This window comes from Daktulosphaira vitifoliae, unplaced genomic scaffold (assembly GCF_025091365.1).
Source record: "Daktulosphaira vitifoliae isolate Bord-2020 unplaced genomic scaffold, ASM2509136v1 Scaffold_3, whole genome shotgun sequence".
Lineage (NCBI taxonomy): Eukaryota > Metazoa > Arthropoda > Insecta > Hemiptera > Phylloxeridae > Daktulosphaira > Daktulosphaira vitifoliae.
In genome coordinates, this window is record NW_026099574.1 from 23,791,127 (window position 1) to 23,935,305 (window position 144,179).

A 144,179-nucleotide genomic window follows, 5' to 3' on the forward strand; every position below is an offset into this window, starting at 1 on the left:
ACCGATAATCTTACTTAATATTTCTTGTTGTTTTTTTTTGTCATCAATTTTTATCTTGAGACTTTTCCTTATATAAGTATTTTGAAATTGATAAATTTAATAATAGTTTTATCGTTTTACTATTTCGTTCAATAGCCAAGTCTGACGCCATATTTTTATAAAATATGAATTTTAGAGAAAAATACAATTTTCTCTTACTCACTACAGTATACATTACTCAAGGCAACAAAACTTTTCTACTGAAAAAATACATTCGATATGGAAAATTTATACTTTACAAAATCGTTTGTATTTTATACCCTCTCTATATATATGACTCCGTTTTCAATAATTAATACAATGGCATACAAAAAATGAATAAAAACAGTGCCCAACGGTTATTTTTTATAGAATTTTGATGACGTTTCTTTACATTATAATATCTGCTAATGTCTATCTGCATTATTACGAGTTGCTGCTATTCTTTAAAGTTAGTTTCTGTAGTCGATTTTTACGGGTTAAATGTAATTAAGCAAACAAAATAAAAGCTTGTCTATGAAAAACGTGTGGTTAATTGACTAATTAAACGTACAGACTGCCTAGTGTGGCAACAATAACCCCAACGTGACTGCTGTAGACCGAATAAGGTGAATTCTATAGGCCAATTATGGCCTACTTTATGCTCGTTAATCGCTGTACCGAATGGTCGTCGTATAAAGAGATAAGCCTATGCTTTAGATTTTATATTAAAAATATAACTAAAAACGATTATGAAAATAGCTTTTCAATAAAAAATGGTTTTTCTTTGATTATTACAAAGATATTTAAGCCCTAAAAGTTGCCTGTTAAACAAAATTTCAATGTGGTTTCAGTAAATAAACAATAAAATTAAAACTGGCCAAAAAAAAAGTAATGTGTTTTTAGTAATATAAAACTGAAGGATTTAAATATATGTTGTGGTTTAATATATTCTCGTTCTGCGACCCTATGACCTAAACTGTACTTAATAGCATTAACCTATTACATATAGTATTACACACATTAAATTTGAATAACGAGAAAAAAATATGTTCAAAAAATATTTTTCTATACTCTTCACCTTAACCATTTTAAAAAACTATTTCCCCAACATTTATTTTTCGATATGTTTTCTATTTTCCTTTAATTTTTATTTTATCATATATATATACAGATTATCTCGATTCTAAATGAAAATACTTATTAACCTTTGATTCTATTATCATTTTGTTAAAATTAAAAAAAAATTATTAATGACTTCTTAGACTATGTTATTGCATATTTTTAATATATATATATATATATTATAGGGAGAGGGCATAGCTTTCCTAATTATATCAGTAGCCCCCATATATTTCAAACATCAATTGTATTTTTGCTATCCAGAAATATTTTGTAAATCCCCTACTAGATATCTAACAGATTTAACTACGATTGACATACTTTAAACAATACATAGTAGAATGTTTTTATTAACGAAAAAATTGAAAAGTAGTTATTTTTTTTAAATCCATTAATGTAATTGATTTAGAAAATTGTAAAAAAATATTTAAAACTTTTCGTTATTTTATTATAAATTTAATAAGTATGAATATAAAAACAAAGTACCATTTTTCTATAAACACTAAAATAAAATAACTAATTCGCAGATCACAGATTGTATGTGTGACATAAGAATTCAAATTAACAAAGAACACGCAAATCGTCCTATGTAATTTACATTACAGTTTACAGTTGTAATGCAATCACTGTTTTTGTCGATAAGTTGACATGACTATTTTTATCGTTATGACGTGTTGGTTTGGACAAACACAATAAGTGCGTATTTTAACTTTCTGGAAATATCTAATAAGACACAATATTGTCGATATTATAACAATAATTCATATTAATACACAATATACCTAAAATCGATCTCATTTATGGATTCCGACATCTCAGAATGAAGTTCTATTTGAAATTAAAAAATTATCATTAAAACTATTAAAATGTGTTTTCAATCAATAACCTGCAAAAATCTTAAAAACTTTTTTTTTCATCTATTTTATTAGGTTCCAATTACGGTCTTGTTTTTTAAAAATTTAAAGTTTCGGCCAAGGTTGGATACAGACATATGTAAAAAGTTTTCAATCGGTCCTTTTCGATTAGGACTTAGACCCTGATTACGAGCGTTGTCAGTTAGGCCTGAAAAAGCTGTGTGTATATATAAGTGTGTGTGTTTAAAAAATATTATCATTGTGTTTTATATTGAGGTTATGACTGAATAGAAAACACGACTGTATATTTTATAATAAATACTTAAAATATCAAAAAAAAATGTTCAGTCAAATCACGCGTTGTTAAAAAATAAATAAAATACATTATTTAAAGAAATTTAAAATTGATGAAATCACAAATAATTATTTCTACCAGCTAACTATGATTAAATACAATTAAAATTCTACAAAAAAATTTTATTCTCTGTTGAGTACTCTTATCTTGAAATTTAGCTATTAGTGGTTTTTTATCTGAAAGTTATCAGCTTTAATAGCGAAACCAAACAACAGCAGTCTTGTCTCCCAATCATTTATTAAACATGATGTTGCAATTATTTATTGTTAAAGGAGTTTGTACGCGACAGGAAAATCATCAACAGCTGCAGCTTTTCCAAGAAAATTAATTTCAAGTCTAAAAGTATTGAACTAATATTTTTCCTACTGATCTGAATGTTTATCTGAGAAACTACTTTTTAATATGACTACAATATTACTATTTTAAGATAAAAACACTTAGTAAAAGCATATTATAATTACATATTTCTATACATTATTATGAGATCTTACAATAATTTCTTATTGCCATAATTATGTAACTCGATTACCGCAAAAGCCCAATCTTCAGAATAACACGAAATCGTGTTGCCCAAGAGTGTTCCATAGTTTCTTAAAAATTAGTAGCTCTACACTAACAGTGCGAATGAACAAAGGTGATTTTTATTGATAAATTAATGACGTGAATGTTTTTGCACTTGCAAACGTTCTATGATATTAGGACCGAGATGAATTCAGCGATTGTAGATTTGTAATTTAAAAGTAAAAGACTTATTTTAATCGTCGGTTCAAATTCTCTAATCCTAAACGTGTACCTTTATTAAATTTTATACGCCAACCGTTTTTATTCCGTCGACGACGGTTTAAAGCTCAGTATAATAGGGATAACGACTAGATAGTATATACGCCCGTTCATTGTGTTTGGCCTAAGACTGCAAGTTATTGTTATTATAGAAAATGATCCCATATCGTACAGCGGTTTTACTTATACGATGAAACTTTTACAACAAAATCGCGTTAATATATTGTTACAAAAACATATAAGGTCGTCGCAACATTGAGAAACAATGTATCACAGCCGAAATGGCGTAGCGTATTAGACTGAGATATACTAATTATAATTATTATGAAGCCATTACCCAGACTTTAAAAATAATAATGTTTTCAAATGTATAATTATTCAAAACGGGTTAACGGCTGGTCATTTATTTTTTGGGACCTTATCCATTTTATAATACCAATTACGGAGGATGCCGTTTGCCACTAATAGTTACTCCTAAAAATACTTTTAATTAAAAAACACACTTTAATTAATGCAACCAATTCGTTTCATTATGATAAATATTCATTAGTTTCCAAGTCGTAAATATTGTTCGACAAATAACAAATATTAATTAATGACTTAATAGATATCAACTTGATGATTCGTTAATTATGAGTACTCATTATGATATAGTTACACATTGACGCTGTATATAGAGTAATTGGTTTATCGCTGACAAAGTTTCTTCTTAAAAAATAATTTATTAAAATAATTATTTTTCGATTTTTGAGTGCTAAAACATATTTTAGATGTATCTCTTATCTCTTATAAGGATACAAACTTAATTTTTTTTAATAGTACATAATTTTACATACATATTTTATTAGTTAATATAATATAAAACGATCCAACTAAAAATATGACTGGTCGACAAGAACTTTTGGACCAGTATTTCGGAATTCAATAACATGTTTTAGTGTAGACTGGAGGCGAGGTGCGAGTTATCACTTTGCGTCACTATACCGTTATTTTATCCTTAATATATGATTTTCAGTACAATTTAAAAACTAAATTCGTAAAAATATTAATTTATCTATTTGTTACTTCAAGCCTTCACTTATCGTTGTTCTTTTTTTTTTTTTGCAATATACGATGATACATAAAATAATTGCCAATTTAAGGATAATCAATGTTTCAGACTTCAAACATAGAGAACACATAGTCACACAACTTAAAAAGTTCTGTAATCGTCATTTAAAACAACAATGTAGTTCGTGAAAACTAATAAATGTATATGTTTACTTTGAAAACACGTTTTGTTAACACACAGCAAAATATTTTATTTCCGAAATAGACAACTCATAACTGAAGTGATTAAAATAGACAAAATAGTAAAATAGAATATAATTTTTCAAAAAAAAAAAAAAATGATACTGATGGCCATAGCCCCGGAATTTATATGCAAGATCAATAAAACAAAAGACGTTAAATAAATAACAGCTAACTTTTGGATGAAAAAATAAACTGAATTAAATGCATTTGCTTCTGGTGGCAGATTACATTGAAGAAATAATAACTATTGCGAACGGATGTCAGTTAGAAAGTCAGTAAAATATCAAATGAATAAAAAATGTTTTGTTTTGTTTTCTGTTACGCACAGTAACTCTAATAAAAAACTGTCAAATGAGAAGAATAGAGATCGGTTGGGCTTGAGTTGAGGGGTTAGCAAAAGTTTTTCAACACATGCAACCGTATCCCCAGCTTGGTCATTATCAAATGTTCAGAGCAATTCTGTTATTTCAGCAACTTTTTTTTTTTTGCTCAATTGACCGACAATTCTACATTTATACTACATATATAATATAAACATTCGTTATTTTTAACATTTCTTCCTTACGTTTCCGGCTACTCGCTGACCGGTTGTCAGTATAACAGTAAAGACTATAATAGATATAATATAAAATATATGTGTAGTGTGTTGAGAGTTTAGACGTTAAAGACAATCTAGTTCTATGTACGGTATCGTTGTTATTTTAATAACACCCAATAATTTATAATGGTTAATGTTTTGTGCCCGGATTTTTTTCCCAAAAAAGTTAATGCTATTTATGCTCGAGCACAGAGATGTACACAGTATGATTGCATGTTTACCAAAGCTTAAAATTAACGGCACAATACTTTGGATGGTTTTATATTTAAGCTTTTACTAGGGCGAGAATAATTTCGTTATTACTTTTTCTTTTGGGGAACACTAGTTTATTGAACGGTACAAAAAACCAACTAAACAGTTATTTGTAACATTGGAACTCAACGATTTTTTTAATGCTCTTTGTCGTAAAATACTATAATATATACTGTACATGAAAAATACGGGTCGTAGGATATAATATCGTAAAATATAAATTGGTGTTGGAGGAACACTAAAGGAAATTGACAGTCTGTACAATATATATTAGATTTTCGTCTAAGTACCTACATTGGATGGACTCTTGTTTATTATTTATTACTATTACTTTGTTAAAATTCTTCCAGCAGCCGATATTAAATATAATTATTGATTAGTTTTTTTTTTTGTTCATTCAACGTAATCAGAGTAAGAAAAAATATAGTTAACAAAACAATACATTTGTTAAATTAACAATATTTAATATAATTTAATTTAATTTAATATAATTAATATTTTATAATTGTTAAACAATACATTTGGCAATATTTTCACATCGTAAAATAAAACATAATTGTATCTCGATCATTAAAACATAATAACTTACTTGTCGTGATCTCACATAGAACAATCTTACAAAGTGTGTTTTTAAAAACAAACTTTGTATATAATTTTACAAATAAACATGTTGTATAAGATAAGCTCAAATTAAAACAGCCGGAATATTTGAATGCAGTATATATTGCCCCTAAGCTAAAAAATCATATTTTTATATAAAACACTTTTAATCTTTAAAAATTATCTATTTTATTTAACTTATAAAAATGTTATTTTTTCTGTTACAGGTGTGGTTATTTGGTGATTTATTATGTTCTGTATGGTTGGCTGTAGATGTATGGATGTGCACGGCTAGCATTCTTAACTTGTGCGCCATCTCTTTGGACCGATACTTGGCCGTCACCCGTCCAGTTCAATATCCTAGCCTGATGACTAAATTTCGGGCCAAAGTTCTAGTCGTGATAGTTTGGGTGTTAAGTTTTGTTATATGTTTACCACCACTCGTTGGATGGAGGGATACCCAAATCCAGACGGAAGCTTCCACCGTTCTTATCCGAAACCATTTATACCAAAATGACACTCACCGTCCACAGTATGATACATTATTACCTCCATGTCCTTGGATATGCGAGCTACCCAATAACAAAGGTTATGTGGTATACTCGGCTCTCGGTTCTTTTTACATACCCATGTTCGTCATGTTGTTTTTTTACTGGCGTATTTACAAAGCGGCTGTGCATACTACTCGAGCCATCAACCAAGGCTTTCGAACAATGCGTAGCCGACGGACTTTTGGCAACCGTTTTGATGATGAACGACTTACATTACGAATACATAGGGGTAGGGGTTCTTCGTTGAAACAACAACCTATGATAACTCCTACAGCTATGGTGGCCGCTGTGTCATCGCCTATTAACGGAGGATCACCTTCTTCGGAGATTGTGAGGAGTCGGAGATCGTCGGCAAGGCGTAATAACCACGAGCAAATTCAAATTAGTGTCAGTTACCCTAGTTCAGATTGTATAAGTGCCGCAGCAGCTGCAGCAGTTATCACCAGTACTTCTGTAGATGCAAACGGAAACTCACCTCCCGAAACGCTAAGCCAGAAATCTCGAAGTTCGTTATCATCCACCACATCACCAACTAGTTCCAGTCCACTATATGCCGTTCATTACTCAGCAATAGACGATAGTTACCATCACAAAAGGGCCAATACGACAGTGGCCACTGGCAATACCAGGGAAACGTCAAGCTGTCAACTTAGAGTAACGAGTGGTAGTCGGAAAGAACACCGTCGTTGCAGTACTGGCGATACTGTATCTCCACACTCCCGACTGTTACTAGGCACTACACATCAAAATATGCACAGAACATCTATAGCCAAGGAACAATTATCGCCTTCTCCGTCGTATGATGACTCTACGGGCGGCGGAGATAGAACTTCAAACCAAGGCGGTAGCAAGTCCAAGTTAACGTCCAAGGTGATGGGCGGCGGTAAAAGAAACATAAAGGCGCAAGTAAAACGATTTCGAATGGAGACAAAGGCTGCCAAAACACTAGGTATTATCGTCGGTGGTTTTATCGTTTGCTGGTTACCATTTTTCACTTTGTACCTGATTCGCGCATTCTGGCCTACTTTCATACAGCCCACGCTATTTTCAGTCATGTTCTGGCTAGGCTACTGCAATAGTGCCATCAATCCAATGATATACGCGCTATTTAGCAAGGACTTCCGATTCGCGTTTAAGAGGATCATTTGTCGTTACTGCTGCTGGACCAACGCCAACGAATCCGGGACTCTCATTGCAGGTGGCCTGGCCGTAACCGATTACGGACGACGTAAAGGGTCTGATGGTTCACAGCTGGGAAGCAATGCGTCTCCTCGGGCCAGGTACCATGGCAGTACCGATGCTTGTAGCACCAGAAGCCTTCGAATAACACAATACTCAGACTGCGAACCCCTAAACGAACCCTATTCAGACGACAGATGACCAAAGTGATAATCGGTCCGCCGCATACTGTCTCTCCTCACACATGTTAATGATGCTAATAATATTATGATAATAATGATTATACGTTATAATAGAGTATGTTCTATATAAAATATACACGAATATATATATATATATATATTCACTCTTAAACACACACAAATCACGACATTTACATATAAATACACTGAAAATAATAATCGTGTAACTATAAATTGATTTTCACACCAACATGGTATTATTATTATTATTTTATTATTAAATATTGTCATAAAAATGTGTACGTTAAAATATTATTTATTAATATTATGATATTGTATATTGTTTAATAAAATGTTTGCTGATATAAATATTTTACCATTAACACGCCATGTAAAAATATAATAATAAAGAAACATTATCATAGCCGTTGGGAATATTTATTTTTATAGCATAATATTACTATAAGTAAAATAATATACAGGCACTAGAATTTTTTCTTCGAAGAAACATATTACACACATCTTTAATATTTTCTAAATCAAGACATTCGTATTTTAGTATAAAACAGCCCCTGGTTATGTAATTCGAATATAATGAAAATACATATCAAATAAAAATCACGTTTACCACAATATAATAAAGTAAGTGATTTTTGACGAACAAAAAAATTTTTTTTAGAGTACAAGATGGATTGTTTTTTAAATAAGATATATTTTTTGTAAAGTTTCTACGTAAAAGTTGTACTCGTCTAATGCTATTTAAAATCTACGAGATAACTTCTATATTAAAATGTATATCGTTGGATGATTTTTAGATAAAAATGTCATAAACATATATTAAATAAATAGATAAAGAGAAATGTAAAAACTTTCTTTTACTGACTGAAAAATTTTCTGTGCGTGAAAGTCGTACGTGAAATGTGTATTTCACTGAGTAGCAAATAAATGTGTTTTAAGTTTAATAAAAATAAGAAAATTCTAATAAAAATGATTAAGTTTGAGTACCATCCTGCTTAATTGATACCAGAAGTAAAAAACTTTAATATGATAAAATCATAAGTTATACATTAACGTGATATTTAAACAAAATAATCCAATAAATTTTTATTTCAGTTATTAACGTAATTATATTGAACGAAATATTTTATTTGAAAATAATGTACAACTTTCACCTTATTTGATTAAAATAACATTTTCTGCTTAAAATAAATAGCGAGGTTAATTTTAAGTAATAATATTATAAAACATATAAACATTTTTAACTAAAAAATATTTGTACAGCTTTTTAATTGACGTCAGTGATGGTAAGTATTGCAAACCATATTAGTTATTTCATTTAAGTTGTTAGAGATTTAATCTGTTGTGCAATAAAACTTGACAGAATAACAACTATATTTATTTATATTAGTTGAATAACTGTGTTGAATATAATTTGATTGTTTAAACTGAAAAATGATTGAAGATTTCATTACATTGCCCAGATATTTTCATATACTACTAGTCATTTTAATGTTTTTTTTATAAATATATACTTGGTAAAATTGTATTTCATTTATCTTGAAAAATCGAAACTCAAATTACTTTTCACAGTAGGAGATATTTATTATATTATTATACACACAGAAAAACTCATTCTAGGCGCCACTCTCGTTTTTTGGCAATTTTCCCTTTGAACAATTATATGGCATTGCTATTTGTTCTGTCTGTTAAACGCCAAATCACCAATAGTCCGGCGCCATTATAAAGTATGAACTTTTAAGTTTGCCAAAACTGATAACTTCGGGGCTCGCGTTCATTCCGGAGCTCCAAAATCGTTTGATTCTTTTCTATACCCAATATCCGAATTCTTAAGACTATGTTACAAGTATACTTGCGTCCGTTTTCTTTACTGTTAATGATTCACACCTTAATAGCACCTGAAACCACATAAAATCCTCTTTTAGGAACCATTGCACGAGGAGACATTTATATCGCACATTACCTTTTACGGCGCTTTTAAGAGTTTATAAAACAGCACTTTTCACAATAAAAAAGATAAAACACATAAGTAAATTTATTATACGTACTACTTAAGGTACTTTTAGAATCTCGACCAATTGGTGTTACATTTGTCATAAGTAATACAAAATAGGTCACCACTATTTAGAAACATATTTCAAGAAAGACAAAAAAATTACAAAACCGTTAGCTCTGGTGAAAATATTAGCCTAAAAATCAAAATTCAGTTATAGTTTTGGAGAAGATTTGAGGGGGTTTATTCCCATAAAAACGAAAAATATTTCTACGCTACTATATTATGCTACGACTAGTTGAAATCCTCTAAAATGGGTCAAATAAAAATTATAAATGCATAGAATTCCGGACCCTGATCATGATGATAGATGCGAATTGAGGGTTTGAAGAGGTTTAGCCCTCTAAACTTAAAAAAATAATATGAATATAATCATTGATTAAGTACAAATAGATAGACCACGTTAGAACATTTTCCAGAAACGCCTTTTTTGGATAGCGAACGTAAATATCTGTTAGATAGCAATCATGTTTTTCTATTGATCGAAAAAATTATAAACTAATTAAAATTGACGACATAAACACTATCTATCAGTTAGCTTTTTTTGAGGTCCAGAATGCATTGCAGAAAATTCCTATTATGTGTCCCATATATTTGTATTTAATCAATAGTTCAAATGTATAAAAATAAATTTTAGAGAAGAAAAAGTTAGGTGTAATAATTCCTTCCCTAAATTTTGTTGAAATTGAGTGTATACCATGACTAATATATTGACACAACATGAAAAAAAAAGCATAAGATTTAGGTTTTACTCAAAAAATGTTTTTGACCGAAGTTGTACAATACGGTCTGAAATATTCTATTATTATTCGATTTAATAAAGTGTCCTGTTCAAGATTAAGAAAAACGTTATAATGCGAAAAAACGTTTCATCTGTACAGTTGGTTTTAATGACTGTGACTGTCTTGTTAGATAGCTAAATCGTTATATTTTAGAGTTTACACTGGGGAACGATAAAACGACGATTAAACCTTATCGGAGTTATTTTCTGATAAGTGGAGGTAAAAAGCGATTATCGGACTATTTTATCTTATTCTAGTAGCTTTATGTCAGTGTTCATATACTGTGCTGTTTTTGCGGTTGAAACAAAACGCTAAACACAACTCCTTGCCAACCTTGCGATTGATCAATAAACTTGTAAAAACAAATAAAAACCCGAGTAAATTGATATAACTTAATACTTATAAAGAATTTTTTATCGACGACGAAAGACTTTTTTATCAGAGAAAACAACTGAATTATTTCTGATAATGCATTAACGATTGCAACTGGTCGTGAACACTAATCCTATTACAAAACATTAAAAAATGTTACCCAGAGAAATATATAATGTGAAAATAAAACTTTATTGATTTAATATCGTTTGTGCAACGAATAAGTTATGGCGTGAAATATAAACTAAAGAAACTTTTATAATACAACGTACTACCAGAAAATTTTTCTTGTATGTCTGTTGTTTTTTTTATGATAGCTTAGTCATTGTAAACGACAACTTTTTATTACGATTTTATTAGCTAAACGATTTTTACAACAACTAATGTCAATTCATTAAAAAAATGTGACAAAGTGCAATTAATTAAATATTTTAAGTTTTTAATAGCCTGAAAAATTTAAGGTTGAATTTAAATTAGACTTATACAATAAAATAAATAAAATATACTTGCTACTAGTATATACTAGTCAAAAATACATTAATTTGGACTTAAAGATCTTAAATATAAATCATTAAGAAAATTTTATTTAACCTTTTTTATTTCTTTAAGTATTGTATAATTTCATTAAATAAATAAATGCCATATTATTAAGAATAAATTTTAATAGTGAATCTAAAATTTAATAATTGACATTAACGTGATGTGGCTGTACTCAAATTGTTCTATTTAAAATATTTACATCTTCTGTTCATCTAAAAAAGTAACTTTGTACTGCGCTGGATTCATTTGATAAATAAACAGTTGATAAATTAAGGATAAAACACTGATTTTTCTAAGAAACTATAAAATATTTAAATTTTTTATGAAGGAAAATAGTTAATGAATTTAAAAATATGTGCAATAACATACAGCTAAATAGTTGTTTACATTCCTTTAAGATTAAAATTCTTAATTTTTTTTAAATATAAACCCCTATTTTTAGTTTAATGATATGTTAGAATAAACTAATTGAAACAATTTTGTAATCATTATTCTTTTTATTCAATTAACCGTTTGCGTTTTACAATAATTTAAACATTTGGATTTAAAATAAAAATTCATTAACTTGGTTTTATGAAAACCAAATTAGAAATTGTTCTAGCTGTCGTAAGTGACAGATATAATAACAAGAATTGTCAATAAAAACTTGTTTATGTAACATCAGTAATGCAACTGAGGTTAAATAAGGTAGTCTCCGGGTCTCCATGGACATAAAACTATAGTAGTGGTGAGTATGGGTAGTGTAATGTCGCCACTACTCTACATTTTAAAAGCTATCTGGACTCTGCCTTAAAAAATATTTCTCATTGCGCTACTATGTGGCATCATAAAATTATTACTACTTCTGTATGCTAAGAAAAAAATTATCAATAGAAAATTGGTCAAAAATCGCTAAAGTTAAACAAAAGAATAATTCATCGAATAAAAAATACTTCTATTTTCTATAGAAGTAAAATATCTATTAAAAAAATATCAATTAACTAAAAATAGGAGTTTTCACTAAAGAAAATTAAAATCTATTTCAATTAATAAGACTGATTTCTTCTAAAAATATGATATACCAAAATAAAATAAAATAAATAAATACTTTTAGTGTACAAATACCTGAAATAATAATATTACTTTTTTAAATAAGCACAATATTATTGCGTTCTGTCGTGATAGTAATATTGTTAATCTAACGATGCGAATAAAGTCATTCTTCTAAACAGGACGAGAAAAAAGTTGTCTTTGAGCCATCGTGGATGAAAACTAATAAGTGAAATTGAAGTATTTCATAATCTCAAATGTAAAATTGAATATTATGTTAAAGTATCGTAAAAAAGTTTTGTACATAAAAAATTAAAGGTGGGGGTAGTAGCTACACTGTTGTCTTCTGATGTAATATTTTTCAGGAAACAGTCACATAAAAATACGTAGCCGATTTAAAGTTTAAAATGTTTTTTTTTTCTTACAAATTTTGAAAATCAATAAAATTATTATTATAATATTTTTGAAAAGTGATCGAGTCATTACTTAGGACGTCTTATATAAGGTGAATTTTATAATTACATGCTTCGATGTTGAGAAATTATAACAATTCAATAACATTAGTGTAGATAAAACTTAAAAAAAAAATCCTCTGAATTATAGTGTTCAATTTTTTAAAATAAGCAAACACTATGTAGTATGCTGAAATTTTGTATTTTGTTAGGTGAGTAATTATTATGGATAGTTCTTTCACCGACAGTACTTCTATGTCAAATAAAAAAAAATTCACAAAGATTTTATTTAAATAATACTTTGATATAATTACCAATATAGGCATAAATAGAGCTGCTAAGAAGAACTTAGCCCCTCCAAAAATAAAAAAAAAATTGTTTAGAGAGTAGGAAGTTAAATATAATTGGTCTCTAATGATGTTGAAATCGCGACAATGAATTTAATTAAAAATATTATTTCAAGTGGATCATTTATAAATATGTCATGTTTCTCAACTACCAAGCTTTAAAGGTACCAAAAAAATTATGTTAATTATCATTTCAAAAAGCTTCAAAATATTAAAAGACTAAAAATGTTTTTTTTAATCTTTATTAAAAATGTTATCAACATTATTAAACCATTTAAATAAAAATTTGTTTTATGAGTCGCAATAGTAAAACACCTAGTTTTAATTAAAGTTGAAATAATTAAAGAAGAAATGAAAAATGTGTAAATCGATATTATAAAACACTATTGTTAAATTATTTAAACCAAGTTTTAAGATAAATAGTAAGAACAAGACTGAACTAAAGGAATAAGGAAAATTAATATGGTCTTTTCAGTTAAATTTAAAAACATAAAATCTATTATGACCGTATGTTGGAAGGCTTCATTGGCTTATGGTGTATGGTTTATTCATGATACTTATTTTGTACTATAAAAAACTTAATTTAATAGCCAAGTTTTACCTTTTTTGTTGAGTTTTAGTTAAAAAAGTTTTCTAGTCATTAAATTATTTTAATTACCGATCCATTACACAGTTTTAGACAAACAAAAGAATTATAGATTGTTTTATATAAAACACATGTCCGAGTATTGATTATTGATTATTAAATTATTTATTTCCATTGAACATTTTAATTGAATAAAAAAATAATAATCAAAAGGGAATTACATTTCGTCATCGCTTATTTGTGTTTATGAATATTTTCTAGGAAGAAATTGTTCTGAAAATGTTTACTAACGAACATTATTTGAAGAAAGGTTAATTAAATATATAGTAATTCTTATATTATTACCACTTTATAAATCGAAAAATTGTTTTCTTTATTTATATACACATAATCTGTTCCAAATAGGTACAATAAGAGTATTAGCTAAAATAATAATATGTCATAATTACTTAACTTAAAGAAGCCATTGATAATACTTTTAAGTGATTATTATTATTTTTCCTTAAGTTAAGTTAATAGATTTCTACACCATTTGCACTTTAAACATCTCGGAGAGTTACCAGGAATAAAATTTGTTGAAAAACCTTTTATTAGAGGATTGAAGTAGCCTCTCACTTCAATCCTCTCGAGTCGAGTGTAAAATCTTTTATAATATAATATTGCTTCTTCTTTCACAGTTTTAATTTAAAAATTAAATCGAAAAATAAAAATAATAATTGAGAACTCTTTGAATTCCTTTAGTTACATGTTTACTCTATATAACAATCATAAAGTATGTTCATCATAAGGAGAGAAATCGCTCAAAAAATTACAATTTTTAAAATCAGCAAATTTTAATATTAGCTTTGATGAAAAACAGTAAAGATATTAATTTTACTAAGGTTTGTTTTTTTTCTTATCTGTCGCCACATTTTCTTAACTCTCACCGGACCAATTTTTTTCAATGATACGTCAAAAGATCATAAGTCGTAACTAATTGAAGCCATTGCCCTTAAAAATTGATAAAGTTTCCCTTGTTTCCTGTAAATGGGGTAAATTCTCAAAAAATTTACAATTTTTTTACAATCGGTAAAGTTTGACATTTTTACATTTTTTTTTTCTTAAAATTGTCCTAACCTTATGAAAAATGAACGATTTAAAAGAAATATTTCTTTTTTATAAATACCTTACGTACTTTTTTATTGAATATAATTTTTTTGAAAATCTGTCCCTCTACCTACCCACAGGAGGATACAAAATAGCAGTTTTTACACAAAATGTTAACTTTTAAAAATGTTCCGAAAGTACTTTAAAGTTTAAACTTCAAACATATGTTAAATAAAAGCTTATGTCACTTACTATAAATTAAAGTTTTTTTTATAATTAAAAAAAAAGTTTCCCCCGGACAACTTCTTTAACTAAACAGATCTTCTATCTGCAAATAGCTGTCGCAATTAAATAACATGCTATTTCAATGTTCAAATTTTATATTTTATATTTTAAATTGCTACAAATTTTTGAAAAATGTATGGATCATTACAATTTATTTTAGAAATACTTCATACATATTCTTTTGCCCTTATATAGAAAGGATTCAAAACTTGAAACATTTGCATAAAAAGTAGACATTTTTCAACTTAAATTTTGGAAAACTCCAAAATTAAATCATACAATAAATTAAAGCTTGTGCTATTTATTATAAATTAAAAAATATATATTTGTATCAACACCTTCTTATATATGTAAACTTCAACGAAAAAGTGTTATTTTGGTGTAAAAATTCGCCATTTTTCATGCTGTTATATTTTCTATTTCAATTTTTTTTCAATTAATTTGTCTCTAATTTTTAGGTTAAAGGTATAGTTGTATAAGAGGGAGTTAATTACCCCCATTAACTTTACAAAAGTAAATAATAATTTATTTATTTATTTGTGAACTAAAAATATTAAAAAACTGTGAGGTCATATTGTATTTGGCATAATTCGAAAATTCCTTTGAAAAATAAAATATAGTTTACAGTCTGCATCGAAGCGTTTTTTATGATTATGATTTTAATCGTTGTCAGATTTAAATACTTTACTAGCATCCATTTTGCACCGTCCGACTATATTGGTTCTATTTTCAAATGGCATCATACATATTTAATTCGCATAATTATTAGATAATGATCTAATTTAAAAAATGAATATTCGATAATGACAATTTTTAGATTTATTAATGGTTACCGATAGAATTATGAACTTGTAGAAAATATTCTACAGAGTCGAATGAAGCTATTTTAGACTCTGGGCACTAGTTACAAAAAATTAATTTTGTAGGCATAAAAAGGCACTGTAATGCAGATGTTGATAAATATATTTTTTTTTAATTTTAAAATAAGTTCTACAGTATTTCTTGTTGGTAATGAGTACAGTGCCTATAGTATCTAATGAATAACGCGGCACTGACTTTCTCGCTTAGAGTAAATTTTGCGATTATAATTCTTATATATATATAGTATCAGTAAGAATAGTTTACTTAAGTTGAAACATCAAAATTGTAAAATTTAAATGAGAAACTTAAAATCAATTTGGAATCAGAAATGCATACACGAGCTGTACAATGTTGATTTCATTTGATCCTTACTTGGATAGAACGTCGATTTTTCACCTTGTTTTTTTGCATAAATAAATAAGTTCCTGAATGGATTTATAATAAACTATACTAGCAACAATGCTCCGAGTATTTTATCCAATGAAGCATCTCTCGTCTTCTTCCAGATGGCCACGTCTTTGCTTAATGCTAATGTCAACAATAAGGTTTATACCTTATTTTGCAATTGATTAATGTACAAATAAAAATTTGTCTTAATGTAACCCACGCAAAACAAAGTTCTCGAGTATACATATTTTGCTATTTTAAGGCGTTACGTGTGATCTAATTGGCACAAAAAAATAACAGCGTTTCCTGAAAAACTCAATACATCCGCTCATATAAGAATGAATTGGAAGAATATTTCCATCAATTATTTCCAGCATGAATAAATCGATATTGCATAATTATTGTTACTCATAAGTCAAACGTGATTTGCGTATAGCGTGTTACATAATCATTAAGCACAATGCTCACACAAATAATTCACAGCTAATCTAAATTTCGCTGCAATGTCTAGATTTGTATAACTACTATTAACTCAATTCTACAAGAATAATTATTTTGAAATAAGAGAAAATTTGTTTATAAAAAAATTAAATATGTAAAACAAACAAATTGTTTTCATTAATAAGTGACTTAATTAATCATTGTCATTTAAAATTGTTAAACGCGAAATTACAATTTCAAACATGTTTTTACTGGCGTTACATGATAATTTTTCAATTTGTATTAATATTTCATTATAATCTCATATAATTTTTTACAAATCGTATTAAATGAATAAAATTGCAACTAATTTTTGTAAAAAAAAATATTTAAAATTCATGTGTGAACGATATCAAAGCAATATTTTATCATTTTTAATGAATTCTGTCTATTTAAAATAATGAAAAGTGCACTATATCATCGCTATTGCTTATTATTGTCTAAACGTACGTTTAAAAATGTTGTAAATACATATTTTTTATTTGAGAAATAATCTAATTAAAATATTATATATGATAACTATTAAAATCAATGAACAAAATGGCGTTATTCAAAACGTTTTGAAAAATAAGATAACCTAAAACGTTAAGAGTAAATAGGCTTTTTTTTACTATAATAACATTAAAAAAACTCAAGATTATGCGTTATCTCGAATTCGTAACGACTACATCATGTCTTTAGATGTTGTATTAAACATATTACTTAAGAAGTGAATACTTTCGGCCATATTTTATTAAAATACCGTATATTTACTGCTTTTATTTTTTATTATTAGGAAAAACCTAATAACCATATTTGCTCTTTTCCTTCGCTTCATCCACCACGAAACGACGACGTTTATCCCTCAAAACCCTTTAAAAATGCATAAGTTACATTAAATATATACACATATTGTACACTCAATGACTGTGATTTGAATCGATTTCCGTAAAGTTTAAACACCGAAGTTTAGATAAAGTTGATGTTGGATGCTCTAGGGACATTTTGATCGGACCGGAAACGTCAGTACATTATTATTATGTGTGTGCGCGTGCGGAGCATTGAAACACACATAGCGTAAACTGTAGAATTCACAACACCGTAAACGGCCCTGTGCCGGCGGTTGTGTTAAGCTTTATATAAAATATACCGTGTACTTGGCAATCGAGAAGATTCGATTATTGTTTTAAAAATACATAATTTATCACGAGCTACTTTTGAAGAAAATCCAGTGTACGGTCTTTGGAAAATTACATCAGTCATTATTAATATATACACCTGCACAGTGCGCAAAACTTATAAATACATAACGATATTAGTTGTTTATCGTTCCATAAAATATATTGTTTTATTCACAAAGAGTGTTTTTCTGTTCCAGGTTTGAAAGAAATTCAATTTGCTAATATACCATCACGTAGACTGTATCCTTTTTCTTGCGTATTCCTCCACAACAATAGATCTGAAATATTCAATTTGAATATATTACAATCACAGTACTCGCGATAGAATACGTTTCTCGACTTATATGAATTTATGCACAAATCTTGTCAATTATTGTGTTATCAAAAAACATTTAAGTTTTTGGAATTCGCCTAATGTTTAAAATATAGTACCGGTTAAATTGATTGAACGTCACGCTAAAAATTATAGGACATATATTTGTCATCTCGCCTTATGCTTAAAAAGCATCTGGACGATAAGAGAACATTTTTTAAGGCACTTCTTGCCACAATTTATCGTGTAGGAATCGCAATAATATGTCAATGTCACGAGTGACTAGTGATAATGCGCGATGTTACCATAATTCATCCAATCAAAAATAACGTGGTACAATATATGTAACTGATATTATACACGGAATACTGAGTAGAATTATTTTTAAAAAATGCTTACCAAATCCATATCAGTATGTTGACTTTCTTTATTTTTAAAAAAGTGAATAATTAAACATTATTAGTATAATTTAATACATCTATTTAATTAACAAATTTTTTAAGATTAAAATCATTATATTTTTTAGGAATGATATTTATTATGTCAAATCAATATCTCATACTAAAATCAATTTAATCATAACTAACAAGTTGAATTTTATCTTTTGTTAATTTACAATGAATGTTTGAAATCAAGAAAAATTTGGCTTTTTCATTTCCACTACCATAAAAAACATTTATTTCCGATTATTATAAACAAAAATTATATAAATAAGTTGTTATGAAATACTAAGATAAAATTCAATGTATATTAATATAATGTAAATAATGTTATGTTTGAGTATTTGAATGTTATTTAGACTAAATTCTATAATCTATACATGTAATTCATATAGTAAATAAATTAGTTACTAAAGTTATATTAACCACTGGTAATTAATTTGTACTATTTTTTTCTAAACTGTAAACAAATAGTCAAAATTATACCTACACACTAAGAATGGGTATGGAATTATTTTAATAATTATGTTTAATGGCAGTTAAACATAATTATGTTTTGAAGGGAATTATAACTTTGTTACTGTGTCCCTTCTTAATCATTTTTCATACAAAACCTACCGTAAATTCATGATATTATTTTATTTTAACTAAAACATATGACAGTTATTTAACATAAAAAGGTGTAAATGGAACCCAGAATCTTTAGCAAAAAGGGGATTCATATTCATACTCTATCCCATGAGAACGCTCTTGCTTAATGTTAAATTGAATAATTAAACAAAAAATAACTTGCCTACTTTTTATACGTCGCAGAGTATATAAATACTATTAAACTGTGCATTGTATATAATTTATCATGTGTATACTTACGTTTACTGAGAAAAATAATTTAACAAAAATAAATAAATAATAGTATATGATAATAAATGAATATAAAAAATTATTTTTAAAGAAAAAATAAAGTTTTTCATTCAATCGATTGATTTATAAAATATTTTAAGAATGCGTATGGATTGTTTTAAATGATTTGTAAAATAACATAATAGTTAATCTAAATTTCTTTATTTGTGGACGATAACCAATAAACATAACTCTACATAAAACAGGTTATGATTCACAATTTTTCAAAACATCAGAAAGATTTTAATAATCAAATACTGGTTTAAACATCGAATGTTAACATGCACAATTATTACTAATTTTTATTTTTTAGAGTACTATTTAAATAACTACACAATTTTTATTGAATTGAATTTAAAATTGAAAATATTTTGTAGAGGTTGACGTAAACAAATATTGAAATGATTGTTCATGGAATAATTTTATTGGATGAAAACAAATGTTGCATTTCGCAGTAAAAAATGATGCGATGTGGATTTTATTAATATAATCTACAATATCATGTTATCAAAACCTACAGACATCTCTGTCTATTATATATTGCAACGATACTACTTCTGTTATAGAATGAAATTTACGATCATTAAATTATAGATGAAAAAGAAGATCTTAACGTTGTATACCATTGCATGCCATACTTGCAAATATTGCAAGTATGGGTTGTGGATAGGAACAAGAGATTTATTCAGTTTAGCAACAAATTATTAACTAACCACTACAGATATTAGGTGTTATATTATTAAAACGTTACACAGACCTAATAAGCTTTTTAGAGAACTCTACCTAAGGTAATTCCATTTTGAAAAGCTTTTTCAGAAATACGTTTGCAACACACGCTACAGTAGGTAATAGAAGCCGTTCTGATGCGCGGCAAATTATACAACCGCTATCGGGTCATAATTTTCGGACACGGCGTCTTAAACACAACAGAATTATTTATGTTACCGCATGATTCCCCATCTCGCCTATTCAGATAACCATATTATACAGTGTACACATTGTAGTTTAACCCTTTTTATCCGAGATCCCTTAGACAACAATATTATTATTTGACGCACAAAAACTCCAGTTCCGTCTTACCATTAATTGTTTGTTGCATTTTGTAAACCTATGACAAGCAAATAAAAAATCTCAATGCTGAATTCACATTAAACACAACGTATAAAAAAATCACTAGCTCTAATTGAAAGCTTACCAATATATTAGGTTTTTATGTGTTGTATCTGAGAGGCTATAATATTTTACATTAAATCCGGATAATATAAAAAATATTTACACAAGTTTCACGTCTAATAAATAGAATTTCTACTAAATCTAAGAATGGGTTTTATTTCTAGAATTTATTCACACTATTCGAATTATTGGTTGTTTTTGCGTCTAGTTCAATTACTCGGTAACTCAAAAACAAAATCCATATCATATTTTTTTGAATGTAATACAATATCATATTTTAAATCATCTGCAAAAAGCATTAACTAAAAATCAAGTGAAGTCATAATTAATTGCATATAAATATTTACATTTTTTTTTTTTTTATTAATAAACAAATTATAATTAAAACAACTCTAATATTATTTCGTGTATTGATTTAGTTTTATATCAGTCATAATAATATTGTTGTATTTAATAAACATGTAATGTATATCGTGTTAATGTAAATAACAATGACTTTATTAATTTTATTTTAATTTATATATAGTGTGATGGTATAAAGAATTAGTTTGATACATTTTTGACAAAACATACAAAGAAAGCTCCCGTTAAAATTATAATTAAATATTATTAAATATTTAACGGTTCAAAGAAACTTTCCCTATTTTACTAATCTTTGACACCTAACTAACCTCAAAAGTTTTAACAATTAAAAAGGTATTTACAGCAATAATTCGACAAATTATAAAATCTTTTGTAATTTAAAAAAAAAAACACATGGTAACACATACCTTCTCAGCTTCGTATCGAAGCTAAAATGTTCGACAACCTACATTAATTATCTGTATAACAAACTGAAGACTACAGAACAAAGCTATATGAGAGGAATTTGTATCATAATAGTTCTATAATAATCAATTGTTGGATGTCTGTAAAATAATTTAATCCTATTTTAATTAGAGACTTATTGTATAAAAATTATAACCATGGAAATTAATAGTTCTACTTCTAAGTAAATCATATAAACTGGTTAAATATAAAATAAAATTTGTCAAATAATGTATTACTTGTTAATAATATGTAATAACTGTACTATATTAAAAATATAATTTTTAATATACATAAACTACTTGTATACACTTAATTGAGATTTTTTGAAAGAATACAAAAAAGATAGAATACAAAATGTTATATTGACAAACACTATTGAAAAGTGATGTATTATATTAAAAATTAAATTGTATTTAAACTGCAAAATAGTCTAATTTTTTTAAATATATAGTTGGTAAAGTAATGTAAAGTATTTTTGAAATAACTAAAATGGTAGAAATTAATAATTTCAATCTCACTTGTATTAATATTTTTATTTTGTATATAATAATTCAAATTTTTTTGAATTCTATCAATTTTTTATTTAAACAATTCAAGTTGAGCTGAATCTAATAATTATAGTCTAGTAGTTTGCTATTTAGTTTGACTAACCGATATATAGACTAGAACTTCAAATTGTTAAACTTATACAGAATTCAGACTGGATTTGTCTTTAGTATTCAGCTCAACTAAAAAATTACTTATTATTACAAAAATATTTCAATACTATAGTAAGTATAATTTGTATTTCAAAAATACAAAAAAATAAACTACCGTTATTTAACTACATTTACAACGAACCATTAAATTTGTATAAAATAATTTTTTACTAAAAAGTATTTGGAGGCGCCGGGTATCGATCCCGGTACCTCTCGCATGCTAAGCGAGCGCTCTACCATCTGAGCTACGCCCCCAGATGAGCGGAAGATGATAAATGTAAGGTATTAGAGCTAATTAAAATGTCAAATTAACATCTCGGGTTATTTGAATTTAAGATTGAATATAATATACCTTGAAGCTGTTTACCTATTTCATTTAAATAGTGAATGGAGGAATTCCCTTAAACTTTATATATTACTTTTCAAAATATAATTAAAAACTAACGGATTTATTAAAATATTTGTTATTTAAAATAATTTTTACACGCGATTAATTAGCATATGAGTGTTATTTTCTGTTAGAATAGAAACTTTTCACTGAACCATCATTACACAAAGCAAAACGTTCCGCTTGCGTTTTATCTCAAATAATTTAATTACCTAACTTATAACCAAAAATAATATCTTGATGAATAGAAACGCTTTAAATTTTTCTTTTCTTTTTTTTTTTTCAAATTTTAAATCACATAAAATGTATTTTTTCAGCGTTTTTATTTGTTTATTAGCCTCTAACATATTATTTTATACATTAAAAAAACACTTCACAGTCAAGTTATTGCTCACATAAAATCTTAAAAACGTATTATTTAAATTCATAACTGTTAACAAAAAATAGAACCATAGAGTAATGCTCTATGGATTGAACTATCTATAACTACTGTTAATAGAATGATTTCAAAATTATATAATTTATGAAATTAAAATATTTTTCTTATCAAATAACATTTTATTTTCATGATATAATTTTGAAATTTTATTATGTTTTATAGATTACATTTAAATAACCTGGTATGGTTTGGACTTGTATGAGTATGGCTGGACCTAATTTTAAGTGAACATTTATATTGAGACAAATTCTCAAGTTGACCACCTCCTACATATAATGCTACTGACTGGCTCAATGTATTTTCTCCTTAAACTACTTCCTCTGTATTTATTTATTTTTATAGCAGGAAAAAATAAGAACAATTCCCTAATATTTGGATATGTATTTAAAAATTGTTGTTTTATTTATAATTCTCAATTTCTTCTTAAGAAATATAGGGATAAATAGGGACAAGCAAAAAGAGAAGACCCTACGAGAAAATTTTTTTTTTAAATCATATGTATGCATACACAACCATAACCATATGTATATTCAGTAAGGAGAAAATTACATTTAGCTCAGCCAAAAAGTTAAACTATCCTACGCTTAAACATTAATCGCTGCATTGAAAAAAACTAACAATTTTATTGTTGATACAGTCAACAACTTTTTTTTGTTGATTAAACAAAAATATTTGTAAGAAGTATAAACAATTTACTAAACAAATAAATATTTTGCTTGAGTAACGAAAATTTAATGGGTTGAAAAAATAAATAAATTGTCAACCGTATTTTTATTTAGTATGGTGTTTCGAGGGATATGCTGTGTATAGTAAGTCCTAGTTGTATACCTATTCTCGTACATAAATTGTAGCAATTTCTTCGCTCCTGAAAAAAAAAATATTCTATGTTCGCCCAGTAGCACACTCAAGATTTGTTTTTAAACTATTTTGTTTATTATTTAATTAAATTCTAGATAATATTAAAAAATGCAATTCTTTACTAAAAAAACTGAAATATGGAGGCGCCTGGTATCGATCCCGGTACCTCTCGCATGCTAAGCGAGCGCTCTATCATCTGAGCTACGCCCCCTATTATTTATTTATAGTTAAAGGGTAACTAGATTACCTTTAACTAGATTACCCCAGTATTAGAAAGTATGATCTAAAAAAGTAATAAAATCTAACATTTCGATATAAAAATTGTCATGTTTTAACATTATTAAATAATTCAATTAAAATAAATACTTGTTTGTTTTTTAGTTAAAATGAAGCCAATATAAATGACACTCAGTTGTAAACCATTCCCCAAATATTGTAAACAATCGTTTTGACTTTATGAAGTAGCTTTTGAAATAGTAGATGTAAGCAATAGTAGTAAAAACACAATGTAAAAAACTGTACTTAAATTTTAATTAAGTGAAAATATAAATTTTACTTAATATTGAAACAATGCAGTTTTCATAATTTATAAATTGTTATCTTCGTGGTAGAACTACGTATTACAAATTTCTTTTTTTTTTCAGAAAATATTTATTGAATTTGAACATATATTTTTTAACATAAACTACTTTATAAAATATTTAAATATATAAAGAAGGAAAGAAGAAAAAATAATCTTACGAGTTCTTACAAGCAATTTATTTAAAATGGCATTATAATTTGTGTTATAAGTTACGAGTATATTATTTTATTAAGTCGCACATGAATCATACTTTTTTCATTTGTAATATTTCAAATGTTTGAAACGTAATTTATTTTAAACCTGTATGCAGTGTAACATAAAATTTAGCCTTAAATTCATAGTTATTTACTAACAGCAGCGGACTGGGTGGCCAACGTCCTAGAGGGCAAAATAATTAAATATTAAGTCTCTGTATTTATTTTTTTCTCAACTCTTCACAAACTAATAATGTTGAAATTTTTACCAGGAACATGAGAATTTTGTACTGAAATTTCCCAAACAATTTTTTAAGTATCATTTGGTAAACAATTTGCATTTGATTCGAAAATTAAATTAGAAAATTTATCTTTTCATTTATTATTAATCTTATAATAGTTATCATAATCGAAACAATATGTTGACCTGGGCAAAAAAATTTTAAAATCCATAACCTTTTTTTAAATTGTCTACTCCCTATATAAACCCTCTATAAAAATGTAAACAATGTTGAAAGTATACTTAAATATCAAATCAATATTAACACAAAATGGTCCAAATAATTGGACAGCACATCCAGTTTGGCTAGTAATTTCTCCCATCATTATAATAAAATTTGGCTTGATCTGGCAAAATGTTACACTATGGAGGCGCCGGGTATCGATCCCGGTACCTCTCGCATGCTAAGCGAGCGCTCTACCATCTGAGCTACGCCCCCAGTTGAGAGTCTTAATAAGCTTTTTAGTATTTTATATTAAGAAGTAGACTATTTTAAAATCTTTAACGGTACTGCATGAAAAACTAGTTGCGCCTGAGGCTTACGTGTTTCGAACATTGGTTAAAATATATCGAACAAGACATTCACTATTGCGTTAGAATTCACTTATGTAGTGAATATTACGGCATTGCCAAACACTATCAATGATAATTACCCTTCATATAATCTTTTTAAAAACTAATATTTTTTTTAAGAATTGACATCATTGAATCGACTACTCAACAATTCAAATGTCATTGACATATGAAGTGCGAGAAGTTTGCTGTGTTGTGTTTAAGACCGCCAAAAACTTCACATGAATTACTGTAATGTGGTAATGGTTATATTTTATTGATTGTTGTAATAATACATTCATATTAAAATCATGAAATTGTAATTATGACTTTTTCCATGCAAGGAATACGGAGGTTTACGTAGAAAAATGTTTTTACCCCTCAAAATATTGAGGAGTAATAATTTAATGATTTGGTACAATACATTGCACTAATATATATTTTTTTAAATAGATATTTGAAAATTGAAAGGGTCGGGAGTCTCATTGTAAATATTAGAATAATAAAAAATTCACTATTATCTGATTAATAAAATAACAATTTATTATGAATACAATTAAGCAGACACAAAATTCTATTTCCTACTGCATCATAATAAAAATTAATGTTGATTAAAAATAAATGATAAATAATATGATTAAACTTTATGAAATAAATGGAATTTTATATAGGAAACTGTACAAAATGATAATCAGGCTTTTGATAATGTATAATGAAGTCATTTTTTATGGACTAGGTAAATGGAAGTAATCAAGTTGTCATATTAACAGATTTATATATTTATTTTAATAGAGAAAGATTCACTATCTTCTTTCATCAAAATAAATAATATAAAGATAAACCTTATACTTGAGTTTATCTAATGACCTATTATGTTATGAATTCATTACAAAAATTGATCAGTTTTAAAATAGAATCAATGGCATTTAAAATTTTTAAAATTAATATTTTATAGCTAATTATTTACACTTTAATTATACTTATTTCTTCGACATATGAATACGGCGAAAAATTCATTTTATCAAATTAATTTTGTTATTCATTTTTATGGTATTAATTTTACCTTTAAGTACATTGGAGTAAAGTAGTAAAACTTTTTAAAGAGGCTAAAAATAATTTTATTTTTTATAAATCGTTTCATAAAATATATAGATTCACTAGATTTTTGATGGGCTAAATACTTAAATAGACACCTAACTGGCAAGACAAAATAATTTATTTATAACGATCAAATTTTTAATATGTTAAAAAATTAATAATGTAATAAGATACAGAAAATTATAAACATATATTAAAAAAAATATGTAAAAATTAACGGATGGAGGCGCCGGGTATCGATCCCGGTACCTCTCGCATGCTAAGCGAGCGCTCTACCATCTGAGCTACGCCCCCCGTACGTCCTTCCTTGGTAAAATAATTACATATAACACAGTTTGTCCTTTCAATAACATAAGAGCTATAAGTGAACTTAACGATTTAAAAACGAATTACTTATATTTTTTGATTAACAAACTATTAATTACTTTTTAGTATTATACATTATAAATTATAAGTATGTCAACTTAATTTCTTAAATAGACACATACACATTTAACTAGCTTATAAAATAGGAAATTATTATATAATTAAGAAAATTACTGGATGATAATAACTTTTGAACCAGTTATTAACAAGTTAAAATTATTATCGGAAATTATTAACATTTTTATACTTAATCAAGTGGAGGAAGGCGACCGAGAAAATGATTAAAATAGTCATACTGTGCCTCTCCGTCAATCTACATTTTTAAATCGTTATAACTTCTGAATTATTGGATTAAAAGTTGTTATCGCTCTGTAATTTCCGTAAATAGATAATCGCCTATATTAAGCTATATTTATGCATGTTGCTATTTAAAAAACCTCAATAAATTTTAAGGGAATGATGCTAAAAAGTAATTAACAGTTAATAAATTAAGAACTAAAGTATCTAACCAAAAATTTTTTTTTTGAAATCATATTTATTTTAATAGTAATTGAGTGGATTATGGTAAACGGATCACCTTGTACAGATAATTATTTTAATTATTGACTATTTTAAACTAAAAAATGTATAATAAGAGTATACGTCTTCTTTTGAAATAAAAAATATATCGGTAACGTACTGAAATTTTTTCAATTAAACATACATTTATTAATCGAACATCCTATGATTATTTAAAAATAAAAAAAAAATTAATTATATGAAAATCTTACTTCATATTAATATTATTTTTCTTTAAAACTATTAAATTTTAATAATAAAAAAATTATATTTAATACTTTGAAATAATATCTGTATCTTCAACAAGGGCATCATTTCAGATTATTTTTTTGGTGTGCGAAATTTCAGGTAGGTCATTTTGAAATTTCATCAGGCTATACTAAAATAGATATGCCTTCTTAAGTAAATTATTCTTCTTTAAATTTTTCCATAGATTCATGAATCACAATCAACATAAGTAGTAAATATAAATTTTAATAATACCTAATATTTTAATATTATATAATATAACGTAGCATCGAGGTCATATCAATCGTTGAATTTTATATTTATCAGTTCATTACCGTTATCAATTATTGCCGTTAATTGCGCGGGAAAAAAGTCGTGATAAAAACTGTTACGAACATCAATATCTTGCGTCCGGTATGAAAATCAATGGTTCAATATGATATATTATTGTTTACTCATTTAATTGATAACTGAATATTTGTTTATTGACCCATGTAACCATGATAATACAATGTTTTGAAATTTGAATTGTTGTATAAAAAAATGGTGCATTATTTTTGTAGGCTAATTAGGAATGTTTTTAAAGTAAGGGTGCAACCGCACACTCTGACGCCCCTGATCTTCAGGACCGTCTTTTAGTTGTAGCACAGAATGTCAATTGCTGCGTCAACATTATTTAAGAAACATCAAATTTTGGATAAAAATAATGTGTAAATAAAAATTATTTACACAATGATTAATAAAGAATAAACTATAGAAAAACTTTTTAACAGAAAAATATAGAAACATAATAAACGACTAATATAAAAATAAAAATTTGCTTTGAGTATCGAATATAAAGAGACGTATGCATTTTATTAAGAAATATTTTTCTGTTTGTACTTAACTTTATCGTTATTGTAAGTTTTATTTCATTCTTATGAAATGACCAGTGACATTGCCACCAGTGACGAAGGATTCGGCTCCCTCCATTTACAGCAATATTCATCATTAAAATAAATTAATGAGCAAAAAAAAGGTCCAAAATATGGACTTTAGTAGATTTTATTATGCTTCCCACCATAATAAAATCCTGGCTACTCCATTGAAGTTAACAGTAGTTGTCAAAATATTTGTTTATTTGTATATTAACTTAGAATTTATTTAAAACTTTAAATTTCTTAAATATTTTTTTATAATTTTATATTTTTTTGTTAACATAATAATAAATTAATATAGTTATGCTAAGTAATTATTTTTAAGTTTTAAAGTTCTAAAATACTCTGGTCAAATTATTCGCTTTTTAACATTTTTTTTGTTTTTATAGACGGACACGTTAATTCTGAAATTTAGAGGAATAAAATGATTTGTTTAAAATATGGTCAAACAAAATAATTTCAAGTACAAATTCGGTTAAAAGTATTTAATAAACAAATAATTGATTGGTATCATATTTTGGAACATAAAGGGTCAACTAATAATACATAACTGATATTTTATAGATAGTTTTGGGTATACTGATGTTATCAATAAAATATCCTGCGTATTTTAAAAACACGAGTTATGTGTTGCAGAATTCACTCACAAAATTTAATAATTTAAATTTTTGCTTTCAATAAAAGACTTTTATTAAAGTATAAATTTATATGACATGTAACGCTTTAGATAAAATGTTAGTTTAGTGAGTAATATTTTTAATACTAGTAGTATTATAGTTACTCAATCTTAAGTCTGCTTAATACCTTAGATTTGTTTTGCAATGAGGAATACTAATCGAGACACTCACGATTCTCGAATATGATAGTCCGTGGGTCCAGTAGATTTTGAACACACATTTATTGTATGTCGATTATTTAACGCCAACCGATCAACAGCAGTTTTTTTTTAATAAATATATTAATCGTTTGTGTCTAAAGAGGTTAAATAAGTGAGACGATGTCATTGTTGTTATATATACTATTGTACGATGAGAACATCTGAGTTCACATTGACCCCAAATGGCTATTGAAATTAGACTTAACTAACAAAATGATCAACAAATGTACAATATATGTATATATAGTAAGACAAGTCCAATTAATTCCAGAATACAAATATCTATAATAGTGATTTAAAAACAATATAGAATATAAACTAACTAAATTTGAATCTTCCCATTCATTCTTGAACTTTGAAAATATTACAGTTAATTAGTAGAAACATTTCAGTATTATTTTATTTATAATATATGTTAAAATAAAAAGATTTATAAAGTTTAATTATAGTTATAATGTTATGGACTCTTGAAGGGTTGGTATTAAATGTTTTTATACTATCATTTTATTTCTTAATAAATCTATATTTTAGTGATTGTAGACATTTTATTTTTTGTTGTAAGAAATATTGAATCAATATTTAAACTATTAATTGTTTAAAATTTCATGGACAACTCATTAGAAGTATAAATTCCATTTATGTTTTTACACAACACCAGTACGAACTGTACCCGCCCACACTACATTCAAACTCAATGTATTTAAAAAATGTAACGAATGAAAAACTTATAAGATAAAAAAAAATTATAAGAATAAAATTATTTGAATTTTTTTTATATATGCTATCATCAAACTAAAAATAATGGTTCACATTAAAGAAAATGAAAGTTACGATTTTTCATCATTGAAGTGATGAAAAAATAAATTATTTAACTACATGTTATTATAGAGTTTTTTAAACCAAAGAACATTTTTCTTTGTAAAAATAAAAAATGTTCAAAAGTTTCCAAGAAAATGAGCGTCTTGAATGAATCACTCTCTCTCTCTCTCTCTCTCTCTCTCTCTCTATATATATATATATATATATATTTATTTATTTATTTGTGTACTGTATATATTTACTTACTTGTATATTTATAAATAATATTTAATTGTATTAATAAAAATTTATTATCCTTTTAATAAAAATGCATGATGCATAGTGAGAATGTTCTACTAAAATTTTTCAACTCTATCTACAAACAAATTTAAAATTTACAAATATCTTATTGAATATATTTAATGAACCTCAGTATATATGACAAATGAAATATTAAATTTAACTACTAAGAATTATTATCATGGCTAATAGTCTTAGTTTCAACATAACAAGTAATAATATTATTATGAGAAGTGACAAACATAGTCTTGGGGAGGGTCTAAAGATTTTGTTGCAGCCCCCAAAAATTATGAAAACTATATGTTAATTTATATAGAAATATTTTTATAAAAGGGACAAGTTAAGTTATTCCACAAAACATTTTGTTAAAATTGCGCCTATGGTGACAAAAACTTTAAAAGTTTATATTTATGTTTTATCCATTCTTTATAAGGATATAAAAAAAAGTTTTATACTTACATACTTATTTTAATAATATATTTTATATCAATGTCATGTTTAAAGTTTTTTTCAAGATGAGAATACTACAATATTAGTTATTATATATTAATTACAATTATTTTAAATAAAGAATAAAAAATTAATTGTTTTTGTGCATGCAAATATATTTTTCAATTTCAATATTCAATATAAGTATTTCTAAAACTAAATTTAAAAATCGTTATCCTTGAAAATATTTTTGTTACAGTTTTTAACTAGTGTTTAATTAAAGTACATTATACCTTTAAAAAAAATAAAGGAAAAAATGACAAAGAGCTAACATATAAATAGATTTGGAAAACCTACGACACACTTCTAAATATCATTAACTGTATATTGTATTGCCGGTATTGAACGCCAACATTACCAATAAAACTGCAAAGATTAGACTGTTAATAATCGTTTATAAAATATGTCGATTTATTCATAAATGTAAATTAATTTAACAAAAAATCTTTTAATTATATCATTCTTTAAAAATTTTATTTTTTAGAACAATTTGTTGATTTATATTTATTATTAAATTTAATAATTGACGAAATTAAAAAATGAATTGCTTTGAAAAATAACAGTATGTGGTATAAAATGCGCATCAATGGTCAATTTTTGACACCATACATAACACAAATAAAAAAAACTTATCCTGTAACTCAATAACATTTGAAGTATATAAAATAAATAGAATGTTAACTGCAAGCTTTATGACAGTCTCTTAGTTTATAATTTCTGTTAGAAAACCTAGTTAGTGTAATTTCAACAGTATCCAAAGTAATTTGGTCTTAAAACTTCTCAAATAAACATGTTTTTTTTCGGTACAATTTCTTTTAAGATTAAATGCGTAAACTACAGTTGTATTAAAAAAACCGTAAAATTAAATGCTTTAACATTTTTAATTTAACGAAAAATCCACTTAACTATGAAAAATAGCGTGGAAACTTTTTAACTAAATAATTATTTATTTTTACATACAAAACAACCATCTGTAATGTGTTGTCGCATTAATATAGTTATTGTATTAAAAATTTAATAAAAATATTTATTAATTTTAGAAGTAAATAAATACTTTATAACAAATAATCTGGACGAATAACATCAATTGGACAATTTTATTAACATAAAAATGTCATATATAACTTATTATGAGAATGTCTATGAAATATACTTGTTGCGTAAATCTATTATGATTTTTTTTTTACTTTAAAAATAACTTATTTCAGTTTACGTACGAAATGTATGTATATTTATCATAAATTATACAATAATTATGCAGAGAGCCATAATTAATATAATTTTTCGTCCTCTGGCAATAGAATAATGTTTAATATATTTTAAAAATTATTCTAAAATTATCATCGAAATATTATTAATATTTTTAGAAAAATAATAAAAACTTGCTATTTTAAAACTTTGAAAAAATTAAAAATTAAAAATAATTGTCATCATCATCTATTAAAGGCAATGCTTTGTCGTTGAAGCCCTTCGTCTCTGTTTGACGCCAAATTCTTCAGTGAAACAAAAGACGCACAATTGATGAGTTTCAGGATATGCTCAAAATATTGTTTCCTTGGGCGTCCTCTTGATTTCTTTCCAGTTATTTTTCCTTCGAAGATGTTGATTATTAAGTCATTGTGTCGGATGATGTGTCCGATTAACTTTATTTTTCTCGATTCAATCACCTTCATCAGCTATCTCTCTTCTCGTACTTCTTCTAGCACTTGCTCATTTTTTTTCTTGTCTATTCATTTTGCTTTGTCATTTTTCTCCACATCTATTACTCTAATGCTTCTTGTTTGCTTCTGTCTTTCTTGTCAATTGTCCATGTTTCAAATAAATTGTAATATTATTAAAAACAAATTATTAAGACAAACATTTAAAGAAATAATTATTACCAGAATTTATACGACAGTAACAATAGGGTTTGCAAAAAATCTTTCAATGACTTGGTGTATTTGAATTTAACTGTTGAAAAATATGTTTTACATTTGTCTTAATTTCATGATCAAGTTATTAGGAATAGGTAATAAATTCAATTGAATTAAAGACTGTGCAGTTATTTTTTTATTAACTTTCAAAATTGCTTATGAAAATAAAATTTTAGTTCATATTGAAGTGATTATTATGCATAAAATAATACTACAAAAATTGTTTTAATGGTAAAACTTGGTAGGCGATTATAAAATCTACTCTGTCGATAAACCATAAAAGTTTAACAACCAATTGGAGGTGTGGTCGTTATTTTTTTTACATCTCAAATAATCAAAAGATACGCCGTGATGCGAATAGCTACAATAAAAATAGACAAGGCCTTCAGACACGTACAACTATTGCTGAGGATACACGAGGTGCAGAATTCGTATAGAATGGAAAGGGACCGGTGCATGGGCTATAAGATGAGGCTAGAGGGTTAAGAATTCGAGACACGTGTAAACTCTACTGCCTCAACCGCCGCCACTGCCACCCATTGTGAGGGCTGTAAATTTGATTTCGCACCACTGTTTACCGTTGGCCGATTACGTTCAATGAATACATCATTACATGGCATAAGCTCTAAGAAAAAGAATAACTTTTTAAAAGGATAAAATTGAAATTTTAGTTGTTTTATTTAATCTAATATCAATTACTACAATGTCATTTCTATTTTTTTTTTCAAACATATAATAAAACGTTAAGTATTTGACGTTAAAATTAGTACTTTGTGCAAATAAAACTTGTAGTTTGTTTAGAATTAGAAAAAAAATATTTTTATTAAATATATTAAGTTAATTATAATACAAATTAATAAATATTTATAGCTTTATTATTATTTATTCACATACGTGAATATTACTATATTGGACAATACTACTAATAGTATCTATTCTCAAATCGAAATCGTTGACAGTATAGTAATACGAATCAAGCCATCAAACTGTATTATAAAATTAAGGTATCTCTATTCTAATTTAATATAATTGTTTATCATAGCTCTATCCAAATGTATTGTTATCGATCAGTAATTAGTATTATATTATAATATTTGGATAGCTAACGGTATTCGGGGTGGTCGTAGACTTGTAACTTACTACAATATATAATAAATAATATATTATTATATATAACATTCAGTAATAGCCGAATACAATGATGAGTACCACACACATACTGGACGAGCTAGGCCGCGAATAAAAAAATGTACGAAAAAATGTGATTTACAATTGTACACACACCGCACAATGAACATCACGTCCAAAGAAAAGTATATGAGATAGATGAAAAGTATATGTATGTGAGGTTCATCGAGTGTGTGCGTGCCGGATGGTTCATTGCTCGCTCACTGGTCGGATCCAATAAAATAATAATATATTTTCAGAAGTATGTGATATAGATAGATACGACTAAGTAACGTGCGATATTCGAACCTTAAAAGAAACTAAGTTACACGTTGTATTTAATAAATAGCTGTGTAGTATTACATTTCTTACAGCAACATCCCAAATAATCACTGGACATTAAGTCAAATTTCGACCACCGCCTAATGCAAGTGGGATGCTGCAGGCAAACACGATGCTCTCTCGCTGGTCTGAGTAAAATTACCAAGGTCATCAATCGAACCCAATTTTCGTTTTTTGTTTATTATCTTTTTTTTTTTCAATTTTCATTTGTACAACCCGAAAACGAAGCACACAGATCGTTAAGTATTTTATTTCATTAAAATACGTTCGATGATAATTTTGTTTCCGCTGCTGAACTAGGAAATGTTCATCTGTTGCATCGATGTAATCCGGTTGACCGCATTCGAAAATTGAAGGTATCATTCTACTGTTATTATGTGTATACATGTACATTCTGTTGTTATTATTGCAACCAGCATCACCTCGATTCCCTCATTTCTTCCCCATTGTTCTTGAAAACCATATAAGTATGATAATACGTGTCTTGTATTATAAGATTTTACTCGAGTAAAATACAAGTTAAAAAAAATTCCAATACTTATTTAAGATTAAAAATTATAATTAAAATCATAAAAATTATTTAGCTCAAATAGTCACAAAAATTACTAAAAAATCCTGTTGTTACTAAAGCGATGGAACAAATTAAAAACAATGTTACCATCGTTAGTGCTCAATGCTTACTATGGGAGAGGTCAGTATTTTTAAATTTTAATAATATTGGCCACAAGTGAGGAATTATTATTACATCTAGTATTTATATGAATATTTATTTTTGTGTAATATTCCGTAAATTATTACTATTCAGTTAATAGCTGAAAAAACGTTGATGTAGAGGTTTAAAAAGATGAACATCCTTTTGATGCTTACTTGCTATTAAAACCTGATATTATCAAGCATAGATAAATCTGCTTTGTTAATTCCAAATTTGTTTTTTTCTTCCCAAGTTTGCCTGATAATTAATCATCTGATATATTAGTTTATGAAACTAATTAAAACATTTTAAAAATGGAATTTGAAATACATCGTAAGCTCTTATAAAATCTGATTTCTTTAAGTTTAATAGTTTTTAATTATTATGTTTATTATATTATTTATTTTATTCATAGTTTTTATGTTTATTTGTCTAAAAATGTACCCTGCCACGTATAAATTGATTTTAGACATTTTGACTTTAATAAATTTATAGACCAAGGATGGAAAATAAATTTGCACATTTTTCAAAATATGAGAAAATTAAGAATTTTAAGACAAAATTTTAAACAATTGACTTATTTTTAAAACTTTATTTTTATTTGCAATATACTAGATAAAAAAAAAATGTTATTATAAATTAATTAACAATTTTAACCATTTATTTTACAGTAAAAAGCATCATCGCGTACCACGAATTAAAATAATATAAAAAATTCGTGAGTACAATTCAGTAATATATTTAAATGCACTATCTTATTTTATTTCTGTTTTTTAAATTATCTCATTTCATTATTAGTTTATATTTAATTAATTTAAGACCTCCTTGAAAGATATAATCTCATAGGTTCATTAACTAATTGGAAAAATTATCCAAGTATTTATTTTCATTCACTTGGAAAGTTGTAATTTACTTGGTCATCGTAAACTTTTCCATTTTAATTATATTTTTAAATGTTTAAATTACTGATGTAAGAAGTGTAGGCATTGTCAAGACAAGTAAAAAGAGCAGATGTATTTTCTTGCCAATTGATTAAATCTCCTACACACAACTGAAAAAAAACAAGTTACCTCGAGGCAATTGTTCTAATTATTAAAAATGGTTTTTCGCAGGGATCCAAGTTTCTATGTATATACGCACCCGTAAACATTTTTTATTGTCTACTTCTTTTTGAACATAGTCCAATTCAATTACTATATCGTCCTAAATGGTCGTCGTTTGTATTCTCTTGTTGTCCTCTCAGTAGAATTTGGACAATCTCCAAGTGCGAAGCCATGACGGACAGACATAGTGTTCACATGTTTCGAAACTTTTTCTGGGGTAGTAAAGGAAAAAGGCAAATATATATGTATGTGTGTATGTACAAGTACATTCTCACATATAAGAAAAACAACTAAATCGAATTGAGAAACTCATTTTGACAAGGGAACGGTTCAATTTGTGGTGGTCGTCGTGTACTATAAAACACGTGCTACCGTATCCGTTACATAATATAACGATCATCTTCTGCCCGCACACTATTACCTGAAGCATTCACACCGCAATCAATCCATTAATTGAACTCACGAAAAACTTACTATGATGTGTCAGGTAACACTAAGTATTCGTTCAACTTATTACAAACTGATATTACATTTACTGTTATTGCGCATTTTTATTGTAACCTGTACTTCAAATATTTAGCCCAACGAATAAGAATTGAAGTAGCGGCTTAAACTACAATGACACTCACGACAAAAAATCAGGATCTGGTGAAAAAAATTCGCTTATTTAGTTTTGCATTAACAAGTTTATTAGACTAGAACGGCCTTTTTTCAAAATTTAAGTCTGATTTTTTTTTCGTTTGATAAATAATTTGACATGAAAATAACAATTGTGTATACACAGTGAGCTATTTAACAAACTCCAAGAATGAATTTATTATAAACAAAATAATATGAGTAATAAAAAAGGAGTATTTTGTATAAAAATTATATTAATTCTTAGAACAAAAATAATTTTTAGTAGATTCTTCAATTTTTTAATGATAGTGTTTTAATTTATTTTCAAAATTGAAATTACTAGCATCAAACTAAATGTTGAAACATCATTGATTATAATTAATGAAAATTATTTTGATATTACATCAAAATAATTTCAATAAATAATTAAATTAAATGTAAGTAATCTAAGTTGAAACTTGTCCGTCTTTATTGCAAAATAATTTATCCACTCAACACATGAAAAATAACACTTTATGAGATTTATCAGCAAAATTAAATTTTAGGCATAAAGTCATTAAATATGTAACACAGAAATGTAAAATAATTCAATTTGAATTAGCTTTTCAATTGTATTTTACATTCATAACAAGTAAGTAGTAAAAACTATGGTAAAATTTAATTCAAACCAAAAGAAAACTATATCAAAAATGTATTGTTTATTAGTTATAACTAAAATATATTTAAAAAAAATTAAAAACCACCAAGCTTAAAAATAGGACAAAAATGTTATTATATTTTAAAAAAATGGCCACTAAATGCTTTGATTTAATCATTTTTTATAAACATAGATCCATCTTTTTACACAACTTAAATTTAAAGGAGGAACGATATAAGAAATTTAAGTAAAAGTTAGTTAATAAATGTAACTAAATAATTTCCATTTTTTTAATAATTTGGAATTATGAATATTCAATTTTTCGGACACATCTTTTTAAGGGTAAAGTATAAAAAACTTTTTAGTTTTGAGCCATATAGATGTTCTATTTTTATGTTAAACACTTCAAAATTTTTAACTTTTCACTTTTGCTGATAATTTTAGTCCAATAATTGTTAGAAATCATGATTTTGGATAGTTTTCTTTTTTTATCTTGAAGTACAATGTATTGAATAATATATTAATATTGCATTGCATTGCATCATTTAAAAAATTATACTCTTGTACTTTATAATACGAATTTTAAATTTATTTATGATTAGAACATAGGATTCATAGAGTTCATTTTAAATATTTTCAAATGTTTTTTTAATTTATATTTCAATATTACATCTGTAGAGATAAAGAAATTTTGAATAAAAATACATAGTCTATAAAAATTCAATATTTTCAATTTACAATTGAAAAGTTTTAACCATAATTTTTCATTATTGCATTAAATTGGTGAATTAATTAAAAAATAGCTGCTCGAATTACTATTATTTGTTAAGTTTAAATACCCAATGAGAAAGCACATGTATAAATACAGTTTTTTTTAAATTTTTTTTAATAATTTGTAAGATCTAGATGATATTCAATTGAAAGTCTAAGTTTTCTTAGAAATCACTTGTTGTGCATTTTATATAATTTTTGAAAAAAAAGATTTTTTAGGAATTAAACCTGACAATAAATTTAAAAAGGACCTTTCTAATATCCAAAACTTTTTTAAACAAAAATAATAATAAAAATTATAATTTCAAAATATTTTAATGTTGTACGTAACTATTTTTTGTTAAGAAAATAAAATAAAAAGAGTAAGACAGAAGTCAACGATTGTAGTTATTAAACAACTTATTTTTGGTCATTACTTTAAGTACTTATTCATAACACGTTAATTTGTTTAAACAACCATTTTGTATTAAATTAATTTTACATATATTTCATGCTAAGGATAATTCTTACCATAAACTTCGGAGTAATTTCAATGGGGTAATATAAAATGAGTAATGAATTTGTTATCCTACCAAATTGTTCAATAATTTTAAAGAGTAAAATTGTCTTATAAAAATCACTTTTTGTCACTTGGAAATCTATATACATGAATCCTTATAAATGAAATAAAATAAAAAACTGATTTGTTTACTTAAACTTCTTTACCATTATATTATAAGTATTACTTCTACAAATTTGAAAGTAATTAATAAGTATTATTAAAATACAGTTTCGAAATATTCAATTGTAAATTTTACGTTGTAATGAATTAATAGAATAATAGCAATAAGAGCTGAAGAAGCGATTTTACAAATCAGATTCAAGTTTTAATTAGTAATTATATTAATTGAATACGAAGTTGAATTCAATTATAATTTTAAAATTATTATTCGATCCTCAAGCGAAACTATTTAATAGAACACTTAGTTTCCTTAGGCAAACATCAAATCATATCAACATATTGTTAAATGTTAAAAATCCAAAAAGATGTTACCCAATTATAATTGTACTTTTATAGTGAAGAAAAACGGTTTAATTCACTGTGGAACTATTTACATTTTCATTTTCTAAACATTCAAATTTATTTCATTACAATAGATATCATTTTCCCTAAAAACATGAAAAATATTTTAATGAAAAATTATGATATTAAAATAAATTATTAGATAACAAATAAATACTTGAATTTTTAAAATTTTCTAACGCTACTTTTCTTAAAAAATTGTATACATATTGTAGTGTGGTCGTCGTAGAAACAGTTTATTTTGCACTACTTTACATATACAAATTAGTTATTATTTATTCAATATAAAAACATACAGTGCCTTTTAAGGGCTTCTTCCATAATCCACTCTTCATGGACACATTTATATTAAATCAGAATACTCAAACAAAATATATAATGCATTTTTAAATTTTGAAACAATGTATAAACTAATGTTCATTAATTGAAATTTACTCAAAAAGATTTATAATTTTATAATTCATTACATTTTTTTTAAATGATTTTTAATTGAATATTTTGCATTGGTTCAGCAAAAACTATTTATAAATGAAACATTTGATGAAAATATAGTCGCTTAATGAAATTTTATTATTAGGGATTTTATTACAACAATTTAATAACAGTTGAAATGAATAATTAAGGAATAAATAATTAAATTAATTTTCATGTCATTTTTGTTTCCTTTTACATTAGAAGTGATTAGCATTAGTCCGTTATTTTTGGCTAATTAATTTTTATACTTAATTGTATTTTTGTTGTCTTTATATTGTATTGGGGAATAATTGTTATTTGTTTAACTAAAGTTGTTAATTGATAACACTTTAATTAATATACTATTGACAAGGTAATTATCATTTATTATGAACTAAAATCAACATAATTACCATCCAGTACTGATAGTTGGATTAAATGTTCGAATAATGAAATAAAAAAGGTGGAGTCGTACAACGTTGACTTTTCGTTGATATACTAACTCTCGAGTCGTTCATTATTTACATCAATAATGTAGCCAGTTGGTTTTATATACAAAACCAAGTTTTAATAATGATTAATGATCCTTCTGATAAATAAAAGGACTTTCTTTGCAAAGGCAATTTTTGTTTTTCTGTGTTCTAACCAGTCACTTAGAGCACTGTAACGATTGTAAACGCTCACCATACCAATTCCAGGACGTGGGCAGCAATCACAAATCATAATTAGCTTCATCAAGTTTTAATTTCAATAGGACAATCAATTCACGATTTTATGAATTCCATAAATTATACTGACTAATTTAAAAATGATTTATTAACAAAATACTCATCACAAAAACCAGTAGCACCCAGCGTACCCTCAATATTTATTCATTGCGACAAATACATTATTTTACTGTTAATTTGATAATTACCTATGTTGTGTTGTCATTTAATTTAAACAAGTTAATGCCAAATATGTTTTAGTCGTTAATGTTAATTGGCGATGGGTCAGTTATTATAACATACCTAACGGCAAACGTGAAAGTGTACAAACCAATAGTTGAAATTCTATTATAATAAAATATCTCTGCAAGTCATAGCTTCAATTGATTTTTATTAGAACTAGATCAGTCGCAGTGCGAAGATGATAGAAATAATAATGCTCTTTTCTAATCTTAAGTTCTTAATAGAAATTGGGTTAATATCAACAACACAATTGCGCTTTTATCGAACTATTAGAATTAAATAAAATATCAAGCAACAATTACTTAATCTTGTACTTGGTATTATTATTGGCTTTTGGTAAAATTTTAAATAGGTCACGTTAGTTTCACAAACAACTAATTTCTCGAAATTCATTAATATCTCATCTATGACGTACAAACAACTAAATTACTATCTAGAGAATAGTTTTATTTTAAATTTCAGACTTTGTATATATATATATATATATATTATATACTTTTAACTATCTTTGAGCTATAATTTTTAATATATAATGATACCTCTTAAATTGGTTAAAGCCAAAAATGAAAATTTGTGATACAAATCATTAATAACGTTCAAAGTTACTAGTATTATTACACAATTATGATTAATCATTAAAACAATTTTTTACCTCATAGTTAATTTTTACATTTTTGTTGTTTACTATGTAATATAATGTATGTTTATATCGTTATGATTTTTACTTTAAAAAATTTAATTTTTTATTTATAATGACATTTTGAACAATACCGTTATTGAATGTATATATATAAGGTGTATTTTTATGATCTTCTTAAAATTAAATTTACGTAAAAAAATCTTATAACGTAAAATAAAATAATAAAGATGAATTATAAAAAAAAAAATACAAAAAATGTTGTACAGCAACGTTGACGTTTAACGTTATCAGAAAATATCAAATACGAAAATGGAATAACGATATATTTTGATGATCCATTTATGTCAAGTCAAGTAGTTTTAATAGGGTCTTAAAAATTGACGCATTTAATTTAAAATTTGTCATTTAACTGTATGATGGAGTATTTTTACTATAACGAATCATGTAGAAATATTGCGTAAACAATGCGCTGTAATTTTATTTTATATGCAAGTGGTACACAAAAAAAAACCCTTGACCTTCCATTATGTTACCAGTGTTTATTTTGTTTAAAATTTCAGAACATAAAAATTACAATTATAAAAAAGCTTTGTACTTTGGTTTTTTACGTAGGTTTTATTGAAAATGAGTTTGGTATTAAAAATAGTTAAGTAAAACGACCCTTCTGGGAAATAAGTAAATAAAATGCGCAATTATAAAGAGTAAAAAGAAAAAAGAAAGCGCCTTTAAAGAGCAGTATAGACGATGATGGTAGCAACGCCAGTGACTAACGAAGTGTTAAATTTGATTTTCTTATAGAAAATCGAAAACGCTCAAGCGAATAATCAATGTTAAACTGATTTTGGAAATAAGAAGAAAACTTTTTTCCTTTTTTTTTGTCAACCGGCTACAGCGGCCGCACGTGAATAAATTGGTCGATTCATCACTGGGATCCCGTGAGAGATGTAAACAACAATACTAGACATTACGACAAGGACGACGTTTATTTCCTCGTTTGCTTGGCCTCTGCTCATACGTCGGGTCCACACTAGACTGTAAAACAGAATGAACCACAGTAAAAAACTGGTCCATCAGCTTTCGGCGAATGAATCCGAGTACGCGTTCTGCGGAAATAGTACCCAGTGAATACCACTCGAGCGCCGGTACGCTTTTAGCAGTGTATAAGAATATACTTAATTGTATACACATGACGTAACGCATTTTGCAGTAGTTACAACAACATTAAAGCAAAAAAAAACACCTAATTAATTCGCCATACACACTTTAAACGAGAATTCACAGCCAATCGTTTATTACACTTTTTTTTTTTTTGACATTTTTTCATGGGGAACGCGAAGGTCGCAACTCGTGCAAGGTCGTTTTGCTAGGGACCACGCCCTTATTATAAGTTAGTGTAGAGTTTTGCTGACAAGAAAATTTACCAGAAAAATGTTTATTTTAAAAACACTTGCGTTCGTCCTAATTGTTTTGTATTTTTGTCGATACACGATCAAAGCGAAATAACAAAAAAATTATCGTATGGTTTCCTGACCATAAAATACGAGCCGAGTTTTTATTTGTTTGTATGTTTTGGGCAAGTCGTATTCGTTACTCATTTGTTATTCATTCCATTGAAGCCATTTCCACATTTTTGTGGTCCATAATGACATTAATTGGCGCATTTGTATACGTCGAGTACACATTTATAGTCAAAATAAATTTAATTAACTCCAACACATTAACTGAAAAATCTCACTGTAGTATTTTATAGTTTACAAACAATTCTAAACAATTGAACATTACCAAAGACATAAAGTAGTATCAAGATAAAAATCATGTAACAATGTTTATGTAAAATTTAAAAAGAACAAAATGCTCCAATGAACATTTTTACTTTTGTCTTTTGATGAAGTATAAGCTTGTATAGTCTAATTGCTGTTATTGTTAACTTTGCAAGCTAACAACCTTTAGGGTGTTGTGTATCACATTCAAATGAAAATATTGTCAAATGGCACCGTAATTTAGCTCTCAACTTTAAAAATAAAAATAGGTTTCCAAGTTGGACTGTAAATTTTTATTTGGTTCTTAAATTACAAGAAAAGGCAAATGCTGTGTATTTATCCCGTTGTTGATTAGAAAAACATTTTTAATGATGTGGAAATTTTATTTTCATCGAAAAAACATAGAAATGTGGGAGTAATTCGGTACACTTAATTTTTACTCCTGTTATTGATAGTTTCATTGTTGTTAAACGCATACGCTTATCAAAATAAAACCCTAACTCGGAAAATAAATAAAATAATACAGTATAACTCATGATTATTATATTAAATAAGAAAGGTAAAATAAAACATTGAAGAATAACAGAAAAAATGTTTAAACAGTATATTCAAAAAATTGATTAACATACTTCAATAGCCGTTCAACTTACTTATTTACACAAACTGATTAACATAATTATTTGTTGTGTTTTTAATAGTTTGGAGTCAATAAAATATTTTATAATAAAGCCGACGCTTGAAATAATTTTACTTTAATTATACTATGATGTTATTTTCTGAAAACAAATACTTTATCTTGAAAAACCGCATTTCAGTAGCTGGAAACTTGTAGTCTTACGAATTCGATCTGCAAGTGTTAAAAAAATTGACTTCATCGCAAACGATTACAATACAAGTGTCATCAAAATGCATGCACACGTACAGTATAAACGATTTACCGACGCTTAACCGTTTCCATTTTGTAATTCATCTTTTAATTGGGCACGCGGCGCGAATTTATTTAAAAAATACAAGATTATTATACACAAGTGGACACAAATGGACAAACCAATTCGATTCGCGCGTATCTCATACAATATGATTTTGATCCAATGAATTCTTGACTCTGTCGAATTTACACACAAACGGAATACAAGTGATCAAGATAATCAGGATCAATGCACTTCACCCGTTAACGTGACCCTTAGCGAATACTAAATAATATGCATGAGACGTTATTATTAAATTTCAGTGACTCTTGATTCACTGTAACAATATCCTAAAAATATATTGTGTTCATAGGCAGAAATGTATGTCTTTTAAAATTATATTCATTTATATGCAAAATTTTCAGAAACTTTTGGGTTTGTCAAGACGGTAAAAATTGTCTGTTATATTTTTTTATATATTCCGCCCAATAAAAAGTAAAGTCATTTTACGGAAAATAAAAACTATTTTTCTGGTCATTTTTTTCTAATTTGATTTGTGACATATTCTGTCAAAAAACAATATTATCGTAAATTGATTTCAATTTTTTTGTTTTTTTTTTCGATTATTACAAAATCGAATTATCGATGCATCAGCGTTTGCTCCATCATTTTTTTTTATAAAATTTCATATAAAACATCAAATATTTTTACGCTAAATAGAATGTTCAGTATATTCAATTTCTAATTTTATATTTAATGGAACAATGAATTTCAAAAACTAGTTTCTTCTTTCTGATATGAAAATGTTAATGGTTTTATTTTTTGTTGTACGTACAAAACATTGTTTAATTCAAAAAGGATATCGAAAATGGAAAAATTGAATCAATTTTTTACGAATACATTAAAATTTATATATTTACTTTAATTACTTCATATTCTTATATCAGAGAAAAAAAATCGCATTTTAATTTTCTATAGAAAGAAGATGAAATTTGAAATATTAAACGTCTTACTCTCTTGGAATCTATTTCCAATGAATCAGAAAATTAGTATGGTCTATCCTTGTTTACGAGACAAAAGATTTTGAGTAATTTTATTTATAAAATATCTGTTTACATTGGGTGATTATTATCATCATTTTCTTTGAATCCGTTTGTTTATTTTCCTTAGAATTTATCAGTGCAACATGAGTTTTCAGAGTAACATTTTTCAATTTTAAATATTATCAAGATTTGTTTTTGAGTTTAAATAACAAAATATTATCAGTAAGTAATTATGCATGTAATCCAAAATTGCCTGAAGTTATTTCGTTCGGAATTTAACGTGTATTGGCTTGTTTAGCTATGCATATTACTTGGTTTATAAATGTTAACACGAGACAACGTTAGCAACGTACAAATTTAGATTTTAATTTATGTATATTTAAAAATAAGTGAATTAATAAAACTTAAAAACTAGTGCAAATTATACAAGGTGTTCAGTAAGTAAGGGAATGGGTTTCTATTGTTCTCATAATTTATAACAATTGACCTGTTTCTTTTTTATTGAACACGCTGTATATTTGATTGTATTGAATAATTATTTCATATTATTATGTACAAAAAATTTTTTATTGCTGATTCACATATTAAATTTAAACTGGTTCTTATTAAAAGTAATTAATATTACTTATTTAGTTAAAACGTAAAACTTTACTTCATTCTTTTTAATACGTTAGTGTTCATATTGTAAAAATGTACGACGAAAAAAAATTCATAAAATAACAACCAAAATTGCAAAAAACCCGTATTGTAAAATAAAATTTATAATTTAAATAAAGATTTTTTATTTTTTTGTTCTGACTAGATATGATTAGTGAATTAGTCTCTTTGTTAATGACATTGTGCCATAAATAGTACTAGTCAGTTTTATAAGTATTGGAATATTTTCTCCATTAATACTTAGTTATTAAAATCTTATAAGGTGTAAATAGCCCATATGTATTTATTCTCACCTTAACCAATGATACATCAATTAAAATCAAATTTACAGTGTCCTAATCTTGAATTTTTTTTAATGTGTTTTTGAATTTTTGTTCGGACAATAACTAGTAAAAATACATAACACAAAACATATTTGACACGTAGTTTAATTGAATATTAGTAAAGAAACGATGCAATAGCATATAAATCCATTCAATTCATCTGTATAGTAGTTGTTAGTTGTTATAATTTAACTTATCACAACTACAGTTACTTTACGGTTAAAGAAGTGTTGTTTGAATTGTCTTTTATTCTATCGATATGAGAAAAAATATATAAAATTATACTTTTTTCTTTGACTAACAAATCTAATCAAAAACGTTATTTTAGTCATACCGAGTACATCAATAATAAGTAGATATTAATTTTGTTTTTCTTAACCTTAATCAATTAATTAGTTATAGAATAGCGCAGGGAAGATCACTCTTGATAAATTTTATTTTATCAACGTAAGTTGGACGTTTCGGAAATGGTTCGAACAAATTTTATGAATGCATTAAGTTCTAAACCCTTGCCGAAATTCAAGTGATCTTTTATTTTTTTAACACAATTTAAAAGTTTAACAATTTAACAATTTTAAACTAAATACTAAAACTTACACGCGCATTAAGTTATAGAATTAAATAAAAAATACAACAACTATGAGGGTTGATAAAAAGTACTGAAATATATAATTTTTTTTCAAATTTTTAACAACATTTTGCATAATGTTTTCAATCTATAGAATGTTGCAAAACGAGTAAGTTTCATAATTTATATTTACGTGTCAGTTATTTTCATTTGAGAAAGACTCACATGACGACCCTCTAAATACTGAAAGAAAAAATATATTGAAGCTATGAATAAATACAGATGTATTGAACTCCCTCCGAGATTATAAAAAAATAGTAAATTTGAGCTTTATATTAAACCGTAACCGATTTTAAAGATGTAAGCTGTGCACAGGATGACCCTGCCTCGATATTTGTTAACCCGGGAAGTTTGACCTTGCAAATAATAATTCCACTGGCATATTTGTATCATAACACTTTATGGTGGTATATGAACGATAACCTGCGCAACGGAAAATACACACACGTGTAACATTGTATATCTATACTGGTAAGCTTATGCCGACCACCTTTCCTCGTACCCAAACCACACCAATACCGTCTCCCGGATTGTTTCAACACATAGCTTATAAACACTTTACTGTGGAACCCCTCGCAGTCTGTAGCGCCGAGACTTCATGATATATTACCCAATATCCAGGGACACAAAAATTTTCCACTGAAAACTTACTATTACAACCGGTAAATGATGCACATGTATTATACTGAAGTTAATGCTCATTTTTTTTTGTACACCACCTCCTGTGCTTCCCAGGGCGTCTACAAAATCCATAAAGCAAGTAAAATGGTATCTCCTGAAATATTGTGTTGGTATTTCGACCAAAATGAACGGGACAATTTTATATCACATTCGCAATTAGAGTTTGTCGATCTACATAAAATTAAAGGAACTTATTCAAATGCGTATGTTAGTTATCTGTGTTTAAATTTTCATTGAAAAATGCTTCCTTTACTATTTATTATATATTAAAATCGAGTTATTTATTTAACTTTAAACTAAAGAAAAATATTTTTTACATATTTTGGATTCACACGGTCATTCTGATGCCGTATAAAATCCGGTACAAACATAGAAAGCATTCTTTTTCATAGTGTCAAATCCATTAAAAATTTCTGTAAACATTGATTTTCTCGAGAAAAAACATTTATTTCTTTAATAAATGTTGCTGTTGATATTATTAAATAAACTATATACATCTATATGACAACGTACATAGTGTACGTGTTTCTATGGCTATAGTAGCCATATAAATACAATAACATATTCAAACAGAGTAATTTAAATGCAGATTAAAATTAAAAAATAGTAACCCTACATGTCCAAATATAATAAATTGCTACAATACGATTCACTCCTGAAAAATTCAGTCCTGCTAAAAAAAATTGAAAGCATAAATAAAAAAAAAATTTATAATTCATAATTAAAAGTGTTTATAAAATAATTTCAACAAACTTAACGCATACACTATAAAAATTACAGCTTTACTCTCTGATTCCAAATCTAATATGAGCAAAATTAGATTTGTAAGGGAAAGTTTTATAATAGTTATATGTAATTTCATATATCAAGTTGCAATAACTTTATTGTTGACATTTTGATAGAATGTAAACAATAACTTTAAATGGGAATAAAATTACACGGTCTGTGCATTATGAACTTTTTAAGCAAGGTAAGTTTTAAAAATCATTCAAACGAATTTATAATAAACACGAAATTGATTGTCAGTACTTGTTGTCAAAATAATTTAAGAATATATTGTCCAGTAAAGATTATATGACATGCAAATTCACTATATCTATATGATTAAAATCCATCTTGATTAATGGAGACTATTTTTCAAAAGCTGAATAGTCACTTTTTGCAAACTTTTAGAAATGCAAAACCAACAAAATAATTTAAACGGTGTCATAGGAAAATTTTTATTTTTTATTTATAAAATACTAACCTTTCAGATCAAAATTATTCTTATTTTTTTGACATATGACCTTCAAATAATTTTCTTAGTCACTTATCAACTTTGGATATGAGCCACAATTTGTACTCGAAAATTTCAAATTGAAAAAATATTTTACTCGTTAAAAAAATTGTTAAATTTTTAAGTTCTGCAAATGATAACAATTATTATATGAAGTGTTCAGTAAGTAAGAAAACCGGTCAGTTGTTACAAACAATGAGAACAATATAAACTTGTTTCCTTACTTACTGAACACTATTATCAATAGTTTTTCAGAATAATTCTCTTATTGAAATATATAACGATTAATATTGTTCATAAAATTAAATTGAAAGCTATTTCAAAGTGATAGTAATAATAATTCTTCGTCGTCAGTTGGTTTATTTTGCAATTTCTAATCGAATACTACTCTAACATTAGTAAGATCAACATTTTATTTAAAATTAATTTCGTAATTGACTCTTACAAAATAAATAAATTTGATATGTCACTAAAGAATAACTCCTTGTCTACGGATTTTTAAAGTAAAACACTTCTGAAATTCAATTGAACACTTGCAGTTTTGGTGAAATTTTATTTTTGTTTGCTATAGTTTTTATTCTAATAGATTTAGATTCATTTAATATTATTACATTAAACAAATAATATTTTAATTGCACAATGCATTACATAACTGTAAAGTTATGTTATTTATAACTATAATTGGAGTTTTTTTAGCTTCTATGCGAAGCTGAGAAAGTATTAATTTTACTATGATTTTTTTTTAAATAATTTTTTTTTTTTTGTTACCACTTTTTCTCAGCTCTCACCGAACCGATTTCCTTCAACGATATGTCAAAACATCACAAATCGTATATAGTCGAAAACATAACTCTCAAAAATTTGAAAAATTTCTCTTGTTCCCCGTAAATAGGGGAAATCTCCAATAAAATTAAAAATTTAAAAATTGCTAATTTTCGAAATTTTTTCTTAAATTTGCCATTATTTTTCAAAAATGACTAAATCAAAATTTTTTTTTTTTTTTACTTTACCTATCATTTGATAAATTTTTTTATAAATCTGACCCTTTACCTGTCTATTAGGGGGATTCAAAATGACAACTTTTTCAAGTTAACTTTTGTAAGTGCTCCGAAAGTAGTGACACTTCTATACATACCTTAAATTAAAGCTTTTGTAATACACTTTATTATAAAAAAAAAAAAATTCGAACTTTATTTTGTTTTCACGATGAAAACAAACACCAAAGTTAATAAAAAAAAATACAATTTTTGTAAAAAAATTCTTTTTTATATTTTTAATTTATAATGCTATACATTTCTGAAAAACGTATGAATCATTATAATTTTTTTAAGATAAGTACTATATATATTACACTTATAAATCATAAAATTTTTAATCAGAATATAAATAAGGAAATAGGAGATCATGTAGCTTTTGGAATAATCCATTATTTTTTTTAAATTTGACATTATCTACAGATTTGCATCGAATCGTTTTTTATGATAGTGATTTTAATCACTGTCAGATATCATATACACTATGATACGTCCCCATTGTGCTGGGTTTTTTATTATTGAATTATTAGAATAATATTGAAATACATTCAATCTATAAATAATTTCAATAAATCAAATGTAATAATTTTTAGAATATTTTTTATCGTAGTTTTTCTAATGTTCTAGCATAAAAAAATTATAATTATAACATGGTGAAGTATCTAAATAAAATATAAATCATTTGAAAGTATTAGTGTATACAATATCTCACTGTACAAAAAAAAAAACAAAACAAAACATTAACCGTTTTGTTTTCTGACACTTTAAGTAGTTTAACTAATTTAACTAAGCGTGTCCCTATATTAAATGGACTAGATATATTCAAGTTCTCGAACACAATTTTACTGCTCTAATTATAAATGTTAATATTATTTTGTTTGTATATATGTGCTTGACATTTCACTATTATTCGCAGCTGAGGTCGTCTAGTCTTGTCTTTGAACCACAAATCACCTCTGTACCAACGATACTGCGTCACGGTCAAGTATTTGTTGGCCCCGTCACTCGTGTTTATGCTTCGCGCACACAAAAATGCGTATAAAAAGAAAAATTCAATAACTACCCAATTCAGAGAAATACCTCATGTTTTAGAAAAAAATAAGATAAAAAAAAATAGAAATTGTAATAATACTAAGAATACAATAGACAAGAATGCGAATTACATATTAAATATTACTTTTGTATAAAAATAATGTTCTAAACTTTTCGTTAAAAATCATTTATATATAACATTCGAAATTATTTAATTCTTAATTAATTTTCACATAAATATTTATCTAAATGTTAAAATTATTATAATTATTTCCATATACTTCCCTTTCAATCAAACCTTAAGGCAAGGTAACGTTTAAATTGTCTCAATTACATAATAATTATTATAATCAAGTATTAACTTTGCAGATAATTTTATATACCAAAAATCAATGTTTTTAATCGATAAATTCTTATATCATTTTGAGATAAGTTCTACAAATTTGAAAAGCAAAACTATGGAGAATAGCAATTTAAAAATATGTATTTCATGATATGTTCTGAAATTCCTATTTTCAAAGCCAAACTGAACAAAATGTTTTGATTTTGTGAATATTTTATCTTTAGCACATTTTTTTTTGACATCATCAAATAATAAATTATAATAAGTATCTATTGATAAAGAGTTTAAACCACTTTCGTTTATTACGATATTTTTTCAAAACACACCGTTTTCTATTTTCCATTAATCATATTACTTATCAATTATATTTCCTAGCTAATACACAATTCAATTTTTGATTCCACGGATAATTACTTAGATTTTATTTTTTATTTTATATTTTAATTTGTATTAAGCAATAATGATTGAAATTTGTAGTATTCTTTAGAGGGTACAATCTTCTAGTATCTTTTAGAAATTTTAATGTCTTGTTCAATATTTGCTGTAGTCATTTATACGGATAAAAAGTAAATCATCGATTAAATCAAAAATAAAATTTTGTCTAATCTATAAGTAAGATTGAAGGAATGTTTGAATATTGATTTTTGAAGTTAAAAATTCATTAACGTTTCTGTATTTTATGTCATGTTTGGTAATTTGATTAAGTTCAGCACTTTTTTGAGTTGTACCTTGTTTTTAGTTCAATTTATATTAAATAATCTTGCGACTTGTTTTAAACATCTTGAGGTTCTATATTGAATAAATACTCTATAATATGAGTACTAAAAAGTCAAGTTTAAAACTTTAGGTGTGCTATATTTTATTGTACGTCATAAAGTACTTCTATGAAAGGATCGGAACGTAATTCTTGTAGAAAAATGTTTTCTCAGATGGTTTCCTTCTGGTTACATTTAACATACATACTGGTGGCAATTCTTATCAAATATTTACGCGTGGTTTGTTTCATTGTACTTGTACGTCTAGATAATTTAATGTGTCTGTAAGACAAAAATTACTTAATGGGATCTACTTTATTTGTTTCGAGACTATATACAACCATGAACTTATTTTTAATACCTTTATACAATGTTGAATACAAGTATATATCAGGGGGACATGGAGTCCTGTCTAGCATTTTAAAAGCCCCTTGAAATGTCTTTTCCCTTTGTGGAAGACATTGATAATTTTGAAAATTTAGGAGAATTTAGATATTAGTATGCTATACAATTTTTCAAAATTTTCACTTAAATATTCTAAATGTATTACATAATAACTATTTATTTATAAAGACTCGTTTTTTTTTTTAATAGTTTTGGTTACACATTTTCTAATTTGTTTTCATCAACTTTCGTCATTTTTTCGTCAGTCGGGGAAAGATATTTCGCCTATACAAGACGAAAGAGATGATTGAAAAAAATTGTAATGTTAAACTAGATATTGAATTAGTTCCCATCCAAATTTCAGATTTTAAGTTTGTTCACAGAATTCAGGAAAAATTGTAAAAGCTTAGGCTTGTGGACTTATCCTGTCTTATCCTTATTTTAATTTATATAATGTATGCGTTACTTCCAATTCATACATTTATTTTGTTTCCAATTATCATTATATTATACATTTTGAGCTTATAATTGTAAGGTTTCTGTCCTGAATATTTTCACTTTCCGCAAATTATGACTATTTAAAAAATGTGAAAAACTTATTTCAAAGAACACAAGTTTTATACTGTTAAATACATGAAAATAAATATTATGTTTTTGAAAAGCATTAAAAAACTCTTTGAAAATGAATTAACTCATCAATTTAATTTTAAACAAGATAAACATCAAATTTCATTATCATCGTTACAAAATTTATAGAAAATAAACTTCATTTTTTTACTAAAACGTATGGAAAGGATCATGCTTTTATTTAACTTTACAGCAGCTGAAGCTATATGTGTGCATACATGCACATGCACTATCTATGCTATTTATAACAAAGAGTTGTGTGTTTTTATGATTCCAATGGAAACGCATATCGTATCGCTGCTTATGTACACAACAATGCACTTTAAACTGTGAGTAAAAACTGGAATATTAAGTAGAAATGAAAAAAAAAAGGATAAAAGAGAGAGGGAAATCTTAGCTTTTAACATTCAATCAGTTGCCGCCTGCGCTTTTTGTGTTTATCTTTCAAATGTAAAACGATGAATTTGCATAAGGTTATTAAAGTAGTGTCAAACTGCCCTTCGCTACTACGCCGAACTGATCGGCCTACGCCCTTCCAATCCAATAACACTTATTCTGTCTTGTTAAAGGTATTGACATTACTTTTAAATTATAACAACGCTAATAAAATAAATAAAACACTTGTAATTGTCTTATCTTACAACTAATAACATTCGTTTGGTTTAACAGTTTTATTATAGATTATAAATGAAATGAGGAAAATTTGCATCAAATTTTTTAACTTCAACACAATGATTATCTAAAAAAGAAATGGTTTTTATAAGTTTATTTAGTTAAATGTTCATTGATCGAATAATTTTTATAGGTAAAAATTTTAATTATTACATTTTTAACATGTTTTAACTAAAATACTAACAGTTAAGCTCAGAGTACTATTTTGGGTATTACAGTTTAATTAATTATCGTATAAATTATTTATACATTTATACAAAACAAACAACTAATTTAATAATGTCCACTTATGACATGATACAGATTCTAAATAATATCATTTTACACCTTATTAACAATATAACTCATTCGAAAATCAAAGAAAGGTCATTTGATGGCCTTAAAAAAAAAATAAAGTAAATATAGTTTATATATTTTTTATCATATACATACAGGTGTTTCAGACGTATTTGACAACGCTTATAACTTTTGGTACAATTATCATTTTAATTAAATTTTATTAAAAATTATTATTTCTTTGTAAATTTCGTTGAGTGCATGTTTATTATTAGTTATAAGAAAAATAATTATTTCTATTTTTTCGAAATTTCAAAACAGCTATTTTCACCCCCTTTTTTACTAAAAATTTTAATGGGTCGGTACCAATTTTAATACAAGTTCTCAATGAGTATCAAGCTTTTTAATACACATACTGAGTACAGCTCATATTGGTGTACGTTGTTATGTTTTAATTTGTATAAAATGTTTAAATTATGTATCCATATAATAATAATTTTTTTTTTTTTGAAAGTTGTACATGTAGTGAGGATGGGTGCAGCTCACACTATGTACAAATAATCCACTCGCGTTCCACATCCACTCTGTGTATTAAAATGCTTATATTTCAATAATTACTCATACAAATTTTTATCGACATTTTTTGTAAGAATAGGGCTATAAAAAAAATTATTTAGAAATTTTTAAACAATATAAAATAAAACAAAAATTGTTTTTTCTTCTTATTAGTGATAAATAATAAATATTATACTTTTAACGCAGTCTAAGAAAAAAATAATTATTAAAAAATAAATTTTATCAAAATAACTAAAATATAATAAAATAACTACATCAAAGGTTATAAACATTCTCAGTTAGGTTTGAGATACCCTATCATGATAATAAATGATGAATTATTATTTATATTCAAACTAGAATTTGAGAAAAAAAAAGAGTTAAGGTTGCGTATTATTATATAAATATAAAATCTAAACAAATATATAATTTATAATCATATATTTTTTTATTTATAGCAACAAAAACAAAGTAAATATACTTCACTCAAAAGATAATATTTAACAAACTGTAAAAAACGACAATTATAAACTTAACACATTTCACAATAATTTTTTATTTATCACTTAACATTTAAAATAAAATTGTTTAAACTAAAAAAAAATAACATTATTTTTAACCCATTTCTAGTTTTTCAAGGGACACACAATGTCAAAAAATATTTACATCATAAATAACTATTCTTAAAGATAAAAACTAAAAAAAATTATGTAAGTAAAAACTACATTACGATAAAACAAACTTTAAAAAGTTCTTATATTGTTACAAAATTATTTCTAAAATGCCTTTGAAACACACAGTAGAAGCCATGAAAATTGTTATTTTAAAAAGCCAAAAACATCATAGACCTGCTTTGATTCGTTTTAGAGTAAAATATTTGATTTTTATACTATTTTCTTCAAGACAAAACACAATATTTTTGAGGGATCGAAAATGATTTGACTATTATTCAAATTGAAACTAGCAGTAAAATTTACATAAATAATTTTGAATTTTATTAATTTTTTTTTTTAATTTGTTCATAGTACATTTTAGATCGATTATAAAATAAATATAATAGACTCTTGTCCATGTAAAATGTAAATGGATTAGCTTTTCTGTACCAGAGTTAGTAGGAAGGGTTGCATCTGGGTAAACCTAAAACAGTATTGCGAAGCTCGATGAAAGGTGTAACCGCATCGCCTATATGTCCTCCACTTCAACTGCCCTCACCTGTCGGTCAGCTTCCGGATGGAATACGCCCGCCATTGCAACGTTAAGGTCACAAACCATTTAGTGACCATATATAAACTCCAAACTTAGATTTGATCTAAACAGAAACTTAATTTGTTCAGTTCAGTATAGTTCGCGTTGGAATTTGTTATTATTGTATACAAGTCCTAGTAGTAGTGGTCAAGCCGCACTCTTCAACGATTGCCAGAACATAAACTAGAGGACCACAACAATTATCAATATTATCTCCAACGTAAAAAACTACAATAATGAATTCTGCTTATTTTATGGTAAGCTTATCAAACCAAACTCGTGTAATTACTTATATGATTAAAAAATGTGTATAAAAAGCACTGAGGACAATCGTAATTTACTCAGTGAGTGTGAATACTTTTCGTTTTATATTTTGTCGTTACTTTCTTGAAGAAATAGGAAAAAGAATCCATGAAAAACCTTTATTTACGTCGTAAATGACGCTATAGTTTATTCAAAGGTCCTTGTGCCTACATATATTTAAGAAAGGGGTTTTTTCGATTATGTGCCGCGTACCCGGGTAAAAACTAATCTAGCGAAAACCGGCTTAAAAATCGACCCGGCAGTTTCACACTAAGCACCAACCATTATTCTTTAAAATTATTCTTTGTACGCCTATGCAAAAAATGTTTGCTTATAATTTAAGCGTCAACAAACAAGTCGTATCAAATAGAAGAGAAAAAAGCTCAAGTATACACATCATAACTAGATGTTTAATAATAATCGCTACGTCGACAGACAATGTACACAATATTATTATTATGTGAAATATGTTATTATATGTTTGATTTTTTTTCCAACGAGTTTTTCATATGACCAGTGGACAAACCGTCTAAAACACGATAAACAATGAAGGACTAAGCCATAATTTATCATAGTCATTCGAAAAACAAAAATCCTATCTTTCTCCTTATCTTCCCCGCCACACCAACACAATTTGATGTGACCGAAAAACACTATAATAAAGTTCACCGTTCTGATCGATTTATATGAATAATATATAAACTAGGAATGGCCGTCATTTGTTTGGTGTTAGGGTAGGCTACTAAAAAAAAAACTATCAGTTTTCTTTTCTCTTTTTTATTTGTATTATACTTTTTCGTTTGACAGCAAATATCGCTCGCAGGGATTTCAGTTGAACGCTCACAAATTATCAAACAATAAAACGCATTTTCTGATAAATAACAGCCGATTCAATTGACCAGCATTCCATGTCAGCTATAATAGTTTAAAAATAAACCAACAAATATTGCATGACGATATAAAAGCAAAGAAATTTAATACTTTTGGAATTTAATGGATGTTAAAATACTAAAATTATTAATAAGTTTATTGTTTCATTATTTTCATAATTCATTCAATAAAATTTCAATGAATGTTAGAGATTTTGACTTCAATCACATCTACTCATTGACGTTTTTATTATCATTCTTATATAACTCTGTACCAACTCAGTAACTTTATTAGATAAACCAAACTAATAAATTATATATCGTTTTCAGTTATTGGTAGCAGTAGCTGTAAGTACAGTCAAAGGTCACGGGGTGCATTCAGTCTTAAACACACCTTCTTCAAGCCAGTACCACACACAAGATGATCTTGGTCAATACTCGTATGGTTACTCGAGTGATCTTTCTTCAAAACAAGAACAACGATCCGCCGACGGGGTTACTCGTGGTGGCTACTCCTACGTTGATGCCAACGGAATAGTTCAGTCTGTAGCTTATATTTCAGACCCTATCAATGGCTTTCGTGCTTCTGGTACCAACTTCCCGATTGATAACTCTGCAGCAGTAATCCCTGGACCAGTACCAGCTTTACCAGCAGTAACTCATACCGCTTTACCAAGCATTGAAACTGCTGAATCTCCAGCTGTTATAGATGTTCGTCGTTTAGACACCGTTCCAGCTCCCGCCGTCGTGCTCTCTGCTCCAAACGTCCGTTTACATCAAGCATTGACACCAGCTGGAACCAGCAACTTGCATTATTCACCATCTCACTCATCACTTTTGTTGGGCCGCAGAAAGCGAAGCTTGTACTACTCTGTTGCACCAGTTCCAGCTCACGTAGTCTCAGTCAAACACGCTGCTGTTCCATTGTACGGAGCTACATCTTACACCAGTGTAGTTAGACACGATCCAATCAAGTATGCTGCCATACCCGTTGTCGACCATTACCCTGCACCATTGGTTCAACACTACCCAGTTGTCATTCCTGCCGTCAAACAATACCCTGTTCCTATTGTACCTGCACCATCAGCATCTTTACCAGCTGTTAACTCTCAATATCATTCTCAAGATGAATATGGTCAGTATGTCTATGGATATACTGACGGATTCTCAGCTAAAAATGAGGTCAGAAATGCTGATGGAGAAACTAAAGGAAGCTATTCATACGTGGATGACAATGGTCATTTGCAAGCAGTCCAATACACCGCTGGTCATGAAGGATTTAAAGCTAGTGGTACCACCATTCCTGTACACCATGTCTGAGCGTCTTCATACTAATACAACAACTACTGTCCTATTGGCAATGTAAATTTTTTCAAAATGTAATTTTATGCTTTATTTTCTGTCTAATAAAAATTTTTATTAGTTGTAACACATCGTTGGTTATTTATAGCTGACAAATTTGTCAAGCTATAGAGTAATTAAAAGTTGTTGGCTGTAGCTGATAAGTATAACAAATATATAATTTTTCCAGTGCAAATGCAAACATATTTCCTAGAGTTATAGAACATTTTTTTAATGGTAAGATATCTAAATAATTATGTACACAGTACATTGATCTTATCTGATTTCTACTAATTTTTCCAGAAGTATAAAACTACTTCTATTTCATAGTCTAGGCAATGAAACAATAATATTTATGATAAAAATAAAAATATAGAAAAGCATAATATGCGTTAAAATTTCAATATAAAGATGATTGTACACAAATTTATCTTAATTTGAGGGTATTGATGCGGTATAAAAATATAACGTGATCCAATTCCAAAACATTTATTTTTAAACTTTAAATTATTTACCTGGTCAGGGTTATTAAAAATATTTTTTTTTACTGCTGTTCAATCATTATTTAAATTATCTGGTATCTCGTTATATATAATGTATTAAATATTATTTTTGTGCATAACTACTCTTACATAAACTCATCTAATACATAATTTCGTTCTTGTTTTCTTTAATTACTATTTCATATTTTTCTAAGTTTAAAAATTAAAAATTAAAAAACTAGATTTCTATGTTTTATTTTAAGATATCTCTTATTCTTATACTAACTGTTTCTTTAAACTATTATTAACATTTTGACACTACTAATTATAGCTACACTAACTATTTACACTAATAAATTATGAAATTACAAACATTTTAATCTACATAGTCTAATGAAAAACAAAAAAAAAAAAAAAAATTAATAGCTTAAATATTGCTATAGTTTATAATTTAACATTATTTTTATATCTTTTTAATTTAATTTTTCAAAACTAATTTTTACATTATATTTAATGCTTATTATTGGTCTTTGATTATTTATCAGAATATTTTTACTAAGTTATATATTAGATAATGTCAAAACAATAATAATAATGAACTTTTTGATAGACTAAATAGTAAATCATGATGTAATAAGTATATCGAAAAATATTTAGACATAATTAGGGAATACAAGATAATTATTTAGAATTGGCTACTTTTCTGTAAACATTTCCGTAACTATTTTTTATACATTTTTAAATTGTTTCCTTGTTCAAATAGAATCAAATTGTACAAAATTTAGCATTAGATATATTAATTATTTAGACTATATTCAATTTAGCTTTTGAATAGCTTTTAGAAAAATTAAGTTATCAATAAACTTTCAAATGACAAACAATTTCAGACATTCAGGGATTTCTTTCTTTGCTGAAATGTTAACTAGATGGAATCAATAGTGGACATTAACTAGTTAAAATGTTAATTTTTTTAACGTTTGAACTGAACTAGTTAATAATTTCTTTAATAAATTTTTTAATATTACTAATTTAATTTTACCTAGATAAAATAACCTGGCTTTTCCAGTTAATTAGTTAATATAACAGTTAAACTAAATTCAACATTTCATACAAAATATATGTCTTTATACGCTGCGTACATGGTTTAATTAAAAAAAAACGAATTTTCCCCCCAAATATTATAATATATATAACAATAAATATAATTTTCTGATTTTTTTTCAAAAAAGTCTGTGATTTTTAACAGATTTTTTTTAATCACTAGTTTTAAAATAAAACAGTACAACCACCAACGCCAAAATGTACAAAACGAGAAAAAAAAAAAGTTTAGTTAACATTAATATTTTCTTCCTATTCAGTTTTAAAAGTTGAAAATCGATTCTTAGTTTTCTTTTGTATCACTGACCAATAAAAAATGATTTTAACATATTTTAACCGAAAAATTAATTTTAAATGAAATACTTTTATTAAACTAGTTCAGCCAAAAAAAAATTTCAACTTATCTTTTAATTTAGCTAGTTAAATTTAATACATAGTATCTTTTAACTGTTAATTTATCAAAATTGTTTATACTTAACTCGAGTTAATTATTTCCATTAACTAGCCTATTTTTGCATGAATCATTCCACTTAACAGATTGAACATATCGTTTAATAATACAAACTAATAAGAATTTTTATCTATCAAAATTAGTTAAATATTCAATATTGTTATACAGTATTTTAATAAAACTAGATAAAAATAAATTATATAAAAACTATTTTTAAATTAATTTTAATTTACCCTATAATTAGTTAAATAATTGAAAAATAAAAAAGTCACTCTTACTCTAAATGGTGATGTTAAACAATTTATTTAACAATAAATCAACAAATTGACCAATTTACAATGGATTTCGACTGTATGCATGTTTTTATAGTACTTTTACATTCAAATAATGTCACTATATTAGAAATTTATGGATATAAATTGTACTTTTATTACTTTAGTAATTATACTTATCCAACATAGCTACTCTACTTTAAGTTTCATAGTCAATACTACACCGTATAGAAACAAAATACTTGTTGTAGTATACAACCGTTTGCATGGAGACTACTCGATAGAACCCCAGTCACTTAAAAATGTATGTCGTCTTTTCTTGAAAAACCAATCAAACTAAAAGCATTTGTAGTCACTGGTACATCACCGTTGAACACTATCTAACTATTTGTGTATTATATATGTGGATGTTTGATATTTCTCATGGGCGATTTGACAATATTTCCACTATGAGACTTCCGCCTAACAGTCTTATAAAAAGTTCTATTTTGTATACAACATAAATTAACCTTACATCAAAATGTTTGAATGTTATCATCAATAGTTAACAATTTGTAGTTCACAAATATGTCCATGTTTATTAATATATGAAAGTAGTTGATTTTTACGGTAATTGAAATTAAAGTCTTTCATTCCTATTCATTTTAAAACAATATAAAAACAAATACTTAAGTTAGAAATCTAAAAGATAAAATAATATCTACAGCTGCTGAATCTACCCAATGTTATTCTCGTTAAGGCAGAAAGATTACTTGCACTTGGTAATACTTATTGCACTAGTTTTTTCAGGTTCAATAATAGTCAAGACAGACGAAAGCAATTTTTCATATTATGACACTGTATGAATTATATGAAACCAATGTTATTAATTTCATCACTATGTATATAAATAATTACCGTTTATCATTTATACGTACCAAAGTTAAAATGATCTTCACTACTATAAAAAATACACGCAACATTACGCATTTTCCTTGCGGTCCATTGGATGTTAAATAATTTCTAGTACTTTGCCCTTTTACATGATTAAAACAAAAGTCAGCCAACAATAATCTTTTTGTAAAGATTCGATTACTACGACGCCACTAACAAAAACATTCGTTTAACATGATACTATAAAAGGATTGGCCTGATAAATATTTTTATTAGAAAAGAATAGACTAGTGTATCATAAAACATATCATTCACAACTATAACGATATTCCCTACATTTTCAGGGGTCTTTTCTTACCATTTGTTTTCTGGATTTCTATAGTCATCTGAACGCAACCATTAAAAATGAGCAAAACTATTGAGTTTATGATTTAAATGTTATAGTCTTATTAGTTCCATTAGCTTTTAGATTATTTTTTTTTCAATCTTTCAACAACCTTAAATCAAAAATAATTTAACATTAGACGTGATACTGTTTTATTTGAAAGCCATTTTACAATTGAAAATACAATTCATGTTTATAATTTAATATGAATATGAAGTTCTTAACAATGAGAAAATTATTAAAACGTTATTCCCGTATATTTAATATTATGGTTGACACAAGTCATTCTGAATATAACATTAGTTGTAACTTCTAATAATTAAAATTGTTATAAATAGTTTTTACGTTTTTGGCGATTTCTGAAAGTTAACAACCAGAAGATATGTGATCGGGTGCAGAGGTTTCCCGAGTTGAAGCGAATGTGCTCGAGAAAACTCCATAATAGCCGATGATTCAATTTTCAAATCTCTATTTTTTCATTATTCGCTCTGATTGCATGAAAAACTATTCATTGTACATGAAATGAGACTACAAAATCAAAAAATTGGTTTTTCATCATCGGTCAAGTTTTTTTTGATCAGTGAATTTTGCAGTGAATTTAGATTCAATCTTAGACAAAGATTTATATTAATGATTGTATAGATATTTTTTATGTGGCTATTGTAATAAATAAGTTGACCTATAAAATTTCAATTTATATGCAGTAGGCGACTGTGTTTAAAAATTCTCAGAAATTCAATAAATCTAATTTCACTATGATATCCGGTGTTCGTATAAAATCGCATCTACAAAATTTGTAGATTTACATTTAATGTATACACAGACACAAAACCTCAATAAAGTTCGACTGCATTTTGTTATTAACGAAAGAGCTATTAAATTTGTAGATAAAATACCTATATTTGAATATTATCTACTATATATATTTTTTATAAAAATATGTTTTCATGTTATACGTTTTAATTTGTAAATTTAGATTAAATTATATAGAGTGTTCAGTAAATAAGCAAACGGGTATTTATTGTTCTCATTGTTTGTAACAACTAATCAATTTTTTTACTTACTGAACACTCTGTATGTGTAACTGTATTCAATATTACATAATAATCAATAATATAAAATCCTCGAAATCCTTATACTTTTACGAAATATTAAGAGGTTTGTAAGAATAGAACCATCTCGTATACTTCAATACAGTAGAGCTATTTAGATTTTTAATTTACACTTTTTTCAAAATATTTAATAGATTTTCTACATAAGTATAAGTGTATTTTATTTAGACGTGACTAATTGTCTCATAAATATCCAATGAAATATTTTTGCACAAAAAATAACACACATTTATTTGACAAACGCTTTTACATCATTAATTAGTAACAAATCAAAATAGAGTGTGTAGAATAAAATGTAGTTTGTTATCGATACTATTGAACGGTATACGAAATATTTGCACTTAACTAGCAAACTACAAAGACGTATGACATTTACAACTAAGTAAGTGCATATATTGTTAGTTTGTATTATGTGTACATACGTAATATGATATTGTTCTAAATTTTGTTTTTTACATTTATACATCATCATATAAAGTAACATAATCTCATTTTTTTTAAACACTTGGTAAATAAAAATAACAATCTACTTTGTATTAAAAATTCACAATTTATCAAAGAAATTTGTATCACTATATGATTAATTCAAATTTTATACCTCATTAATAAAATCTTAAAATTCTCGTTTAAATATATTTTTGATTAATTTATCACACTCAAATTCACTAAATTTCTAAAATAAATAAACAATTTTACATTTTAAAATTACAACTTTTGAAAAAGACCACAGATAAATTTACATTTATGTATTAATGTTTCATTGATTGCAAAAGTTACTATAGCTAAACGTTTACTGTATATAAATTGTCGATAAATAGGTTAATTGGTACAACCCTCAGTAATGCAGATTTGAAATACACACAAATATAAAAAACTTTATTATAGAAAGGTTTTATATAATAATGTGCCTCTATTCATTATAGTTTTCCAGTACACTGCATACTATTCAATGGCTAAGTGTCATAGTTTTAAATAATGGAAAAATTAATAAATAAGCAATAAATTAATACACAATATTTAAATAAAAGTAAATAAAATACAATTTGAGCTGTAGTTTAATGTAATTTAACGGTAGCTATTTAAGCTACTATGCATGTCAGCCATTTAATGAAATGAATAAATATTAATAATAAATACGAATAAATGAAATATAATAAACACAAATAATGTAATAAAGATAAAAATGATTTTTTTTTTCGGCATTACTGACAAAAAGTGCTAATTTTTGCTTTAAATTTATAGCGTAATTAGTCGTTTGCAATAGTATGTATTTATATCTATCAATTTCAAATAAATGAGAACCAGTTTAAAGCATTTTTATAAGAAAAAACTCCAGTAACAAGTTTTCTGAAAAAAATAAAATATAAAAAAGCTTGTAAAAAATTCAATAACAGAATTATAGTCTACAAGCAATATGATTTTCCACTAGTCGAACTGATATAAAGCATAACCTTAATTTATCCTCCCACGTGACGTACTTAGTTCCTTGGATAAAATTTTCGGCACGTGTTCAAAATCCTATACCTTTGAAAAGATAGATAAATATGAATCATAAAAAAACAACCAAAAATTCTATAACAAACACACTGATAAAGCTGAATTTTAATATAAGCTTGTCCTTTAATTCAAAACTGAAATACGTTTTTATGCAATTTTTGTATTCAAATGTATCATAATGTAATTTTTCAGTTATTCAATCTAATATAATTCCTTTTGAATTTAATTCCTAAGAAATATTTGTCAATTTTACCTTTAATTGTCTAGATACACAATTGTATCATGTTAGTGAACATTTAATAATGAATTGACATTATTTTATAATTGACTCAATCAAGCTCGCGTAAACTAGAATAATATTGTGCTTAATTTCTTTTTCCACACAAATTTTAAACAAGTAATTAAAAACTTTTAAAGGTTATTTTATTAAATATTTGATGAAATGTTATGGGTGCGTATGTAAAAAAAAAAAGAATACTTTACTATATTTCACGTTAATAATTGTTTACATTTTATGAAACCTATTTTAAATTTTCAATATTCAATTTTATTATTTTATTTTTAGATCTTATATTATAATATCATTTCGTTTTATTCTTTAACTAAAATAATAAATTTAGAGGCTTTCTTCTACTACAATGAAACATAGTCTACAATAATTTACAACGTCAAACTTATTAACACACCTGAGTCCATATTGATAAAACCAATTGTATCATAGTGCTAATGAATGGATCAATTTGTCCTAATTAACGCTTTTCATCTTAATCATTCACATGGAATGTTAAATTTGTACTTCTCCAGAATTGAATGTAATTATTGCTTCATGATTAACGCAAAACAAACTTAAAATTATTGCATTTATCGCATAATATATTCAATTAGGAATATATTATTAACATTAAATTCGTCATGATCCTGTAAAAACGAAATAATCGCGTTGTTTTGTTACTGTAAAAACTGTCAGTATTCTCTATAACTTTACAAACTTTACAAAGGGTTATTTATAATAAAAACACAATTAAATATTTACTAACTAACCTAATCTGTTTTATGGTTACTTTTAATTAACGCATATTTAAATTGAATTTTATTACCTATAGTTACAATAAATATAGATTTTTGTAAAAAACTTAATAACTTTTAACGAAGTTCTTTCGCAATCAACCTAGTCAAAAATATATCCTACAGTTTAATAACTTATTTAATTATTTTGTAAAAACCAATTATTAAACAAAATTTAGTTTTCGTATCATCCTTTAATAATACAAATACACAATCAATAGCAATTATAAATTTAATATTTATCAATCAATAATATAAAATTGTAAATTTTACTTTGTACAGAGATTACCTTTTATTGTAACAAGGATATAATTAAAATTAATACAACATCAATATCATTCACAATTTAATACTTAGCTTTTGATTCGTAAAACGTGTAGCTTATAAAAACACAATTCATTTTTAACTATTAAAAGTTATAGTGAACCATACATAATCAATTAGTAAAATTGTTCATTTATATATTATTGTCATATGCCCTATCATATTTTTTTCGCTTTTTAACATCATTAAGAGCCATAGCGACCTTCCCCAAAGAGGAGGTTTTCTCAACCATTGATACTCCGGGACGGGTTAGTCCGTCGCCGGAGAGAGAGATAGTGGCGATTTCAATTACCAAACTAGTCTTTCGAAAATGAAGCCGCCAGTGACCGAGTTTCGAACCCAAGACAGCGCGCGTCAAGCACTTCCGCGTACTAACTTGGGCACACCTTCCTTCATATTATCATTAAACATTGTTTAATGAAAATATTTCATAACATAAAGGCTTTATAATAACGCAATCCGATATGTTTTTCAGTAGAATAGAGAGCATTATTTTTAGATTTTACCTAGGTTTATCTCTACGCAAATTATGTACTTGGGTATATAGTAAAAAAATGTATTCATGTCATTCAATTTCTCTTTACTCTATGGTATAATCTTCAACTGTCAAATTTTGTTATTTTTAGTTTTGATGCGAAGATAAGATAGTATTAATTTTATCATGTTTTTTTTATGTCTGTTATGACTTATTTATGTTTGTCATTACTCAGCTCTAACCNAGGTTTATCTCTACGCAAATTATGTACTTGGGTATATAGTAAAAAAATGTATTCATGTCATTCAATTTCTCTTTACTCTATGTTATAATCTTCAACCGTTAAATTTTGTTATTTTTAGTTTTGATGCGAAGATAAGATAGTATTAATTTTATCATGTTTTTTTTTATGTCTGTTATGACTTATTTATGTTTGTCATTACTCAGCTCTAACCTGACCGATTTCTATCAATGATAAGTAAAAAGAGCACAAATTTTATCTAGTTAAAGCTATATTCTTGAAATTGAGAAAAATTCACACATTCCCCATAAATCTGAAAAAATCATGATTCTTTAATTCAGCAAATGTCGACATTTTTAAACATTTTTATTCTTAAAACTGTCATGATTTTTTTTTGAATGGATGAATCAAAATATACATATATTTTTAACACCTAAGGTGTTTCCATTTTACCAAATATTAACTTTTGCACAAAAAGTTAAATTCTTCAACTTAAACACTCCAAACTATAAACATATGTTACCTTAAAACTTATGTTACGTACTATAAGTAAACAAAATTACTCCGATACTTTATCTTCTACATGCAAATGACACCGAAACTAAACAAAAAATGTTATTTTTAAGTAAAAAATCACCGTTTTTCGTGTTATAATTTTTCACTTAACTATATTCATATAGGTGAGAATGGTAATTACCCTATTTGACCCATTCCCTCTTAAAATAATAATTATAAAAAGATATAAATATTAGTGATAAATATTTTGAACAAGAATTATTGTAGTTTCTAATGTCAATCTAATAAGTATATTAAAAGGAAAGGACTGCCTTTTCCATAAAAAAAATATTCTAATTACGAATGTTTTATGATAAATTATAATTTCAATTTCATGACTGAATGAATAATTAATTAACAAAGGTCAAAATAATCTATTTAAGAAAGTTAAATTTCTTATTTTTTGGCTTTGATACAAAACTCAGTAGACAGTAATTTTACGACAAAGATGATCTTATCTGTAATTTTACTATGATGGGTTTTTTTTATAGATTAATAATTACAAATATTGTAATTATTCATCTATAAAAAAAATTATTTTGATATACGTTTCCCTAAAATTAAAGAAATATATAATTACATCATAACTAGTTATAATTTCTCCGTAAACATTATAATGTTATATCATTCAATATTAATTTCATACTAAATTTAATTACTATAGTAAGTATTTATTCATGTATTTTAATTATGATTCATAAAACTCGTTATCAGGATATAATTAAAGAAATAAGATTTTATATTACTTTTAAAATAATCCAACAATTTCTTCTAAAAATTAAAAACTGTCTATAGATTTGCATCGAATCGTTTTATATGATAATGACTTTAATTACTGTCAGATATCATTTATAATTTTATCATCTTTGCCGTGTCCCCATTGTGCCGCGACTGGGTTTTTATTTATTAATCGACTATTCAACATAAGTGGAAGTTGACGATAAGGTTGGCCAACCCCAAGTAGTTGATAAAGCGAAAAAAAAGAAGAATTGACTATTCAACATCATGATTTTATTATTAAGAATAAAATAATTAAATATTCCAACTTAATTGTATGTTTAATATTCTGTTACTTGATAATATTTTTTTCAACTAATTTTTATGTTTTCATAAACGGCCATATAATAACATTCAATAATTTAAGAATCCATGTCAGTTTTTATTGACAATAAGAACAATGGATATTTTTTTTACTTTTTAAACACCCTTTGTAATATCACATATGTTTATTGGTAATAAGCTTTTCTAGTTACCTATGCAAATGGTTCTTGGTGTTTGAGTACATTAAGAATAAATTAGGTTTATAATGGAATGTAGGAAACCTATGAATATATGGAGTGGTCAAATAAAAGACCTCGCCGATAGCCAAGTTGAATTATATCTAATAACACAGGTGGCACACTCGAAACACTCTCATAGACATATATGTAAAAAGGAAGTATAATTAGCCACTTAATTTCTAATGTCTATGAAAATCTTATTTTTATTCTGGTATGTTATTTTTCATAACAAAGTATTTACATCTCTAACATTTTATTGGCGTTTATGGATTGCTCAAGATAAATTTTAGAAAGTATACTTTTAATATAAAAAATAGGCAGTCATTTTTAATTAAAAATATATTATATCGATTGTTCTCTGACTAATAGTTTATATGTTATAATGTAAATAAAACTTGACTTTTCTTTTTTATTTTATAATGATACAATTATTGTATCTTAAATAGTAGATGTCTCAAGATTAAATTGGTATTGAAATACAACAGTGTATCCCGAGAAATACAAATATACATGTAAGTTGTATAATCCATGTATTGGCATCGATGTCAAATTTTGTATGTATTTTATAATAAAAAATTTCTATTAGGATATAACTACTTCCAAAATTTTTATGGCTTTTTTTGTTTATTGCAGCTGCAATACATGTATATATGGATCGGTGCTACTGAATCAATGTCATGCTAAAATTGTCACTTTTCCATTTAAGCTATTTGATACAAGAGGCTCGTTTAATAATTTTACTCATATTCCCTATCACATATAAGCATCGGACATTTATTACTAACCATTAAGATTTCATTAATATTTATAAAACACTTTTTGGTATACAGCACTATACTTCTATAATGAAATCAAATATTCGTCTAAAAGAAAATATTTATCTATTAATTATTGTTACACGTTTGTCTCCAATAAAACTCATTAATTAGTTAAGTATGCATACAATATTGGATATTTTCATCTTATTACCATATCAATATTAATATCGCCAAAATCAAAAAAAAATTCAATGTGTAAAACTCTATTGTCGTCCATCGATATAATATTTTATTTATAAAATTTCCTAAAAAAAAACTATTTTTTTTTCGCGCGTTGAGTTTTTTGGTTAGTAATGTAACAAGTATACAATACACAGTTTTCATGTATACAAGTTCTTTAAATATATTATTGTTCAAAATAATTTACCCTTTATTGTCAGACAATGGCAAAGGTTTTTATACTTCTCTTTTATTGAGATTGATATACGTTACATAGTATAGTTGACACATTAATGGAATTAACCCGGTTGACACCTGTTCTGTCCAAAGGGACTTTAGCCGGGTTTATAGGTTAGTTTGTAAGATAGGCGTAGGCAACAACATTCTTATTATTATGTATACCATAGATACCAAATAGCAGGTGATACGCCATATTACACATGTTGTTTTCCATTTAAACTGTCTTAAACTTACATCCAACGCAAAGTTTACTGATAATACCATACACGTTGACAAGATTTAAGAGGAGACGTCAAATAAGTATATCTAAACCAAGTCACTCTTAATAATGTCAACATTTTTGTATCAAAATACTTGATTATTAAACAGTTTAATAATATTAATAAATTAGGGTAGTAATATATATATTTTATTTTTCCAGTCCGTTTCTATATTATTTCTCAAAATATTTAAACATCAAACCCATTATCTCCTAAAATTCAATACCCCTGTGTGATAACTAGATTAATTTATCTTGAAAATTATCAATTGTTTGTACAGAACAGTATGAAAAATAGTTATTTTTTTATTGAATATATGTAATATATTTTATGTATTTATTGCTTATTGATTTTTTCAATTTAAAAATGTTATTTAGGACTCGCGGATAAAAAATATATATTTTTATTATTCAAGACTATAAACTGCAGTAATACACTGAAAACAATTTTCTTTCAAAATCATTGCTGAGTCTATAATAAATTACGTGTTGCGTTGAAGACACGTATAAAGGATTTGTATAGAGACGGTACAGCCTGCAATGCAGTTAATTAGTAAAATTAAATTAAGTTTTCGAAGTTGGTTCATCGTCAAATCGATATTTCTTCGTGCGTATTCAAATTTTTCGTTGTATGGAAATAAAATCTAAGTTTACATATTTTGCAGTTTAGGTAAATAGTTCAGTACCACCGTATAAAATATTATAAGTTAATATTTTTAAACGTTTCATCAGAATAAACAGTCATAATGAATCTGTAGGTGTTTGTGTTCTTGAGTTTATTTTTACTCATATATGCTTAAATGTTATGAAAACAGTATTATATTACCTTTTAAAATAGAATAAAAAAACTGTTTCATTTTTTCACCCTAAATGAATTTACAATAATAATTATGAAAAATGGATACTTAATGCACTGTTACTTTGACGCAATTAAAATAAATATTCTGGTGTAAATTTACAGTTTTTAAAAAATCTTCGACTTATCCATAATTTTTTTTAAAATGCTAAACTTACATAAAGAAATAAAACACTTACAAAACTATTTCACACACATTTCCAAATACAGGGAAATAAACAATATTATTAATATTTATATAAAATAGAATAATATATTTTTTAGATTTTTCAATGGTAACATTACTAGTCAACAGGATTTTATAAAATTTCTCATCATTTAAGTTTAATATATTCAACTTTAAAATGTTTCAGTCGATCCGAAATTTTCAATTCTCATACTCGAGAAGTAAAAATTGTACACCTGTGATAAAAAAACAAAAACAATATTTCTTTATTAGTAAAATACTTTTCCGCATAAAAACTAAAAACAAAATTTCATTGGAGATCATAATAATATAGAACTCTATCGGCCATTAATTATGGAATCTTAAGGGTAGTTCAGTTTTAGTACACTTTTCAAACGACTTTTTACGAGTAACAAAGTTTTTTCGCCTCCGCGGACAAAAAACACGTTTAAGGATCAGAAACGAGAAATTCGAAGAACTACTTACGCATTTATTGCTGGTTTAATGACCAACGTTTTCAAGAAAATATAAAACCCTGTAACACGACCAATGCTTTTGCCACAAAAATAAAATAGAATTCTAAATGCACACACCTAAAAACCGTAACAATAAAATATGAATGTTGTTTCATATACGCGTTGTTATAATTAATACCATACTTAAATATTTATCTCAAACTTCTTGTCTTGACATCAAGTTATATTATATGGTTAACATAATATCTTTATTTTCCTTTCGGCTTATAATTTAACCAACTTACGAGAGTGAATTGGGCTACAGCGAGTCGGTTGCACTTATACGGCCCACGGAATAATAAGACTTCAAAATGATAAAGAATTCTTTTGTGATCAAATGCCTAGGAAAAATATAAAACGCGTAGGTTTGTGTAGAGTACGTTTTTTCAGACCGAATTCAAGTCCCAATCCGTCTGTGCCACCTACACTAATACAACATTATTACCGAAGCATTTTAATACATTATAGTAAGTCCTAGCTAAAGTTTATTTATAAGTTGTTGCAAAGCAATACTTTAGCTTTTCCCACCATGCAATATAAACGTTTATAAAAATAAGTTATTGAATATTGCTGTTGTGTAGTTGCATTATGTTGTAGATCAAACTATTGTATTCAGGCAGATCATCGGCTATTGCAAGGAAAACGACTCAACCGCATTGCTTTTGTATGTGTTACACGTGCACGTATTTTAGCTTAAGTGCCGGTGAATTAAATTTTGAGTACACGAGGGCAGAAATAAAAGAGAAGAAATACCGATAATGGCGGATTCACTATATTCCAGTCAGGTCCTGACTACTGGTCGTTGAATTCAATAGCGATATACTTCCAACAAAAAGCTTCTACGACCTACGCGCTTACTGCTACTTTTTACAAGAACATAATATTAATATATTTTTAATAAATACATGCATATTCTATAATGCAAGAGCTTTTTTTTTTTTATATAAAATTCCCTATTTGAATTTAACGGATCATTTCAATATTCGGATATTCCAACTATTGAACAAATTGCATTTAAAACCTCATACTACTTTTTTTTCAATGTTCCAAGTTTAATTGACTCAATGATTTTGTTTTTTATTCATTACCAATATTAGATAGCATATTATTTATTGCTCATAATTATAAAATTCAATAGTTCTTAGTTCTGATTTATTTAATAATAAAAACTAATGATTAGTTTGTGACTAATATAGTTTTGAAATTAAAAAATATATATATTCATAAAAATATCAATATTTTTATGAATTATACTGATTTTATTTCATTTTAAATTAATTTTGAAGAATTATAATTTAGTGCATTGATACCTGTTTAAAATATAATTGTGTACTAATGGTATTCTAATTACAATACAATTAAAATAAGAATATTATTGTGGATAATAAATAACTTTTAATATTATTATATAAAAAAATCATAATTATTAATGTAAAAATACATTGTGTTATACAAATACTAATATTGTGGTTTATTGTAATAATTAATGAAAATTATTGTTGATTTTAAAGCATTACAAAAGTTTTTTATGTATCATTTTTTATTAAGAATAAACTAATGTAAGCATTGCATTTTCATCCCAAGTAAATAATATGAAATTTTAAGTGATTTTGCTTAGATCACATTTATCTTGTTAATACGGATAACTAATTAACACATACAAATTAAAATAATTCTTTTATTCACTAAGTTCTTTTATTTGATTAATTTAAAAAAATAAATTTGAGTTAATTCTTAAAGATATTAAAAATATAACTCATATTTTTTAATCGCTTAATATTTATGACATTACATTACATCGCTGAGGGATCACAAAAGCATTTATTTCTATTATGAAGAAAACAATAATTTAATTAATTTGATGTATAAAGTTTAATTAAATTAAACCTTATATATTTAGTAAAAAAAATACACAATTTAAATTATATATCACTTTAATTTATAACTGTTATACTGATTAAGCAATTTTTTTTATTTATAAGGGTTTTTTACACGTAATTTTTAATAAAGTACAATTTTAATTTAAAAAATATATTACTATTAAAATGACTCAAAGGCATTAAAAAAGTACACGTTATAAATTTTCAAATTAGTACATTGCTTGCTCTTCATTGTCATAATATTACTGTAACAACAAGGTAAACTGCATTAATATTTTGTTTAACAGAAAAAAAAGAAAATCTTTATTAAAATTACTTTGTATGTACTTCATTATTCTCCATTATTATTATCCGGTAAATTGAAATATTCAATGAAAACAGAATTCCAGATAACAAAGTTTTGATTTTCTAATACTGTAAATATGAAATATGGTATACGATATTTATTAAACATTCATTTTTTAATTATATTCATTACATATGCTATTCAATAAATTAATGATATTTATATATATGTTTATAAATTATTGAAATAATGAAAACTGCTTTCGTAATTTGATGAAATAAAATAATACCTGAATGATATTGTGTTTTATTTAACCCAAAGCATTTATTTAACAATATCGACAACGAACAATTTATTTGTTTATTCCAACTAAATAAAACAGAAGAAACGATTATTTTGATTTCACAGCCATAGTAAAAAGACGAACCGCACAACGGAAACAATTTCAAGATAGCTGACGATCGACAAATTCCAAAGGCTTATAGAAACATTGAGCTTTCGGAAAACTACTTAAACCCCAGAGGATGGGTTCGGCCTTACAACAATATTAATAGAAAGACGAAATTACGTTTACAAAAGGGTGGAGAATTGAAAGCGTGACAGATATTAATTAATGTCACTGCTTTTACATTTTGCTCAGCCAGTGCTGACATATATCCAGACAGTGACGTAGCTAGGATTTTTGCTTGGAGGGGGGCTAAAGATTTTTTTAAGCTTGTTTTATACTCTTACTAGCAGTAAAGTCATATACTGTAATAGTAATAATTAGCCAATAGGGTAAAGCCACATTAGACCCTCCTTGGCTACGCTACACTGTGCCTGGTTAAGTTCTAGATCAATGTATAACTTCGCCAGTTGAAACTTAATGTTGTGATTTGATATTATAAATAATCAATTAAATGTATTTTAATAACGGTAATCACTTTTTCACCAAAGCAATAGGTAAACACCATAATTATTTATGATAATATTCTTTTTTGAAAACAGAGTAAATAATAAAAAAAGTGATAAATCGATCTATTCAGGAATTTTGTAATTTATTATATGTGTTACTTGATTTGAAGATTTTCAAAATCTAACTAAGAAAATGTCTAGTCAATGACAACATTTGAAACAATAATTTAAATGATTTTAACACTTTTATACTATGGCGGAAGAAGTAGTGCGGTCCACGAACGCCTTGAAATAGAAATAACAGACCTGCTCTTTACTTCCTGTCGTTACAGTAAAGTTTTAATAACATCCAAAATTGAGGCTTAAAATTTGTTAATGACCGATCATTTTCTAAGTTAGATAATTTATTTATTTGTAAGCTAGTTAAATATATGTTTCCGTTTAAAAACTTAAGCTGATACTAGTGGGAAAGTGGAAGATGGAACTACATTTTTTTGAAAATTATAAAATGTAGAATATTATTAATTCCTGAAAGGAAAATATTATATGTTTTATACTTTTAAATATATTGCATGAAGTGCAATTGCAGATAATTGCACTGTACATGCAGCACTTTTATATCCTATTAAAATTTAAACTCTTTGATAATGCTCAAATAATGCAAAAATATTATGTTCATTATGAATTATACTGCAAATGTCTATTGGTGTGTAGTAAAATTATCAGGGCCGACGTTAGAGTGTTTGAAATGTGTCCTCCCCCACGGCGCTGCGCTTAAGAGCATAACCTGCACAAGCTTCACCATAATTTAAAAAATCGATATCAAAAGGTATCCCATATTAGAAATAAAAAAATATATATTGAAAAGATTATTTGGTTACACATAGTCTTTGTACATATGAACTATTTGTATAAAATAGTATTCTCTGACACTTTGAGTTCTAGATTCAATTGTAATACTAAAAATATAGATTATTGTCGGTTTTTTAATGAAATAGCGCCAATTTGCAGCTGTTAAATTTCATAGAAACAATATTTATATTATTACTTTATTTAGATCTTTTTTATGTGTTGAAAATTGGTTTATTTTTCTTAACTTTTATAAATTTAATATCTAGCGCTGATCTAAAGAATTATCCACGTAATTTTCGTGAATAATAAAAGTTGTTTGCATACGTCATTTTAATTTCTATAAAACAATATGATTAAATCAATAGAAATCATTTCTGCAAAATTTCGCATACACACTACAATTGAGAACTGTTATGTGAAATGGAGTTCCTCTACAATACGTCGTCTTTAATTAAGCACACGGAGAGATAAAATAAAATCTAATAATACACTTTGCTCTAGACGACTTACGTCACTTACTCTTAAATCAAAACTTACAAAACTCGTACAGGAGAAAACAATAATCTTACAATACAATTTACAGTTTCTCAACTTTATTTGTCTGTTCATAAATTACAAGGCTATTGGATTTTATTATACGATTTTCCTAGAAACAAAACAATTTCAACAATTTACTTGTAAAAACAAATAAATAATATTAAGAGGCCATCTAAGCTCCAATACACATATTGGAACATAACTAAGTTCGTCTTTTAACAACGTGTTATGTACAGTTCAGTAAACGTTGCGTTTAAAGCGAATAATTTTTATTTACTACCATCAATAATATATTAAGTTAATTATATTAACATGATTTTATTTTACAAAATCACTTTTAACAATTTAATATAGCATAGCAAATTTAATACAATCGCTCCAAAAAGTATAGATAAATTTTTTTTTTTTTTGTTTTTTCAGTATATTAAATCAATATTTGAAATTTAAAATATTAATTGATAAGTCATTAATTTTATCTTCAAGATATAGTAATCGTAGAAGACATATACACTTATAGCATTAGAGTTATAGATAAATGCAATAAAATTTCAGGTGAAAAATATATAAGCAGCTACAAATAAAGAATTTAATGATCACACTAAAACATAGCGTAGGGAATGGTATGTTTTGGTACTGTATGGCAGCAAGTGGTATAGATAATCTAGTCTTTGTTTTCAAAAGTATAATTTCAATAGTGTACATCGCTATATTATAATTTAATAAATTTATACTCAGAGAGTAGTTTATTTTCCAACAAGATATGGAAAAGTATAGAAACCAAATAACAGAATAATCGTTTTCATGCAATAGACCTTAATCAATTAAATATCCTCAATCACTAGATATACATTTCATAGAAAATTAATGAAAGTAAATGGAGATAACAACAAGGAGACACATAATAACTTCAAAAGTGAACTTATAAGTATTTCAATAGAAGATTTGTATAAAATTTAGTTTCCTCTATACCAAGCAATTATCGACGTAAATGGAATTATATTGATTTAGGAAATTTTCTAAAAATATAGCATCATTTATTTCTTTATACTATTTTATTTTACTTTTTCTATTATAGTTAATTTTTGAAGAAATGTTGATATTTTTATGATTGAACTTTATGCGTTACATTGTAATAATGATAAATTCATATTTCGTAATACTTTTTTGTTGATAATTAATAAGATTAATTTACAAAAAACCTAACATCATCTTTGTTTTTTGGAACCAAAGTAGCTGCTCCTTAAAAAACATAAATTTATACTTGAAAATTTGGTAAACTTTACCAGTAAACTCATAAAATAGAAAAATCAATTTTTCTAGTGTAATTTGTTACATATATTTTTATCCTATATGTAATTTAGAATATATTTACCCAATTTAAAATATAAGTAACATTAATTTCATTAAATATGATTTAATGGATTAATATTATATTTTTTTATCGTTCTTGTTTTTAATCGAAGCATACGAATAATTAATTTTGTAAACACTCATTAGTTAGGTTTCGACAGGTGTCATGTACAAGAGTTTGTAAATTTAATACTTGAGCTTAAGAGTTTATCGGAGTGCATCACGATTTAAGTCTATAGTTTCACTCGCAGTTTAAATAACCATAACACTGTGTAACAGTGATAACTCATTGTAATAAAACCCGTTTTTTAGTTAAAAAAAACTTATGCCAACACTCGCGCATAACGTGAGACGTGTCATACGATTTTCGTGCATCGTTTGGCATTTATGTCAATCACAAGATCACATTACTGGAAAGGCGTTGTCCGTCCCAGGTGAGCTTATCACACGACCTTGGCGGCGTACACGAAGAGTCGCGGTGACGATGCGAAACTCGAGCACGGCCAACGCGCTTCCCCCGGGACGAAAGAGAGCACACGAAGAACGGCAATGACATTGGAAGAGCAAAAGAGGCGCGCGCTGCGGATCTCGACCGGTATATATAAACTGGCCGGCACCCGGCGGTCCTCACCATTATTTGTGATCCGCAACAGCACGAGCAGCAGCGATAACACCACCAGCATCAGACGTCCAAGTACCAAACCGATCAACATGCACACAACTCTGGTGAGTCTCTATCATATTTTACTGTGTTCGGTCACTAAGAACCATCACACACAAACCGCCCGATGTTTTATAATACACTTAACGACTGGGGCCGTTTTTATGGGATCCTTTGATTTTACGACGACGCCAGAAAATTGTTTTATCCTTTTTCCGACATGTCATTCCGTCTGTTGTTTTTCACGTCCTAGTCCGGTTTTATTATATACTTTGTGAAAACTTATCTTCCCAACGTCCATCTAGTAATACAGTCGAGTAACTGCCGTCTCTCGAGTAATACTCCTGACTTATTTACGACATTTAAAACGCCTTCAAAAGCCTTTAGGATATTTCATAGTATGTGAAAAACTCTGTTGTTATTCAAAATTGATTTTGACATTTACAGAAGATCTAATAAAACTTAGAGATAAAAGTTGTATCCGCCCGAAAAGTAAACACTAAAAGTCAATTGAACGAAAAAATAACTAACCATAAAAGAACGTTTAAATTATTAGAAAACATTAAATGAATACATTTTTCACTGTTCTGTAAAAAAAATATTTTATTGGCTGAAACATTGATCGCCTAGTTAGGTTTTTAATAAGAAAAATAATTTATATGATACATATAAAAAACTGCTTAAAATTTGAAAATTAACGAAATTATATCATATTGTTGTCATCTATAATCTGTAAGTAGTTATTTAGATTAGTAATAATAAAACCAATAATATGTTGTATGTTAGTATTTTAAAATTATTCAATGTTCTGGGCTTACTACAACTCTCATAATATATTTGTGAATGTTATCTTATTAAACAATCCAAGTGCAAATTTTACACAAAAAAATAACCATCTTTTTTTTCCATTTGTTCTACTGGAAATATAATTTCTCATCTTCTCTGCGAAGAGATGAAAAGTATTATAGGTAATAACAATGGTCAACTAAAAAAATATTTTTATCCTTGAACAGTGAAAATAATGACAAACGTTTAACACGATTAAGGAAATTGTGTTTAATTGTGTATTTATTTAGTTACTTTTATTTTTTATTGTATTTTAGGAGGTAATTTTATAGAAACATTTTGAACTCCGAATAAAATGCTGCTGGCGGAAGCTTATTTTAATGAACTAATGAGCGCACGCTTGTGCACAAGCGTTTACTCGAGGGGTTAACCGTAACCAATCGCCTTATCCGCCATTGATAAAAAACTATTATCTGTACACTTTGTGTGTTGTCGCCCGTATTAGTACACGCGATCAAGTCCATTGACTGATATTTGACTGGGTTAAACGGCACGATATATTTCTCTCATTTTTTATCCGGACTTTATTCTAACTTAAAACATTTGGCCACGTGTACGCCAATAATATATTTTATTATCTGATTCAGGTGATGATCGGATCAACGTGTAATACGTTGCAGTAATACTATTTACTTTTTCACGAGTTAGCGATGACAGATCGTTAATTTACCGAAGAATTAAACATTAAACTGGTTAATGCGCGTTTTTAAGTAAGCACCGCCGTCGCCCAAGTGGAATAACCGCGAGTGGGCAATGCACTAGATCACACGGTCGTGTTGAAAAATACTAGGGGCCCACCCGTAGTGGATTCGCATAGACATGTGTAATAAATATATTTGTACATATGACCTGGCCGCGGACAGCAGTTAAATAAAAAAATACTAGGTAATTCGTCTAAGAAGATTCCTATATGTTACACAGAAGAATTGTCGGCATTGAATCCGAAAAACGGACGCAGCCGTGACAAATGACACAATGACGATTGATGTATCGGTCACGGTGTTGTTGTTGTTGTTCCACAGCGAACACGGCCCGTAGCGACGGAAGAAATGTTTAAGTCGAGTGTGTGTCTATGTTATAATGCGAATGAACTGTCAGTTTAGATTAAAAAGTCTAACTTAACACTACCGCGAGTAAAATTATTTCGAGACTATAAATAAATATATACATATATATTTTTCTGTGCGACCGAATTTATTTTGGAGACTTGAACGCGCGCGCACAAATTAAGAAACGATCTCGTTAAAATGATTTTCCTGACGGATTAGTAATGATCAAGTTCGCCTTAGCCGTTTGTTTTCTTCTAACGAAAGAAAAAGTTTCATTGTATAATAAACTTACCCAGTGGCATTAGGTCGCCGAAAATAATCATTAGAAAACGAGTACGCGGATTTAACACTCGTTATTTGTGGCGTAGCTCATTGTAAAATTGTAATCATGTTTTAAATAGAAAAATTAGTATCATTTAAAAATATAGCATCTTAAAAAATTAATAATTAATTTTAATACGTTGTGTTGCGGTCACTTTTAAGCATATAACCATACGAATTCTATGGGAGAAATACACTTAAGTATTTAAAAAGTTATTTTACATTCGTCTCGATTTTTTTGTGATTAGTTTTTTGAATAGCCTGTTTAAAGTGCCAACACTTAAACCAATTATCAAACTTATACGTAGTTATCAAAGGCGCTGGTCTGAATTTGGACCCTTTCGGAAAGATGACCGTATATTTAACTAGATGGGGTTGCACGNACCGTATATTTAACTAGGTGGGGTTGCACGATTATAATTTTACAAAATTATTCATTTAGAATTATATTTTGAAGAATTATATTTTGTTTAATATATATATATATATATGTAATGGTGATATAGTTCATACTTTTTACTACCGTAAAACCACGTAAATTTTATATTATCAAAATAACTATAAAAATATAAAGTAAACAATTTTATTCACAAAAAATTTTGGACAGGAAGGGCTAACTTAATTCCCCTACTCGATATCCTTTCTTGAGATTTCAGCCCTCCTAGTTTCACTAAATCACAACTTACAAAAAAATACATTTAAAAATTAAAATGTGCAATACAACATTTTTTTAGTCTTGGTTTATATAAAGATCTAGTTTCGGTTATAGTAATTATTTAATTAAATTTATAAAAATCGAATCACTTTATTATGTTTTACTTAATATGCATATTCATTTGATTTTCCCTCAGATTGAATGATTTAAAAAATTAGTAAAAGTTTAACGAATTTAATTGTGTTTCTCCCTACTTGAAACAAATATTTATAATAAATAAAATAGATTGTATTGACTTTTGAGAACGAAAATGCTAAATTTTAGTAAAAAGTTCCTAAAAATTGCTACTTTAAATAGTGACTGAATCTTCACCAGTCTTTTTCGCTGAGTTTTTATACTGATACTCTTTGTTAGAGTATAGGTATTTAAATAGCTTGTATATGTTCTTAAATAGCATATAATATATAACACGTAATACAAAAAAACAGTATTTATCGATGGACTTAAATGTAGTTGTGTTTTGACAAAGTTCTTACAAAAACAATCAAACAGTTAATCTCAATCTGAATTGAATGAAATGTATAGTACTGCGTTTAAATTGAATAATGCTTTATACAGAATTGATTTTGTTTGGGTCCTAGATTACATTTATTAGATAAAAAATCCATGTGCACTAATTCAATTACTCGCGCAGCTGCCAACACTTATAATGCGGACAACAATCTAACGTGGGCAGATAAACTATTGTCATAGAAAATGATTTCTCATAGATTAGACACATTTTAGTAGCACAAAACTATCGTGTCAATTACAAATACGGCAACATTTTAATGTATACACCATTGGTAACATTATAACTTAACCAATGAAAAATAATAAATAGAATAATTATATTATCTACGCCTAACTAAATATAATGTTTGTATATTACGTGTCAATACTAAGGTCATTCTAAACTCAAGTAGCGATCTGACACTCAAATCAAAAAATGTTTAGCCAAGGCGACTACAGGAATTAAAAAAAAAACTCGGTTAAGTGATTTCAGTTTTAAATTAAACAATTATCGTTCGACGGAGCGCTTTTAAAATGATTAGATTTAACAGTTGCGAGCAAAGGTCAATTCTGTTACGGATCCAGCAGACATTCAACGTTATTTCTAATAAACGGCGGCAAAGGTGATTTTCGGTGATCACGTACTGGGCCATAGAGAGCAGCGTCCGGCAGCTTACAAATTGAAATTGTGCTGTGTATTATTTGCCGGCCGTTTACATGTGTACCATACTCGGATTGCATTTCACAGCATCGTTTTTCCATTTGCACAGTTATTGGACAAATTCGTTGGCGCACATCTCGTTTTTGAAATCGCCGACGACAAATATGTGTGTGCTCCATACACACTGTCATTGTGCACAGCGTTTGGACCTAAAATAATATTGTTATTATTTTGCGTTTGTGCGAGAGAATAGATGCGAACCTTTGGATTGGCGATTCGCACGTCCGATTGCAGGTTTTTCGCTCGATCTGACGCCGGACACGGTTTTAACGGCACAAGCTCGACGCACCGGTGGGGACGACAATACCGGCTCATTGGACGTTCACAATGGGGGTCCACGTCCTTTTTCGTCCGATTCTCTGTTGCCTATCAATACACTCAATCGGCACGTCCGCCGAATCGTCTTCGCTTCCCATATAATAGTCGCTGTAAGAATACTATCGCAACGATTTTACAAATTGGATTGCAGCCGTACTAGGAATGTGTATAGGTGCGAATGTAATGTGGGACACACAAACAAGACTAGTGTCCATACACAATATTATTACTGATAGGTATCGGCAATTAATAAACTTTTGTACCGTTATCGACAGACACGGCAGAATTATTGTCAACGTGATCAATTATTCTGCTGGTGACAATGTAATGACAACATTTTAGCGTCTGATTGCTTTGACATGGTTCAACTTTTATTTCCACAATTCTGTTAATGATCATTTAACAGAATTTTGCAAGTACAAGTGACATTTAAAACCTTTTGAATCGGTACTTGTTTTAATTGTAACTTAAGTACACATATGACACAAAAGTACTAAGCGACATTTAACAGTTTGTGTTATGACAAAATAATACCATTTGAACGAAACTCAAACGAAATTTGCACTCGAAGCAATAACAAACGTAACGTTCCATCAAAATGTAATATCATTATTATTTGACTTGAGTTTACATACAAAGGATTGCTTACAAATTAGCACTATTAACATTAATTACAATAATTTCCTCTACAAAAGATTTTTCACTACAGTTTTATGTAGAATTTATTCGATAGTTATTTTTATTTCTTTTAGATGATACTAAGTAGTCTCAAAAACATGATTTTTATTAAATCAGTACGAATTTTGTTTTAAGAGCAATCGTAATGAATTTCATAATACTTACGTAGTACTCTAATTACAAGTGAATTAATCATAATATGAACCTCGAAATATTTTATACTTAATTAACGTGGTTCAGTAAACCTTAAATCTTCCAATTAATTTGTTTTGATGAGTTTTTGTGTAGCTTTGCGTCAAAAACTATATTTTAATTGATCCACAAATTCTTGTTTGTTACGCTAGCTACTAATTACTTAATACCTACTCTTGTAGGTGCTGTTAATCTGAACTCGTGAATAATGCATACAAATTAGTAGCGCCAATTGAACAGAATAAATTTCGAATGATAAATATATCAATAATACTTTGGATGTACACAAATTGAAAATATAATTATTATACATGTATGTATGTATGTATATATTATCTGTTCTCGTGCTATAGCATTATAACATAATATCCGTGTATAGATATTGTTTCGATGTTATTCTGTATGAAGGGTTTAAAGATCATTTTGCAATTAGTGTTCAAATGGATTATACGAGAAAACTAGTAATTAACAGTTAGCGTTTATTATTAAATCAAACTCAACCCAACCAAACCAAACTACTGCTTGTTAATACTAACAATCAGTATCATGGTGGCGCACCTAGGAGTTCAATTTAATTATAAAAACTTTGATATTAGATATGTTTTAAAATATTGATTTTGCTTTAAATGCAAAGAAAATTCAGTTTTTCTAATCATTACGAATATGGATTTTAGATCTAATCAAATAAAACCGGTTCAAACCTTTTAAAATCCAATCAAACCCTTAAAAAAAAACTTGAATACTAATTATTATTTTTTCATTATTATAAAAATTATATATATATAATTTTTTTAGGTGGTGGCTTTTGGGCTGATGGCTGTAAGTTCGGCCAGTCCTTCTCTATACTTTGGAAGTCCACAGTTTTATGGAGGTTACTATCCCGCAGCTCCCGTGGTTAGTCCAATTAAGAGTCAATATCACACACAAAACGAGTTGGGTCATTACTCGTACGGTTATAATGATGGTTACTCGTCTAAAACAGAAACCAAGCACGCAAATGGGTTAACCGAAGGTTCTTATTCGTATGTTGATCCCAACGGAGTCTTGCAGCAATACAAATATGAATCCGATGAAAATGGTTACCGAGTATCTGGAACCAATTTGCCCGAGTCATCTGGCGTAACGTCTATTGTTTCAAATAACTTGGCTGTGCCTCAACCAGTACAGGACACTCCGGAAGTAGTAGCAGCTAAAGCCGCTCACCTTGTAGCTTACGAAGAAGCAAAAAAAGCATCCGAAGCTGTCCCAGAAGAAACGTTTGACACAGTGGAAGTAACGGCAGCTAAAGTATCAAAACCACCGTATGGTTACCCTACGGTATATACCGCACCTTACTCTGTTGCCACTCCTTATGCTGCCTACGGTTATGCACCAGTTGTCCCGTCCTACGCTACTGCATATTCCGCTAAACCTTATGTTCACCAATACTCTGGACTATATTCGCCAGTAAACAGTCAGTACCATACTCAAGATGAATTTGGACAATACTCGTATGGTTACTCCAGTGATTCATCATCTAAATCAGAAACTAAGACTCTCGATGGCGTCACACGAGGTGGTTACTCGTATGTTGATGCCAATGGAATTCTTCAACAGTACCAGTACGTGTCAGACCCGATCAACGGCTTCCGTATTTCGGGAACTAATTTGCCATCCAACTCGTTGTAACTTGTTGCAACCACAGTCTCCTTGTAAATTTTTACTCTATAAACGGAACGACAATGAAAAAGATAATGGATATGATATACCTATAACTGTATTGTACGTTAAGCACATCCCCATGTGAGATAATATAGAGCGTGATGCGACCGATAAACGTCGGATCAGTTCGACCAAAAAACGAACCGATCCAATAGACTTTATAAAGGAAATCGTTTCTCGGTCACGTCACGCTCAAAGTTACTTTTTAATGGATAAGGGGAAGGATAAGGATAAAGGTTGAATACCTTTTCTATTTCTGTAAGTATTATAGTTTTTATCTTATTAAAAACCTTTTTCATGGGTACACATCAATAGTCAACTTTCTTATTATTATATTATCTGCAATGAAAATAAAAATTTGTGAATAAAATCATTACCTTGTGAAAATAACTTGCTTTTTATGTATAGATAAATCTCGTTTTCTTATATCTAATATAACCAGCTATATATTTGTTTGAATGTTTAATTTAAATGATTCTCTGTTGCGCAGTAATTATCTATTTTATGACCCCGTGAGCAGATAAATCTCTCATTTCTTATTACTTTATAAGAATACTTTTTAACGGAACTAAAAATTAATTTAAAAATATTAGTTGTTTGATTCTAGTAATCAGAATACCAAATGACATTCGTTACATATAATACAATAATGTTATAGAGTAGAATGCGTTTCAGTATCAAATGAGTGTTCTCCTTAACTAATTATATAAAGTAGCAAACATTTCATTTTTAAAACTTCACCGTATGCGGTCTTTCACTTTAAACAATGGTCATAGTAATTGTAGTGGTATTGTAAGACTAAAATGAATCTCAGACAATGATCTAAGTATATCTGTGAGGAATATATATACTCAAAATATACTCATAAATCAGTGTTCGATAAAAGTACTATCATAATAATTGTTAAATATTTACTTATGAATATTTACTATGATTTTCAATTGAATTTATTATTTTAGAACACCAAATATGACAACTTAGTTTTACACATTTAAATTATGAATTCGAGTTAATCAATCAGATTCAACTTAAAAATTAAAAATTCTAAACTTTACAAATAAAAGATTATTCTTAAGTATAAAAATGAACGTTATTCATATTACAATGTTTTTATAAAATATTTTTTAAGCTTGATTGAAACTATCGATATGTTGAACAATGAAATTCTCCACGTCAATTAATAATTATAGTTATATTTATATATTGATATGAACAACTTCAACCGAACGTCCATTTTTTTTGGAGGTCCGGAAGCTGCCCTAGTGGACAGAAAGAATCAATGTCTTTGTCCACAGTTCATAAAGCTTTAATCAAATTAAGAAACGCATAATTTAAAACAATTCATAAAATTCGTGACACGTTTAATGAGGCTATAAGTATAGTCTCATTAGTAAATATAAAGTTAAGTATTATTTTCAAAAAGTATAAATAGAGATAAATCCAAAAAATTCACAATATTCTCAGTGCTTGACTAAAATATTAATATTTCCTCAGCATACTAAACTTTAAAAATGAGAAATCAAAAATAAACAGTTAAATCGAAAATATAAATAAGTTAGTCCTATCACTCCACATTAAAAAGATATCTTTATTTTGTATTCATAATATCTGTTATAACATCTAATAGTATTATTTTTAATATTATATTCGACAATTCCCTTTATTTCGTTATTCGTAATACACAAACTTTATAAAATGAGTTAACAAGTTTCAGAAAGCATTTCAAAAGCTAAGTGCAAGTTGTATTCTGAAATCAGTGTTCGTTGTAATCAAACAAAGTTATAAACTTGAGCACAGAAATGGTACGTGCATTAGATACGAATGTATTTAATACATTTTCTGCAAGAACTGGATTTGTGAACGAAGAAAAATGAGTTAAAGTACCCTAGTGGGATTAAAAAAGTTTCAAAATTTAATTTCAAGTAATAGATATAGTCATAGTATACAAAAAAATACCTACTCATAAAGAATATACGCATATTAACATATAAGCAACGGTGAAATTAATATAAATAGTGTTTCTTTTGAATTTAATGCAAATGTAAACATAAAGTATTATAATTCTAATTTAATTTAAAATAAAGAGAATATTACCTCTTATAGGACAAATTTTTATACTTTGCTTAATATTATAACACGCAGATGTAAAACTTTTTTTGCCTTTATAATATTACATATTTTGTTATATTTAAATGTGACTGTTCATGTAATATAGAAATTATACCAGTTAACTAAGCTGTCAAATAATATAAATGAAATGAGTTTTTTAAATATTTTGATTTTACAATAAACTCACGTTATTTTCTAGTTAAAGTTTTGATACGATTACACTAATAAAACTTTGAATGGATAAAAGGTTAACTGAATCGTGTGGTTTGTTAGATTCAAATTTATGCATTTGTATATCTATAAGTCTTGGTAGTTATCCTGTGACTAAGTTTACCTCGTTCAGTTATGTGGATAATAAAAGAAAAACTGTATACGAACAATATTAAAAAAAACTCGTCATTATTTTACATTTTTTTTTTTTATAACCTAATGATATTATTAGGTATTACAATGATAACTTGTATTAATACACACAGTTCAATATTAACATAAAATTCACAAATAAAAATCCCTTTATTTGATAAGTGATTTATTTTACAACTTTAGCGTTCATTAATCATGAAATATCGATGGTAATGGTTAATGCTCACAATAAAATAAATCAATGAGCTCGATTAATAGTAGTGCAATGCATATAGATGCCACACTACGTTATAGTATTATAAACTTTCAAAGGTCGTTATGCTGTAGGCTTATGGAAATCGTCTACGGTGCTGTGTCGTATATCATCGTTATAAGGATGCGCTTTAACTTTATCGTCGCCATGCCCGTCGTACATAGCTGATCTATTTATTATTTCAACGCCGACGAAAATGTTTTATCACAGATTTTTCGTGCACAAGCATATTACCGTTTTTTATGGATCCTCTTTCTTACAGTTTTATGCACAGCTATCACCGTAATAGTAATAATAATAATACTATTATTATTACTGCAACTATTATTGAGACATCGTTTAAAAGTTTTCATATTCACGAATTCGCCTGCTATCAAAACTAACTTTACACTTACACTCTTATCTATATTACTGAATATATTTAACTGAATTGCATATTTTTTTAAATATATGATACCGTTATTCATCATTTAAGCTAAAAAAAAGTATGAAAATGAAAACTATATCTACATTATTAATTTAAATCTGTCGTGGTAGCAGTATGCAACGAAAACGAATTGAATAAAAGTTTGACTCAATTTAGAGAACAACAACAAAATTAAAACAACAGTTTTTATTTTTAATTTAGTATGATAGCATTACATGAATGATACACGATCGCAAGCAACGTTATCATAAACTGATTACTGGTCGACGGCCGTTTACCTGTATTTATGTCAACACCGCAGTTAGTCTTAAGACGTTTAGGGTCTTTTTTTAGTGAATGATTTAGGGTAGTATAACATGGTCGGTGTATTAATATCTTGACCCGGGTAATTTCTAAATCAGTGCGATGGTAATACGCCGACCGTGTCATATCGTTATAGTCAAACCTCCCACAAAAAAATATACAAGTGGCCTATATAGCATAATAGTCAATAAGCCACTATGATCTAACTAAACCAATTAATTACTAAAAATAAGTCACAAAAATTAAATTTTGGGAATTTTGTATTGAAAATAGTGTTTTATTATAAATTATTGTATCGATATAATTCATAAGTTATGATTTTTAACTCTAAGGCTCGATTATTAATAAAAAAAATTATGTTTTTTTATGAATAATAAGTACTTATTTTTTAAATAATGACATTTTGACGACTTGAGTGGTCCATTAATTTAGTTCATAATAGGATTTCTATGAAACAAAGAATGCCAAAAACTAGTTTTTCAAAAGAGTTAATAACTTATATTCTTAACGTCCTACATATTCAGTATAGAAGTAACAAGGCAATTTTCCTGTAACAAACAATGTTTAAAAGTCCTCAAAAATATAATTGCACCATTATAATTTTGTGTTGAACTTGTAAGTGATTTTTTATCTATACATATCATTCTAATAAACCAATACTCCCCTAACATTCGTATATTTTTGTGAAACATATTCTTCCTGTGTTTCCTCGCCCTTATCCCAACTACTTGGGGTCGGCTACTCTTATCCTAAACTTTCACTTGACACGATCACCCACATTATCTACGCACAAATCAGCCGTCCTCATATCGCATTCAATAACATCCTATCTGGATGTTTTTTGGCGGGTAAAAATCCAAACTGGTTATTTGTTCTTTATGTTTCTCCTCTTATTCTTTTGTCTAATACATTTTCCCAAATTTTCACACTATGACTCATAAAATTTATGCCTCTATAATTTTCTACACTCTTTTATATTTTCTTTGCCTTTAAATATCGGCACCACAATATTCCTCAATTATTTTGACACTTTTCCTTCTAAAATAATTTTATTAAAAAGATCCTTTAACCACCCTATGCCTACACCGTTTAATAATTTCCACACATCTACTGGCACTTCGTCTGGTCCTACTGCTTTATTCTTTTTTATTGATACCACAATCCCCCATACCTCTATCTCACTAATTAAATCTACCAGTCTCTCATTCCACGAGATATCCTCTAATGTTTCTCTTTGATAATCTATATTCAATAATTTTTTAAAATACTCCTTCCACCTTTTTTCATATCATCACCGTTCGTTAGCACCCTCTCATCATCACTTTTTATTCAATTTACATTGTGATAATCTACAGACTATTTTTCTTTTACTTTTACAAGTCTATAGATTTCTTTTTCCCCAGTGTTACACGTGTAATATTAATGAAGCGGTGTTTTAACATATTAAATACAGAGAATAATAAAAACTCTCAGCATATCTTTTCTTCTTTATAAATTATACATTTGTGTTGTCTACACTGTTACAAATATTATTCCCGTAGTTTTTATGGACTGGTAAAAATTACACCTTGATTTTACATTCAAGGAGTTACAACAACTTTTAAACTTTTCATAGGGAGTTTCATAAAACTACAAGTGCAAAAAATAGGAAACATTCTCAATTATGTATATGGTTACAATCTATAAGACTCTTGACACACTTTTTATGTTTTTATATTCAACATAATGTCCATGTTAAAAAAGAGATGTGTAATTTTTTATATTCGCCATTTATGAATTGCGTGCCTCACTAGGGTGGCCCTCAAAAATCGAATGTCCTTTTTTTTTTACGCTACCCCTTAATTTTTTTTTAATGGTCAAAAAAATGAGCTGTGCAAAATTTGGGACCGATCCGTTAAGGTTAACCCGTGCCCCCGGGCCTATTAAGTTGAGTCGAAGAGTCAAATTTAATAGAAATAACTGATTTATGTCTCGTAACTTTTTTTTCTCTTAACTTACAATTATAAAAGTAAAACTCAAGTAAAGGAAATTTTACAAGAAATTCAAAAATAATAACTTCAATGTTGTTTTCTCAATAAATAGCCCACAAAAACACTACATACAGTAAAAAACACGTGAAAGTCTTAAAATACGTTATAACTGATTTTGTTGATTTTTAATTATTTATTTTCATTTTATTTTTTGGAAAACGCATATTCGTTTAAAAAAAGATTCTAGAAGTTTAATTTTTTATGCCAAGTACGATAATTATATTAGATTTATTATTTTATGGACAGTTAATTAATGATTATTTACAAATTTAACAGTTTAATTTAATTGTTATTAACAATTTTTAATTTATTTTTTTTTAAATAATTATAACTTTAAAAAAAATATTTTAACAATAATTAAATTATATTATTATAATATATTTATTGATAATGTACTTTTTTACAATTAGGAAATTTTTTCCGATAATTACTTACTATTTGTAAAACGTATTGTTTCTGTTCATTTGTAGTTTATATTTAATGTAATCTTAGATTAATTTAATGCCACGTTAGGCTGTATCATTAATGACTCGTAATTTACTTATAGTATTTAAAGCATTTATGTAACTGTTGTTCGCACTCCAAAATGATGGATCAATTTTCAAAAAATCAGTGTTCAGATTAAATAGTTGTAAATTTGATGGTAACTTACTACCAGTTATTTCGTGGGAATAATTACCAATAAGATAAATATTAGTTCGTAATACTTTAAAGACGCTAAAAGTATTGTACATTTGTGATTAAAACGTATCATTTAATATATAATAATAAACAGGTAAAATATATTTAACGTGTTCACAAATTGTCTGCTGCATTTATACGACACAAATTATGTCAGTTGTCGAAAATAACTCAAATATACTTATCTTTAATAATAATATAATTGATACTATCTTAAAGTAATTCAGTAAACCAAAATTGATATATTGATAAGACAAAATGTAATAATACAATCAATTTTGTTAAATTTGTAATTAATCATTAATTAACTGTCCATAAAATAATAAATCTAATATAATTATCGTACTTGGCATAAAAAATTAAACTTCTAGAATCTTTTTTTAAACGAATATGCGTTTTCCAAAAAATAAAATGAAAATAAATAATTAAAAATCAACAAAATCAGTTATAACGTATTTTAAGACTTTTACATGTTTTTTACTGTATGTAGTGTTTTTGTGGGCTATTTATTGAGAAAACAACATTGAAGTTATTATTTTTGAATTTCTTGTAAAATTTCCTTTACTTGAGTTTTACTTTTATAATTCTAAGTTAAGAGAAAAAAAAGTTACGAAACATAAATCAGTTATTTCTATTAAATTTGACTCTTCGACTCAACTTAATAGGCCCGGGAGCATGGGTTAGCCTTAACGGATCGGTCCCAAATTTTGCACAGCTCATTTTTTTGACCATTAAAAAAAAATTAATTGGTAGCGTAAAAAAAAAAAGACATTCGATTTTTGAGGGCCACCCTAGTGCCTCACGCTGTTACTATAAGTTAACCAATCTATAAAAATAATTTTTCGCTTATCCCTCGTATAAATAATAATTAAATTGTGACCGCGTTAATAATTACCGGAGTGCAAAATCTATAACTGAATAATCAATAAGTAACATTTTAATTAGATTATTATTGAATATATTTCCTAGAACACGTTAAAATTTAAAAAGTTAACGTTAACAGAATATGTCAGTAATTATTACCATCGGAAGTTGATTATAACAACATTTGAAATGGTGCTTACTTTAAAGAAAGTAATCTCATTTATGTACGGTAAATAAGTATACGTAATTTGCAAGTACTTAGCCTTGGATAAATGAAATAATTATTGTAAATAAACAAACAGAACTACTGATTCAGTTGTACTATAATGAACAACAATTAAAAGAAAGCAAATATTTGTTTAATATAGATGTTTAAATCATTTTAATGAAGCGATCGTTTTCTTAAATAAATAACAAGATATTAGTTTTATTATAATTTCGTTGATTCATGAGGAAGTTTTTACCTATACTCCATAATTTTACCAATGATTTTATAATTATCAAGTAATTCACAACAATTTTTTTTTTTGCGAACATTTAAAATTTATATACTTAAATATTAATATATATACTTAAATAAATGCTTGAACATAATTTTATTTAAAAACCTCGTGCTAGCAGTATGGTAAGTAAACATTTTACACAGCATTGTAATATTAAGATAATAAAATAAAATACGGATTATTAAAATCACTAGTAATGTTTGTTTTTTAGGTACTATAAATATTACTTAACAAGGTATAACTTTTGAAAATTTAATACCGTTTAAATTTATTTTAAATAAGTTAAATTCATAAACTTAAATATGTTCTTTTAATAGGTAAAATGTTTAAACTATAAATTAACTTTAAAACACATTCTTAAAAACCTATTTAAAAAGTAAATTTTTTATCGTTTTTAAGACAATTTTATTAAAATTAACACCATATTCAATAGTACAATAAACTTAATATTAACTTTTATTTAAATTTACACTTCATATTTTTAATTAATTACATAAGAATAACTATGTTTTATTCAATTTTCAAGTTCAAACGTGGATACAGAAGTAAAATTTACTATTTTAGGTACGATTTGACATATAATGTATGTACTATATTTTTTTTATAAAACCCTTCTTCTCTTTACCTTACTACACATAAATGATTGATACAACAATATTGTTATTCTAAAAAAAGCTCTTACAATTTCATGTTACACGGGAAAGCTTTAAGTTAAGTGTCAACATTATTTTTGGAATATATGCGCTCTATTCCGACTTTTGTTACATTGTTATGTTTATCCATTTGGATCAAGTAGATGTCTCTAAAATATTTCATTCTTAATCATATAACATATAGCTAAATAAACATTTAAAATAAATTTAACTTCCATAAACGTCTTGTTGCATGTTTGCTTCTATTTTACAGGTATTGTGTATTTAGGATTTAAAAACTTTTTATCTTTTTACAAGTAAATTATTAAATGCACCATAAAATCAACAACCAATATAAGAAACTATGCAAAACCAATAAAAGTTATCTACTAACATATTACAGTAGATTTAAAATCAAAGAACAATTTTATTATCTTTAAAAAAAAAATTCTTTACCAAGTTTTTAGATCAAATTTTATACGATAATATTTGATTTGTTCAAGCTAACTTAAATCAATTTATCAATTTATTAATTTAAAAATGAAATAAAAGGTTATTATATTAATATCCATGATAATTGTAATTAAAAAAATCTGTAGATGATGTTTAATTCTAAGAAAATGGTGGATAATTACAAAAGCAACATTAACTTCTATTTCCTTAATTATATCCAGATTAGTAATTCTTAGATTCAAAAATATAATGTATAATTTTTAATTATATATTATATATTTTTTATAATTAATTATTTTCAAATTATTATTGATTTTTATTTTTAATATGTTAAAAGTAATAATTTTTAGCCTACTATTTTTCGTCCTTTAAAGTCAAAGTTTATATAAATAAAAATGAATCTATTACAATAACTTCTAGTTCAACGTAAAGTCTGAAATCGACATCATTAAATAGAAAAAAATGAAATTGTTAAGATTAATATGCAGTCAGCAAATTTTATAATTACTATTTATAGTAAATTTATCAAAAAAGCACTATTTTTTTTTGCATTTTTATCGTAATAGATCACTTATATATAAATCATAGTAATAATTTATAATTAACTTTTGGTGTTTAAAAAGATTCTACGATTGAAATATGCAGAACTGAATTAATATTAATGATTTACTTTATCTAAAAAAACCAATAAAAAAAAAGTTGCTAAAAAGGTCTACTTAAAAATCCATTGTTAAATTCAGGTGAAACTATATATCTTTTTTTTTTTAGATATTTATATAGCAACATATTACAATAAAATTTGGAATATTATAGATTAGTAATTGCACACACATATTGAGTTAAAAAGTTAATCAATTACAAAGTAATATTATTTACTTTTGTAGTTGAATACTTTTATCATCTCAAACCTAATTCGACAATAAATAATTTAAAAATATAAATTAATAATTTTAATTGTTTATATGGATAAATCTGGTTAAGCTTTATTATATTATTATTAATTTATTATGGAAAAAAAAATAAATTTTGTCTTCACGGTGAAGAAAATCGCTACCAAATGCTATTTTTGTGTGAAAATTCTTTTTTTTTTTCCATTAAATTTATATTACATTAGCTTTAATTAAGGATATATATATAAAAGTGTCAGACTTTCCGGAACACTTTCAAAAGTTAAGTTGAAAAAGTTAATTTTTTGTTTAGTTTAATTTTCGCATCGAAGCTAAAATAAGTTTTCATAAATTAAAATAATATAAAAATTAGATTTATATTTATCAATTAATTTAGTTAAAAGTTTATTAAGTCTAACAAGCTGAATAGTAATCTTTATTACTTATAACTATTTTTAGTATTTTTTATTACAATTATTGCAATTATCTTTTTTAAATATCGAGTATATAAATTTCCTGAAAAAAAAATCATTTGAATTTATTGATTAAAGGTGTGAAATTTCATACTACACAATTGTATGTCTGTGACATATTTACAGTAGTTTAATCGATGTAGTAGAATGAGTTCTATTATAAATAACGTATATTAATATAATTTTTTTTTTAAATGTAGGTAAATTAATTTAAAGATAAATAAAAAAGTATACAGTTGGCCTAATATTATTTTTATAAATCATTTATATTCCCACTTAAATTAAATAACAAAACCACTTAAATAAAGATATCAAACTATACGTGGATCTCAGTACAAGTATTTGTGTTAGTGCCCATTGAATTTAATAAATTTATTTACAATTTCTTATGTGCAAAATATGAATTTTTTTAATTGTTGCTTTGCATTAATCGTTATTTTAATTCAATTACTACCATCAAATGTATTATTATTGATATTAAGTGAGCAAGAAAAAATTAAAATTCTTAATGAAAAACTTGAGAATGTAGATGCATGGGAAAATCTCAAGAGTATAAAAGTTAAACATGGAAAAGGCAATACCATGAAAATTTTCACAGTTAATGATATCTTTGATAATATCGAATATATAAAATATGTGGATCAGAATATTACACAATTAGTTGAAATTCCTTACGAACAACATTCGTCAAAATATTTGCATGTTAATTCGTTTAATTATGAAAATAAGGTAAACTTGATTTTTGAATTCATAAAGTGTAAGTGTTGGGAACAAATTAAGTTAACTAATCGACTTCTGTCTTACATGACAAATGGTTATAAGATAATCTATCAAGATGTAAAAATAACGCAAGACAAAATTATAGAAATAAAAAATTTGCTTCTTATGAAAATCGTGGAATATAAAGAATTAGTATGTGAACTTTATAATTCTGCATGTTTTTTTAAAAGTTTGTTGCCTGAAGAAAATAATGAAATACGTACTACAGACCCATTTTTTTCGAAATTATGGTCTATTATTAATATGCCATTACCAGTAGGTGATGATTTTTCAATTAATTTTAATAAAATATTAAATAAATCATTTTTGGAAATATCAAATATTTCGAGGAATATGTGTGTCTATTCAAACAAACTTAATCGCCAAACATCGTATTACAAAAATTACTATGTAGATACGCTTGCTATACATTATAAGGAAAGCTTTGCAAAATATATGAGTGCACACTTCGATTTTTTTGTAAAAGAAACTTATAATTTGTTTTCAAAGTTAACATTAAATGAAAAATTAGAATAACACATAAGATTGAATTATCAATTATTTACGTTTAAAACTATTTTTACACTTCAATATGTATTTCAGTCTTTTGTGTGATAAGTCAATAGTTGTTTAAAAAAAAAAATGAATTAAAAAATAAATAAATCGAGAAATATATGAAGCTTAAAAATGTCAAATCAAGTTTTATAATAGTTATTATTGTAAGAGAAATCGAGTGATTTATATAAATTAATACTTTAAAATGTATACAAATATATGTAATCTATTTAAAGTATTATAATATTTTACTTGTAAGCATATTTTTGGATTTATAAGTATTAAAAATTAAATACTAGTGTTAAGTAAATATGCGTATATTAAGTATCGTCTATGATATTTGGTAGATATTTAACATCACTATCGCTTCGATGCAAATCTGTAGGTAGTATTTAATTTTAAGAAATTGGTGGCCTATATCAAAAAAAGTTGTTATTTTAAATAAGTGAGCAGGTTTAGAATCAGATTTTCAAAAAAATTATATCAAATGAAAGAAAAATATCTAAAGTTTCAATAATTATTTTAATTTGTTTGTTTGTTTGTTTTTCGCAAATATTATACTTTTGTGAAATTTAGTAGCTATTTGCACATTTGCGTGAAATAAGGGAAAATTTTCAATTTTTAAGGGTAATGTCTTTAACTAGATATGATTTGTGATCTTTTGACATATTGTTCATCAAAAATCGGTTCAGTGAAAGCTGAAAAAAAGTGTCAACAGACACAAAAAAAACACATCATAGTGAAACTAATACCTTCTCAGATTCGCATCGAGGCTAAAAAAACTACTTATAGCTATACTCGAAATTTAATATTGAGATATGATTATATATATATACATAATTATATAAGATGTGTATCTTATATAATTGGGGAAAACTATTTTTCTATGTTACCTATTTTTAGTTGATTTAATATTTATTAAGGTTCTGTAATTAGTACCAATGTTAATTATTTTGAAAAAATAATTAATTATATTGAAATTAAAAATTGTACCAATTATGATTTTAAGCAATGAAAATTTTGAGGTGATTACAGGGATACATAAACAATTAATTTTATTACATTTTATGTATTTATCATAATAAATAATTTTATTGGAAATACTAATCCTTTCTGTGTAGCTTTTGGTGTATAAATATATGTTATAATTAAAATATTTACTCAGATATATTACGTACCTAGTTTCATCTATATTTTCGTCCGCTGTTGTTAAATTTCATTTTAACCAATTTTTTTTGGTTACTTTTTTTATGTTTAATACTCGTTTTTACTAATCAGTAGTGATATCAAAAATTAGTGGTGATAGCAAAGATCTAATTGCATATTTGAAATTAGCACAACAAATTGCTCAAAAAAAGTTTTTTTTTGACACTCATGAAAGTGTCTAGTAGTTTTTCAATTGAAAAAAAAATTCATTTAAATAAATGTTTGGCCATTATTAGTCCTAAATAAGAAATATTTTCATGTATTTTATTAGATTAGCTCTTTCAATAATTGACAATGTGTCACATAATCTAGTTAGTGTTTTAATACTAAGAACATTATGCTCTAATACTGTAGTCCACATAAAATCTTTGAAACCAGTACCTTCAACCAAATGAAATGATCGTACATCTTTGATGATAAAGTTTAAAAGACATTCAGTTAACACTTTATGGCGTTTACTTTTTTTAGTTAATTTTATATATTTGCTCGTGAAACACTTTTTTATTAATAAAGATTTATTGGTTTGATTCTTATTGTAATTATGCAAATGTGCAGTAAGATTTGTTGTGTTAGCACATTATTTTATTTTTGTTAAACAGTTTCGACATGATACTTCAGTTTTATTGAAAATAACACCACTTGAGTCAACTTTAAAACCAATGTATTACCATATTTATATCTAACATTAGGAAGTGAAACCCAAGATGAATTATTAACATAAGTCATAACTGCTCAAGATAATAAAAAAATAAAGAAAACAAATATAAGATAATAAAGCACATTATGATGATAGTATTAAAACCTGCTAAAACAGAAAACAATGCGAACAAAAACCATTTTCGTAAAAAAATAACAATGACATAATAATAAAAAATCTAATGTAAAAATAGATTTTGTATCAATAGTATAATTTTTCGTATTATCTCAATTCTTTATTTCACAATATATTTTAATACGATAAATGTCAATAAGATTTTCACGAACTGTTTTTGGCCTAATATCAAATTATATATATATTTTAACAAAAATATAAAAAAGCGACCAAATTCAAATTTTTTTGAAAAAACATTTTTTTTTCGATTTTTGCGAAATCTAAAAAATAATTGATATCGTGGGAAAATGAAAAAATTCGGTGATATCGATATCGAAATCGATGACGAACCCTATTAAATACAGTAAAAACAATTTATGTATTTGATGAAGATATTACGATGTACCAATATTCTCTATAAATGATAATTAACAATTTCGATCTTGCATAAACACAATGCAAATATTTAAAAATGATGTACAAAGAAAATATTTATGTACCAGAATTTAAAAACTATAATAAACACAACAAATTGATTTGTGCATAGGCTATGTAACACGTTTTTAGATTTTAAATTGATAAAATTATTGAAGATTCAATAGAATACAATTTATATCTTAGAAAATTAAGCGAAGATAAAATTTAAAATGATATTGAAATAAATATATGAGTTAGTAATATTTAATGAGTTATTTTTAAATAAATGATTTATATTATAAATATTTAAAATAATTAATCGTATTGTAACTAATTATAAACAAGCTCTAAAATATGAAAGTAGTGATATTATTTTAAGTAAAAAATAAAACCATATTTTTTGTATATGATAGTGAATCCATTCAAATTATAAAACAAGCATTTTACTTAGTGATTCTTTAGAAGTATGTTTTTGGTTTAAAAATCATATGACGTTACTGTTATGATGATATTCTGAAATAGATTCTATGAAAATATGTTATTTCTTAATTTAAAGTATAAACGGTTTCTTATTAAATATTAAAATACACAATATTAATTTTTAATTAAAGCCTCATATTGTTGGCAGGATTGTTAAAAATATATTTAAAAAAAATACTTGTTAAAAACATTAGTAAATAATTTAAAAGTTCAAAATATCCCATAAAACCTATGTAAATGTTAAATTTATTAGTGTGTGCATCTATGTGGTCTTCAAATAAAAATAATTAAATGAATATTTATAAGTTTTATTTATTTTGTTGCAGGCACTTTTTTTTTATGAAATAACATTATTAGATATATTATTATTATCAAACAGTTATTAAATAAGATATAAGTTTAAGTTTTAATGTAGCAATTAAAAATTTATGAAGATGATTTATTTCCAATATTTTTGGTAACCTATTTTTAGAACGATTTTGGTTTCACTCCAGTTCAGGGCATCTTAGTGAATTTTATTTTTCAGTGGTAAAGTATGTATTTTATAAAAATAAATGTTAGTTTTTTTTAACTGAATACATCATTAAAAAATCAACATAAATCATTATTATTTAGGAAACAAGATAAAATTATCACTATTGTCGTGATATGCCCAATACTTTACATTACGCATCTTACATTTATCAATGAAAAATATATAATCTGCATTTTATATTACTTGTATATAAACAAATAATTTATCTGTCATAATACTACATTACTGTATTTTTTATCTTAATAATTATATATATCTCAATTCAATCATTATTAACCATGTGTCTTAACCGTGGCCTCACGAAAAATAGAGAGTCATAGGATGTTTGATTTTATATTGAATATCATCTTGCATTCTTTAGTATTCGACACTTTCATTTACCTTTTTATAAACAACCCCGTGTTGACCTATGCAAATTTTTGTGCTTATTTTAAATCCGTCATTTGTGTTAAAAAATTATATTGCAAAATGTATCCTTAATACCTTTATTAGCGTGAATATTGGTATTCTTAAGCGAGATTTTTAAATTAGATATTTTACGCTTACTGAATCAGCACTCAAAGTGACTTCAAATTAACGAGTATTAATTCAAATACAAAGTAAATCAATTTATATTATCTCAATTATTTAGAATTAATAATCTGAATAAAGAACGATAAAGCAGTAGATCATTTCTCTCTTTAGTAATTTTACTAGTTTACTACACTTTATACATTTACACATTACAAAGTCTCGAAGGTCGGATGCCTAAAGAGAGTGTAAAAACCTAATGTATATCTCACTGTATGTAATAGACATTTGGAGTGGGTCTTCGTGAGTAAGATTATCGCCTCGTTGCCTCAACGTCTTATTAAAAGTGCTTACCAATTAATTAGTTTTTATTACTCAACACAAAGGATCTACATTTATTTAATTTATAGCTAATTCTCTTTATTGTTCGAACCCCTAAGAATCTATAACCTCGATAGAACCTTGTTGCTCACGAATTGACAAAATCCCCAAGTATTCTTAAATTGGCCAATATTCCTCATTACTATGTCAAACCCTTATAAAATATTTTAATATAAAAAAGTTATAGAAATATAAAATCAAAAATTTCAAATCGAGAATTTTAACACAAAAATAAGCATATTTTTGAATACGGTAGTCATTTTCACCACGAAAACAAGTTTTCAATGGTTCTTAAGTATTCTTTAAACCTGATCCCTATATTTCTTTTTATTTGTCCTACATAACATTTATTACAACTTTCACATTGCATTTTATAAATGCCGATTTCCCCTCTCTTCTACTTTATCTTTTGGGTTACCTAATAAAACTCTTAAATTATTACTTTTAGATATTACTTAAGTAATACCAAAATTCTTAAAAATTCTAACTAGTCCATTTGAGATTCCCAGATAATATAGATTGAGTGATCTAATTACTTTTTGTTTCCCCATGCTAGTGATTGTACTAGCTGCCCTTCTTTCTTTATTCCACTTTAGTGTTCAAACTAATTTTGAAATTACGTTTTCGGTACATCCATTAAATCTAGCTATTTCTCTTATAACCTCCAGTTCTTTATTAAAATCTATTTTATTCATCGGAATATTAACTAATCAGTAAACCATACCATCAAAAGCTGCCACTTTGTGTTACCAGCTATGGTTCCAATTGTTCAAAATGTACTTGAACTTGTGTGTGTTTTTCTGATAAATTGCAAAATTCCGACACAAAAAAATACATCATAGTGAAACTAATACCTTCTCAGATTCGCATCAAGGCTAAAAAAACTACTTATAGCTATACTCGAATTTTAATATAAATTTATATGTGTATCTTAAATAATTGGGAAAAACTATTTTTCTATGTTATCTATTTTTAGTTGATCTAATATTTATCAAGGTTCTGTAATTAGTACCAATATTAATTATTTTGAAAAAATAATTAATTATATCGAAATAAATAAATGTACCAATTATGATTATAAGCAAACAAAATTTGAGGTGATTACAGGGATACATAAACAATTAATTTCACTTCATAAATTGAAAAACATATCCTAAAAAGTGATACTTGAAACGTCCGATTTTAGTTTATGTACTATTTATCTCTGATTTAGACAACCCAATCTAGTGGATAATATAACAAGAACTTTCGAGGGCTCAACAATTGGTTTCCATTGGTTAATGTAGATTTAGGGGATACTATATGTTTCCAACCCCTTGTTATGTTTTTCTTATCAATAACAATATCTTATTATATAAAGATAACAGCTGATTATTAATACAGTCTTCTTTTTTGTGAATGTCTGCAACTAAAGGAAATTGTTAAAATAATTAAAAAAGAAAGTATTTCACAAAAAGTTTATATTTCTATATTGTATAATTACTATCCAGAGATGTTTTGGCAGTTTTTTTTTATTGTATTATATGAATCATAGGATTCATATCTACTACATTTAATTTTTTATTATAAAGTACGAGTGATGCCCAGAAACCCCGACAATTTTTTAATATGACACATTTATTTCTACTGGTGATTTTTGCTTTCAATTATGTAGAAGTACATACTTCCCTCGGAGACAGTTTTCCTTCTTATAGAAATTGTGTTTTAGAATGCACTGACAAAAGATGCGAAAAGGGTAATTACAGAACTTTGTCTTAGTATTTGGTTTCTAAACATTATCATTTTCTTAGATGGTACACGGTATAAAAGAAATTGTTGTGGTGCTATTTTTGATGTTTTCAAATGGAAATGTTCAGAAAATTGTAAATATGACTGTATGTGGCCAATGGTAGAAGGTTTAGTTGAACGTGATTGGCCTGTCCCTCAATTTCACGGAAAGGTTGTAATTTTTAAATATTTTTAATTAAAAAAGATTAGTTTTGAAATAATTAATACTTTTCTATTGTTACAGTGGCCCTTTAAAAGAATCCTTGGTTTACAAGAACCTGCATCAGTAGCATTTTCTATATTGAACTTGCTCACAAATTTATTTATGTTCAACAGATTTAGAGAACAAATACGTTTTACTTTGCCATCATTCAATATATGGTCGCTCTACACATTGGTAAAATTATAACTAAAATATTTCCTAAATTATGAAAAAATCACAATAAATTTATAAATATTCTAAGAGTAACACAATGAATATTAAAAACATATAATTCTGTAATCATTTATTATTTATTAATGTATGATTTACTCTTATGAAATATATTTTACCTATTTCTACATGATAGTAATTTTTTTACTAGTTCCATAGTAAAGCAATAGCATTTAAGTTTTACATAAACCAGTAAAATTTCCTAATAGTACAGTCCCCCGTATACAGGATGATTTTGGGGTTCATCCCAAATTATAAAGTAGGTATATATATAATACAATATTTATTTCAAACCCCCCAAAAATTTATAAATATGTAACTGTAATGGCTTTTTCATATGTAACTATTTCTTAATATTAGATAGGGAAAAATATTTCCATTGGACCTTTTATAATAAGTCACTTTGGTTACCTAAGCGTATCAAATACACTGTTTTGGGGGAGATTATGTTTAAATGATATGGGCCATATCTAAAAGAGTTGTGATAAATAGCTACCAAGTATCAATCTTCCATAATCATTACATTGTGCGCTACTTATTTTAGACATTTAAATTATGTTTAAATCAAATTTTATACAAGTTGCTTACATATTTAGACAGAGAATAATAAACTAAAATGAGTTATATTAAAATGCCAAATATCAAAAATTCATTATTTGGCCTCTTGTGGTGAGATACGTTTATAACACAATTGTCATTTAAAAAAAATTATAACTAGGATCATTAAAATATTTTAAGCTAAAACTTACAATATATTTGTTATATTTAAGAGGAATTCATATTACTTTCAAAATATTCTCTCAAATTATAATAGAACAAATTTATATGTCATGTAAAACTAAAAAAAAATTAATATTTAAAAAAGTAGAAGGAGTACAAAAGTATAACTTATTGGTTTTACTATAAAAATATTTTATATATTTTTTGAAAACCAAATGTAATTAATAATTATAGCAATTAATAGTAAATGATTAATTATTGTATTTTAATTAATTAATGCATTAATTATTTGTAATAATTAATGCATTATAACAATCACTTCACTCCAAGCAACCAGAATTATTAAGAAATAAAAAAGTTCTATTGACCTTGATAATTTTCTTGAAAGTTCTACAAACTTTTACTCTCTAATGATTTGCCTCTCACTACTCTACAATAAAATGAAATTGTAGTTCTTTTAATGAATTAACTATTTTTTAATTAAATATGATGATATTATTTAATTCATAGTACTTTTTGTCTTAACAGGTGTCAGCAAATTGTTGGATCTGGTCAGCTGTATTTCATGGACGAGATACCATGTTTACTGAAATTATGGATTACATCAGTGCATATGCAATGGTTTTGTTTGCTTTTTATACCATTGGACATCGTATTTTATTATTTAGTAAACCAATTATTAAAAGCACGTTTACATTAATTTGTTCTTTTGCTTTTATTTATCACTCATTATACTTACTCACTACAGAATATGATTATAAATATAATATGACAACAAATTTACTAGTTGGTATGCTATTTTATATAAAAGATATTTGTTATAAATGTTGTTTTTATTTTAACCAAATTGTCTAATTTTTAGGCACAGTTACTGGAACAGCTATGCTAATTTGGGCTGTATGGAACCGCAAAAAAATGGGTCATGGTAAATATTTGATATTTTATGTAATTGGTATGACATTAGCATCACTGTTAGAATTAGCAGATTTCCCTCCAATTTTGTGGACATTTGACGCTCATTCTCTATGGCACCTTGCTACTGCTCCTAATGCTTATTTTATGTACAAGTAAGATTTTTAATCAAAATTAACACTCAAAAATATACTTAGATATACATGATTCTTATATAGTAGTTTAGCTGGCTTTCATATAATCATTAAGCTTTTTAATTCTTATTAAACATACTCTGGATTCATTTAATTTATTTAATTATTCAGAAAGATTTATGATCTGTATAATTTTATCAATATTCATAAAGTGTTATATCCCAGCATATAGACAGCCAAAAAAAGAATATTTGAAATTATTTGAGTAATATTTAAAAAAATAAATTTTAAAAATATTTTTGAATGACTAAAAAACAACAATATATCTTTGTGTTTAATACAAATTTGATCGTCTTCTAACCTTTACTTAATATCCCTGTAGTTTTATATTATTTAAAACTATAAAATTTTATTGTTTAATATAGGTTTGCCATAGAAGACTGTAAACATCAACGCAGAATGTTCCTCAAATGACAGTTTCTTGCACTGGGGATACCTCAGACACAAGAAGAATAATTATTAGTTTCGCCTCATAACTTCTATGCTTGGTGTGTTTTAACTTTTAAATTATTCTCTTTTAATTGAATAACCTTCATTATCAGTGTATTATTTTTATCTAAATTTTGTATAAAGAAAAGTGTTATTTATTATTTTATAAAAATGAAGTGCATACTACATTTTTTCAATGTTTTATTTCCATTGTTAAATTTTTTCAAAAATTATTCATTCTAAAAGAATGCATTTGAAGGGGACAGGTGTTATTCTATGCCCTGGTAGCAAATTTTACATTATATAAAACAACAATAAATAAAAAAAAATATTTTTTCAAAAAATAAATGTCGCTTGTAAATTTAAAAAATGTAGGTACTGTTTTTATTACGGAACGTGAAAAATAGTTTTTATATAATAACATCATAATGTTATAATGATTCTTTTTATATGATACAAAGATAATTTTCAAATTTACATGTTTAAATTTGTATGATATTTATATTATAATACATATAATTCCTAGATACTATTATTTTTAAATTAATATTAACATATAAATGTTTTTAATAATATAATTTACAATTTTGAAATGACTAATAATTTTGTTTGCAAAATAATAAATACTTTTATAACTTACCAAGTTAAGTTCCAAGTAGTATTTAATAGTCCATAAATCACATTAAATACATATTAACAATTAAAAATAAAAATTTTTAATTAAAAAATATAATTTTGGTAAATTTAATACAATTTGATTATGTTTGAATAATGTCAAAAGATAAAAAAAATAACAGTGTAATTAGCTGATTATATATTTGTATGTTGTTCCAATTATTATTAACACTGTACTCTTTTAAGTGAAAATTAGTGCCAAAAAGGATTGTGTATACCTTCAAATGTGATATTTATAGTTTTTAAAAAATTTTTATTATAGAGCATTTATAGTATTTTTAGTCGGATTATACAATTTTTTTTTTTTTTTTATTGTATTATACCTTGTATAATAATTTTATTATGAATGTGTTAAAGCTTTCGTGGATTGTAGTATTGCTTGAATTGTTTACGGATGTATCCACGTTTTCAGTTATGAGCTGACATTACGGACTCGTTGCAGAATCCGTCTTCACTGTAATAGCTACAGGCTCATGGTTTAAAATAATTAAATTAGTATAATTATAACTTCGATACATCCAAAAACATTTGATGCAATGATTTTATTAAATCCAAAACTTAATTTTTTTTTTCTGAGTTATTATTTAAATTATAATCCATAAACCATCATTATTTACTAGTTATTTTACATATTATGTGCTAATATATACATTTCAAAATAATAAGTTGTATATTTAATTGTAAATTTTGCTTTTATTTTATGCTTTGATTTTAATTATGTGACATTTAATTAATTCTTTATTTTGGTATACTATTGTAAAACCTAATAAAGGACTAGGCTTATTTGTATTAAAAAAATTGTAACTGTTAAATATATAAATTATATTTTATTCTGAAAAGTATATTAAGGAAATATCCTTTTAGTGTTGATAAAATTAAGTGATATGTGATTTTGTTAATTGTAAAATTGAAATTTGACAAATATTTCAATAAAATAATTGTTAAAAAATTATTGACTGTTATTCACTTTTGTTAATAATTTTTAACAAACACACTTATCGAAATTATAAGGTATTTTGATAACAAAACTATGAAATGATATATTTCTTAAGTTTTCAAATTAAAATGTATAGCTAACTTACGAAATAGACCCACTTATTTGTGATATATTTTCAAGATATAAGATACAACATACAACATATATGGTAAAACAATTCTTATTAAAAGAAAAATAAATTATTTTCAAACGTTGTATTAATAAAGAAAGAATATTTTAACTCATCACTCGATAGTAATACAATTGCCTAAAAGGGTGCGTTAATATTCAAATAGAACTTGAAAAATGTGCTTTGTCCTAAAATTTTTATTATATCATCTATTTATGTGTTTTAAATAGTACTGTAACTAACATTAAATCTAAAAAAAGTGTATCTATTTTGATTATACAGTCAAAAATTATTCATTTTTATAAAAGTTTAATAAAACAAAAATTATTTCTAATATTTAGGTTAATAGCAAAAATACTTTCAGAAAATTATATTTCTATATCTAAAGGAAATACAGCATAATCACCATCTCTTTAGCCTCTATCCCAATTATCTGAAGTCAACCATTTATGATTTGATAAGGATTTTACACCGTCTGTCGATCTGATACAACCTCATTATGGCCGAGGTATCGGTCAGGGGACAGGTCTGGGCACTTTTAAATTTAACAGGACACTGTTAAATTTCCCGTATAATCCGCCATTTGGTAACTAACAGCTGCTAGTTATAGAAAATAGCGCAGCTGAATATCAGCACTAAGGCTGTGACTGAATGATCCACTTCGCCACACTACAATCTAAAAATATTAATATTTATAAAAAATTAATTAAAGCTAATTATATTGATTGACAGCTGTAAAATAAAAAGTGCGGATACAAGTTTAAATAAATATCTATTTTTAAACTAATTGTGTAATATACATTGAAACAATATAATTATAAGATTTATTATTCAAATGTTTAACTATGATCTACCCGTAGATACATAATAACAGTAACTAATATTAAATATAAACAATGTCCACATATGAACATAATTGAATAGTTACTATTTTTTGAAGGACTCATTTTTATCGTCATAAATCATTTTCCTAATAAGAACACAATAATTACTTTTCACTGAATCAGTAATCATCTTAAGTTAAACAAGTTCGGAATACATTGTAATATTTTATTTAACTTTTACATTGATCTGTAAAGTATTTTTAACAGCTCCTACTAGATTACCTTTATGTTTAATTTTACTAACATGTTTATATAAAATTCCATACTTGGAAGCAGTGCCGTTCTCATGGTTTCGTTTTAGAAGTAGATATACATAAGAAATTTTTTACTAGTCCCTCCAAAATGCATCATTACTATGTATTTATTTTTATCGGAATCTAACCACTTTATCACTCCCGTGCAAGTCACGATTAAGAGGGGGTAGCAAGGGGGCGAACACCCCATGGTCCACGAGTTTAAGAAGCCCATCTCGACTTTTACTAGCCTAATCGTAATTAATTACAGTTTTACTATTTTTTATTTCATTTTATTTTATGGTAGCGATGTTTTCTATAGCGGGCCTATCTTAAGGTACCACCCTGGGGCCCATACAAGTCTTAATCCGCCCTAGTCCCCGTGAGAACGTCCGTGCTTGGAAGTTAACAACAGTTAATTTACATAATAATATTTTTATTTAAAATTATAGGTTACAACTTTAGACTAGTATATAAAATCATACAGAGCAGTGTTTCTTTCAGAAAATATTCTCCGAGGCAGTATTCGAAAAAGTTGGGAGTTATTAACATTACATTAAGAAAGAACGGCAAAATGTCTTAAAGAAATACCGTTACAAAGTAATTACGACACGCTTGAACATTTTCAGTGAATCTTCTAGTACCCAGTAGCGCAACCAGTGGAGGCTCAGAGGATTGTAATCTCCCAGAAATCGAAAGAAATATTTTATTGTACTCGTTTTTGACATTTTTAGCTTTTATGAGAAGCTGAGAAGGTATTAACTTTACTATGATGTGCCATAAAAAATTTTTTACATTCAATGAAAAACAGTAACAACGACGACAAAAACAAAAACAGTGGTATATAAGCAAAATCGGCAGTATAGTTTCAACTCTACGAGTTAAATACACATGTGATATAAATATGTATACATTTACAATTTATGAATTTTAATAATTATGACCGTTAAATTAACTGGCCAATTGATAGTGTGAAAACTTTTGCTAATTAAATGTAAACATTTTTAATGAGTAGTTTTCAAAAAAGGATTTATTTAACGAACTGGATCACGTTTAAGGGATCTCTGTCTACAACTGTTTTGACCATTTCGAAGAGCGGAAAATTACGTACATAACAATTACTATTATTATTACATTTATTTGTTTACTAGTCTTAATCTGTACATGTAGAAATGACCAGAGATTATTTCATGAAATTCTTACTGACATTTTATAAAATATCATTAGTATGGAAGACTAAGTTTAATTGTAATACGAAATGTATCATAGGACTAAAGTATCTGTAAAATATTTCTACAAAGTTCTAAAAGATGTCATTAAATTTGTAAATGAAAAATATCACGAATTATGTTGATATCTGGATCTTTCTATCGTTATTAAAACAGCTATCATCATATATTCGGTTTTTTCACTTAATGGTGAAAATATTTTTTCACCCTGTGGAAGCCTTTGTGTCAGCAAGTACAGCTGGTGTCAGCAACCCCCCCCCCCCCCAATAAAACGGAACGTCGGTACTATTTGAGATAATGTGTAAGAGGTTAATAGATATTGCATGTTACGTATTTTTGTAATATTTTGTTAATATAATATATTAAAATGTTTATCAAATTATAATAGACATTGTAATTGTATAATTTTAAATTTAATTTAATTTAGTGAAGTTATCCTTAGAGTAGCTTAAAACCTAAAGTGATACAAGTGTTTCTTTTTGTGTTTTGAGTTCAATATTTTTATTTAAAATACTAGAGTCATATTATATTAATATTGCATATCATTCTTAAATGTTTTATGCATTTGATAATATCGACTTTATTTCAAAACTGCAACAACTTGAAAAATAAAGTATGAATAATAGATATATGATTGTGTTACAACTTATTTCATAACCCGGGTAATATTTTAAACGTGGATCCATAAATCCACCCAGAAAAACTCAAATTAATGTTAATTTAAAAAGTCAACATATAACTATTTCTACATTTGAAAAGCAAATACTAGATATTTTATTATTAAAAAATGTTTGCTCCTTTACGTCACACATGCCGAAATTAAAACAGGAAATAAGATGTGCTGGCCTTGAACAATGTTAAATTAAACGTTTTATATAATAATGTATCCTTTTCGGTCATCTTAAATGTATATCGGTCAAGGATAGCAGTAGCAGATACAATTCAGATACCCGCGTTTATCGAGAAAAATGTTTATTTTTCCTCCTGCGGGCTAAACAATTTTATGATACACGTTCTTTGCAATTGACACGATTGCTATTATCCACCATTTGACCTCACTGTGACTTAGTATTCAAAATATACAAAAGCAAAGTCGTGAAGTCATCACATCGATCGATACACATTTATTGGGCTGTACGTTTACTACAGAATGACAGAATAATATTATGTTTGTTTGATTGAATTATAAGTGATCGTCTAGGTAGGTATCTAGTAGATAATGGTACCACTATAAAAACTAAAACAAACCGCTTAAAAAAAACCCAATATTCATACGATTCATATTTTCCCAATTATGTAGATACATCCTAATACGAAAAATAGCTTACGGAATTTTGAGCTCTGATATAAAAACGAAATATAAACCCGCTTAAAAAAACTTAAACAATAGACGAACCTTTTCTTCTTATATTTGATTTATTTTTAGAAAAATTACTTTTTATTATAGCCGAATGTATGAATAATCGATACAACGCTTCTTTATAGAAAATAGGCGCATTATTTTCATAATGTTCGCAATCATAATTATTTTTAAGAGTAGTAAAGGTTAAGTAACAGGGGATAGTTTTAAATTAGCATTCTCATCACGTGACGTTTCCTTTATCAAAAATAGTTTGATTAATTACACTGTTTTTTGGACCTGAAACACAAAAGTAAAATGAATATTTTAATAATCTTATAATAAAATAATAAGATTTCATAATTATAATGTGCTTAAGTGCAATAATAACAAGTTCATTTATATTTTTGTGGTAGGATAACATTATCATAACTTCGCTTTAGCTCTTCTTGTAAAGAAATCAGATGTCACAACGAATCAAGGACAAAAGTTTAAGTAGATATAGTTAAAATATTTCTATTGTCTAACTATCACATACAGAGCTTCTATTATATCGCTTGTCATGAAATAACGTGTAATATTTTATAGCCTTGGTTTTACAAGTTTATACAATACTTATTTACGATAAATTATTTGTATTATTATAGACAGGTAAATTTTCAAATGGATCTATCGACTAAAATGTGCTGATAACCATTATTGACAAAAAAAAAAAATAAATATTCATTGCATATAAAATATTGTCCAAAATAAACTGTGATCCATGATACACTAATAATGATAAAAATTGAATCCATACTAATTATAGAGATGCTCATAATCAATATGAATTAATAATTTAATTAATATAGTACAATCATTAAAAGTGTATAGTATATTTCTATTAATAATATTTTATTCACGGAAAAAAGTATCATTTTTTAAATTTAAGCGTTTTCATATATATAAAAGATTCTTTACTAAATTAAAAAAAAAGTTTACCTTAACCATATATTTGTCTATATCCCTAAAAGTTTCAACTGTCATAACCAGTCTTTAACAGCTATAAACTAAGTGTAAAACCATTATAGAAATGGTTATATTGTTCAATAAGTTAATTAGAATTTAAACGAGCAATTATAATTATCATAAGGTTTTGAAATACAACTTAATTAAATAAAAAGTGTTTGTTCTGTTACTTTATCAAAACTTTAAAATCTTAGATGTATTAACTTTCTAAAAAAGCCAATATTTGCATTTGATATATTCCTCAAAATCAAGACTATAATTAAGTAAATTTTTATATAATTTTTATTATTTGCTTAATTAATTAGTTTCTGGAAGAGTCAATTTTTTGTAACTATTTATTTTATATACCTTCTTTTAGTATGTGTTTAGCGTTGATAATGGTAACATTGTTTCCGAAATACTTATCTACAATTTTTAGTCATTTTTTTTTGTGGCTTTTTGAGTTTAATATTTTTTAGTTTTTAATTAATAATATTCTTAAAATCGTTTTAATTTTAAATAATATTAGCTACAAGTGATCAATATTTATTATAAAATTTATGCTTGTGCTAGTAAGGACAGGAAGCCTACCGGGCCCCTCAAGGCAAAAGAACCTAAGCATCCAGATTCAAATTTTTCTCTACTAAGCTCAATACAAACTTCTAAATATTTTAGAATTCGTCGTTTTACAAAAACTTTATTTATTGAAACAAATTTTATTATGTTATTAGAAAATATTTTTTCCTAAATTACTTTAATAATTAGTTCTATTACAATTTCGTATTATTTATTGTTATTTCATTATAAAACTACTATGTAAGTTTAACTTTATGTTGGGATAAAACATTTTTACAACTTTCCCCATAATATCAAGAGATATATATATATATCTTGATATATAATATTTTTAAAGGCTATCACAAATTGAAAAAGTATCTTTTTATCTCGACTCGTATTTTTTTTTACGTTGAGCTCAGGTGTAATGTTTTGTTAGAATAAACAAAAAGCCGAAGATTTATTTAGGAATTTCCAATACTTTTATTTCAACAAAAATATAATATTAAAATACCTTTGTCGCATTCTTTGGACAATGAACAAATAATGAAATTTCAAATAAACTTACTTACTATTATATTTATTAATTACATAAACTCACATTAAGGAAAAAAATGTATAAGTACTAATAATATTTAATAAAGGTAGGTAAAGTAAGTAGACGAAATGTTGATAAGTTATTGACCTAAAACTAATCATTCCAAATGATCTCTTATACTATGTGAATAATTTAACTGTTTCATAGAAGAAAATCATGAAATCAAATTATAATTAACAAAGAAGTCATTTAGGTTTCATATTTTATGCTTTATGTTAACAAAAAAATTTCAGTTCCCTAAATTTTGAGTTCTAGAGTCCATTTCCTTCCTTAATCTGAGTTTGAATATACTACAGGAAATTTTATACTATTCACCCAATCAAAAAAAGTAACCAAATACCATGTAATTAATTCTGTTCTGTAATTCTATACCTTACATCGTTTCATTATACCTCTTGAACCTTCTAAAATAAAATTCTTCAACAACTCAATTTATAGTTTCAAATGTTATACTTTATTGGAAACAACAAAGTTACTATTATTATAAACTAATTATTTCGATGTTCTTTGACTATATTAAAATAAGAATTTTAGATATTGACATTAAATTTCAAAATGTACATTACTATAAATTATTAAGATTTTAATTCTTTCGGGCAGTTAATCAAATTGTAATATCTGGTTCATACTCAACATTACTATTTTATTAGATTAGGAAATCCGTTAGGGACACCCAAATTAAATGTAATGAGACGCGAGAACTAGCAATTGAAAATATTAGTTTGTTGAAAATAAGTAATAATCATTTTTTTTTAACTTTATAATGTTTTAGTATTTAGTTGACATTGCTCATAATTAAATGATAAAAATAATATGTATATTTTTATAATTTGTAAGAAACATGGTTAAGTTTTTTTGAAAATTTATAAAATATTTAAACGTTTCTTTACATTAGTATCTATAATAACTAATTTTAAAAAATAGTAACTTAAAAAGATATTTTAATCTAAACTTAAGCACACTATAAAACAAATCTAAAAGTTGCTTATTACAATATTACAATTTTAAAAAGTTATGAGAACATTAAATAAAATATACCGTAACAGGTTTTTTATTTACTTAATTTTTGGAAATATTAATCACATTCAAACTTCCTAATTTCATCTTGAGTTGTTTTTTAAATCTAGATAAAATATCAAGTGTAAAAGTCCTACGGCAGATTCTTTTTTTTTTATTCTTTTAGCTCACCGATATTTTATGAGAGCCACCATAATATATATATATAACATAACAAATGTCAACAAATCTTACAAATAATTCCTTTTAAATTGTCATAGAAAAAATGTATAATCTTATTTCAATTCAAAATCATACAAATTAAATAAACAAACAATTTTAATTTCAATTAAAAACTTATTCTTAATATAATTTGAATAAACAAATATTCGAAGGAAAAAGATATATTTAGTTTCTCATTAAATAATCTATGTAAAAGTAATTTATTATATTAATATTTAATATTATTATATTTTTATTTATATATTAATTTTCACGTACTTTGTAACTCCATTTATTTTTTTTTACATATCATTAGAACAGAGCTTACCTAATAAACATTCTCCTAAATAATAAATGCAAAAAAAATAACTAAAATTCTTTTAAGGACTTAAGTCTCCATGTATTTGTAAAATTTGTTTGAGTCAATTATTAGAAAGATAATACAATTACAGTATAGATACATATAGAAGCATAGAAGTTTTTTCTCTAAAGAAGTAATTCTCTCCACATTCCCAATAACTAAACCTCTGGTAAAAATTTAATGTTATGTATTTACATAGTTTTATCCTTAACTATCTCCCAATGATAAACATGTGATAATTTAATTAAGTAAATAACAAAAAAATTATTTTTAACAAGTTAATTATTGTAACTTTTAAAAATAATTAACTAGCTTATACATTTTTAAAATTCACAGCCGTGTATGTTCCTATATAAAATACTATATAATAAAAAAATGCACAGAATCGTATACTTTAAGCTATACACATATTCTTCCATAGTTTGAAAATTTTAAAAGCAACCTTTTTGTATATACGAAAGACTCGGAGTATTTTATTTTAGTTAATTTATTTAAGTCATTTATTACTACCATAAAGACAAAAACAAAAAAAACCTTTTAATCAAAGAGTTATACAGAAATATAACATCAAATATGTTCTTTTTTAGTTTATATGCATTTATAACGTACCACTATTGAAACATTATACATTGTATATTAAATAAAGTTATTGCAAAACAAAGAGTTCATTTTTATTTATTTTCACTTAATAAACGTAAATATCAACAAATTATTTGACAAACCTTTTATTTAAATAACAATTGTTTTATTTTTACTTAATTAAAATAATCTTAAGTAAATAGGTGATAAAAAGATTGATTTAAATGTAAAAATTGTATTGGCTATTTTATTGCCAATTAGTTTTAGTTTTAGTTATTAATGAGGTGTACATAACGCCCATGCACTCAGACCTGTTGATCCACTATGCACACTTCATACCGAATTATCTTGATTTGGTTAACATACCTAAGTATTATTATAATGTACCTATCATTGTATAAAAGATGGAATATGAAGTCCCACCTGTGGTATCCAAAGAGTTCTGTCTTTCTGGCGAAGTTAAGTATCTTTCTGGGTCTTAGGTTTTTGATATCTTCTTTTTCAGAAAAAAATTTAATCAAGTAGTTTGATCTTAGTGCGGATAAGGCTCACAATTACACAGTATAAGAAATAAATCTTCCTCTTCTACTCCACACTTCCTGCACACTGGTGATTTCGAGACCCTCATTTTTTGCCAATTATATATTTTCATATAAAACAATTTCAATACGGATAATTATATACAAATTATAATTCTTCTGTGTATTATATACGAGTTGGGATACATATTGTGTGTCTAATAAACTATATATATTTACAACATCCAAAAGTTATCTGATTTGTACTTCGATCTTTATAAAAACAATAGATAAAACCATAATTGTTTTTTACGAATTATTTATTCTCTCAAATACTTAAGGTATGAAAAAAGTTTAATTGCGGATTTTAATTCAAAGCAAAAAAGTAGTTTTGAAATGTATTTTTTCGTCTCTGATGAAAATTCCTTGTTGTCTAGTGAATTTTTAAGAACAAAAATATAGTAAATACACCAAGAAATTATTTAATGTAACAAAATTCAAAAATATCTATATAATGAACCGCGTTTTAAATTACTTGTAAAAATATAAATTTATTTTCTATTTTATCGAGTAAATGTCGATCATTTTTTTGTATATCCTGTTAAAAAACTGCAAAAAAATAATATTATGTACTTTTTTTTAGTATATAGAAAAAAAATAATAAATACAATTGTTTTTATTACTGTTTAAAACTTACAATATAAGATAAAAAAAAAACATAGCACAGGTTGGTCGCGGCACAGTAGTGACACAGCATAGTTGGATCAAGTATAATGATATTTGACAGTGATTAAAATTACCACCAAAAAAAAAAACGCTTCGATGCAAATCTTTAGATAGTGTTTAATTTTAAAAAATTGGTGGATTATTCCAAAAGTTACATGATCTGCTAGTTCCTTACTAATATCCTGATTAAGATAAAGTATGTCGAATGAAAAAGGGATTGTTAAAAAATATTATTTCTCATAAAAAAATTGTGTTGAATACTTTCTTAATGATATCTGACAGTGATTAAAATCACTATCAATAAAAAACGCTTCGATGCTAATCTTTAGATAGTGTTTACTCTTAACACATCGGTGGATTATTCCAAAAGCTACATGATCTGCTATTTCCTTATTAATATCCTTTATCTTATTAAGATAAAGTATGTCGAATGAAAAAGGGATATAAATATTATTTCTCATAAAGAAATTGTGTTGATCCTTTTCAATTTGACACTTTTTAATAAGTTATAGCATTATAAAGTTAAAATTGTAAAAAATAAAATCGAAAATTTTCACAAAAAAATAGCATTTGGTAGCCATTTTTACCGTGAAGACAAAATAAAGTCCAAAATTTTTTTTTTCCATAATAAATTAATATTAAATTAGTTTTAATTAAGGTTATATATATAAAAGTGTCAGACTTTCCGGAACACTTTCAAAAGTTAAGTTGAAAAGGTTAATTTTTTGTGAAGAAGTTGTCATTTCGGTGAGAGCTGAGAAAAAGTGGTAACAGACACAAAAAAAAACACATCACAATAAATCCAATACCTACTTAGCTTCGCATCTAAGCTAAAATAAGTTTTCATAAATTAAAATAATATAAAAAATTAGTTTTATATTTATTAATTAATTTAGTTAAAAGTTTATTAATTCTAACAAGCTGAATAGTAATCTTTATTATTTGTAATTATTTTTAGTATTTTTTATTGCAATTTTTGCAATTATCTTTTTTAAATATCGAGTATATAAATTTCCTGAAAAAAAAACCATTTGAATTTTTTATTAACCAACTACACAATTGTATGTTTGTGATATATTTACAGTAGTTTATTTACAGTATATTTGTAGTAGAATGAGTTCTATTATAAATAACGTATATTAAAATAATTATTTTTAAAATGTAAGTAAATTAATTGAAAGATAAATAAAAAAGTAAACAGTTGGCCTGATATTATTTTTATAAATCATTTATATTCCCACTTAAATTAAATAATGATATTAAACTATACGTGAATCTCAGTAAAAGTTTGTGTGTTAGTGCCTATTGACTTTAATTTAGCAGAATTTAATAAATTTATTTACAATTTCTTATGTAAAATATGAATTTTTTTAATTTTGCATTAATCGTTATTTTAATTCAATTACTACCATCAAATGTATTATTATTGATATTAAGTGAGCAAGAAAAAATTAAAAATCTTAATGAAAAACTTGAGAATGTAGATGCATGGGAAAATCTCAAGAGTATAAAAGTTAAACATGGAATAGGCAATAACATGCAAATTTTCACAGTTAATAATATTTTTGATAATATCGAATATATAAAATATGTGAATAAGAATATTACACAATTTGTTAAAATTCCTAACGAAGAACTGCATTCGTCAAAATATTTGCATGTTAATTCNAAAATTCCTAACGAAGAATTGCATTCGTCAAAATATTTGCATGTTAATTCGACTAATTATGAAAAAAAGGTAAACTTGATTTTTGAATTCATAAAGTGTAAGTGTTGGGAACAAATTAAGTTAACTAATCGACTTCTGTCTTACATGACNGAAATTCCTAACGAAGAACTGCATTCGTCAAAATATTTGCATGTTAATTCGACTAATTATGAAAATAAGGTAAACTTGATTTTTGAATTCATAAAGTGTAAGTGTTGGGAACAAATTAAGTTAACTAATCGACTTTTGTCTTACATGACAAATGATTATAAGATAATCTATCAAGATAAAAAAATAACGCAAGACAAAAGAATAGAAATAAAAAATTTGCTTCTTAAGAAAATCGTGGAATATAAAGAATTAGTACGTGAACTTTATAATTCTGCATGTTTTTTTAAAAGTTTGTTGCCTGAAGGTAATAATGAAATAAGTGCTACAGACCAATTTTTTTCGAAATTATCATCTATAATTAATATGCCATTACCAGAAGGTGATAAATTTGCAATTAATTTTAATAAAATATTAAAAAAATCATTTTCGGAAATATCAAATATTTCGAGGAATATATGTGTTTATTCAAACAAACTTACTCTGGAACAATCGTATTACAAACATTACAATGTAATTAGAGCTAATACTCAATGTAAGGAAAGCTTTGCAGAATTTATGAGTACATACTTTGATTTTTTTGTAAAAGAAACTTATAATTTGTTTTCAAAATTATCATTAAATGAAAAATTAGAATAACACATAAGATTGAATTATCAATTATTTACATTTAAAACTATTTTTACACTTCAATATGTATTTTAGTCTTTTGTGTGATAAGTCAATAGTTGTTTTAAAAAAAAAATGACTTAAAATGAAAAATGAATTTAAAAAATGCTCAAAAATAATTAAATCGAGAAATATATGAAGCTTAAAATTGTCAAATCAAGTTTTATAATAGTTATTATTGTTAGAGAAATCAAGTGATTTATATTAATTAATACTTTAAAATGTATACAAATTTATGTAACTATTTAAAATATTTAAGTATTTTACTTGTAAGCATATTTTTGGATTTGTAAATATTAAAAACTAAATACTAATGTTGAGTAAATATGCGTTAGTATCGTCTATAATATTTAACAGATATTTAACATCACTATCGCTTTGATACAAATCTTAAGGTAGTAAATAATTTTAAGAAATCGGTGGCCTAAATCAAAAAAAGTTGCTATTTTAAATGTTTTATTTGCTTTATTGAATCCCCCTTGTGGGCAGGTTTAGAATCAGATTTTCAAACAAATTTTATATCAAATGAAAGAAAAATATCTAAAGTTTCAATATAAAAATAAATTATTTTAATTTGTTCATTTTTCAAATAGTTATGGCATTTTTAAGTACAAAAAACATCACAATAGAAGATGATTTTTTTCGCAAATATTAATCTTTTGTGAAATTTGGTAAACATTTGCACATTTACGTGAAATGAGGGAAAATTTTCAATTTTTAAGGGTAATGTCTTTAACTAGATATGATTTGTGATCTTTTGACACATTGTTCATCAAAAATCGGTTCAGTGAAAGCTGAGAAAAAATAGCAACAGACACAAAAAAAACACATCATAGTGAAACTAATACCTTCTCAGCTTTGCATCGAGGCTAAAAAAACTACTTATAGCTATACTCGAAATTTAATATATGTGTATCTTATATAATTGGGAAAATATATAATTTATATAATTTATTCATGAAGTTTCAGTCTTTTTAAAGATTATAAATCAGAATTAGGAAAAAAAAAATTGCATTTATAAAGAAATTAACTAAAATTTTAAATTGTCTGAAATTTGAAATAAAATAATTATTTTATGTACTTTTTTAATTAAAAAATTGACACTGTCCCGTGGTGTTCTCGATACACAAAACTCAACTATGAACATGTATCTGTTTCAATATATATTTATTTATAAAAAAAAGCTGAAATAAAATAAAATAAATAAAAAATGACTAAAATACCCCATTTTTGTTTATATAATAAAATATGATTTTTGTATTATTAAAAATTTTTATTTAAAAAATAAAATAAAAAAAATCTTAAAATATATCTTTAGTCTTCACTGAGACATGACTTCCACACTTTTTCAGAACACTGCAAGCAAATCGGATCTCCACATAAATGACAAATAAAATCTTATCCTTTTTATTTTTGGTGGACAATTTTTTAATGTTTTTTACTTATAGCCGTTTTCGAATACATCGGTTTCTGACAAATCTATTTTTTTTAAATCTCTCCAATCTTTAAACGAAGAACACGAGGTATTTGTTTATTTTTATATCGTCTTTTTATTTGTGGTTTGACTAAAGCAAAAGCTAATTTTTTTAAAAATTCAGATATATTTATCTCAATACTATTTTTATACGAATTGTTCAGTACAAATTCGTTAAGGCTAGCTATATCAAACATTCTATAAAAAAAAGTGAAAGGACATATCTAAGAACATGTTAGCATCCGAGTCCAAACGATAGGAAATATTTTTGACTTTCTCACTGTTAAATCAAATGATTAATATCAATGCATACATTTTCACCGTCATAAAAGTCCTTTTAAGCAGACTAAAAATATTATCTGCAAATGTATTATCATTTACGCATAATATTTTGAAAAAACCGGATTCGATCATTTGTTTCAATTATTAAAAACGAGATTAATATAATAATAATCAAAGCGGTATGAGATATCGCACGCTATTAGTTAATGGTTAATAGAGTTTGGGACTTCATAAACTTATAAAATTGATTTTATTCATTTCGTGTACATCAATGATAAATAGATATTTGTGTTTATTTTTCTTAACCTTAATCAATATAATATATTGATTGAGTTATGGTGGAAAATTAAGAAGAAGAATATGATATATTGTATATATATAATACGTTCTTACTATGATACGAATTTCATTAGTTTGCTAAAAAAATATTGAGTCATACAAATTTTAACTTTCGAACCTACCCGTATCAAGAAAGTGTATAGGAAAAATATTAAATAACATTTCATAATTTTTCAATAAAAATATTGTGCCAATTTTTATATTTTCAATAAAATACTAAAACTTTAATTAACTCATAAATTATAATATAATAAACGAAATTTCTATGAGAATTAGTAAATATTTGATTTATAATTGAGACATTTATGTAAAAAACTACAAACACTTTTATAGATAATAAACAAGAATATTACTAGTTAAAACTTATATAATATTCTAATTTTTATAAAAAAAAATTTTTCATCATTTAAAAATTTGGAGACAAAATGATAACTCAAAGATGTTATAAACCAACCATTTTCATTATAAAGTATTTTCATATTAGTTAATAATACAAAATTTATTTCAGCTTAACAAAAAAAAAAAAATTATAGAATAATTTTTTTTATAAATTCATATAGTTAAATATATAATTTAAACGTGGGTGTTATATCTGATAAAATCCAAGGGAGACCAAACCTTTTTTTTTAGTCATTAAACATTTTTTTTTTTAATATACTCTAGCATTCAAATAAAAAATCACTGCAATGTAAAATAATCAATAACATATATTCTAAAATTTAAAATGTAATGTATATATATATAAGTTTTATTGTAGTTAACACTGATACGTACAAACAATTTTATAAGAGCCACTATTTGGAGGATCATATAATTTCCAGATGAGACATGTCTCCCTTGTTCTTCTCTCAAGTGTGAACCCACATGAGTTTGATTAGCACATTGATGATTAATTTTATGGTCTAAGATACAATTTTCATTAAGATAATGTAACCCATTATAGGCTACGTTTTTCGACGATGAAATTTCTAACCTGATTTTATTTCTACGTGGGAGTTACATTTAATTTAGTGTAATGAAATTTTAATCACTTTTAAGGAAAATTATACTTTATTCTATCATTTTCTGCAGACTAATAAAGATATAGAATTTGAATATGTAATATACAACATAACATAATTTTATAAATTTGTACATGTCCAAAAAATGTTCAATATAAAATCATAATTTTCTAGACAAACTCATTTGATCAAAAAATTGATTTACACCATTTTGACTTTAGCCACAATATATATTTCAAATCAAACATGTTTCAGGATAAAAAGTGACAGTAAATATTTTGTTAAATAACCAAAAAAATCATCATGATCTTGACTACATAAATATAGTTTTTCAAAAAACTAAACACAAAACTAGTGTATGCGTTATTGATTCTATTTAAACATATTGAGAGGATATTTGAAAAATAATATTGATACATCAGCATTTTACTTCAAAACTCAATAAACGGAGTAAAGATATAACATTTTTTTTTAACTGTCTCGAAAATGTTTTCCAATTCGAGACTTGAAAACTTAATAGATATGCTTTTTATTAAAAATTTAATTAGTTTACTTTTTTATATTATTTATGGTAACTCATTGTATATGGGAAAAATACATAAAAGATAACGAAGATATAAGTATTTACTGTACAAAAATTGATTAAATTAGATAAGATAGTCAGTCATTCATCTTTTTCTTTGTTGCTTTTATTTAAACATTCTATTATTTAAGATTAATCAAAATTTTTTTTCATTTATAACTACTTTTTCTTTGATTATTTTGTCAATTCATCTTTCTTTTTAACCAAAATCTATTTATTCAAATTCTCAGTACTATGCGGACAATTACTTTTAATAGCCTACATACAATCTTATTGTTAACTTGTCTCGTCATGGTTATTAAACTAAAATTTTCTTAAACCATATTTAATGTTTTCATACATAATTCTGTTATTTTAAATAACTAATTTGATAATAACAGTTTATCCTAAACCATTCGATTACTCTCAAAATAAATACAATACTGAAAAAAAAATTTTTGATCTTCCTAAAATCACACCTTATAGAAGTGTNATCAACTAATAATTACTTCCTAAAATCACCCCTTATAGAAGTGTACACTTAACTATTCAAAAACGTACATAATTTATTGGCTTATTTAATTGATAATGATATAATTGAAAAAATGACTGGTCGATAACAACTTTTAGACCAATACATTGGAAGTTATTCTCATTTTATACCTAGGTTGAAGGAAGAGTACGACCGAGACTAAACTACTGATAAGAATAATTGCACCCATTCCTCCCCTCATAACTTTATATTGTTAATTATTTCTAACATACAAGATTGAAAGTTGTTATAGACCAGTCATTTTCTTAATTATATTATTAGCTATTAAATAAACCAATTAATTATCTACCATGTAATTTGGAAAAAAAAGTTGACACATGTATAAGTTATAAGCATAGTTGTAAAAAATACTTTTAAAAAGTATTTTAAATAATACTCAAATATTTAAAAAAAAATGTATTTAAAATACTATTTGAATACTTTTCATACAAAAGTATTTGAGTAATACTCAATTACTTTACAAAAGTATTTCAAATACTAAGAATACAATTAAAAAATAATAATAATGTTTTTATTTTAACTAAGAGCAAAAGGTTCCACCTAAATAATTACCAAGAGGGTAATTTGAGTCAAATATTGAGTACTCTTAAATTAAGAGAACTCATTTATTATTTTCGATATTTTTTGTTAGAGGTAAATAAAATTAATTATTGGAGACTAATCAGTGAAAAAAATAAATATTAGTACACGTGTAAAAACCTGTAAAGTATGTCTTATTGACAATAGAGTAAATCATTTGAACCTGCAATAGGCTATTGTAGGTTCAACTGATGTATTAAAAATAGATGTATACATAATAGCATTTAGATAAGCACAATAATTATGTTATACTATAATGTAACATATAAAATAACAGAGAATTATTCTCAATTTTCATTTTGACTGAGTTTAATTTGCTTGCTGTGTTACGGTTAGCAAATTAGAAAAAAAAAATATATTAATAGTACTGAATATTAAACAGTATTAAATACTAAATAATTGTATTTAAAATACTACTCAGATACTTTTTATTAAATGTATTTAAAAATACTATTCAATACCAATGAAAGTATTTGAATACTTTTATTCAAATACATTTACTCAAATGCTTTACGCCTTTGGTTATTAGGGATAAAATTAAGAAGTAATTATTAGCTGATAGATATATAGGTTGGAACAGATTCTAACAGACAACTCATATAACTTATGATCTACATAACATTTTATACTTTTAATCAATTTTTACAATATAGAACTATAAAATATGTTAAAATATTTAAAAATGTGTTTTATGTTATTTTTCGCAATTACAAAAAATATTTAAAAAATTAATTTTTTTTAAGATTTGTAGATGGCCATTTTATAGATAAGTTTTAAAGAAAAATTTTGACACCAAAAACTCATATTTTAATCCAGTAGTTATGTTTAAACAGTATTTTGAAGTTTGTTAAATTTTTATTTTTTTTTTTACAATTTTCCTATGGTATCAAATGTTTGTCCATATTAAGTAAAGGACGGAAGTAAACACTGTCTTATAACGTTATTTACTGGTAACAGTATGCGATTTCTTTTCCATGGATAATTATAAAGTTTAACGCGCTTTATACAGAAATGATTATCTCTAATCTTTATTACAAAAGTTAGAAAAATTATCGTATGTCAACTACGAGTGTTCTATGGTAAGCCAAGTTAAAAATGATAACAATTATTAATTTGCGTTATTCTATCATTGTAATAATATTATTAAAGGATAGTCCTTGTTAGGAGATTTGATAATAAATGCACTCATTCGCTATTATTCACGGTTAAATTTATGATATATGAACTTATTTAATTAAAAACTCAACATGTTTTAGATGATGTTTCTATAATTTTTTTTTATTAATCTTCATTATACTACTACTTGTTTGTTCATTTCAATTACAAAATGCTTATTCAAGTATTAATCATTTTCATGGAAAAGAAATCGCGTACTGTTACTAGTAAATAACGTAATAAATGTTTGCTTCGTGCTTAACATAATATGGACTAATATTTGATACCATAGGAGAATTGTAAAAAAAAAATAAAAATTTAACTAACTTCAAAATGCTGTATAAACGTAAATACTGAATTAAAGTAATGGTTTTGGTATCAACATTTTTCTTTAAAACTTATCCATAAAATGGCTATCTTCAAATCTAAAAAAAAAAATTTTAATAAAAAAATTAATTTTTAAAATATATTTTGTAATTGCGAAAAATAACATAAAACATATTTTAAATATAGTACTATATTGTAAAAATTGATTAAAAGTATGAAATGTTATGTAGATCATAAGTTATACGAGTTGTCAGTTAGATCTGTTCCAACCTGTATATGTAACTAAAAATAAAACGAATTTATTTTTACAATATTGTATTTATTTTAAGAGTAATCGAATGGTTTATGATGAGTAGATACCCTATAAAGAGTGTTCAGTAAGTAAGGAAAATAGAACACGTCCTAACCATTTTTACAGCTTCCGATTTCTCTTTTATAGCTAAACATCAATCTACCATACTCCTATGCTTCCTCTTACACATACATTTCTTATCATATCTTCCTCAACACTCCATCTAAGCATTCTCATATCTGTTATACTAATTCTCTGCTTTAATAAAAATTTGTTTAGAATTATCGATTACTGACTCATTAATAAATATTTTATTCACCTTTTTCAATGCAATTATCAAAAGTTTTCTCATGAATGCTATTTGAAAATACTTCTATAAAACATGGTTGCCACAAGATTTAAAATTTTATAATTTATTGATTTTTCAGTCACTTTTAAATAAAAATTCCATACCTCACTTAAGAGTCGTAGGTACAGATAATTTATGCATCCGATTTCCTGACATTTCCATAATTTATCATTTTAAAATCCTATTTTTTTCAGGTTTTCTAAAATAACGATAAAAATTTCAATGACATTTTTCTTTCAAAAATGTATTGATTCATAATTTTGGAATAGTTAACGAAACATTCTCTCGTGTTTAGCTGAAAAATACTAAAGCTTTTTTTAAAGTATACTTATGGTTTCATTCAATATTACATTCTTATCTTAAATAACCAAAATATTTTTTTCCATTTAATAAACAAAAACAATGCAAATAATAATGCGCAATACGATTGTACATTTAACTGAATTATTTAGACTTTATTGATCCCAAAGAAACATCACGCGATACTCAAAGAACAAAAACATTTTTCGTTTCTTTTTAATTATGAATTACAAGATATATTTCTTTATGATAACATAGAAACTTCTAATAGATTACCTAAAACAGTTTGATTTCATTTTTACATCAATTGTGAATATTTTTAATATTAAATTAATAAAATTAATGCATTTTGATTAATTTTATTATATTTTAAGTAATAAACATACCGTTTTTAACAATAGTCAGTTCATTATTTCAATACAAATTTATTGATTAAAATAATATCAACATTACCAAGCATTACTTAATTTCGATTTTCGTTAATATCAAAAACAGCTCAACCGAACGAAGTCAACAGTTAATTGTTACAGGCACACGTGCGTAACAACCTCTTTTTAAAATACATAATAAAACAACTTTGAAATTCAGGACGAGTTTTCCTGCAAAGCTTCATAAATTTATAAAGTAATTTTGTTAAAAAAAAAAAAAAAATTATAACCACTTACTTTTGAGGTATAAATCAGAAAAAAGTAAAATTTAATTTTTTAAAGTCTAAAAAAATTCTTAGATATTTCTTTAAAAGCTGACAGCATGTTGTTTACTCAAATAAATGATGTATCTTGATTCCTTAATGTACATTTTCAATAGAGGTCATGGATTAAATAAAACATTATTATAAAAACCTTTAATGGGATTAATTCACCAATTCATTCTTTATTCTTTAAGAAAATCTGACGTTTATTGTCGTCTTGAACTTATAAGCAAATGTATTTTCTATATTACTTATCACTTGATTAATTATCTTTTGTCAATATTGAAACTTAAAGGGTATCATTTGAACAATAACGCATTTATGCTACCCAAGTACTTGTACTTGTATACTTCACAAAGATACACTCTAATACATCATTTACTAAATTTTCAATTAAGTCGGTGTAAAGATAACTACATCGCATTCACATCAAAATAATTTAATCATTAACACATATACATATATTCATACAAATGAACTTTTAATTAATAAGCTCTGTTCTTACTTATATCAACAATGTCATACATATAAACCAATGAATATTTTATTGTACTGATAAATTACTCGAGTAATACAATTGTTCAGGTACTAGTCAGAAAATATAATGCAATGTACTGTTCAGTAGAGAAATATCATCTAGAGCTGAAACTATTGTACGCGTATAAAAATAATGATCTTTATTTGTACAAATTCAAATCTGTCAAACTCTCATAATTTCATAAATACTATTCTATCTAACAGCCATTTTCGAAATGTTGAATTGCCAAATTAGTTTAACAAATTTTCTGTCGGTTTGAGCTTTGATTTACTATTTAGAATACAAAAATGCCAGTACCTGACATATAAATATATATAATTGAAACTAAAAGTATGAATTGATTTTTTAATGTGCCCTAAGTATTCCAATACACGTGTATGTGCCATTAATTACTTAAATAATTAAAACTTTATGTAATTTGGTATCTAATGCCACTGTTAAATTTTCATGAACTTTTAACCATTCTTACTTAAAAATTGTCCTTATATTTTCTATCTAATTTTTAATTTTTTTAAATTGTACATTTTCTATTAAAGGTTTATTCCGTAAAATGAATACAATCAAATATACAGAGTAAAATATTTAATTTTTAAACAATTTCACAACAAACAGTTTATAAATTTTAATATTTCACGTTCCTGGATACAACGCTACTAGGTACAAGTGTCATGTATTATTACACCTACGCTTTCTAATAAGTTAAAGCATAAATTCAACTGAATTTTTTGGAAGTTATGCTCGTGTCACTGTACAGCTCGTTTTCGTAAATAAATAAAAAATTGTTTCCACGGGACTTTAAATTCTAATTGAACTGCCTAAAATGTCTACATAATACTGCGCTGTCAACACCCGGACCGGCGTACTGTTAAAGAGAGAGAGAGAGCTACGAGATCTTCAATGATGTATTGAAATTAAAATATCGGCGGTTCTCTAAAAGTTTTAAGCAAAAGCTGACCTGCTCCGTTGGCGAGGCGCGTCTGCATAGGGCTAAAGGCCACCCTCCAAAAACGGTATGGTTTTATTATACCACCACTTGTTTGTTTGGTACACGTCAAAGCGCGTGCGGCGCATCTAACGGTGCGCCAAGGACTCCTCGGTCGACCGCGTGGGTACGCCGTACACACTCGGTCAACGCGCACAGACAGCACTTGTCCTCAGTCGTTTGCCGCACACCGAATCTACTCATTATATTATCGATAACTCTTGCGAGCCCCGGAAAAATTATTTATTAAAAAAAACTTTCTATTGTCCCGATCCTGACTGTTTTTTGTGGGCGTACGTGATCCTTTGAAACATACGCACTCGTTAGACTTATTCAAAATACCGTAACCACCTCTAGTTTTCACATATCGATTGTTTTATAAACGTAAAACTCATTAAGTATTTTTAATTGTCGTTAATATCGTCTAGTTCGCGTGAATTTGTGATTATTGTGTTGTGTATTTGTGTGTTATTAACAATCACCCGAATATTTATAAAATATGCGACTGCCGACTACCATACAACACTGGATAACGTTCTCCTTAAGAGTTTTTCACGTTAAGGTAAGTTTTTGTTTTTCGCTCATAGTATTTGAAATCGCAAAAATTTCATTCTCGTCAGTCGTGACATACATTCAGGGTCAGGGAATAATGATAAATTGCTACTGCCGTTCATGTACCTGAATAAAACATTGCTCTTGTCCTTAGATCATAAATATATTGTATCACAATATAATATAAATTACTATAATGTTTATATAATAATAAGCGGAAGCGTTTTTGAAAAATAAATATATTAAAAAAATATGAGAGAATTTATGAATTCTCTCATATTTCATCTCTATGTAAAACCTTTGATATGATTGCCAAGTATTTAAAGACTTAAGCGGTATAATTCAACGAGATACATGTGATCTATCAAATATTGAATAACTGAACAAAAAAAATGTATAAATATACATTCAAGCTAACTGGACATATTAAGTTTCGATGTAATTTAGAGTTCAATTTATTTATACTAATTTTCTGAGCTGGGATCAAAACCTTTGCCACCCCTCGTTTACTACTTGAAATCTTTTAAGTATAAAATTATCCAAACATAAAAGCTCACTTTTCAACTTTTCAAAATTTTCTTAATGTTATCCTGTTGGGTAAAAAAAATCCAAGTATCTAAGTAATGTTTACATTTACATGAAATATACTCTTGTTTTCCAACGTTCATAAAAACTGTAGATTAGTTTCAGTTTATTCTCATAAAAACACTCATAACGGTATAATTAAAATATATTTTTGTGCAATAAATCAAAAGGATACTTCGCTCAAGTCAATCATTACACGTAACAGGTAAGTGTTTTCGAGTTCACGTCACATACGATACACGAGTGGATAGTAAATCAAAGTTCCATAGTAGAACTTTTACGGTCGAATGCTTAGTGCATAATAATGGGAAATCAATGGGCAACGATAGTTTTTGTAATTTGTTCGTTATTCGTAGACGTGAAAAACGAAGAAAATCACATTGAAGAAAAATTAGATCCTATTCAGTCGTGATTATGATATTGAGAACGCCTACGTTTAAAAATCCATCACTTATAATATCTTTAAGAATAAAAAATACTATTACTGCTTTTATAACCAGTTAGAATCACAGAGGCATTGTAACTTATAAGCGATAAATTTTTTTTTAATTTTTCAAAACTTAAATCATTTTTACGCTTTATTAAATACTTATTACTTTTATTGTATCTACCTACTAGAAATTTATAAAATAATAGAAAAAAAAATTAGTTAACCTTGAAAATTTGTAATTAAAACACAGTTTATAGTCATTAAGATGTTATTATGTTTCTTGTTTTTTTATTGGTTTTTCAAATGAAAAAAAACATTTATTTAAAATATCACTTTTATTATTTAAACAATTTATTTACACATGCATACATAGTTCAGTGAACTATTGTAAAAGTTCAACTTGAATCGAACAATGCATTGGTAGGTTTTCTCATGATCTCTGTTAAATCTTCAGATCAGAAAGCTATAATGGTTGGATTATCTATTCAGTCAATAGTATTTCAGCATTCAAAACTCAATATTAAAAATGAAAGAGTCCCTGGGGACTTGTCGTTGACATGTTATAAGTCAGTCTTGATTGATATACAAAAAATCAGTCTTTCGAATTTACACGGAAACGCTTTTATACGAATCCTTAAATACCTTATTAAAGAGGTTTACTGTCGATAGATGATTCCCCATATTTATTTTCGTAATTTAAGTACAGTTGAAAAAGTTTTCATACGCTGTTACTCAAAATAAAATATATTAAAAGTGATACATTAAATTTCAACAATTAAATACTTGAAAACCTTATTTTCCGTATTTTATGTAAAATGTTCAATAAGTATGAACAATTTTTATAATGGTAGAATTATATCCTTATAAAATTTAAATATATTTGAAATTCAAAAGATGCATTTAACTACAAAAATTTATATCCTAATAATTTTCAACATTATTGTAAATATAATATATCATACCTGTATTTGTCATGTAGAGTAAAAAAACATGTAGCTAATGGCCTTTACTACTTACGTGTTTATTTTTCAATCAATAAAAAATCATTTTTCACAAAACTCAAAGCAACTTTAAAATTTTGTTTTAGATATAATTGAGTATCTTTAAAGTAATATACACTGTGTTTATTATAATACGATATTGCGTATGATAAAATAATAATAACCTCATATAACGCATTGATTAATAAACAATTATCACATATTTATGATTTTTTTTAAACTAAAAAAAAACAACAATTCATTATTATTGATCAAATTCAGTAGGATTAGTAAATGTTTGAATCAATCAACCATATTTTGTATTAATTACCAAGTTATGATAATAAATTACGTAGAAATTTTACGTAATATATAATCAATAACTAATATAAAAGTAACAAATTTGCTGACATATCTGACATCACTATAATTTTATTTTTTTAAATATTCATTTAATTATTATAGTATTAATATAAAAATACTAATAAATTAAAAATTCAATTTTACTTAATAGCCAAATAAAAATAAATCTATTTAAAAAGTTTAGATGAATTTGACCATAAAAACTTCAAGTGATACTAATATTATTCTTAACTAAAGAAACTTCGAATAGATTTCTTCATCTAAAGTTATTAATTAAGTTTGTCTTGCAATTCGAAACATACGAATAAAAAAAGCAGAAAATAATTAACCAATAAGTGAATTATACTGTACTTAAAATAAACAAATTACATTACTCATAATATCGGCGTCTGCATGGGTATAAGGGAAATGGCCCCCCCCCTTGACTTTAAAGTCTTAGTCAATTTTCATAATTATTGTTTTATTAAATTTTGCATAATAATATATTTTTTTTATGAAAAATAAACAAACACTTGATATTATAAAAAAAAATGCTAAAACCACCATAAATACTTTTACTTATAATTTTATTCTGCGAGGACAATAGGCACCTATTAAAATAATATTTTTGAAGATTCAAATTGTATTTTCACCCTACTCTAATAAAACTATACATGCATATGACAAAATGTATCATTTTTTTTAATTTTGTAGGTAGCTAATTTCTCAACTAAGGGGGTTAATCTCTATTTTATTACACCTATAATGAGATCTCTAAAATAGCGTGGTTTCGTGCCCGAGGTCTCCAGTCACCCCTCTTCAACACTAAAGAAGACACTGAAATCAAATGTTTAAAATAATATTTAGTCTCCCATGAATATATATGCAAACGACTTTTATTTATAATATTGTACAAAAATATTTTATTACAAATAATTTTTTTTTTTTTTGAAACCTATACATTATTAAAATTTGAGGTTTTCTTTTCATTTTTTATACACAAACTCATTTATCTGTCTTAAATACGTACACTTCTATTTTAAATTAATGATCATGGTTTTTAAATAATATTACTCACCACGAGGGATAAGTTCTTATTTTATTTTCTCTCAAATAATAGTGCCGTTAGTGTTATATACAACAACTCATCCGTGACTGTTTGTAGATTGTTACTACTTTTTTATTTTTAATAAATTTCAATAGTAATTTTTTGCCATTCTTCAGCATTGTTGACATAAAATAACGGTAAACTACGGTGCTATTTTAATGAATTGATAGGAACATTGCTAAGTTTCGCTTGTAAAATCACACGGAGAGTAATGATATAATCTTATATTATTATATTATAGTGATGTCCGTGTGACATTCGTTGTACTGACGATTTTTTCCTTGCATTCTCTCAAATAACTGGGTCTAGGTTTTACATCTTTACAATGTCATTTGACCACCAGTTTTTTATCAGATTTACTAGAAACCAGTTATTAATGAAATCTTTTCTTTTTGTTAAGTTAAAAAGGCTTGACCTCTTAAAAAAAACTATTTATGGTAACATTTACATAAAATTACTTCAATTAATATCATCATCGCCTTCTTAACTTCTGCCCCAATTATTTGGAGTTGGCTTTAATCTTACGATTTGACAGATCTTACATTAGCTGTTGGTCAAATACAACTACAGTATGGCTAAGGGAGCCAGTATAGAGACAAGATGTGTGTTACTGAAAATATTTCCGTAGGTCACCCATCTGGGAATTAACAGCTAACAGCACAATTGAACATCAGCGCTAATGCGAAACTGATTGAGCCATAGAGTCACACTACTTTTCACTTTAATGTTAATATACTCAACAAAATATATTTGTATACCAGACTTATTTTGTTTGTACTAGGTAAACTAAAATAAATAATTTTCTGTTATTAATACAAATCCAAATTAAAAAATATTTGAATAAAATAATTTCCTTTATGTTTATAAATCATATTGTGGAATATTATAATTTTATTAACTTGAAACTCCATAAATAACATCTAACAAATAATAGTAAGGTATATTATTATACTAATAACACTGTAATAAAATATTAAATTTTAAAACCTTTAAAATGTGATCCCTGATTTATGAAGCACTATTATAACACATATTACGATTAAAAAATGTAATAATTTAAAAATATTAAAAATATTTATGTAGTTTTTCTATGTGTTAGGTAGACATCGCTATGTGCACAAACTTAAACTATGTGGTATTATAGTAAAACAATACTATAGCCACTTTTAATACATAAAGTAATAATAATAGCATGATTATTTTATACAAAAAAAATAATATTATTTTTAATATTAATTAACATAAATACTTCATAATGTTATAAAAATAACGATTGATTATATTTTACCACTTATTAACTACATAAATGAATATAAAATGTAGAATAATAATTTAGTCTACATTAACCATTATGCACCTTGAAATAATGTTTGTCAAGATTACTAAGTACATATAAGGCATTGTTAATCAATTATCACTGTTTTACACAGCATAACACGTATGTGAATTACCAATATGCATATCTATAATGTTAATTTACTTAGAATTTTTTTAAAGAATTAATTTCATTCTTTACAGATTAATTTATAAATTAAATATTTTCCATAAAAGTGATCCAACGAGTTATTTCTTATTTTTTTAATGAAAAAAAAAAATTATATTTATATTTTGAATATTTTAATGTATATTTTTAATTTTAATAAAATTATAAAATTAATGTGTAGTTTAATCTAATAATATTTGAGCAATACTAAAAGTGGTTCAAAAATATAATAATAATGACTTCTAATTACATATTTATAAAAAATTAATCGTCCAGAAACGAATATTAATTTTAATTTGGCGGACCAGAACAACATTTATGACAGCCAAAAAAAAACTTAAACGCTTTCAAAGAATGGCAGCTATGGTCATAATAGAATCAATAAGAACAACTCATACTAAAGTTACAACACTAAGACTCCACAACGTGGAATGTGGATAGCAACAAAGTAGAACAAAGTAAAATACTAAAACAGATAGACTAGAGTACATTAGGATATCCGTCGGATTGTATCAAACCTGTTCTTCGAAATAATAATCCCTAAAAAGTTGAGATCTTAAAACAAAGGGAATGGAATATAAACTACCTGATTAGGAAAAGAGTTTGAAATTAATATGAACGGCTCCAAAAAATCAGAAAAGGTAGGTTCTATCATTTGGGGATTAAAATCTAACATAAATGTCAGCATGAAAATAGGCACGACATCCATTACTTCTGCTTAGCAAAAAGAGGTGATGGTAATACTAATAGAGGCCCAGAACCTACTAGTATGCGAGATAAGAAACATAGCAATCCTAGGTGATAGTCAAGCTAATCTGAAAACACTTAGTAATAACCAGGCGTCTTCAATACTAGTCTTTGAATGCAGGGAAACTTAAGAATCCCTAGCAAGGTTCAACAAAATTACACTAGCATGGGTACCAGGACACATCGATGTGATTAATAATGAAAAAGCAGACTTTATAACGAAGAAAGGTGCAAAAAATATTTAAATTTGACCAAAACCACTGGTTAGGACTCATAGAGAAATCCCTCAAAGTACTACATAAAAACTGATGAACAAAACAAGACAGGAAAATATGGGGTTACATTATGGTACCCAGGACAATCAAAAATGTTTATGAAGACAAATATTTTGCTGTAGTTTATTAAACTACAGTAAAATATACCAAGTACTTTAGATTAGTTTCAATTTAATGAACTAAATACAAAAATTATATTTGTATAACGGAAATTTTTAGTCCTTGCAGTCATTTATACTCGTATGAAGACAAATGTGAGCTCTCCAATGTCAACATATTTTCCAACCTGTCTTTATTCAGGATTTTAATTATTTTTTTAAGATCAAGCTGAAAACAAAATAACGTTATAAGTACGTTAAAAAACAAATATTCAATGAGAATAATACTATGTATAAAAGTTTCAAGCGTTATATTCACTTTACAAAAAAATTCAAATTTATTTAACTTCTAATACTCATTTTAATGAATTAATGCATTTATCCTTGAAAATAAATTTAAATTCTGTACCGACTTTAAGATTAGCTGAAGCTCAGAAGATTTTTATGAAACAAACATAATCATAATTTCAACAATTTTAATCTTTTAGTTGTTTATCTTAAAATGATTTTGTAGTATAATGTAACCCTGCTTGTCACTGTTGAGTACAAAAATAGCACTCCTCTCTGTTAAGTATCATTGACCATGAGGTCTAATAATATTTTATAGGTCACAATTTATTCACAAACGAACGATTTTGATACATATCAAAATATTATCTCAGAACATATTATAAATATATGCACATCAATAAAACATTTTTGATTTTTAGGTGAGTTGCCATTTTCTCACAATTATTTTAATATACTTCTTAATACATTTTTAATTTGAGTTTTAGACGTAAAATCGTGTAATTGTTCATGAAAAAACTGATCTTTAGACTACCATATCAAATTTTTAATTTAAAACTGAAAAAAAGGTGACTTAAATTAAACATTTTTCTAGGTGCATTTAAGCAGAAGTCAATGTAAAGAACCTAAGACAGTTTTTGATAAAAAATGTCGGTTTTGAATTGATATCTATAAAAAGTACAAATACTTTTAATTTTACATTGATTTTAATAAAAATAATTTACACTGATTTTTTAATCTCACAATAAGACCGATTCTATTATAATTCTATTTTAATATACAAGTAAATAATAAACTTGGCAAATGGTAATAAGAATAATAATCTTTATTATTATCAAAACATTACAGGATATATAATATCAAAAGAACAACAAAATCACAAACAGGACTACACGATACCCAAAAAGAATTAACTTGGATATGGCTTAGGCTTCATAAGACATAGAAATTTATAATAAACCATTATATTTAAACTAAATAAAATTATTTAACTGAGGTAAACTTAAAATATTATACTTTCTAATAATTAGAAAAGATATAAATTATTTTTAAATTTTATGTTAGAATAATTGTAACATTAAGTAAATGATGGGTATTGCTAGAGAATATTATTTTCAGTGTAATAATCTTAAACTACTTTCAATGTTTTTCCAGAATATTTATCCAAATAATAGTTACTACTTCTTTTATTTAAATTCATCATTATACACATTTTCTAATAAATATATTTTTAGTTGTAATCGGTAAACGAAACAAAAAATAAAATAAATCATCTATTAATGTTAAATTTCTTAAAGTTCGATTATTTTAAACAAATTGATAGTATTCAAAATATTTTTAATGTAAATAATAATCCATAAAAACGTTATGTTAATGTCATAATTTTTAATTGCTCTGTTGTTGTTGAATTATCTTCCATTCATATGATTGCATTATAGTTTGAATAAAGAAAAACAAAATATGATCACACATAAAGTTTACGTATATTTATCATAATAAAATATTATAAAAACGAAACAATTAAAAATTTAAAAAAATTAAGACGAAAAGATATGTAAATCATGTAACATAATATTCTAAAACCAAATCATGTTTCATGTTTTACAAATTAAATTAAATGAGGTATAATTATTTCAATAAAAAATCTTTAATAAACAAGAGTACAAAAGTACAAGTATATCGGCTATAAATTCAAGCTCATGTTACTTGCGCAGCTATAGTTATAATAAAGAGTCTACATAAAATAATTTTATATTAATAACAGACAGAAGCTAATTTGTAACAGAACGGTAGTGATTAATTATCCCTTGCTAATTTTTTTTAATGAAACAGAAATGACAGTACATTATTAAATGCTTTAATTAATCAAATTATTAAATAATGTTTAAATTGTATGTGAATATGACATATAAAATTATACTACTAATATCCACACATTCGCCAACAATATGATTTTTTAAATATTGGTCACGATTATAAACTTTATATAGTTAAATAAAATTTAATCTACGAGATCAAATTATTTACAAGTAAATATAATAGGTTTTTGAGAAAATAATGAAAAATTAAAAGTTATTTTTATTGCAAATTTAGATCATAAGTTTACATAATAAAAATGATATAAATCAATATTAATTTAATTTATATTAATTATTAATATAAATTAAACTCTCCATTTAATTTCTTTACATTATATATTTGTCTTAAACAAATGATCTCTTATTTTTAAAAAATATAATACTGCAAATAGTTTTAATCAAAGACTGAAAATAATCATTATTTTCAAAATAACATTCAGTTAACAAAATCATTGAGACACTTAAATAGCAAACGGCGTATATCAATCTATCAAATAATTTGGCATAATCTCTTTCAAAAATAAAGTTAAAATATATAAATATACATTTGTTTACTTTGTTTAATCTTACTAAAGTAAGTGGGTAATTGTACAATTTTTTCTGGTTAAACATATAGCATTATTTTTATTTTAGTTATTAAAATAAATAATTAAGCAAAGGCCTATTAGTTTTTTTTACTTAGTAATATATAAACCATCAAAAGCAGGTACTTCATTTGGGGGGTGGATACTTTGGCATTTGACCCAGTCTAATTTTTTATGAAAAATAGAATCGGTGAGTTAGCATTCTAGCTTACCGTGCCATACTTTAAACATGCTCATTTCTCGTTAAAATAAACAAAGAAATATAGTAAAAATGTTACTAAATGAAAAAAAACTACTTATATTTTATTTATAATTATTAAAAACCCAAAAGAAACTCCATTTTAACAAACTCAAACTTTAAAATAAAATAAAACTTTTATTTAAAATATTTGAATTTTAGTTACTAATATGATAATATTCTAAACTTGTACAAATACAAAACTTACAAAGTACGTAAAAAGCAAAAATTTTGTTTATAGTATCTTTGTGTAAAATCTGAAATTACGCATCTCACCAATAGTGTTTTTCAGAATGATTACTTACCATTTTAACGCGCTGTAATGATTTAAAAATATTTCTAAGATGACAAAAATTACAACTTTCTAGTTCATAATTGGAGTAATTATAATGGTCATAGCAATAAATGAGCCACACATATAACAGCTATTTAAAACTAGTTAAACCTATTAAAAATAATAAACAACAACTTGAAAATTCCAGAAAGTTATTAAATGTCAGGTCCTACACTTGACCTAGGTCAAAATTGAAGGTATCCTTGTCAGAATTTGTTTTTGTCAAGGTTCCACTTAGTAACCGTACGATATGCCGGTTCAAGGATCTAAGCAAATTCATGAAAACTAAACTGTATTACGAGACATGAACATTACTTCTGTTCAAATAAATAAAAATCAATTATATTAAATGTATTAAAAAATATAAGAAAACATGTAAAAATTCTTCGACAATGAGTAAGACCGTTTATTTACTATAAAAATTTTTTTAACACAATTTTATCAAAGATAACAATATTACACTTATATTTGGAAATGGATGTTATATTTTTTTTGTCACTTCTTTGAAAATATTATCGTAAATAATCGTATTTAGGTTTTATTTTCATAAAAAAGTTAATTTACATTTCGGCAGTTAAAATTTATTGAAATGAAAATTTAAGATTTGTACATACGCATCCTTATTGTCTTAACTAACTATCAAAAATATCTAAATTCAAATTTTATTTTAGCTAATTATTATATTGTTTAAGTAATAATGTAATTCTAAATATTTGACAAATTGATGATCGATAAACTTTTAGTTCTATTTTAAAAATCATCAAAATAACTCGTAATAATAAGTTACTCATTAAATTTAATTTAAAAATAAAAATTTATTTTTAATAGAATTTCTATAGCAAATTTTTTATTACGTCAAAAACATTACCGTATCTATTATATTACGTATCAATTTTTTATTAATTTACAAACTAAACTTTTTTTTTTTTCATTGAAATTTAATCACAAATCGAGTAAATGCATAATAATATCAATGACAATTTAAACGCTATTTATGAACATTTAAATTTAAAATGTATTATAAAAAGAAAGTATTTTTAATATAGAAAATTAATTCTTTACTCAAGAATTTTCAATGGTAAAGGACTAATACTAAACCAATTTTATGCCAGTGTTAGTAATAAAGAGTTAATAGAGTAATAGATATGCTTTAATTAATATTCATAGACTAGTTTTTATAATTTGAACGTTAATAAAATAAAATATTTAAATTTTAAGTTTAAAGAAAAAAATCATTTTAAGTTTTTTGAAAATAGCAATACATACATTTAATACTTACAACTTGTATTGAGGATAATAATTTATACAAAAAATATGTATTAACTAATAATTATTACGGACTGTTTGCAGAATATATTTGAATGTTAAGCACATCAGAAACGCTTAACTAATAAATTTAAGCTGTGTCTAGGTTAAATTAATACAAGTATTCCATGTTAGTTACTTGTAGTCTTCTAGCTAAGTTTTAAAAGTGGTAAAACATTACTTTTAATTTTAAAAATAAACGCTTTTAAATTAATATTTATGCATGAATCAGGTATACAAGTTTAAAAATATATGGTTTAAAACTTTAGCAAAGTATACACAAAAGTCTATCTTTACTTTTTGGCAATCTAGTTTTGAATCTCAATATTATTTGTTATGACTTTGAACTCGCGGAAAGTAAAATTTAAGTAAGTTAATGCGTTCACTTTGAATTTTCAAGTTATATTGATCTATAGAGAAACTGTGCACAAATAGTATACAACCTACGGGCAAATTAGACATTAGTGTTGATATTTTGTTTCCACGTCGTAAATAGTATGCATCATAATTTATTCTGTTTTCAATATTTTATAAGCACAAAACGAAGCACTAAGTAATACACTCTATTTTTACCCTCCAAACCCAACCGAGGTTATCATTTGTTAATACCTTTATTAACTTAGCATTAGAATATCATTGTATTATTTAAAAACGTCTATTTTTAATTAGAGATCAAAGCAATTTAGTCTTTGCGTAACTTTTTCCCTTGATAAACCACGAATAAAAAGTGCCTGGTAAACGCTTTTAAGTCTAGTCTGAGTTCAACAGCGATATATTATGGTTACATAATTACAATAAGTTTTTGGATAGATATCGTCCAAAATTATCATACTAAAATAGTTAAATTTGATAAACGCTTGATACAAATCCATTTCTATACATCCACAAGTCTTAATAGTCATAATTCATTTACAATAATAAATAAAAAATAATAATGTGTAACATCACATTTTACAAGAATAATATTTACGTTTAAACGCCGGGTGACGTATTGCGTAAACCTGACACCAACTGCCGTAACAACAGCTGAGCATATTGTTACCTAAACATTATTAATATGCAACGGACTAACAGACTTGGCAGATGCCCTTGATTAATGTTTTTTTACCAGCGCCGCCATCCTTCATCTAATCACCATCAGTGTCCGAAAATCGTTGTCGTTTTAAAAAACGGTCAACCATTACTGACATTTCCTAGCTTAATAGTACCACCACAATAACTATAATTTATCTATTACCAGACTGTGCAAGAAGTGCAAATATTCTTGGAAATTTATACTAGTAATATTTAGATAGGCAAAAAGTACCACTTCATTATATGGATCGTTGTTTTACATTTCAATAAGAAATTATACAAGTGTTCAATATAGTAGAAAACACACTATTCAATTCATAATTAAAATTTAATTGATTGATTTTTCATAAATATCTATCCTTAGAGTTCAATTGAAAACTAAATGTTACCTAAGTGTTATATGGTCTTATATTTACTTTTTTAATAGTAATTAAAACATTAAAGGATTAAAATACTTTAAAAAACTAAAATTTACAGTTTTGAAAAATGTTTAAACAATTTTTAAAATATTATTAAAATTCTCACTCATAATATAAACGGAATTATTTGTATTACATTAAGTATACCTAACAACTCAAAGAAAAGTTTTTGTTTAACTTATAACAATTTAAGTCAAATATAACAATTTAAAAATGTTATTAAAACTGATACACTTTATTAAACAGATTTTTTCGTTTAGTGAATTGAAATTTAGTTATTTTAATCAGTTTAGTTATCTCATTCTATTAACTACTACCCGTGTTGGAATGAGGTATTCCTAACAATTCTATATTTTTCAGAAAATGACTTCGAATAATTGCTCATCAATTAAATCTTTTCGAGAAAAATTTTAGCATTTTAGAAAACACTATAGGGTATTATATTTTAAGTAAGCCCTCATGATCAATTAACTTAAATTATTCTAACCTCTAAAATATTTTACCAATTAAAAAAAAAATTTTATGATTTAATTATAAATTTGTGTTTGTATCAACCAGAAATGTTTGTTTTAATTATTTTGAAAGTATTCTATTATTTGTATGACTTTTATTGTACAATATGCAAAATAATTTTTTTTTTCAAATCAATCAAAAATGAAGATGATAAAAATATAATAAAATTTAAATTGTTAAATCTTAACCGCAGCATTTTCTTAGTACACAGACTGCTTTTCGGTCGTTAGCACGATAATTATCGGCCCTTACTACTATGTAAATAATTAGCTCATTCACGTTTTAAATGAATGCTTTGTCAAATGTTATTTATGATTTTATCTTGATGATTAAAAGTTTTAATAAGCTAAACGTGATTAATTGTTCAATATCTGTTTACAATGTCTTTAGCATTTAACTAGTCTATTAATGGACTAATTATTACAATTTTATTTTATTAAAATATCTTGACAGTATTTCTAGGAGTTCGGCTATTTTCAGTAATAACAATATGTTGTTTACAATTACTACTAATAAACAATGAATACTTTTTCTTCGAGCAAATATTTATATATGTACTATTTAAATAATAATAAAAAAAAAACAAAAATCAAAAATTTTCAAATAACTAAATAAACAAACTATTTTTTAGCTAAATCATTATTTGTAAGTCAGTGTGTTTAAGTTTCAAAATAAAACTTTGAATACCATGAAAAATTTGTATGAGGTTTTTACTTTGAATTTGTGTCAATCAGAAATTTTTCTTAAAATTGTTTTTAAATTTGAAATTATTCTCAAAATAGTTAACCACTTCTGTTAAAATTTTGATTAAAAGAAGAAAAAAGTCAATTATTACTTTTTCATTATATTAATTTTAAGATTATAAACGTCATTTAATTTTTTGGGGGTTTTATTTTAGTCACTTATGTATTTCTATTTATCTGTTATAAAATATTTTTATATTCATCTTTTAAATCTTTTAGAGGTGTCATCAAAATATTTTTAAATGGTAACACGAATAATTAACTAGCTTATAAAATAGAAAATTATCTAAAAAAAAATGGTTGGTCGAAATAATTTAGGAAATATTAATTCAAAAATGATTAACATTTTTTTAATACAGAGTAGAGAATGACCACAGAAAAGTAATGATAAAAATAATATAACTCACACTTCACTTCCACTATATATTTTAAAATAGTTATGTTCAGAAATAACGAATCAAAATTTCTCATCGACCAGTCTTTTTTTAATTTTTTTATTCTATAAGTTAGTTAAATATGTATGTTACCATTTAAAAAAATTAAGTAAACATTTTTATCGGTCATCAAGAATGAATTAAAAATATGATTATCATTGATAAATTGAGAACTATATAAAACTAAAAATACCAAAAAGAATCTTCTTAACATAATTATTATTTTAAAGGAAATTAAGAAGTTAAGAGTGGCTATTAAAAGATTCACTCTGTAATTCGTGCTTTAATTAATCGTAAGCCATTAGTAGATAAAACATTTTTTTTTTAAAGGGAAGCCCCATTCTTTTAATATACTTATTGGAATGATATTAAAAGTTCCATAAATACTCTTTGAAAATTTTGAGGTTTAGTACATAAATCATTTTTACTATTATTAATTAATTTTTATATATAAATGGAAGGGCTAAATGAAGGTACTTACTTCACTTGAAAATGAGTATGCTATTTGATATAAAATATATATGCATTATTAATTGAAATAAAAAATTATAAAAACACGAACAACGATGATATTTTACACTAAAATAACATATTTTTTTAACTTTGAGTTGTTTACATTCATATAGAAGATTAACTTATAGTGTGTATTATACGCTTTAATTTAATATATGTTTGAAGCTCAGAGTATTCCCAAACATTTATCAAAGTGTAATTGAAAAGGTTAACTGTTTATACAAAAGTATAATCTATTTAAAAAAAAATGAGTTTCAAATAAAAAAAGTTTAATAATCAATAAAATTACCTATTTTTAAAATAACTTTTTGGAAGGATTTCCACCATTTACAGGAAATAAGAGAAAATATTTTAAGGATATTGTCTTAAACAAGATATGATATGAAATCTTTTGACGTATTGTTGAATAAAATCGGTTCAGTAAAGCATAAAAAAGTAATGATAAACACAACAAATAGAAAATAAACACATCATGGTAAAATTAATACTTTCTCAGCTTCACTTGAATCTAAAAATTTTTCAAGAAATGTTAATAGTATCAATAGTTATATTAGTTGTTAGATAGATTTGTTCCACTTTGTATACAGAGTGTTCGAAAAGTAAGAAAACAGGTCAATTGTTGCAAAATATGAGAACAATAGGTTTCCTTACTTACTGAATACTCTTTACTATAACTTTACATATATTTTTTATAAATCCTTAAATTTCATAAAATATTGTAGACCAAGTTATAGCTATATTTGTTGATCTAATTTTAGGAGTCTGTGACCACTGTAATTCAAAATCATTAAACGAATTTGAATGAAATGTATACAGCTTATTGAAATCATAAATATTAAGCTTCTTCAAAGAATTTTTTTTTTATTAAAAAATTATATTTTTTATAAACAATAAAAGAATGTTATTTTCCTTAAAATCCTCCAATAAGTAATCAGAAGCAGCCATTTTGTTTATTTTCAAAAAAAAAAACTGGGTTAAGCATCAGACTAAATAATGATTTTTTTTTGTTTGATTGAATTACATAAACCTGTAAAATTTTATGATGGTCACCACAAAGCATGAATTGTGAGAGGGAGGAGTCCAATAAATATAAACATAACTTGGTGTAAAATAATGTTTTATTTTTTCATTTTTG

General features: G+C 25.9%; 6 protein-coding genes and 3 non-coding genes across 9 annotated transcripts in view; 6 read left to right on the plus strand and 3 right to left on the minus strand.

The window, feature by feature from the left end:
• Nucleotides 1-8,133, plus strand: part of LOC126903255 (probable G-protein coupled receptor No9) — a 128,638-nt gene extending 120,505 nt beyond the window's left edge. Inside the window, exon 4 of the mRNA XM_050681350.1 lies at nucleotides 6,079-8,133. Within this exon, the coding sequence (XP_050537307.1) occupies nucleotides 6,079-7,782 (1,704 nt within the window). The 3' untranslated portion in view covers nucleotides 7,783-8,133. The remainder of the gene's footprint in view (nucleotides 1-6,078) is intronic.
• A 14,584-nt stretch (nucleotides 8,134-22,717) lies between these two features.
• Trnaa-agc (transfer RNA alanine (anticodon AGC)) lies at nucleotides 22,718-22,790 on the minus strand. Its single transcript has one exon. It is a non-coding gene; the product is annotated as a tRNA-Ala (tRNA).
• Nucleotides 22,791-25,643: 2,853 nt separating this feature from the next.
• On the minus strand, nucleotides 25,644-25,716 carry Trnaa-agc (transfer RNA alanine (anticodon AGC)). The gene has a single exon. It is a non-coding gene; the product is annotated as a tRNA-Ala (tRNA).
• Nucleotides 25,717-27,148: 1,432 nt separating this feature from the next.
• On the minus strand, nucleotides 27,149-27,221 carry Trnaa-agc (transfer RNA alanine (anticodon AGC)). Its single transcript has one exon. It is a non-coding gene; the product is annotated as a tRNA-Ala (tRNA).
• Nucleotides 27,222-56,063: 28,842 nt separating this feature from the next.
• LOC126903267 (uncharacterized) lies at nucleotides 56,064-58,608 on the plus strand. Its single transcript, XM_050681366.1, has 2 exons — nucleotides 56,064-56,264; nucleotides 57,510-58,608. The coding sequence occupies exons 1-2, from the start codon at nucleotides 56,244-56,246 to the stop codon at nucleotides 58,497-58,499; spliced, it is 1,011 nt and encodes a 336-aa protein (XP_050537323.1). The 5' UTR covers nucleotides 56,064-56,243; the 3' UTR covers nucleotides 58,500-58,608.
• Nucleotides 58,609-78,024: 19,416 nt separating this feature from the next.
• Nucleotides 78,025-85,595, plus strand: LOC126903265 (cuticle protein 2-like). Its single transcript, XM_050681364.1, has 2 exons — nucleotides 78,025-78,168; nucleotides 84,231-85,595. Exons 1-2 carry the CDS (start codon nucleotides 78,154-78,156, stop codon nucleotides 85,101-85,103), a joined length of 888 nt encoding a protein of 295 aa, XP_050537321.1. The 5' UTR covers nucleotides 78,025-78,153; the 3' UTR covers nucleotides 85,104-85,595.
• A 9,797-nt stretch (nucleotides 85,596-95,392) lies between these two features.
• On the plus strand, nucleotides 95,393-118,897 carry LOC126903272 (uncharacterized). Its single transcript, XM_050681373.1, has 2 exons — nucleotides 95,393-95,843; nucleotides 118,120-118,897. The coding sequence occupies exons 1-2, from the start codon at nucleotides 95,514-95,516 to the stop codon at nucleotides 118,684-118,686; spliced, it is 897 nt and encodes a 298-aa protein (XP_050537330.1). The 5' UTR covers nucleotides 95,393-95,513; the 3' UTR covers nucleotides 118,687-118,897.
• Nucleotides 102,148-105,769, plus strand: LOC126903270 (post-GPI attachment to proteins factor 3). Its single transcript, XM_050681370.1, has 6 exons — nucleotides 102,148-102,503; nucleotides 102,559-102,707; nucleotides 102,780-102,932; nucleotides 104,217-104,478; nucleotides 104,551-104,755; nucleotides 105,160-105,769. Exons 1-6 carry the CDS (start codon nucleotides 102,377-102,379, stop codon nucleotides 105,206-105,208), a joined length of 945 nt encoding a protein of 314 aa, XP_050537327.1. The 5' UTR covers nucleotides 102,148-102,376; the 3' UTR covers nucleotides 105,209-105,769.
• A 9,398-nt stretch (nucleotides 118,898-128,295) lies between the features above and the next one.
• Nucleotides 128,296-144,179, plus strand: part of LOC126901337 (protein phosphatase PP2A 55 kDa regulatory subunit) — a 29,998-nt gene continuing 14,114 nt past the window's right edge. The window contains exon 1 of the mRNA XM_050677734.1: nucleotides 128,296-128,702. The gene's annotated coding sequence lies outside the window, so the exon portion shown is untranslated. The remainder of the gene's footprint in view (nucleotides 128,703-144,179) is intronic.

Excerpts from the sequence above, each read along its gene's own strand:
- LOC126903270 (XM_050681370.1), top strand. The coding sequence starts at position 102,377 with ATGACACATTTATTTCTACTGGTGATTTTTGCTTTCAATTATGTAGAA. Across the intron at positions 102,504-102,558 it reads TGACAAAAGATGCGAAAAGG|ATGGTACACGGTATAAAAGA; the intron begins GTAATTACAGAA and ends TCATTTTCTTAG. Across the intron at positions 104,756-105,159 it reads AATGCTTATTTTATGTACAA|GTTTGCCATAGAAGACTGTA; the intron begins GTAAGATTTTTA and ends TGTTTAATATAG.
- LOC126903272 (XM_050681373.1), top strand. The coding sequence starts at position 95,514 with ATGAATTTTTTTAATTGTTGCTTTGCATTAATCGTTATTTTAATTCAA. Across the intron at positions 95,844-118,119 it reads CGTTTAATTATGAAAATAAG|GTAAACTTGATTTTTGAATT; the intron begins GTAAACTTGATT and ends TATGAAAATAAG.
- LOC126903267 (XM_050681366.1), top strand. The coding sequence starts at position 56,244 with ATGAATTCTGCTTATTTTATG. Across the intron at positions 56,265-57,509 it reads TGAATTCTGCTTATTTTATG|TTATTGGTAGCAGTAGCTGT; the intron begins GTAAGCTTATCA and ends TATCGTTTTCAG.